This window comes from Cibotium barometz, chromosome 43, assembly GCF_041138505.1.
Source record: "Cibotium barometz isolate CiBa-2024 chromosome 43, ASM4113850v1, whole genome shotgun sequence".
Classification (NCBI taxonomy): Eukaryota; Viridiplantae; Streptophyta; class Polypodiopsida; order Cyatheales; family Cibotiaceae; genus Cibotium; species Cibotium barometz.
In genome coordinates this window covers 48,437,550-48,581,728 of record NC_141088.1, presented here as the reverse complement: position 1 = coordinate 48,581,728, position 144,179 = coordinate 48,437,550, and the positions used below count along the sequence as shown (strand labels likewise).

The 144,179-nt window shown below is 43.2% G+C and overlaps 2 protein-coding genes across 4 annotated transcripts; both read left to right on the top strand.

Annotated features, from left to right (window-relative positions):
- The first annotated feature begins 20,941 nt into the window (after nt 1-20,941).
- LOC147614001 (putative pentatricopeptide repeat-containing protein At3g01580) lies at nt 20,942-24,432 on the top strand. The gene has a single exon (XM_086781993.1). It carries the CDS (start codon nt 21,149-21,151, stop codon nt 24,104-24,106), a length of 2,958 nt encoding a protein of 985 aa, XP_086638119.1. The 5' UTR covers nt 20,942-21,148; the 3' UTR covers nt 24,107-24,432.
- Nucleotides 24,433-49,531: 25,099 nt separating this feature from the next.
- On the top strand, nt 49,532-108,737 carry LOC147614000 (E3 SUMO-protein ligase SIZ1-like). Of its 3 annotated transcripts, none has more exons than XM_086781990.1 (18): nt 49,542-49,952; nt 50,976-51,056; nt 51,190-51,253; nt 51,683-51,758; nt 55,083-55,248; nt 55,430-55,557; nt 57,930-57,998; nt 58,313-58,400; nt 58,538-58,613; nt 58,715-58,788; nt 58,881-58,988; nt 105,701-105,874; nt 106,005-106,109; nt 106,363-106,443; nt 106,531-107,758; nt 107,867-108,077; nt 108,216-108,339; nt 108,442-108,737. In XM_086781990.1, exons 1-16 carry the CDS (start codon nt 49,614-49,616, stop codon nt 108,013-108,015), a joined length of 3,006 nt encoding a protein of 1,001 aa, XP_086638116.1. In that variant the 5' UTR covers nt 49,542-49,613; the 3' UTR covers nt 108,016-108,077; nt 108,216-108,339; nt 108,442-108,737. The 3 variants fall into 3 exon arrangements, with proteins under 3 accessions (XP_086638117.1, XP_086638116.1, XP_086638118.1); XM_086781992.1 differs by adding an exon at nt 50,529-50,659 and having other exon boundaries at nt 49,586-49,952; nt 108,216-108,737; XM_086781991.1 differs by having other exon boundaries at nt 49,532-49,952; nt 108,216-108,737.
- The last annotated feature ends 35,442 nt before the right edge of the window (nt 108,738-144,179 follow it).

Here is a 144,179-nt window from a genome sequence, read left to right as displayed (position 1 = left end):
TCTTCTGTAAATTATGTTTTATACCCTATATCGGTTTAGAATAAATGATGAAAGAGACTTCACGGTGCACACCTGCTGAGTCTCTCGTGCCTTGGTTGTATGAGAATCGAGTTATTAGTTTATATAATACATAAGAATATATTAAGCCTTTATAAAACAATCAATGTATTCTACCCCATTTGATAAGTCTTGCTAGATTTAAAAAATTTGGGCTTGGTTTAATGGGGCTAAACTGTTAAAAAGAAAAATCAGGGAGCTTTATATAGAATTAAGAAAGGGCGAAATTAATGTGGAATACTGCAACAAAATTTGGAAGGTGAGTTGGCGCCCTGATTGTTAGAAGAGGAGATGGAAGATCTGTGGGAGAGACATATCCCTTTCAAGATTTAGGTTTTTCTATGGAGAGTTTGTATGTGGACCTTGCCCATTGGGATAAAGCTAATGCAAAAAAAAATTACTACTGGATGTTGCCCTATATGTAGAACTATCTTGGAGGATGGAAAACATGCATTTTGGGATTGTCCATCTATCAAAGGAGCATGGGGCAAAATTGGCAAGTGGGTTGAACATTGCATAGGGATTCAAGGCCATTGGGGTGACTGGATTTTGGGAAAATAAACACCTAATGATGGGACTGCAGTTACATTGTTTAGTATTATTAGAGCCTGTTTCTTGTAGGAAATTTGGACTACTAGGAATTGCATTGTGTTTCAGAATGGATCCTCTCTTGGTTTGGATGTGACAAAATTGATACATAAGAGTGTGTATGTGTACTGATCTGTAGTTTGTGTCAATAAGCTGGATAAAGATGGGATAAGCTAATTCAGAGGCTACAAAATGGCATCACGTGATTTCTCTATCTTTTTGGGAATTGTCATGCATATTAGGGAAACCTAACACATGATTGATATGATGCAGGTTTGTATTGGTCTGGATTTGAAGCCCAAACAGGTTAAACTTTGTCCTAAAACTAGAAAATAAAACTCTTGGACTCACGTTGTGAATCATGGGAAAAATTAAACGATGTTCAATTGAAGATGTTTCATGATGGGCTTGAAGATTAACAGCTTACACATTTTGATCATTGTATCCAATCCAGAAACATTCTATCAATGTTGTAAAGAAGCAATACATTCAGATGACAACATGCTAGAAGATGATCATGCTACGAGATGTTCCTCATCTAAACCAAGTGAAGCAATGGCAAAAGGAAGATCGATCTCGGAATTGACATTCCTAGAATTTTATGCAGCCTTGTTCAAAACCTAACAGCCAACATCTGTGTAAGAGAGGATAAAAACCTTCAAAACCAAACATCCTTAATGCTTATAAAAGTGACGAGCGAAATGCCTTGTGTTGAATGCAATCACTACGACCATCCCAATCCTCATTGTTCATACAAGGCACCTATCCTTCTATACTGCATATATTGTAAAACCTTTGACCATGATACTAAAAAGTGTCCCGCTCCTCCACAATGGACTCAAAACCTCCATCTCCCGTGCACCAAATAGAAACAGTCCAAAGGGTAGAAATTGTTGAGGAAGCAATTAATCGAACACTTCAATGTTTCTATTATCATGGACCTCACAAGGTGGCAGACTGCACAGTTGCACGACCAATGTGTGAACGATGTGGCATTGATCACATGTTCCAAGATTGTCCAAGAGGAGTTGCTTCAATATAGCTTGTCTCACAAAATACAACTCTTAACATCTTAAATGTACAAAACAGAAAATTGTCCACGGTGCCCTTGAATGTGCTTACATGCCTACAAGCCAAAGCACAAGAAATAGTCAAAAAGAATGTAAAAGATAATTCCTCAACATGGGTAAAAGAACATGCTTCAAAACAGAATCCAAAAGAAGGAGCAAAACCTTTAAAACCAAGAAAAACAAAGGACAAGCTATCAAAACCAAGGTTGAATTAAAAAACATTGAGGACATAAACCCAAAAAGGGACATAGTTTTTCCCTTATGATTGGAAATCATCGTTAATTTATCAGATAAATAGAAGAAAAATCCTCAGGGATCAAAGCTAGGATTAAAATCCAAGTAATTTATGGTTAGACCACGACCACGTGAGAATGGTGGGCCAGTAAGATGCTTGCCCATCTCTCAAACCAGAAATTAAGTAAAACCTTGGGACCATTAAGAAGAATGGACTACCGAGGCTGATTTAGAAAAGTTATCCTTAGATCCGAATCATTTTGTCAGAATTATATTGAAACTGATGGGTGGATTACCCTGTTAAGAGATTCATGATTTTTACTAAGAAAGTCTGGACTTGAGAAAAAGGGTCAAATTCAACGGAAAATTCTCACTTCTTGCATAGAAACTCTGTTTTTTGGAAAGGACTGTCTTACGCCAGAATGCTGGAGGAAGCACTTGGCCTATGGTTTAAACTAAGGAGAGGTTCGTTTTGCAACAGCTAGCAGGGAGTCATCAAAGGATGTCGCTCGCGCGACAAAGCCTGCGAAGGTCTTGAACCTCGGTATGGTTAAAATGGTGTGCTTCCAGTACGATGGGCGAGGGCCGACGAAGCGGTCCCTGAGTGAAGTGCTAGAACACCTAAGGAGGATCCTAGAGGGTTCTGACCAGGCGATGCACGGGCTCGCGGTTGCTAGGACACCCATGTGTATGTCGAGGAAGATATGGATGGACTGACAAGGAATTATCTATGTGAATTAGAACTTGAATTTAGATCTCGTTGGTTGACTAGGTGGTCTTCAATGGAGAGTCTGGATGATATTTTGATTGTAAAACAATGGACTGGATATTTTGGAGGATTATGATTCGAAATACTATAGTTTCATTTCAAGTTTACTTTAAAGACAGCTGAATCTATAAAAGGCAAATTGGGTGCGTAAGTGTTGTGTCTAAATTATATTTTGCATGAGCGCCGACTAGGGGGACCTGGGAACTGTTTTCCCTGGTACCTGAGATAAAACTCAACCAAATTTTTATATTAAGAGATCCCACCAATACAGTGGTTGAGCGGTTGGCTAACCCATGGGCCGGTTGGGGTTAGGCTAATTCGGTGGATTTCTGCAATACAGTTAGATACGTTCAAGTTGCATTGGGAAAGAATCAGCGGGGGCTGTGCCTCGCTTAAGGGGGAAAAAAGGCGATGATTTGTATGATCCAAGTGCAAGTCTCTTCCTTGATCTGGCCAGGACCTACGGGTTTGGTCAGATTAGAAAGGATAGTTAAGGCCTTGACCCGTTAGATAAATCTTCCTTTAGATGATTTTCCTGGTAGAATCGCCCGTGCCTTCCGGGCGAGGGAAGTCTTTCCGGTCTCGGTTTTGGAGAAACCGCCGAATTAGTCTCTTGTCCGGACATTCGTGGACAAGGCCCCGAGTGGGAATCCTTGCCCTGCGGTGCGAGAGGCTGCTGCTTCCGCTACCAACACCCCAGAGGAGGCCGCGCGGAGGGGGTAGGGGTCTCATAGCATGTCCCTGCACAGCTGATGATTTCACTAGAGAACACACCCATATAGTACTTCAACAAGTACATGAAGATAAAGCTAAATCCCAAACACAATATACCAATCAAGCAAGTAAGCAACATATTCCAATCACTTTTCAAGGAGATGATTATGTTTGGCTTCATATAGAAAAAAGGAGACTCAAAAATGTAGACAGACACCCTGTAGTTAAATTAGTCCCTAAATTTTATGGTCCATTTAAGATTCTAAATTAATGGCAATGCTTATCGTCTAGATATGCCATCACATTGGCATATTCATAACATTCCATCACATTGTCATATTCATTCAAGATTTTATGGCCCATTCAAGATTCTAACAAAAATTAATGACAATGCTTATCGTCTACATATTCCATCACATTGGCATATTCATAACTCTTTTCACATTAGTCTACTTAAACCATTTAGAGGTCCTCTTCCACCTTATCTAGTCTATGATGAGCCTCCATTATTAGAGAAAGATTATGAGATCATAGAACCAAATATTATTTTAGACCATGATCAAACAACAACAAGAAAAGGTAATATTTGTCATCGATATTTAGTCAAGTAAAAAGGCCAACCAACCCCATCAAATATTCTCAATGGGTACCTAATCATGCTATCACTGCCTATCCATCCTTGATTGCATCTTATATTCATACTAGCCCATGATAATTATTTGATGATTTAGTGACAAACTAAGGATAGGTGCACATCACCCTCGGGGCATATTATGAGGAGTTGATTCATGGAATATATATTCCCATGTTTTTCATTATTTATACATTAGAGTTAATTCATGGAATATATATTCCCAGGTTTTTCATTTTTATGAATTTTCCTAGACGAGTTTAGATTGGGACGCCTTTTTAAATCCAAGCGAATCGTAGGTTACTTTATGCATACATGGATGAATCCATACATGCATGGGAGTATTGGTTGCATCGTCTTGATGTTATGAGTTTTGTATAGATATTTGTATTCTTAATCAATTGATTGGCATAGTTGAAGTAAGTGCAAATCATTGGATTGGATAATAGAGGCAAGCTGGCGGTGGTCAAGAATGTTTTGAGATAATCAATTTTGAGTATCAACAAATATTATGTGATTTTATGATAACAAGCGCCACTATCCATATTTATTCAGGATGTATATATTATTTGGGACATGTGAAAGCTCCCTTGTGCATATTTGATTTTTCAAGACGTACATATTTATATGGTTTTGGGTTCACAAAACTATTTTTGAAGTAGTTTAGCTTGCACGTCCAATAAAGAGAGCTATTTTTTAAGAAGTCAAAATATTTGTAAAAGGATACTATTTTGAGCCCCACAAGTCATCTCAAGAAATATATTTGAAGTACACTACGAGGAAGCGTGGGCTAACTAAAGACTATATTAGGGAGTTTGGGAAAATCCTCGTACTTTGAGAATTTTAAATGGTGGTACTTTTGAATCTACTTAATAGATTATCTTGAGCACATCAACTTCAAATTTGTCAGAGAATATATATTTAGATCCTACACATCAAGAGCTTTCTAAGGATATGTCACATGAGGGGATTTTGACAAATTATTGATATGGTTCACTGTGCTCCGCATTTGTGAATCTTTGCAAAGTGGGAATTGGGAATTTCCCAAACTACCTAATAGCCTCTTACTCTTAATATTGATGATAAATTGATCGTCAATGAGCAATAAGTCATTTGGTCTTTGCAAGCTACATCTCATGTGGAGATACTTAGTTTTAGTAATGTAATCCCACATGGTTTCTCCCTCTTCTTACTTGAGCTTATAGATATATGCAATTCGGCTCCATCAGGCTCTCCACTATGAACGTATGTCTCAAAAGCTTGTAGCTAGCCTTTTCAAGTTTTTTGGCGTGCTTATGATGATGATTGAGTCTTTCCAGTTCTAGTTTATGAGTTGTTGTTACAGTGTGGCACACATGGGTGTTGTTGTGGGGCCATGGTGATCTCATTGACCCCACCGGGCCGGCTTTGTTGGCGTGCTTATGATGATTGAGTCTTTCCAGTTCTAGTTTGTGAGTTGGTGTTACAATGTGGCACACACGTGTGTTGTTTTGGGGGCATGGTGATCTCATTGAGCCTAGGGGTTGCCCAATGGTGACACAAAAGTGTGTACAAGGTTCTCTTTGGGGTTCGGCACCATGGGTGGCTCTTCATATAGAGGAATAGACATGGGTAAGGCTAATGTTTATGGGCAATGTGTAGTGGCGGTTAAGGCCATGAAAAGTCCATAAACTCTTCCAACTTGTCTGATAATAGTGTCATGGTGTTTCCACATGAGTCAAGGTGGAAGCCACTACTCTCCACCTTGGCTTCAGCTTTAGGGTTGGTGTTGGAGGTATGGCTTTGGGTCTCTATACCCACTTGGATTTGACATTTTGAGGGTATGTTTGTGGTCTAAGGAATGTGTTTCTTTGACCTTGGCACCCATATGTGGGGGTTCCCTTTATAAAATCCTTGTGCTTCTAGCAATTTTATGTCAGGATCCAATAAAGCATTGACTTTGAGGTGGTACTGGGTATTAAGGCCATTGTATGAATTTTTTTTGTTTCTAGGGTTGTGAAAACAATGAGGATTTTGGGGCCCAAATGGACTGGATACAGAAGCCATGAGCTTCTAGCAACTTGATGGGGATCCAATAGGGCTTAGGGTTTAGGTAGAACACTATTGCATGGGGCTCTCTCGCTTGGTAGATCTTTGCTCACAGTTGGACATTGGGCCAAATGGTGGTAGATCATTGCATGGGCATCATACTTTACATGGCCAGGATACTCTTGGATACCCATTGTTCTCGCGATAGCAATAATGAAGAACCAGTAGCCCAGGAGGTGAGGTTGGGATTGGAAGGGGGTGTTGTAGGACTTGATAACGATGAGATCAATTTAGCAATTGATGATGAGAACTTTGAGGGGGAAGAGCAGTGCTCTCTAGATCTAGGGAATAATTCACATCCACTAGATCCCCATCCCCACCACTCTTTCCACCTCCAATAGTTTTTCATTGTTGGTACAATATGCTTTTACATCTAGCCATGATGGTGAAGTACCAAGTTATCTAGGAAATCCTTAGATGATGTGGATACTCACATTTTACTATTTGATAGTGCCTAGAGAGTCAATGTTCTAGGGCCTATTTGTTGAAATATATGATGTACAAGTGATAAAAGATGAGATAAAGAGGTCATGTAGGTGTGAACACACCCCAAATAAAGTGGGCATGTTGGTGGAAAAGGGGTCTAGGTTGGCCCAATCGTAGCCCTTTTGGTGAACCCTATATAAAGGGCAGGAGGCCTCGCTTTTTGTAACACAACACAACACAACCAACACATGAAGGTGCCAACTTTGGAGTGGCTAAAATAGAAGGTAATATAGAAGCTTTCTATACATCTTGTGTTCTTTCTCTCTCTCATATATGTTACTCTATCTTGCCATCAACTATTGCTTCCGCTGTGCATACTTCCGATAATTTTGACATGGTATCAGAGCCTTGCAAAGGCCAAGCTCCCCTTCAATTCCCTTCTCTCTCTCTCTCTCTCTCTCTCTCTCTCTCTCTCTCTCTCTCTCATTATCATAAGCCATTCACATCCTCATCAAGAAGGACGGTGATAGAAGAAGGTGAGGAAGCAAAAAGGTGTCAAGAAGGAAGGCAACAAAAGAGCTTCATCAAGAGGAGCAAGAAGCATATTGAGAAGCACATGCATAAGCTATTAAAACATGGGTGGCAGCCTTGTGTTAGTCTATGTGGTAGTAACAGCTGGACTAAGGAAGCTAGCGTGATTGGAAGGAGATGTGTACGTATGAAGCGTGTTTACCATGAGAAAGGATTGGAGAAGCACAAAGATGCAACCAGTGAAGCCAATGTAATGAATAATGGTACATCCAAATGCCACTTGAAGATTGTCTTTTGCAAGAAGACAATTTCATCAAAGCGAAGGAGCAACAAGGGTGGTGCACGAAGCCACTATGGAGGACATGGTACCAAATATGTTACTAAGGTTAAAGGGAATTTTTTAAGTTCCTTACACATGATAAGCAACTCTTCTAGTTGAAGAGTGAAGCATGTTTACTAGAATTGGGAGTGAACTACATTTCTCTATAACTCATCACTTTTGTAAAAGCCTAATTTATAAAGGCTATCTACCTTGTCATCTGTCCTATGGTTGAGAGGGGGTCATTTTGTTCTTGTATGTCCAATGCTCACCTTTCTCCATGTTTGGCATTGTCCCATGGTGGCAAGTGATAAAGCGTGAGAGAAAGAAGTCATGTAGGTGTGAACACACCCCAAATAAAGACATTTCACGACTGATTGTGGCTTGAATACGCTCTGGTGTGCTATTTATAGGATTACAACATACAACACAGATGCTTGCAAATACAATGGAAGAAGAGCACCACTACTAGCCATAATACACCTGCTCTTGTTATCATAGTAGTCCAACCAGCTACACTAGTTTCTCCTACAGAGCCATTTAGATGTCCATTTTGACTTAGATCAAACTTTGCTCCCAAGGATGCTCTGGGTGGACAAGGTGCAGCACCAAACTTTACATGCTTTAATTGTAATGCACCAAGGAATCGAAAGTCAGATTGTGAAATGTGGAAAAAGCATGGAGCCGAAGTAGAAGGCAATGCTAGGAAAGAGGTGTAACTTCGACTTCTGTGCACAATTGATGGTTAATGCCATGGATATTATAACTGTGGAAGAGCAAGAGTTGAGTGAGCTGATTATGCAAAAGGCATAATCTTTAATCATGGCCTATGGGAAATCAATGCAACCCAAGTCTCTAGAGATGGTAGGAAAATCGACCTCGGATAAGAAGGGTTAGCAAAAGGAAGTCACATGGTAGGATTAACACAAGGTTCGAACTCAGGTATCAAAATGGGTGCAGAAGCAACAAGCTCAGGAGATCCTACAAAAGAAGGAGCTTCACATTGGTCACTTAGTTCAACCAATAGATAGCTGAGGGTGCCCTTTCCATTGCAAACGTTATCCTAAGTATGTTTTCTACATATTCACATGGCAATGGAACATAAGGGTGTGGTTGCATAGAATCCTTTGCTTTAGGGTTTGGGATTTTTTCTGCATGGGGTTGGGTTGTATAGTTTCCAATATGTCGACCTACCAGCTTTGAGGTCCCAGAGGACATATTATGTGAATGCCCTTGTGGATCCTTTAGGTTTAGGGTAGTCCCAAAAATTTTCTCTTTACCTTTTCCCATGTTCCATGTTCCTCATATGAATGGAGAAGAATTGAAACTTTGTTCTATGGTGAAGAAGCTTCTATAAAATGGGCTCCTAGGGAAAGTGGGTCTCCTTCTTATATTGTTTGTGCTTATTATTGGGTATTCCTTATTCCCCGTCCAAATAGAGAAGAATTGTAATTTTTTTCTGTAGTGAAGAAGATTCTATAATGGGATTCTAGTGCTTGCATTGTGTCTATGCTTGTTGTTGGGTGTTTTATGGAATATTTAACCTTAATGATACAACAAAAGAGACATGTCTCGATTGCCCGTAACTATGGTTGTTGGGAAGGTTGGCCTTGGCCATTGACCTTGGCCAACTTGGGATAAACCCAGCTCAAGATTGACACCAAGTGTTTGAAACATCATGGCATCATTCACATGCTTTGACCACTTCCTAAGAGAGTGAACCTTGAGGTTTCTTGGTCCTACTCCCGTTCCTTCACTGGAGCTTCACCAAACAAGATGGTTTAATGCCTTTTTCATGAAGTTTATAGCATTGTTGTTTATTGATCAAGTTGGTTAAATGTGGGGCTCAAAGCACCTTGGATGATCCTATTTCCAAGTATTACGTTGTTCCTTTGCCCATTTATACATTTAGTTGGCTCATTTCTTCTCAAAGACCCTCACTTGGGGTGGATCTAAAGGAGTTTTGTTTCTTACACAGGAGCACTCTATTGAGTGATGGTTATTTTTTGCTGGGACCAAAGGCTTAGTGGCACTCTATTTGAGTGCTGGTCATTTTGCTAGGACCATAGGCTTAGTGGGTTTCAGGAAGTATGGTTTGATGTTGCGCTATAGTCGACTTTATTATTGTTTCCAACAATTAGTCCAAATTGGGTCGCATCAATGTTTTCACTCTATGGTGAAAGGGTCACTAGTGCTTCTTGAAGTAGGTTTGAAATATATTTGGGACACATCTATTCTGCTCAAGATACAAAAAATTAAGTTTTTTACCTTTTAGTTTTTTTTATTTTTTTGAACCTTTTTTTGCTAGGCTCACATCTCTATGTTTATGCCTCTAGACTAGGCTCATGTATGATGTTGATTCACACCTCTTATTCATGAGCTTAGTAGTGGAAGTGAGAGATTCCACACCACCCTTAGGATGATCATATCCTTCTAGATCATACAATCTCACCACATTTGCTCCTTTTAGTATGATGGGTTGACATTACCAAAAAGATATGAAGGGAATATTTCAATTTGTATGGCCATCATGAATAATTATTTGGCAAACCTCTCCTAGATCCACAAATGTATTATCCCTTTTACAATATTCTAAAGGGTCATTACACAAGCTATTATCTTCTCTTTAGGAGCTGCTAGATGTGTTGGAATAATCATTGGAAATTTACACAACCTCTCTCTCTCTCTCTCTCTCTCTCTCTCTCTCTCTCTCTCTCTCTCTCTCTCTCTCTCTCTCTCTTTGTGTGCACGCACATCTATCTATCCTTCTAAGGTTTTATAAGAAGCCTAGAAATAATATGCCCACACATCTATCTCTCCTTATCTTCCTCTCTAGTGGTATAGAGCTAACTTTTATAAGAAGCTCAAAAAAAATATGCCCAAGATCCCACTAAAGTAGTTTTAGAAAATCAATTATAGACTAGGAGAACCATCATTTTTTCTACTAGGTACTACTCTAAAAGACATAATAAAAGAAGAGAGTTAGTGAAAACCCCTCCTTCTTCTCTTCCTCTTCTAGAGAAGGCTTGTACCACCCATTGGAGTAGAGAACGAAGGGCATTGGTGTAAGAATGAGTGGAGAAGTAGCATAATGATCATGTAAAGCCCTTGATCTTAACTCATGGTAAATCCCATGACCTTGTGTGATAACAAGTAAAAAATGAAATTAAGCCAACCTTAGGGCTTGTTGTCACATTCTTTCTAGCTTGTTTGATTCTAAGGCTTGAAGATTTCTCAATGTCTTTTTATTTGTGTCTTGTGCTCTCAAGATATCACCCACCATGATATTTATCATGACATGAGAGCTTAGATTAGTTCTTAGGCTTAGGAGGAGGAGGGAGTAATCCAATAATGGTGATGCCTTCCCACTCTCACTTAATCTACACTACCACACTAGCTCATGAGAGAGTTGCAAGAGAGTAGAGACACTCCATGTATGCCCCTTCTATAGAGTTATGTATTCCTTAAGCATGTTATTCTCCTTTTAGAGCGAATCATATTATTGTCTCCCATTGTATCATAGATTGAGTGAATTTTTGCTTTAGGATTGAGTAAATCTTTGTAGGCTAGAATTAGGATTGAGTGAATTTTTGCTTTAGGATTGAGTAAATCTTTGTAGGCTAGAATAATACAATATCAACATTTCATGGGAGATAGTGTAAGAAAACACAATCGTGGAAGTAGAATCTTCACAATATAAAACATTGAATTGAAAAAACAAGTGGAGAGTAAACAGTATTAGTGATTGTAAACTTTGATTTACAAAGCTAATGGCTATCCACCCACTTGTGTGCTTCAAATAAGGAGCTTTGATGGTGATCTAGATAGATTCTAGATAGAGGATGTCTTGCTTACAAGAGAGCTTGAACATAATAAACTCAATGATGAACAAAGGATGCCAAACTGGTCTATATATATTTCCCAGGGTTGGCATGGACATAGGTTAGCCATGTCGGCACAACTTGGTCTAAAATGACCAACCGACCATATCATTCGATTGGGACCAAATTAGACTATAATCGATTCCCATCTAGACTTTGTGTAGCTCGAGATCATCTAGACTCTCAAATGAGCCTCCCAAACTGCGTGTACTAAGTTTACTACCTAATGCTCACAAATGCAGTCATATGGCCTCCAAAACTACTTGGCAGAGTGTTAAGTCTACATGAGCCATCTCCTAAACATCTAGCCACATTTAGCCACCATCTAGTGTCTGAATGGGGAGCTACTAGGTGCCCGGGTGCTCACCACAATGTCTTATGTAGGCTTGGGAGAGTGCCAAGCCTATATAAGCCGTCTCTAACCATATGGCCGACATTTGTCCACCATCAAGTGTCGTCAAGTACCCAGGTGCTCACCATAACAGCTACTCCTCATATAGAGGCCCTTACAAAATAGAGCACATTTGTCACACTCGGTGACAACACACTAGGGTAGACTACGTCCCCAATCTTCTTAAGGATTTTAAAAGGACCACAATATCTCGGAGAAAGTTTATCACACTTTCCCGTTTTCATGGTTTCTGACTGCGCAGGAACCTTGAGGAATACAAAGTCACCTTCTGCAAAGGTCACCTTTCTTCGTCCTTTATCCGCATAAGTTTTAGCGCGATCCTGAGCGCTACGAATGCTCTCACGTGCAGCTCTGAGCATATCATTCATATCTTCAAGGAAATCCTTGACAGATTGAATCTTCTCCTTTTCTAGGCCTATAGCCATTGGAGATCTCGGCTGGAATCCTTACATTAACATGAATGGTGTAAATCCAGTCGCTGAGTGTTTGGAGCTGTTATAGGCAAACTCCAATAAGGGCAAGTACTCTTCCCAATTAGATTGCTTCTTACTAACATAAGAACGCAACATATCCTCTAGAATTTGGTTAACTCTTTCAGTTTGACCATCAGACTCCGGATGATCTGCCGTACTCATACTCAGAGTAGTATCCAGCTTTTTGAAGACTTCCCTCCAAAAATGACTGTTGAACTTTCTATCTCTATCCGACACTATATCTGCGGGCAGGCCATATAGCTTGTAGAGATGTTCAATAAAGAGTTTTGCCAACTCTGGCGTTTTACAGTTTTCTTCGTGGCAATAAACTTTGCCATTTTAGTTAACCTGTCCACTACCACCTACACCGAGTCATTCCCTCGACTCGTCTTGGGTAAACCAGTAATGAAATCCATGGAAATGCTTTTCCATTTCCCTTGAGGAATCTCCAGCGGCGGCGGCGGATGGAGTAGTCCTCCAACCTTAAGACGTTCATGTTTATTGACCTGGCACTTACTGCATTTCAGCACATAAGCCTGGACGTCCTTAAACAAACTAGGCCAATAAAACTATCTTTTTACTAGTGCATAGGTCTTCTGAATCCCAGGATGACCCGCACTTGGACTATCATGACTTTCTTTAAGAATTTGGGCCCGAAAGTCACCAATAGTTGGTACACATATTCTACCCTTGTAGAGTAAGTACCCGTCGTCAATGGAGTAATTAGCATATTTCTCCCCCCGATGAAGTTTATCACTCCCCTTTGAAGCCGTGGCAGTCAAAGGTGATGAAGGGCCTACGTCAGAACTCTCCGGTTCCAAACTATACCCAGAAGACACGGCTAGTCTCTCCGGGCTAACTCTCGCTTCCCTTCTCGTTGCACCTTCGGCCAGTCTCTCCGGACTAGCAATACGTGCCAACGAGGGAGGTGGTCGCGTCTGTGAAGAAGTGCGTACGCGTACAGCGCGCCAGACCTCTGTAAAAGATGGATCGTGCTCACATAAACCACGTAGGGATAAGAAATCATTCTTGAAGACTGTGAAACTAAGTTCATTAATCTGTGGCATGCGACTAAGTGCATCTACCACCACGTTATACTTACCTTTCTGGTAATGTATCTGAAGGTCAAACTCCTGTAGAATCTCCGCCCACCGAGCTTTTCTACCCTTCAGTTCATTTTGACTTGAAAGCCATTTCAGACTTTCATGGTCCGTCCGGACCTCAAAAGTAGCACCATATAAATAGTGTCTCCACTTTTTCAGTGCATGAACTATCGCTAGTAACTCTCGCTCGTAAGTCGAGTAGTTACGCTGTGCACGATCTAACTTTTTACTTTCAAATGCAATTGGGCATCCCCTTCGCATTAGTACGGCCCCAATGGCCTCATTACTAGCGTCTGTTTCCAAAACAAACGGCTCATTTGGATCCACAATAGTCAAAACAGGTGCAGCTGCGACGGTCACCTTGAGCTTATCAAAGCTTTTCTGTTGGGCTTCCCCCCAACTAATGTTTTTTCTTTTTGACCGTAAGTCAACGGGACTGCGATCTTCGCGTAGTCCTTCACATACTGTCGGTAGAACCCCGACATGCCAAGAAAAATCTGCAGTTCCTCGAGATTCTTCGGCGCTGGCCATTTAAGAATAGCCTCTACTTTTTCTGGCTCCATCCGCGTACCATCGACGGATATAATATGGCCAAGATAGTGAATTTCTGTTTCAAAAAATTCACATTTTCTCTTCTTCGCAAATAATTTGTGCTCTCACAACAACTCGAACACTAGACGCAAATGCTCTATGTGTTCTTTCTGTGTCTTACTGTACACAAGAATATCATCTAGGAAAACTACTACGAATTTTTCCAGATATGGACGTAAAATGTTATCCATTAGCGTCATAAACGTCGCTGGAGCATTGGTTAGCCCAAATGGCATAACCAAAAACTCAAAATGCCCGAAACGGGTCCTAAATGCTGTCTTCGCAACATCTTCTTGTTTAATTCTAACCTGATGATACCTAGATCTCAGGTCTATTTTTGTAAAGTATCTCGATCCATAGAGTTGATCAAAGAACTCATCCATGCGTGGCATTGGATACTTGTTCTTAATCGTTATCTGATTAAGAGTCCTATAGTCTATGCACATCCGCATAGATCCGTCTTTCTTCTTTACCAGAAGAATAGGTGATGCCCACGGACTTGAACTAGGCCGAATAAAGCCTTTGTTCAAATATTCCGTTAATTGTTTTTCCACCTCCTGTGCCTCGGAGTGGCTTAATCTATAAGCAGGTTTGCTTATAGGTTTTGATCCTGGCATAACTTCGATGCCATGGTCTACTTCTCTAGATAGTGGTAAACCATCTAGCAGATCATCAGGAAAAACATCCTGAAATTCCTCTAATAAATTCATTAAAGTATCTACGTACTTTTTCTTTAATGTCTCATTCACCTTGGATTTTTTCTTGTTTGAATCACATGCATGCCAAACAGGGTTTTCAAACAGTGGGTCTCGTCCAAGGTTATTTTGTTTTTCTTGTTTGTCTACGCAAACATCATTTATCGTTTCATCTACGGAAACAGAATTCAAAAGAGGGTAACAAGCATATACCTCTGCTATCTGGTCTCTGCGGACCGCTGTACACAGCTCCATGGAGGAAATAAGTGGTGTGGCAGGGACAGTACGGTCGCCTTGCAAGGTGATGACTCTACCTCCGTGCTCAAAACATAGCGTATTATGTAAGTAATTCCGAGCTAGACTAGGGCCCAAGCCATACAGCCACTCCTTGCCTAGATACACGTCTGCTCTGGCTAAGTGCATGACCTGAAAGTCAAGCAGAGCCTCGTAGTCCTGCATAGATAATGGGACCCCCAATACTACGGTATTCCATACCGTTTTGTCATATCCATTGGCTAGGCCAACAGTATATTCATGATCACTCCGGGTCTCAGTCAATCCCAACTTCTTGACTAACGAGTAGTTCAAGAAGTTGTGGCTAGCTCCATCATCAATAAAAACTGTGACTCTACGGCCACCTATGGTGCCATACATGCACACCATGTCATGCGGACCTACAGTAGACTGCCACATTGCTGGTGTCACTGAACAAGCGTGATGCTCATCACAATGACACACTGTCACCTCTCTGAACTCTGCGGAACTGAGAGGGAGTCTCTGCACTGTATGCAACTGCCTAGAAGATTTACCATCTTTTTTCGGCTCGTTGCCACTCGTGCTAACTTTAGGCTTTGGACACTCAGCCTTCGTGTGTCCTACTTCATTGCAATTAAAGCAGCGATTTTCCTTTCGCACTTTAATATACTGCTTTTTCTTTTGGATTTCGGTGTCTCTTTTTTTTCTGGATGGTCGCGGTTTTTTAGACCAATGACCACCCTGTCCTTCCTGGTCCGTCCTATCCCCTTGTTTTTCACTGCGGAACCCTTTTCTTTTGAGGCCTGACCTCCTCTTTTCACTACCCTCAGCCCTGCTAGAACCACCACGCGCACTACGGCACTTGATGTCATCGAATATCTGTGCATATTGAATTGCCTCTGCTAAGTCTTTAGGCTGTAGGGGTTCTACATACTCAAGGTAATCATCTTTGAGGCCTCTCTTAAAGCCTCGCAATGTTTGGAATGCATCGATTCCCTTTAGCTTGAGTACTATCTCCCTGTAGTTTGTACTGGGTTAGGGATTTGTTCTCCATGGAGCACTTGTCCCATAACTCCCAGCTTCTCTCTGCCTCATTAACAGGCAAAAATTCTTTTCGAAACATTGTTTCAAATTCCGTCCAAGTGGCAGGGCGAGTTGTCAAATTCATCCACCACTTGTACACTTTGCCGGTTAATGAGAGGCTAGCCTCCACGGGCTGTATATGGCTAGGCTGCTGTCGCAGCGCGTGCAAATCTGACCACTTCGCTAGAAACATATTGACTGAGTCCTTGTTTCTCTTCTTTTCCTCGCCACCAAAACTAGGCGGCTTTAAGTCTTTTAACAACGACGAAGCTATCGCTATCTACGGACGGCCCCGCAGGTGCATCGGCGGCCTGTACTCCTGCAACCACTGGCGAGGCTACGCTCACCCGTGCTGTAGGAGCTCGGCTACCACGAGGAGTCGGAGTACTAGCCGAGGCGGCTGTCAGTGCATCTAATCGTGTGGAGATGCTCTGTAGCATCGTGACTAAATCAGCCTGGACTTTACCCATAGTGTTCAATTTGGCATTAAGATATTTAAACAGTCCACTAGAGAGCTCCGTCTCTGTCAGGACATCAGCAGGGTCCAATAGGTCATAGTCGTCGTCGTCATAATCCAAGAGGTCCTCCTCGGTCCCCTCAGCGACGTCAGTGTTCATGTCCTCTGGCTCATTGGCCAGAAACGGGTCATCAGCCAATGCGGCCGCTGCAGGCTCGCTGGGTCCTAAGACGGGGTCAATAGACGAGGAGGGTGCTGGCGGATCACGCGTGATCGACGACGAGCGCACTCCGGACCGAACAACGATCGGGCGTGTACAGCCTGACAATTCGGTCGGGGTCAAACCTGCGAGACCGAGGACAAGAGACTGGAAAAACCTAGAGAAGTAGAAGGCGGTGGGGACACACTGCGCCTAGCAGACATTTTTAATTCTTGCAAAAAAATAATGCGAGAACTCGAAAATTACTTAAAAAAACGCTAATAAAAATGAGCAGTGGTGGAGAGAGAATAATAGTCACCCCCCTTTACGGTCGCCTGTCAATTTGTGTCCATCCGCCGCAGCTATGGCATAAAGGAGGGGGGCCAAAGGACATCCTTGTCTGATTGATCTAGTCAGATGAAAAGCTTGAGTGAGGTCCCCATTGACGCATACCCGAGCAGTTGCATTACCAAGCAGTGTCTTTACCATACTGCAGAACCTTGAGCCACAGCCCATGTGTTTCAATGCATCTATCATATATCCCCAGCTCAGTCTGTCATAAGCTTTGTCAAAGTTAATTTTGAAGAAGATGTAATCTTGTTTTGATTCTTCAGCGAATTCCATAGCTTCCCAGAGCGTAATGATAGTGTCTAGGATATATCTACCCTTGATAAATCCTTTCTGTTCCTTACAAATCCAATCATTCATGTGATCTTTCAGCCTTAGAGCCAACACTTTGGCAAAAATTTTATATGCACAGTTTAGGAGCGTAATTGGTCTCCAATTGGTGATAACATCCTTATCATCCTTCTTATGTATCAGCTTAATGATGCCTGCATTGATGGTTCGGGGGAGGGCTTCAAAGAGAAGGGCTTCTTTCCAAATTTCTGACAGAGGCTCTATCAAAGTGTTTTTGAAGGTTTTGAAAAATTCCGCTAGAAGACCATCATTTCCAGGGGATTTTTTGTCTTTAAGCATGTCAATAGCCCTGGATATCTCTTCTTTTGCGATTGGTTGGTCAAGCCACTGAGCTTGTTGTTCTGGCACTGTTTTAATTCTACACTGCTCTATGAGCTTAGTTGAGGCTGTTTGCTCCGCTTGATTTGTCGTAGATTCCGAAAAGAGACTTTGGAAGTGTTGGGCTATCCAAGCTTTATTCTCCTCATTGGAGCGCAATTGGATGCCTGAACTGTCTTTCAAAAGGGGAATGGTCTCTGCTGCATGTTTCACTTTTAGCATTTGAAACATTTCTTTGGATGGTCTGTCAGCTTTACCAGCCCACCACTCTCTGAAAAACAAGGCACTGTCCTCTAGTTCTTTGTCTTCTATTTTATGGAGGTGGGCTCTAGTGTCCCTCAGGGCAGTCTGAGCAGAGACATCACCAAGGTTGACCCTGTTCTCAAGTTTTTCAATCTCTTCCAGATACTCTTTTTTCTTCTTCTCTCTTATCTTTTTGACTCCTTTCCTGGCACAAATGAGCAAGGATTGTGTGGACTTCACTGCCAAAGACCATGCCTTAGCGGGGGTCAAACCTAAGCTAAAGAAATGATCCCATATTCTCTTCACTTCTGCTTGTACCATGGGGAGTTTAAAGAGGGAAGGGTCCGTATGGAACCACTTGCAGCACTTTTTCTCATCAACTTTCTCCAGAGACGCTAGAATGGGATAGTGATCTGACAGGCAAGTGTCAAAAATGGCTTTGCATTCCACAGTAACAAACATTTTGCACACTTCTTGACTGACATAGCATCTATCAATTCTAGCCTTCCTTAATAGATCACCTGTTCCATAGTTTTGCCAAGTAAATTGTCCTGGTAGTCCTATGTCAACTAGGTTGAGCTATTCCTTGCATTTGCTCCAAGCAAGTTTTTCCGCACACCTGAGATAAGCTTCCCCAGTTTATTGAATCTATCTTGCTCTAGTTCTACCATATTCAGATCTCCTATCAGAATGACAGGTTCATCATACTCCTGCATGACTGAATTCCAGATACGAGCTCTTTGAGTCTGCGGCGGCGGGCAGTTTGCATACATGCCTATCAGAACAAAATCCTAAAGTTCAAACGCCACCCACTGGTCAAGAGGGTCGACTTGGATATCCCTGATCTGATTCTCCCATCTAGGGTGCAACCCACAAGCTACCCCTCCAGAGCCTTGAGGGTGAGCGGTATAAATCCATATGAGATTTTTATCTATTGCATTCAGTCTTTGGATGAGATTATCTCCACTGACTTTAATCTCCGTCAGCACTACAGCATCGACATCACCATGTTGTTTCAACCATGCCTTAACTTTTTTCCCTTTATTAGGGTCTGTAAGACCTTTGACATTCAAAGACAATATCTTCATGGAGGGGGGCTTGGTTTTGTTTCCTCTGTCTTCTATTCTTATTTGCATCTTTGGGGGAACCCTCCATTTGTACATGGTTTCTTTTGAGATCTATGGATATGTCCATGGCATTGTCTGAGGTAGAGGTTTGTCTTTGTTGCTGCTCCTTCGTTTTCTCTTGCATGGAGTCATCCTCTTCTTGACTTTGGGTATCTTCCAATTTAGCCATCTCAGAGGCCAAACAGTCCAGATTGAGCTGATTAACTGGAGTTGAATCAATAAATTCCTCATCTGAGTCTGAAAGATCAGGTTTGTCCAGAAGGGAATAGAAGTTAGCTTTGGGATTTGATGAGTTGTTCTTCTTCTGTTTGAAGGTCTTTCGTTTAGGGGGTGGAATAAATCCATCGTTCTTACCCTTCCCTATCTGGGAGTCGCTACCGGAAGGGTTTTCAAAGGTGGACAGGTTACCAGTTGAAGTAGAGGCTACGTTAGCTTGCACATCCTCCATAGCTGAGTCCTTTTGTAAGGCAAATCCGAGGTTGGACTGTTTTCCCTTCTGAACTACATTTCTTTGTGGAGCATTGCCCTTAGATGGAGCTTTTGAGGGACATTCTTTGATGACATGCCCTTTCATTCCACAATGGAAGCATGCATTCGGGAGATGCTTATAAAGAACTTTTTGCTCTATACTGAATTCTCCACAGTTGATAGAGATGGACTCCTTTAAGGGCTTGTCCAGGTCTATCTCAACCAGCACTTGAGGGTGCCAGGATGGGTTGATAAATGACTTCAGTCTGTGACCAAGAACTCTTCCAAGGGAGGGTACATGTGGTAAGGCAGATCCGGGAGCTCAATCCAGACCGGGCAAGTGGAGAGCTTAGGCCCACTTGCTGAGAACTCTTTTGTCCACCTGAAAAAGCAAAAGGGTGCGTTCCTGTACATCCATTGGCCTGCTCCCAGAATTTTGAGAGCCATTGATCTATTTTTAAATAGGAAAAGGTAGTACCCTTTAGGTAGGATTCGGACAGCTTCAATTTCTATGTCCAACGGCCTCCACGTATCTTCCATCCATTTTTTAAGGTGGTCCACCGGAGGTCTAGGGCCGAATAGTAGGCCAATAAGACATCTTCCTGAGTAGTCCGCTTCCACATCCCGAAGTAGATCTAGAGGGAGATCAACTTTTACAGTAGTGGAGCCTACGTTGGTGAGGTGATTGGTATCTTGCTCCATGATGTCCTCAGGGAGTATTTGAGTTTCCTTGTGAACATTTGCTTCTCCTATCTGGCTGTTGAGGACTTGTATTTGGCGATGGGCTTTCTCTAGCTAGAGTCTCAGATCAATTTCAGTGACATTCGTCCATGGCCCTTTATCTTTGGAGCTGAGCGGGGGCCACGACCCTATTGGTTTCCTTAAATATTCTTCAGATGAGAAGGCTTGGACCAGCCCTGCTACTGAGCCTTCCATGTCTCTGAGAGTCAGAGTGGGTCTCGACCCCATCTGATCCTTGATCAACGACATATGGGACTCCTTATCCACTTCCAGCCCGAGCTAGACCTAAATGAAAGAAACATGCAATAAAAGCAGACACAGCAAAGGAAAGGGAAAACCGCAGTTTGCAAAAACCTCGTTCTCTGCCGCACACGTCTTGATTGCTGCACAGCGGTCGTACAAAAGGAGAAATGTCCAGCAAGAGCTTAACCGCTTCCTTCACAGCGTGCCACTCCTTTGAGAAGCCTTTGAGCTCAGCGTTCGATACAGTCTTCCTAAGCCTGCTTGACGGCCATTCACCAGCCTTTGACCTCAGCGTTCGATCCAGTCTTCCTAAGCCTGCTTGACGGCTTGGATAAAACGTAGGCTGCTGTACGTCGAGCAGCAGCAGGACCGGTCACTCCTGGACGTTTAGGCAGAGGGCGTCAAGTAGCAGGATCGGTTACTCCTGAGCATTGGACAGAGGGCGTCAAGTAGCAGGACCGGTCACTCCTGAACCGATTTTGACATTTTCTTCTTCTTCTTTCACTTGCGCCTGGAAAATTAATTAATAAGTTTGGGTGAATATGCACCAAAAGGAGAGGAGGAGTAAGACTAGAGGAGTAAGCTCACTTGCGGGGCGATTTTTCGGACGATTTCGAAGTGCCAGGCACTGCCACAAATAGCACCGCCATCCCAACATCAACAAAGAAGAAGTACAAGCAGCAGCATCACTCGCCGCCACCAACAACAACAGCAGAGGCACAACAAGCCTTGGATGCGGGATGATATTTCCAGCATCCATCACCATCATCAGCATCAGAAACATGACCATGATGGTTCTTCCACCATGCATCATGCTCAACATGACCATGATGATACTTCAGCTCCACAACAGCAAGGCCAAGTCTTTTCCTGCAGGAAGGGTAGGGGCTCAAGTGATGGCAATGATGGCGGGGGTTCAAACGATGATGATGAGAAGCTTGCTCTTCTTCAACCGCTTTGCGAGAAAGGACATCTGGACAGGGCTCTGGATGTGCTCTCTCGCGTGGGCACAGCCCCCTCCGCCCACGTTTACCTGTCTCTCCTCAAGGCATGCAACAAGAGCAAGGCCCTCATTCAAGCCAAGCGAGTCCATGCGCATCTTGCCCGACATAGCACCCAGCACACTGGCTTATTGGCTGACTACTTGGTGTTCACCCTTGCAAAGTGTGGTGCCATCAAAGCTGCACGCCAAATATCTGAAACATTGCCTCGCCTTACTGTCTTCTCCTGGACTGCCATGATCTCTGCTCATGTGGAGTCTGGCCATGGGCAAGAAGCCTTAAGAATGCATCAGCAAATGCAAGAGGACGGTGTGGAGCCAAGCAATCATACCTTTGTCAGCCTCTTCAAAGCATGTGGCATCATTCAGGACCTTGGACAAGGCAAGAAATTACATGGTGCTGCTTGCATGAAAGGCTTCACATCCGATGTCTTTGTTGGAAGCACCCTTGTGAGTATGTATGGAAAGTGTGGGGCCATTGTGGAAGCAGAGAATGTGTTTTGTGCATTGTCCACACACGATGTGGTGTCATGGAATGCAATGCTCTCAGCATACCTTGAACAGGGCCAAGGAGACAAGGCTTTGCAATTGTACAGACAGATGCAAGATGAAAGCATGAGTGCAAACCAGCTGACTTTTGTGAAGGCCCTTCAGGCCTGTGGCGACCTAGCAGAGAAGGAAGAACCTTGTCTTGTCAAGGGAAGATCAACTAAGATGATGTCACTGGAAATCGGACAGGCATTACATGCCGATGCTCGTAGGAAAGGTTTTGCATTGGATGTCTTTGTCAACAACACCCTTGTGAGTATGTATGGCAAGACGGGGGCAGTTATGGAAGCAGAAGTTGTGTTTGGTGCTCTGTCCCATCGAGATCTTGTCTCATGGAATGCAATGCACTCAACATATGTCGAAAACAGCCAAGGACAGAAGACTTTATGGTTATACAGAATGATGCAACAAGAAGCCGTGAGCATCGACGTCCTTACGCTGGTATTTACCCTTCAGGCATGTGGCAGACTTGCAGAGGAGGCGCAAGGTGTTATCATGGAGGGACGATCAACTAAGATGTCTCTGGAAATCGGACAAGCATTACATGCAGACGCTTGCGCCATGGACTTCACATCAGATCTCTTTCTTGGTACTGCCCTTTTGAGGATGTATGGCATGTGTGGGGCCATTGTGGAAGCAGAGGATGTGTTCCTTGCTTTGCCTCAACATGACGGAGTATCATGGAGTGCAATGCTCTCAGCATATATCAAGCAGGGCCAGGGAGAAAAGGCTTTACAGGTGTACAGACAGATGCAAGAGGAAGGTGTGAGTGCAAGCCCACACGTACTCTTGTTTGCCCTTCAGGCATGTGGCAATCTTGCAGAGAAAGAAGCTCTGGTTGTGAAAGGACAATCAACCAAGGCAGTCGCTCTGGAAATCGGACAGGCATTACATGTGGATGCCCATAGAAAAGGTTTTGTAAACCATTTTGTTAGCAACACCCTTGTGCGTATGTATGGCAAGTGTGGTGCCATTGTGGATGCAGAAGATGTGTTTGCTGCATTATTCCAGCCTGAGGTTGTGTCATGGAATGCGATGCTCTCAGCATATGTTGAGCAAGGCCAAGGGGAGAAGGCTTTACAGCTATACCGACAGATGCATGAGGAAGGGATCGCTCCAAACCAACTGACATTTGTGATGGCCCTTCAGGCGTGTGGCACCCTTGCAGGGAAGGAAAATGCTCTTTTTGTGGAGGGGCGATCAAAAAAAGTGATTTCTTTGGAAATTGGAGGAGCATTGCATGCAGACACTCGTGGGAAGGGCTTTGCATTGGATGTGCTTGTTGGCAGCACCCTTGTGAGTATGTATGGCAAGTGTGGGGCTGTATGGGAAAGAGACAATGTGTTTGGTGCATTGTCCCATCATGGCATCGTATCGTGGAATGCCATGCTCTCTGCATGTGTTGAAGAGGGCCAAGCAGAACAGGCTTTACGTTTGTACAGACAGATACAGGAGGAATGCATGACTTTGGATGATGCCACTCTTATCTGCATTTTGCAAGCCTGTAGTACGATGGGAAGCTTGGAGATATGTAAACAACTTCTCTTTGACATTGTCTCTGCTGGGTATGAGCAAATTCCCTCTGTGGCAGCCACTCTAATTCATACATATGGGAGTTGCGCAAGCATGGCAGATATGCAGGCATTCTTTGATGAGCTTCCGAATGCTGATATTGTGTCATGGAATGCATGCATTGCTGGTCATGTAGGAGAAGGAAATTTTGCAGCAAGTGTGCACATGTTTGAGAAATTGAAACAGGCAGCTATGAAGCCTGATGAAGTAACATTCACTTCAGTTCTCTCTGCTTGCAGTCATCATGGCCTTGTTTGTGAGGGTCCTGACTACTTCGAATGTATGAGCAGAAATCACAGCATTACTCCAAACTCTAAGCATTATGGAGTTATGGTAGACCTCTTTGGGCGAGCAGGGGACTTCAAGAGGGTAGAAGACATGCTGGGGAGGATGCCAATGAAAGCTGATTTGTCCATTTGGTTGTGTTTGCTGGGTGCATGTCGTACTCATGGTAATTTGGAGCTGGCTGAATGGGCATTTGAGCATGCAGTGAGTTTGCAGCCCGAGCAGGCTACTGCATATATTTTGATGTCAAACATCTATGCCAATGTCAGGCCACAGGAGAGTTGAGCCGAGGTGGAAAAACTCTAGGAAGAAAGAAGTTGGCTGGGAAGAGCTTGATTGAGCATAGATTGGTTAAGCCGAGGTGGAAAAACTCTAGAAAGAAAGAAGTTGGCCGGGAAGGGTTTGATTGGGCATGGATCGGAACAAAACCTTTGTATCAGCTGCTACATTATGATGAGCCAAAATGATACATATGAAAGAAGTGAAGAGATTAAGAGTCAAAATTTGTTTAGATGACTCTCATATCACCAGGACTTCTTTGTCAACTGGTAGAGAAAAAGTGTAATTTTTAAGGCCTTCAAAGCATGATATACAATTATAACAATCTAACTGAAGGAGGGTTGTATGCAATGGGCACCGTTTCATTCTCCAACACAAAAAATGTTGAAAGCACGATGGACGCTTGTCAGAGATTCATGTGCTTGTTATCATCCATCCATGAGGTAGCCATGTTGTATGATCAATAATTGTAAAATTCATAAAGTACTTTGTGCATGATTTTAAAAAAAGAAGAAGGATAGATGCATACTAAACAAACATTTTGAAGGCTTTTAAGTTGATTTGCCTTTTCATTTATTTAAAATTCATAAATCAACTTCAAGCTACATTTGTGGCTCAATTACAAGAATAATGTTAAATTCCTTGACATGGAGTTTACCCTCACCATTTTGCCTTAATTAAGCCTCTCATATAGGCTCAATTACAAGACTAGAGTGGAGTTTCTCCTTTATTAAGCCTCGCGATACACATGTGGGGAGTTGTGCAAAGAATGAGAGATAGGCAGCCTTTCTTTGATGAGTTTTCGAATGCTGATATTGTATTATGGAATGTATGCATTGTTGGTCATGTACGAGAAGGAAATCTCGCAGCAAGCATGCACATGTTTGACAAATTGAAGCCTCATGAAGTAACATTCACTTCAATTCTCTCTCTGCTTTTGCAGTCATCATGGTCTTGTTGTCGAAGGTCCTGGGTCATCATGGTCTTGTTGCCGAAGGTCTTGAATGTATGAGCAGAAATCATCAGCGCAAAGCATTATGGAAGACCGAGGTGGAAAAACTAAAGAAAGAAAGAAGTTGGGCAGGAAGGGTTTCTTGATTGAGCATTTATCAGAATAAAACCTAGTTGTAGATGGCCCTCATATTATCCCTGCATGGCAATTTATTGGTCCTAGCAAACTACGAGAGAGAGGGTGAAGGGTGAGTATTATAATATTTAATCATATATAATACACATATAGATATATGTGTGCGCGCGCGCGTGTGTTTTTCCATTTGTTTTAGTTTGAAGAGTGCCTTAACAGCATGATTTACAATTATAACAATCCAAGTGAAGTATAGAGTTCCATGCAAATGAGGTCACCATAATATTCTTCAACTCAAATTGGTGTAATTTTAGAGGCACTGAAAGCATGATCTACAATTATAACAATCCAATTGAAGGAGAGTTGTATGCAATGGGTCATTCTCCAACTCAAAAATTGGTGTAAGCATCATAGAAGCTTGTCGTAGAGTTATGAGCTTGTTATCATCCATCCATATGGTATACATGTTGCATGGTCAATACCTTAGATATAACAATCTAATTGAAGGACGGTTGTACGGTCAATACCTTAGATATAACAGTCTAATTGATGGAGGGTTATATGCTCATTACCTTAAATATAACAGTCTAATTGAAGGAGGGTTGTATACAAGGTCATCATCTTGTGGTAAAGTCATTAGAGGGCCTAGAAGGTCACCAAAAAGGACCTCCTAAGGGAATTCAAGCATTTATTCTTGTGTGCTTCGATGGAATTTCTAGCTTAAGAATATAGGCTCACATTATGTCGTAAAACTAGAAAACATAGATAGAGTTATTGAATATATTCGCTTTAATGGCACCTAATGAACAATTTAAATATTCTAGTGTATTAAATACTACCATTGAACTATGAAATTTGGCATATATATGGTATACTTTTGCACATGGGGAAAGGGATGCAAGGGTCTTAACCAGTTCGCACTCTTAGCCGTCTTGGAGAGACAACCTAAAAGGCCATGATCCTTACCCCAATGGAGTCTTTACAAATGGGTAGTGGAAGATACCACTCTAGAGGCAGGGGAGCCAGAGAAGCCGAGGTGGTTGACACAGAAATCAAAATACAAATAGCATGGAGTGCTATTACTGTGACAAACTAGCACACATTACAAAAAGGACTGCTATAAAAAGCAAAATGATATCAAAAGTGAAAAGTTATAGCAAGGCAACTTTACATCATTAAGTAAATAGGTCGATTGACAGAAGTGAAGCAACTGTTTGTGATACATCACATGCTCAGTTTCAAAAAAGGATATATGTCAGGATTGGGAGATATTTGGTATGTGGATTCTAGCGTCTCTAACCACATGACCATGCATAGTTAGTGGTTTAAAGATATGAAAATGAAAAAATAAGAATTTGTGGAAACAGGTGAGTCCTTGTTGGCAGATGTACATCATGTTCCTAATATTACGAAAAACCTAGTTTCTATTGAATAGATGGTTGGGTAGGGTCTGCAAGTGAGGTTCAATCCTTAAGGGTTCTTTGTGGAAGACTTCAAAATTAGTGCCGCGTGGCTATAAAGGGTAACAAAAATGGAACAATGTTTACTTTTGATGTTAACATGCCTAAGGTGAAGACATCCATGTTTACACATGGGACATGTGTCATTGCAGATATTGACATATGGCACAAGTGCATTGGTCATGTGAATATGTAGTGGACTAAAGTCTATGTAGGCCCAAAATATACATAAAATAGATGAAACATCCCAACTCTCCAAACATGCTTTCCCACATGAAAAGCATGTCAGTGCAAGGCCGTTGGATGTTATACATTCTCATATATGAGGACCCCAAGACTGCAACAATTGCAAGTTACACATACTATGTTTCATTGATGATCACACTAGGAAAGTATGGGTTTACTTCATGAAAGAAAAAAGTGAGGTATTTTCTCACTTTCAGAGATTTAAAGCACTAGTTGAGAAGGAAAAATGTATTAAGATTAAATGCCTAAGATCAGATGGTGGGTGGAGAAAATTTCTCCAATGAGTTGTGATTTCTTAAGAAAGCAAGGAATCAAGAGATAATTCACATGTAGGTATACTTTGTAATAGAATGTTGTTGCAAAAAGGAAAAACAGACACATTGTTGAAGTTTCTCATACTTTGATGTCTGAAAGAATATGCCATATTATTTTTGGGCTAAAGCAGTAGGATCCCCACTATAGCCTATTTATGGCATGATGCCTTAACATAAGTTTATAGGTATAAAACGAGATGTGTCTCACTTGAAAGTGTTTAGATGTGTTGCATGTGCATGTTCCTGATGAAGTGAGAACCAAGTTGGATCTAAAGGCAGAGAAATGCATCTTCATTAGTTATGCTTTAGAGAAGAAAGGTTATAGATGTTATAACCCTACCTCTCATAAGATATGACTAAGCAGAGATGCTATCTTTGAAAAGATGATGAGTAGTTGGTACGAGTGAAGGCAACCAAAGATGTATAAGAAGTAATGATGTTGTCTTGCATGTAGAGGAGTGATCACAGGTGTTTAGTGGACCTCGAGAATCCTTTAGGAGTGGATCCAATGTTAGTTCATGGTCATGCAAGTTGAGGATAGATGCAAGGAATGTAGATGCATCATCTTGTGATACTACAAGTGTTGGTACATACATCATGCAACGAGAAGAAAAGGTAGATCAACCTTTTATGCATGATATTTTAGTAGGTCACTCTTATGTGGATGATGACTCTATGTGAAAAAATAATCTTGTTATTACCAGATATCCAATGTAAACTTTTCAATCTTATTATTACAAGATCCAATGTAGAATTTTTTTTTCACTTATTTGTGAAAAAAATAGATAGAGAGATCATGCTGTTAGTCATTTATGTGGATGACTTGATTATCACTGATAATAGTGATGCTTGTATGCATGATATCAAGATGCTTTTGAGGTAGAATTTTGAGATAAAAGATTTGGGTAAGCTATGATATTTTCTTAGTATAGTGGTGGTGAGATCACCTGATGGCATTTTGCTATTATAGCAGCAGTATGTATTAGACATGTTTTCCAAGTATGGTATGACAAGCTATAAGTATATTTGAGTGTCATTGGAGCATAACACTAAGCTTTCCATAGATACGTGTGACTTAATGTTTTGTTTTTGGAGTGTTGTTGTGAGTTAGAGTAGCAACCAATAGTCGATAGTTGCCTTGTCAGTATAGAGACAGAGTACATACCAAAGCACAAGGTGCTGCTATGGCGACTCGTGAGGTTGGTGATATGGGTGAACTCGTGAGGAATAGGACCGTTATCATTGATTGTGAAAACATGAGTGGCATATAGCTAGCTAGTAATCAAGCCCATTATGCTAGTTCTTGCAATAGTTCTTGCTTGACCCACCTAGTAAATGATTATGGCTTTGGGTTCTTTTGGATGGGTATCTTCTTTTTCTTGGCCTTGGGGATAAGTATAGCTTTGGGGAGATGCTTAGGAATCCAAATGTTGTGATTACTCTTTATTAACCACTTTGCAAGTTAACCACTTTGCATGTTAACCACTTCGCAGGTTAACATGGTTTCATTTGCCTGACCTATCGTACGTGGGACTTTTTGCCATTTTTTCCATTAATAGAAACCCATCCTTTTAAAGTAGCCTTACCATAAGCATAATGCCAAATGGAGAAGTGACAAAATCAATGTCTACATTTGCTTAATACTAGAACTAGTGTCAATGGACGATTTTTAGTTATTGTCCAGCTTAGCGTGAAAGCTAGTCATTTTAAGAATCAAGCAATACACATTCATTCCCTTGTAATAAAATGCTTGGTTGTTAATACTAGAACTAGTGTCAATGGACCCAACTTTGAGTGAAAGCTAGTCATTTGTATATAAGTCAAGTTTGACAACTAAGTAATACACGTTTATTCCCTTGCAATAAAATACTTGTGAATTCTCCTTCTCCTCTACCCTCTTGCTTAATTATATTGTGTTGGTTCGATCTTTACATAGCTTGATGGTTTTCTTGCTTAGATAGGATTGAGTGTAGGCTACTCCCTCTCTTGAGCTACTTATCTATCACCTCTTACGAGAGCAAACCACCCAAAGGCTATCTCCTCTTTGCTTCCATCTAGGCAAAGGAAGCTTTATCTTCACTCCCTTAGCTAAGGAAGAATTTTGGTGTGACAATGGAGTGAGGACACAATGACGCCAAATGGAAAAGTGACACAATGGAGTGAGGACACAATGACGCCAAATGGAAAAGTGACAAAATTCATGTACATATTTGCTTACGACTAGAACCCGACTAGAACTAGTGTCAATGGACTATTTCTAAGTTTTGTCTAGCTTAGTGTAAAAGCTAGTCATTTATATAAGTCAATTTTGATATTTAAGCAATAAACATTCGTTCCCTTGCAATACAATACTTGTGAGCTCTCCTTCTCTTCCACCCTCTTGATGTGCTGGATCTTTACATAGCTTGATGATTTGCAATAGAATACTTGTGAGCTCTCCTTCTCCTCCACCATCTCCCTTGCTTATATTGTGTTGGATATTTACATAGCTTGATGGTTTTATTGCGCTTAGATAGCATTGAGTGTAGGCTTCTCCCCATCTTGAGCTTCTTCTCTATCACCTCTTATGAGAGTGAACCACCCAAAGGATATCTCCTCATTACTTCCATCTAGGCAAAGGAAGGTTTATCTTCACCCCCTTAGAAATGGAAGCCCTCTCTAGTGTGTGACAATAGAGTGAGGACACAATGATGGGGACAATCTATTACACCCACATCGAGGAGTTTCATTTATGGCTCTAAGACAAGACCAAACACACTTGATTCAGCAAAGTCCAAGATAAGCTATTGACTTGAACATATTTGGCACCTCCGATGGGGACTAGGGATTCACCCAATATTATCAATGTTAAGCGGAGTTCGAGCATCAAAGCATGATCGGCATGAGCTAGTGGGGTTCAAAGCCCCAGTTGAAGTACTAGCTAGCCATAGAGCTAGGTGATTGAGTAAACGATTCAATGGGCTAATGTGGATAGCGGACCACATATTTGTGAGAGGTGTGTGTAACCACACCATTTTTTATCCTCTATGGTTGGGTGGTGAACATGAGTTGACTACCTTCTCTCTCGCTCACATTGGTATCAAAGCATGGTTAGATCGACCGCTTGCTTTTTCATGCATGATAATCTCAATGTTTACTTTAATTTTTTAATGGTTATTTATCTTTCTCATTTTTCTTATTGCATTACACTATGAAGATGCAAAGAATCATGAAAGAAGAGGTTTATCATATGTGCGATTGTGTCATAGAAGTTGGATGTGTGTGTGTAGCACAAGGAGCAAATTGTAATTTTAATCATATGTGTTGAGCAAGATCACTGCCATTGTAATTAGCACCTAGCACCATCTAAACCAGAACAAAAGCTGTGTGTATGATGTGGACTAGAATATGTTCCATTTTTTTGATAAATTGGGAGTGTATACGACATGTTATGTTATCTTGGAAAATATTAGTTCTGAATTTCCTCATTTTCCTATTGCAACTCCATAAAATTTACCATTTAAGTGGTTGGGGTTACACTTAGCCCAAGATTTATCATATTAGTTCTATAGGTATACTCCAAAGTGAGTATTGTGAAATTTTGAGATTAGATTTTGAATCTTTGAACACATGGTTAAATCTCTACAGGCATACTTTCGGAGTGAGTATTGTAGAATTTTAAGATTAGATTTTGAATCTCCTAAAATGGTGAACTCATGGTTAAAATAAATTGTGCCTTATACAAGTGGTGGTATTTTGCATCACTCTTCAGTTTTGGGGATGTGGAATCATCCAACCAAAAGAAATAAGGCTCACTTTTGTGTCACAATAGTTTTCATAATCATTTGATGGTATGGGACATCAAATACGCAGGCTCTTATGACCTTGGTGATATGGGACACCAAGGAAAGCATGCACTTTCTTGGCTTTTGTTTTCACCGAGCATAATCACTATGTAGATTATGTCTACATGACCTATGTTCTTGATAGACTTTGCTAACTGTTGGTGGTTGTTGCCGTGGTTTACTATGTCTAGAGGGGGTGCTAATCTAGAGTGATCTGAGGGGTCTCTTGACATGGATATTGACTTTAGAGCTAAACAAGGTGGTTTAGAAATAAACTGAAGCTAGGAGCTAATCCGGAGGATCAAAGGCAAACCACATGAAATTTGGTGTTAGTCTGGAATGATTACACTCAAATCTCGACTCAAATCTCGACTCAAATCTCGATCTTGAATGAAATTTGGTGTTAGTCTGGAATGATTACACTCAAATCTCGATCTTGATGCTAGTACGAGGTAGTGCACTTGATTGTTCTATTGTTCAACATGGCTTGTTGTATGCGTGCACTTTCCAGCCATCATGGCTTGCTATACACGCACGTACTTTCGAGCAATCATCACCTTTCTTATCAGAAAGGAGTGCTAATCCGGATCCAAAGTGATCAAAGGCAAACCACATGAAATTTGATGTGTCTAGAATGGTTACACTCAAATCTTGATCTTGATGATGCTGGTACAAAGTGCACTTGATCGTTCTATTATCAGGTATGGCTTGATGTATGTGCGCGCACTTTCCAGCAATCATCACCTTTGTCATTAGAAAGGAGCAGTTTTTGTGAGAAGAGGAGTGAGTGTTGATCCGGAGCGATTAGACAAGTCTCTTGGGTTATATACTGAGACGGAGTACTCAAGGGTGGTGGACCCTTCATGTCCAATTGACCTTGTGTCAAATGGGAGTGATAAATTTATCGAAGCAAAAAATGGTAGTTTATTCTAACCGATATTGTGTGTTGGCTTCTCTCACGAGCTTAAATTTTATGGAATGTCACAAACCTTAACTACTTGGTATTCTAGATAAATCCTTGAACTTGTCAATTTGGTGTGTCCAAATCGTCAAGAGTGTTCAGTGTGTAGTTGAGTAGGTGTGGAAGTGTTTTCACACTATGCTCAAGCATGGCAGGCAGCCATGAGGGGTATCCACAAAATATTCAAGCAAGTTCTTGAAAAGGACTTTACTATTTATATTCACACTAAAGGTTAAGTCCAAGACTAAGATCATGGCCTAATAGGACTCATAGCTAGATGCTAAATCAAAGTGTTCAGAGATTGACATTATTATTGATTTGATGTCATTGGATCAATGAGGATTTGGTGCTAAAATGCCCCAATCTTTGTACCGTAGTAGTGCCAAAGGTCTCAGGTCCAATCTAGATGAGCACTTAATCTCGAGAATCTTGTAAAAGATGGCTCCTTTAAATATTCCAACTCGAAAAGAGTATATCCAAGAGTACAGAGTTAGTCACAAACAGGTGCAGAGTTATTAATGGTGGCAAGTATGGAGCCACTCATGCAAATCAAGGAAAGATTTGGTATTTGTTAGATAGACAAGATAAAGTGGATGTATTTCAACTTTATCAAACAAATACATCACCATAAAGATTTGGTATTTGTTAGATAGACAAGATAAAGATTTGGTATTTGTTAGATAGACAAGATAAAGTGGATGTATTTCAACTTTATCAGACAAATACATCACCATAAAAAATCCAACTGGTACTAATTTGTGTTTATGATACTTCTATGAAGTCTATGCAAGAGGCCTTGTATTCCTTGTTTGCCATCGATTGCAATTGGGTAGTATATTTTCACCTACAAGGGGTAGGTAGTGCATTGCCACTGTAATGAGGAGGCAACATACGTTTGACTTCATATTGGTACTAACTACAAATTGGAGGAGTGATGTTCATGTCAAAGCAATATCGACATATAGAGTTTTTGTTTGTCTATCATTGTAAGGTGTGTTGGAGGCATGCCTAGACCACATATCATAGCATATGTATGATCGAACCGGCTAAATGAGAAAGGATTTATTATTTATTACTTTGTAGTGAACCATTGTTTGTGGGTTGAGAGTGGTTTACAATTTGTTTGTGTATTTTTCAACCTGATAGAGGTGTCCAGTGAGCCCACACTTCTAGAAGTGTGTCTAGATAGTACTATTAGCATTTAGATGTGAGCACAGATAGCCCATATACATGTTTGTAGAGACATGGGTGGTTGTGGAGCCATACGGCTATAGTGTTAGACACCCAGAGTGGTTTCCAATGTAGACATGTAGATAGGTATGTATCTACTTGTGGTCTCGGGGGGTTGTATGAGTCTCATTGCTTGCACATTACTCTTGAATTCTAGTAGCGTGTAGACACTATAGATCACATATATGATGTCTATGTAGACATCATCTTCATTTTGTAAGATGTGTGAATTGTTCTAGGAAGAATAGAGGACTCAAAACTGTTCTTGGGGAAACACATGAAGTTTTTTGAGAGGGGAAAGTGTAGCTTTCCTTAGGCTATGTGCTTTGTCGATTGAACATTTTACCACACAATATAGTATAAATTGCTAAAAACTTATAACATTTGCGCAAATTTGTTGTGCTCTTGTGGTTTTCTAACCACAAGAGAGATTTTTGATGTCATAGAATATGCAAAGAAATCTCTTGGATGTCAAAGAACATTCAGTGAAGTTTTTGAGAATTTGAGAACTTCTAAGGCACAAAAGGCATGACTTTATTTGATGCCTTAGTAGTGGTTTGTATTCCATTGCAAGTGGTGCTTATGGTTTAGTGCTTCCAAATGGAACACTAGAGCTATATGTTTCCTTTGTCATAGTACTTAAGGAAAATACACGTTGTGCTTCATGTTTCTGTTGGAATTAGGGTTGCAGGAATGCACACACAACTTCAAGAAGATGAGGAAGCTTGAGCACAACACAGTAGTGTATTATGAGTGCCAAAAATGAAAGATAACAAGCCCTAGAAGATAATGGGCGTATATACAATGCACGGGGGAAAAAACCTCCTAGTGAGGGAAAAAGTGCCCCGGCGGTCCTAAGTGTGTTCACACACATCACTACTATAATATGGTAACAAATCCCCCCTGGAGTGATGCGGTGAACAAGAGCTAGCACTCATGTATAGGGAAGTGTCTAGCTATGTGGACGAATCCACAAAAGGGAGTAAGCCCAAAGCTTTGCGAAAAGCTTCGAACTTCTCACGAGGCAGAGCCTTTGTGAAAAGGTCTGCAAGGTTATCCTGTGTTGGCACATAAGCCAAACTGATCTCTCCTGCAGAGAGTCTCTCCCTGACATAATGGTAGTGCACCTCAATGTGCTTCGTACGAGCATGGAACACTGGGTTCCGCGCAACTGCCAATGCGCTCTGACTGTCAGTGAAGATGGTGGTGGCAGATGGCTGCCCAACACCCAAATCAGCCATAAGGCGTCTGAGCCACACACACTCAACCGTAGCTGTGAAAGCTGCCCTGTACTCAGCTTCACAACTAGAAGTGGCCACAGTAGGCTGCTTCTTGCTCAACCATGATATGCATGAGCTTCCAAGCATGAAGCAAAAACCACTCGTGGACACGCGTGTGTCATAACAACCAGCCCAGTCAGAATCTGAAAAAACATGTAAATCTGGCGGCAATGATCTCCCCTTGGGATAAAACAACCCAAGATGCCGAGTACCACTCAAATAGCGAAAGATACGCTTCACTGCCTGCCAATGCTTAATGCCTGGGCTATGCATAAATCTGCTCACCTGTGAGACTGCAAACTGAATGTCTGGCCTCGTAATGCATACATAAATGAGGCAACCAACAGCTGTCTGATAGAGTGTGACATCAAAGTGATCTCCAGCATCATGAAGACTCAACTTCAAACCTGTCTCCATTGGAGTAGCAATAGGCTTGCAGTCTTCAAGGCCAAATCTCCGCAACAATGTTTCAATATACTTTGTCTGACACAAAGCAATACCTCCATCACACTGCTTAAATTGTATCCCCAAATAATGATGCAAATGCCCCAAATCTGACATCTCAAAAGAGGCATTCAAATCAGCCTTAAAATCAGCAATATGACTCTCATTTGGTCCTGTGAGCAGCATGTCATCGACATAGAGAGCAATGATTAGATGTACACCATCCACACGTTTAACATACAAAGTGCTTTCTGTTGGACTATTCTGAAACCCATGTGCAGTCAAATATGCATGTATTTTTTCATACCAAGCTCGTGGAGCTTGCTTTAAACCATATAAAGCCTTTTTTAACCTGCACACTTTGTTTTCCTGCCCTCTTTGAACAAAACCACGAGGCTGCGATACATACACCTCCTCATGCAAATCTCCATTTAAGAACGCAGTCTTTATGTCCAGCTGATGTACATTCCAACCATTATGAGCTGCTAATGCACAGATGCTACGAACAGTGGTCATACGACATGTGGGAGCAAAAGTCTCATCAAAATCAATGCCCTTCTCTTGAGCATAACCTTTTGCAACAAGCCTAGCCTTATGGCGATCCACTGTGCCATCAGGCTTACGCTTCAATTTGTATACCCACTTAGTGCCAATGGCCTTCTTGCCAGGGGGCAAGTCACATAAAGACCATGTACTATTCTTCATAATAGCATCGTATTCTGCTTGCATAGCAGCCATCCAATTTTCTGAACTTTGTGCCTCATCAAATGAAACAGGCTCACTTTCATCGCACATACTAGAAACAGCCAATGCATAACAATCTGACGCATAAGAGGCACCATGAGAGCCAGAACGAGTGCGACTAGACAAAGGGGCATCCAACTTGCTGTCACGCAAAGTCTGCACCAGCCATCTAGGCATGTTCCTAGAGCCCTCAATCTCTTGTCTCTCATCCTCAAGTGCATCATGCACATCTGCATCAGATATAGGCTGATCTGTGCCATCATTTAAAACCTGCATAGGCTGAAAAACTGCCTCATGAGGTATTGCACTTGACTGTGCACCACTGAAAAGAGGCAACAATGTATCATAGACATCACGTGAGCTGATATCTGTCTCCTTAGTACATGAAACCAAGGGCTGAACTGCATCTTCCACAAATACAACATCACGGCTAACCAAAATGCGCTTTGTCTGTGGATGATACAAACGATAGCCTTTGCTCTCAGCACTATATCCAACAAAAATACATTTGACAGCTTTGTCATCCAATTTTCTGCGATGTTGCACAGGCACTAATGCATATGCCAGGCAACCAAAAACACGTAAATGGCCAACAGATGGCTTGCGGCTATGCCAAGCCTCATATGGAGTGACAACCTGTAATGCTTTGGTGGGACACCTGTTTAGTACATAAGTGGCACACATGACAGCCTCAAGCCAAAAACCATGTGGTAGACTTTGACTCTTAACCATACATCTTGCCATTTCCATGAGAGACCTGTTTTTTCTCTCAGCCACACCATTTTGCTGTGGTGTATACGGCACTGTACATTGGTGTTTTATCCCACGCTCAGCCAGAAATGCATTAAATTCTGAAGACATATACTCCCCCCCTCGATCTGAACGGAGGGTGCCCATCTTACTTTCTGACACATTTTCAGCCATAACCAAAAACTGTTTGAAGCACAAAAACACTTCGGACTTTGCCTTCAAAGGATATACCCATGCATGCCTGGTAAAATCATCAATGAAAGTCACGAAGTAAAGGTAGTTTCCAAATGATGGAGTTTGCATGGGACCACAAACATCACTGTTGTGAACAAGCTGCAATCTGCGTTCAGCTCTCACTGATCCATCTTTGGGAAAGGAAGCACGCTGCATTTTACCCAATATGCAGCCCTCACAAACATGCTTGACAGGTGCCTCAAGCTTAGGCAAAGAAGACACCATTTCAGATTTCTGCAGGCGCAGCAAACTTGCAAAATTCAGATGACCAAAACGTGCATGCCACAGTTTTGCATTTGAAATAGCCTGCGTATCCATAATAGCACATGCTGAATCCTCTACACATTTGCCATCCATATTGAGCTTATACAGCCCTCGACATAGTGAACCAGATGCTACAATGATGTCACCACAAGAGAGATCATGAACAGTACATCTGTCATCCACAAATTTTACAACCAAACCTGTTTTGGCAAATGCGGAGACTGACAGCAGATTCTTTTTGATCCCTGGCACATACAATGCATCAAAAAGTGTAAAGGTGTTGCAATTTGCAACATTCAGCACAATCTGTCCAACTCCTTTAACGGGATAAGAGGAGTTATTGGCACAAGTGACAGTATTCCCTGTGGGAGCAGACTCAAGGAAAGTGAATAAACTGCGCTGCGAGGTGATATGCTTAGTGGCACCACTGTCAAAGTACCATACATCTGAATCTACTGCAGACATACATGTGTCATGCAAAGATGGGTCATAACTGCACTGCGCATTGAATGCCCATTCTGTATCTTGAACAACATTAGCAGATTCATTGTTAGAAGGAGAGGCATCTGCAGCCATACCAGCCTCTTTCTTCTTAGCCTCTTTCGCAGCCAGCTTAGGACACGCTTTGATGACATGATCATTTCCCTTACAGTACTTGCAAAATGTCTTCTGTTTGTCACCCTTCTTCTCATCTTTGTCTTCCTTCTTTGGTTGCACAGCATTTGCAGATTTCTGCTTACTAGAAGAAAAGCCAGCTTTACCTTTCCCGCTTCTCTGACTAGCAACGAAAGCTTGATCTGCGACACGCATAATATTCCTGTTTTGCCTTGACCGGTCTTCTTGCAGCAAAACAGAAACTAACTCCTCAAATGATAAGGCATTGGGATTGCCTTTCATCATCAAGCGAAGAGTGGAAGCAAAACCCTGATAAGAATCTGGTAGACCATTCAAAACAGTCTGCACAAGTGAACTGTCTGACAGGATTTCATCTGCAGAAATGAGCTGCTCTTTGAAATCCTTGATCTTTGTCAAAAAGCTATCCATAGAATCACCTTCGTTCATATGCTCACTCTCCAACTGTTTTCGGAGGTAAGCAACACGAGCCTCATTTCTTGCCTGATACAATGTGGCAAGTACATCCCAAGCATCCTTAGAAGTCCTGCAGGAGCGAATATGTGGGATAATGGTACGTTTGACAGACAGCGCAATCAAGGCATGAGCCTGCGCATCTCTACCATCCCAACGAATCTGCTCTGCTGAAAGTGGTGGTTCTCGAACAGCTGCTACAGCACTTGTGCCTGCACCATCATCAACAGTACCTGTTTCTGATGTGTTTGCAGCATTCCCAGCCACAATAGGACGTGCATCAATACCCTGCACAATGTTCCATAACCCCTTTGCTACCAATACATGTCGCATCATATATGCCCACAATGGATAGTTGGTGCCATCCAACTTATCCTCAGCAGCCAACATGCGGAATACATCATTGTTGTCAGCCATGGCCAATGACTGTACTACTAGATGTAAATGCTGTCTGTAAGAGGTAAACCTGTATAAAATCGACCTGTGCTATGTAGCACAGCCCAAAACAGACGAATGGGCACCTGTCCTGCAGATTTTAATCTTGACAGAAAATCTGCACAGTAGGACGATTTTGCCTGCGCAGTACTTGGAATGCAAAAACGGAGGGCGAAATGACTTCAGATCAAAATTCTGAAACGAACGAGCCCTACGAGCTCGCCCATGGCATATACTAACCTGCAGACGCTCGTGAAACCTCGTCGCAATCGGAGGAGATGAAGCGGCAGGTGCCGGTGATGCTGCCCGGGAGGAGGAAGCCTGCTCTGATACCAATTGTTGGAATTAGGGTTGCAGGAATGCACACACAACTTCAAGAAGATGAGGAAGCTTGAGCACAACACAGTAGTGTATTATGAGTGCCAAAAATGAAAGATAACAAGCCCTAGAAGATAATGGGCGTATATACAATGCACGGGGGAAAAAACCTCCTAGTGAGGGAAAAAGTGCCCCGGCGGTCCTAAGTGTGTTCACACACATCACTACTATAATATGGTAACAGTTTCCCTTATCGTTGTTCTTAGGGAAGTCATAAGCATGACCGTATGGTCTACACACACACATTTTTATAGCTTTCTTGACTATTTTTTGCGAACGAAAACTCTTCTTGAAGGGACGCATGAATAAGTTGACTAAGGTGGCTAAGTTTATTCCAACAATTGAAAAGGTTGTGCTTCCTATTTCCCTTATCATAGTTCTTAGGGAAGTCGCAAGCATAGATGACCGTACGATCTGCACATAAACACTTTTTTATAGCTTTCTTAGCTATTTTTGCAAACAAAAACTCTTCTTGAAGGGAAGAATGATTATATTGACTAAGATAGCCAAGTTTATTTCAACTTAAAAGGATGTGAACATCTCTACAAACTATATGGCCTACTCACCATAGTGTCTGATAGAGATAGAAAGTTTGATAGTCCTTTTAAAGGGAAATATTCAAAATGTTAGAAATTACTTTAAGTATGAGTACAACGAAGCATTTTTAGCTTGATGGTGGTGAGGCAGAGAGAGTCAACCACGTGCTAGAGGATATGTTTCATGTATATGTTAGCAAACAGGCAACCCAATTGGAAGGAAGTCCTGCCATATTTGGAATTTGCTTAGAATAATTTGAAACATTCAGCGTGGATTTACACCATATTTGGAATTTGCTAAAAATAATTTGAAACATTTGATTGACTGGATTTGCTCCATTTATTTTGATGTATGGATTCCAATCTAGATATCCTATAGCCATAGAGCTATAGATGGTAGGGTAGCCTACAAACTTGAGTTTCCAGAGATCTCTCTAGTGCATCCATTTTTTTATGACAATGCAAAAAATAGTGGTCCATCAAGACAATGTAGTTTTTCCTAAGTTTTGCTTGAGTTCTTGAAGCCACACTCACTTCCACATAAACCAGAGACAATTCTTGGGCTTAGAGATCAGAACACGAGGTAAGCACTTGTTAAGTCGAAGGATAGGCCAGAGGAAGCCTCAACATGGAACCAACTAAGAATGTTTACCAAATCTTTTCCTCAGTTTGTTTTTTTTTACAAAAACTATTCTTAAGGAGGGGGTAATATCATGTAGCTTCTTGTAGCAATGTATGTGGGCTCGACCACCACTAGCGGAGTCTAGGCATCAGAGCATGACTAACATGAGCTAGTGGGGTTCAGGGGTGAGGATACCCTAGTTAGAGAATTGGCTAGTGGTATACTAGGTGGCCGGGTGATCGAACAGTCGAGCTAATGTGGAAAACAGGCCACATATTAGTGGGAGGTATGTGCAACCACACCATTCTTATCCTCTATGGTGGTTGGGCGATGAATATGAGCTGACTACCTCCTCTCTCCCTCACACGAATATGGTGGCAGCGGAGCTTGCTCACACTCCATATCCACTAAGTGCCTATGATTGCTACTCTTTACATATGGGACAACATCATTACTTCTCATATCTACATCTTTAGCTACCTTTCATTGGTGTATACCAGCTACTCATCTCATTAAAGATAACATCTCTGCTCAATCCCATCTCATTGAGTGGTAGAGTTATAACATCTATAACCTTTCTTCTCCAAAGCATAACCAATGAAGATACATTTCTCTACTTTTGGATCCAACTTGGTTCTCACTTCATTAAAAACATACACATATGCAGTAAGTGAGACGCATCTTGTTTTATGCATGTAAACTTCTATTCAAACATCATACCATGAACAGGCTACAAAACGGTGGTCCTTACTACTTTAGCCCAAAAAAAAATCGCTATATTCTTTTCAGACATCAAGGCACAAGCAATTTTTGTAATGTGCCTATTTTTCCTTTCTACTACAACACCATTCAATTGCAGAGTGTACCTACATATGAATTGCCTCTTAATTCCTTACTTTCTCAAGAAATCACTAAACTCATAGGAGAGATATTCTTCCCCACCATCCAATCTTAGGCATTTTTTCTGCATACCTAAGGCTTTAAATATCTAAAAGTGAGCAAACACCTCACTTTTCTCCTTCATGAAGTAAACACACACTTTCTAGTGTAATCATCGATGAATGTAACATAGTTCTATGAATTGTTACAATCTTGGTCAATCCCCATCCATCATAATATATAACATTTAATGGCCTTGCACTAACGTGCTTTTCATACAGGAAAGCATGTTTAGCATGATTTTTACCAAGCTAGCATGCTTTGCATACTTTGTGCATACCATCAACCTTAAACTTTGACAAACATGTAAATATTTTGGGCATACATAGACTTTATCCCATTGTATATTCACATGACCAATACACATGCTATATGTCAATATGTATAATGACACCTTTCCCACGCGCAAATGCACATACTTTTTACATACCATCAACCTTAAACTTTGACAAAACTTATAAATATTTTGGGCTTACATAAACTTTAGCCCATTGTATATTCACATAACCAATGCACTTATGCCACATGTCAACATCTATCATGACATCTTTCCCATACATAAATATGGATACCTTCGCCTCTGGCATGTTAACATCCAAAGTAAACATCATGCCATATTTGTTACCCTTTGTAACCAAGCAGCATTGATTTTTGAAGTCTTCCACAAATCACCCTTGATGATTGAACCTCACTCTCGCAAACGCTCCTCAACCATTAGTCTAAAAACCTCACCCTTAAGGATTAAACCTCACTTGTAAACGCTCCCAAACCAACCTCACCACTTACCAAACTTGTTTATTTTTTGTTAGAGGAACCATATTTTTTATTTTTTGCATATCTCTAAACCACTCACCAAACTTGTTTATATGGTTAGAGGAACCATAATCCACATACCAAGTGATATCCCATGATCCGATATATCTCTTATCGTGGAGTTGAGCATGCATTACATCACAAATAGTTACTCACTTATGGCATCACCATGTTTACTTGATGATGCATAGTTGGTCTCACACCTATTTCACTTAGGCTAAGCAATCCCTTAACATAATAAATGTAATGAAATCCAAGCCTTTTGGGCCTTAAAATCGTACAAATAGCCAAGGAAACTAGAGTTTTCCCTCTAAAACTTGCAAATTGAATGTCCTAAAATCTAATGTACATAAGATTGAAAACAACACAACAAACACACATCTAAGGCTCTAATACCATATGCCTTTAGAGTGTGACCTCCTAATCGATACCGAATCCTAATAACTTGGAATAGATCAAATTTGGAGCTAAGCCCTTAGATTAATCCCTGGGGGTAGTGTCATATATGTTCAAGTTAAAAGCTTACCTGGGGGTAGTGTCATATATGTTCAAGTTAAAAGCTTACCTGGCCTTGTCGAAACATGCCCATTGGGAGCTTGCCTTAGAGCTACAAAATGCAACTTCTTGGCTGTGGAGATCTTGAGATACTGTGACACAAAGTTGGGGTTTTGACTTCGGTTACTTCTTAGAATCAAAACACACTTGTATGAAACCTCACAGCCTCCTCACCTCCCTTTCTCTCCCTAGGTTAAGATAAAGATAAACACATCAAAGGTGAGATCATAATTCATGGAAGGAAAGATGAAAGGCTCAGGAGAAGCAAGAATTTATGCTAGTCTTGCAGCTCCAAACAAGAGGGCAATTCTTTGTTGGAAGAAAATCTTCCGACACTCAGGATTATGTGAACGGAAACATACGGGGAATGTTGGTAATGCTCATCCGTTCGAATTGGCCGATTTGGACAGAACATCTTAAAGTAAAAGAATATAACAATAAAAGAATATAACAATCACTTACAAGAGGATAAGATACATGGGATTTGCTTTTTGATAAGAGATTAAGAGGAATTAATCATTATTAAGAAGAAATAATGGCTAAAAGTCTATAAAAATAGAGATACACAGAGAATTGAAGTTTTAAATCCATATAGACTATATAAAAAAGGATTACATAGGTACGTAGAGCTTGAAGAGAGCTTCGCGCCTATATAAAAACTTCTGAAAACGGCCAATCGAGCAAAAAGTTATAAGCATTTTACTATAAGACTATAAAACTGCCAAAATTCGCCTAAAAGTTAGCAGCTTTGGGAGAAATTCTGATCATCAATGAAGTAAAGGATTAAGAAATTAGTTACATGAGTGGAAAGAGCAATATATAAAGAGATTCCTAGCCATATGATCAATTTTAGAAACCAATACCCGAGTAATGAGTAATTACCGATTGAAATTTGGGTATTAGACCACAAAAACTACACTTCCCTCAACCTCAATTTTCTCATAGCCTCTTGCCTTTCATCTCCTTCATGATTCAAGCTAGAGGGTAAGGGTTAACATTGCTCAGCGGGGAAAATCGTAAAGATTTACCTATGGTCCCCAAAGTCTTTCCACATGCTCATTACTGCTAAAAAAACCATTGGTACCTCCAAAGGAGGGCGGCAATAAGGCAAGGGCTACCTTGAGAAGTCACAGGCCCACCAAGGTAATAACTTGAATCATCAAAGAGGTCTAAAATTGGGTTAAGCATGAGGAGCTAATGCTAAATGAGACATTCACATGTAAAGAGAGTGTTTGAATAAGGGTTTGAAGATAAGAGAATGGCAATGACACAAAATGCTCAATTGTGGAGGCTTCATTCATTGATTTGAAAGGGAGAGGAGGGCTCCTTTTATAGGTGGAGAATCACCCTCCATACCAAAGTATTTATCAAGTATACTTGTGGCATTTACAATGTGTGCATCCTAAAACAAGTAAAACCATTATATTTGAAGATAGAATGCTGTTATCAGGGTAGCCGCCAAACCGTCGCATCACCACGCTGTTATTCCATTGTGGTGGGCGCTGTAATCTTCTTGGACGACAAGCTTCCACCTTATCAATTTTTCATGTCACAATACCTTTAGAGGCAAGAAGCAAATTTCTAGATTGTGGATCAATCTTACAAGAGATGGAAAGAGAGGCTTATCAACACAGAGAGAGAACCTACAACTATTCCTACCAAGGCATGTAACCATCTAGCTATGCAAGGATTGAAAACAAAGAAGAGAGTGGGGAGAGAAGAGGGAAGAGAGAAGAGAGCTCATAAGTATTCTATTATTACAAGGGGCATTCATTGATTAATGTCAAAATTACCTTATATATAAGTGGCTAGTGTTCACACTTATTTAGCCATGACTTGAAATAGTCCATGTCCACTATGTCTAGCCTTAAACATGTATATACACAAATTCATAACTTTTCCACTTCGCATCAGCACAGAGTAAGTCCACGAGTGTTGTCCACTTTGCATTAGCACAGAGTAAGTCCACAAGTGTGCAATCTTATAAAATATATGTTAAGCATAGAGTAAGGCCATGAGTGTTGTCTTATAAAAGATACGTTTTTTAAACAAAAAAGTAAGATAATGAAGCACCTTTACAAAAGTAGGACATGTATGTGAGACCATGTTAAAACCAAGATTAGTATAGGGTAACATCCAAGGTTGTGAATAATTAAAATCCTCAAGCTTCAACCTCAAAGTAGCTAGCTAAGAAGGTCTAGGTGCAAAACCAGAGGTCTTGAAGAAGAAACCATCAAAGAGCACGTAGAAATGCAACATGCAATCAGTTGTCAAGGATGATGACATCGTATCCTATCAAAGGCCATGATTGGACTCATGACTATCTTGAACTGGCTAGAGAAAGAGCCAATTCCTGAGTGCTTAAATCTAGAACCAATTCAGCCACGCTGCACTAGATACAATAGTTAAGGACAATGAGAGGAAGGTTGTAGGGCTTCAGTTTGTGTTGCCTACAATGGATCAGCATATTCTCCAAGGTGACTTCATATCATTACCTATGCACCACCTCCTAGGGAATACTCCATGCATATGTGAATATCACCCATGGTATATAACAAGCCTTACTGCCTTCTTATCCTTTGAAGTTTTAGTTCTCTTAGGAAATTCTTAGCTTTGGAGAGACTTATCAAACTCATCTAAGTGCCCCTATAGAGGAGATAAGGTGAACACTCTCGTTCTAAGCCCCAATGGAGCATTCTCTTTTTAATCCCAAGACCAAGCAAGGATTACCTAGAGTTGCCATGAACAAAAGAACAAAAGCTAAGACACTATTTTGAAAGTGATAAAATGAATATCATGCTACTTGTTGATTTTTTTATCACAATAAGAATATTTATGTTGACCTCATTTCCAAGATGCCAAATTGAGAACCCCCTGGAAGAAGGATGATTTCTTTATACTCATTTATTCCATAATCATGCATCAAAATGGAGCAAGGACATTGCATACCACCTCTCCCAAAACATCATGAATAGAACTGAACATCCTCTACCAAATAGAAAGAACATCCTTTGTCAAATAGAAAAAGACATCCTATCAAAAACCATCCTTAATAGAACTGAACATCAACATGCTTTGCCGACCACCTTTCCAAGTTCCCAAATGGAGAACCCCCTCCTTTGGGAGTGGAGGATGATCTACTTGATTCTCCCTTATTCCATATTGATAATGTACCGGAGGGTTGTTGTTGCAAGATCAGGGTGTCCAGTTTTATCCAGTTTATGCTGGACTGGGACAATGCTTGGAGAGCAAGTTTTGGGGGGCAAGGTACTTAAAGTGAGATCAAGCAAATACTAGAAAACACGCTTGCCCTTAAATTAACCCAATATAACTTAAATTAATATAAATTAGTCTAATTAATCAAAGTTAATCAAAAATATGATGAAACGATTAAAAAAAGGATCCTTCCATACTTAGAGTGATCCAATTTATTTTTCCATAGATGCACCATTACAAGCACACTAGTCCCTATAGGATTTATATGATTCACATCAAAAATGTAATTTTACTAATTAGATTATTAATATTTGCAGGCCTTCTGATAATCTGGAAGAATTTTGAAAAAGAGATAATTAAAAATCCAACCATTGAATTTGTAATTTTTACTAACCACCACATTCTACTAATGTCTCAGTATCTACCCACTCTTTTGATCGACAAGATTGAGGATTTTAAGTGGTAGCTATTGTGGGTACAAAAAGTGGCATATATTATAACACTTCAAAGACCTTGAAATATTTAAAGAAAATAGACAAATATCTTAAAATTTTTCCAAAAAATCAAGTTAAGCTCCATATTATGTGAAGATCTAAGGTACAAAGTGGGAATCTCATATGAGTTTATATGTAAAAGATATTAGCATTTTATGGAATCAGTTCAAATTTGGGACACGGTGTATACATTGACTTTGTACCTAAGAAAATGAGGACTTTTGACTATCTAATGCTTAATCAAATTATGCAACTATATTTCCAACTTTGAATATGATGTTCCAACAAAAGAACTTAAAACGAAATTCCTTCATTTACTAGGAGAGATTAGCTACTAAAGGTAAACAAATGCCTATTTTTTTACTATTTACAGGGTGCTTGAGTGGACAAAACTGGGCACCCTGATCTTGCAACCACCCCGCCGGAATGGAGAAAAGACATTGCCCACTACATCTCTCAAGAAATAGAATAGAAAATAACATCTTATCAAAAGGGACAAGAGTAAGTGCCTCATTAAGAATGCTACAAACTACTAGGCAATAATGTTTTATTATTTAGAAGGGTTAAATGAGAATATTCATTTATGAGGAGGAATTCCTCACCGTTCTTGAAAAATCCCCTTTTGACATCAGTAAGGACACTTCACAGAAGCAACACACGATCACCCACAAGGTTCTCTAGGTAAGACTATGGTGGACTAAACTCTTGGAGATATAGTGAAATTTATCAAACAGTAAGGGTTCTCTATGTAGGACTATGAATAAGCCCATTTTAGCATCACGAAAGGACACTTCACGATAGACACAATCGCTTGTAAGGTCCTCTAGGTAAGACTATGGTGGCCTACACTCTTAGAGACATAGTGGAATTTGTCAAATAGTTCCAAAGTCTAGGTAAGACTATGGTATACATTTTGGAGACATAGTGGAATTTGTTAAATGGCAACAATGAATACCAAAAATTCACCATGGTCTAAGAGAAGGATGACATGCCTATGATAGAACAAACCTTTCAAAAGTGGGGCATAGAATTTATGGGTCCTACTAGCCCAGCCACTAAAGCCAACCACTAAAGGAACCCCGATTTTATGGGTCCTATTAGCCCAGGACCACTAAACCAAACCACTAAAGGAGCCCATGTGCTACATCATAGTCGCTTCATTACTTCACAAAGTAGGCTAAGGCAAAAGCCATGAAAAAAGCTAACGTGAGATTGACAACAAACGAGTACATTTCATACATGAGGTGGTGGTGGAGTTCTTGCTTAAATAATTCCTCATGGTGCACCGAAAGTAAACCCCTTACTATCCAAAAGCGAATGACTAAGCTAAAAGCACAAACAAGACATTGTCCACAATTCTCACTAAGATGGTAGAAGCATTGAGAAGTGATTAGGAGCAGAAGCTACACTCTGCTCTATGAGCCTACCACACTGTTGTCACACACCTTTCTAGCTTCTATTCGGTCGATGTAGTGTGCCAATGAAACTCAAAGAAACTGAATGAGGAAATATTACACTCTGCCTACAGAGAATGGTTTGACCACCAACTTTGACAACCAACTAAAGGACAAATGCATGAAAGAAGATGTCATGATACTCATGTATAGTGTCAAGAAAAATAAATGAAAACTCAAGTACAAAGACCTAGGTCCCTTCCCTGTTATTACAAAAATCATCCCTCAAGGATAGAAATATAAGGATATTTCAAGATTGGGACCCTCGATGGGAATGAGATAGAAGTATATTTTAACACTAGCAAGCTTAAATGACGTTACTATGGATCTCTCACCCAAAATATTTTCTATCAAATCTACAAGGAAAAAGAGAAGAAACAAAGTCTAGAAAACAAAAACACAAGGCATGCCTTGAGGTGCTTGCCTTGACAAAAAAAAAAACCAAATAGGCCATAGGGCCGAGATGTTGAGAAATCAAGTATTATTGAGCTCATGGTGGATCAAAACATATGAGAAACATGATTAAGCATATTGATTAAGATAATACAAAATGTGATTAAGCTAATAGCAAATAATGACGAATAATTAAGCACAAACCTCATAATCTCATTGCATTAGAGTTGATCGAAGTACATCCTTTTATAGGTCTCATGGATCTCCCAACTCACAAGATATATGCACCCTTGTGCCATCCATGTGTCCATAAATGCTCACACTACATGTGCCTCCTTGCACTTTCCATGTGCTAACTTTTTGACTGACTTCACCTTTTACAAATGACCATACTAATCAACCTTTGCCAATGTACCTATTCCTTTTCTAATGTGCATGCTCCTCCCCTTGCTCTACACATGTTGTACCCTCAAACATTGCATTTGTCAACACCTCCCCTCAATGTGATGAGGGTCTAACACTTGACATGTATTGACCTGACCTACACTCCATACTCATATGGTTGGAGCGGTCCGTCTAGGTTTCTCTATGAGCTACAATGTTGGCTTTATCATGACCCTTTAAACACCGGGAGAGTGAGCTTACAAACAGGGGTTAGGAGCCATGCTCCTCATATCATCTAGAAGAGATGCTTGGTGTTGCCTCCATCCTGGGAGGCCTCATCACTGTCTTCCTTCTTTGTCTCATTACATTGGCTTCGTTGGCTCTCTTTTTATGCCAACAATCCTTTGCTATGTGACCAATTTCGCCATGGCAAGTTATCTTTGAATCCTCCTTCTAGTAGATCTTCACGAGCATATATTCTCCAATCCCCCAGCTAGTTTGTTTATAAAGAACCTTCTTGCTACTTGGTATACTAGGCACAAAAGGGAACTTATGGGTCCAAGATTGTTGAAGTAGCTTGTGGTGGCTACCTAGGAATAACCATTCCAGAGGTAGTTATATTGTCGACTCACCAAGTTTTGTTTTGGAGGGATGTCAAACTTGTTTTGGAGGGATGTCAAACTTGTTTAGGTGGCGCTCTTGCTTAGTTAATACTAATTGGTAGTGGGTTTGTATACCTAGACATTAACTGGAGATTGATCATATAAACATATAGGAAGGAGAAAGTACACAATTACACTATAACCATGGATTCAAGAAACATGTATTGCTTGAGCATTACAAAATATATATGTGTACATTCACTCCCAAGATTCCCAAAGCTCAAAACCTACTAAATCTCTATTTTTGCGAAGTCATATGTTAAAAAGTCCTAAACTAATTACACCCTTAGCATTTTATAGATTTGCGAGTTGTCATTCTCAAAATTCTTGGTCATATCATTGTCCTACATTAATAGATGAGTTTAATTACGTGACTTGTGGTCAAGTGTCTAATTTCTCTAGGCCTTACCTCTTGCCTTTGCTACTCTCCAACAATGCTCATGTGTCTCTAGGCACCCAAAGGGTGTTGGCTCATTATGCATCACTTGGGTTGGAATTGCTTCTTAGCTTTAGGTTGTAGGTTCTCATATCAGTAAAGTTGGATCTATTAATTTTCATGCGAATTTTTTTAAAATCACTATAATATCCAACTATGATATGTTGTGATAAATGGACGTGTAATAAAGTCCTACCTATGGCATGTTTGGTTATGCATATGATGAATGCCATGTAGGATGCTTGTTGTAGTGGGGGTCTGAGTCGTCTTATTGAATGGTAATGACCCACTTCATAGGTGCTTTCCAGTCATCAACATCATATAGTCATTGTGTTTGCCCCTCTTCTGGTTTGGCTTTGCCAAGCAATACCGATCGTTTTGCCATTGATCTCCCTTCTGTTGCAGAGAGGGGGGCTGGCTCGTGCTTCGTTGGCCCCTTTCGCCCCCTTCCTTCTGTGCATGGCTTTGGTGGTGCAGAAGAAGCAGCAGGCACAAGTCGAAGCTGTGCAGGCGATCCCGGCATCACTAGACGGCTCAAAGGACCTCCTCATCGAAGCCAGCGGCACCACCCATTAATCCGCACAATCATGGATGAATTGGCCGCTCTCTGCCAGGTACGGCATGCACTCTTAGCTTCTTCAAACCTTACGAAGAATTCAGCTGCAGCTGCTAGACGGCATGAGGAACTTAGCTGCTCCTTGAGCACAGGAACATTTCCTTGCCTCACCCTAGACCTACCCTTTCATTTGACCATTAGTGTTGGTTGCACGTACATTCAAGGCTCACTTGGAACAGTTATGTACATACAAGGGTCACCTGGATAACTGGCTGCAAATACACAAAAAGGCTCACTTGGAACAGTATTGTTGGCTGCATATATGTACATACAAGGGTCTCTTTGTAGTTTGAACACTGGTCGCACATACACAAAAGGATCACTTGAAACAGTATTGTTGGCTGCACATACACACACAAAGTCAAAATTTTTATTTGAGAGATATACTACGTTTTTAGTTACAGGCGACCAGCAGGTGTAGGCTGGTGGGGTTTGAACCTGCCATGTATGGTAGCACAAAGGTCACTTGGAACAGTGGCTGCACACACATAAAAGGCTCACTTGGAACAGTATTGTTGGCAGCACATACACACAATTTACATTTTTTGATTTGGGATGTATGTGGTATGTTAAGTTATATGCGTCCAGCGGCTGTCGGTTGGTGGGATTCAAACCAACCCGGCGAGTTCAATTCTTCTACCACCAGGCTGCACGCCCCTGGACACATAAAACACATTTGGACAGTATCGTTGGTTGTTGATACAGGCAAGGCTCACTTGGAACACTATTTTCAGCAGCACAAATGGACAAGTTTCACTTTGAACAGTATTTTCGGCTGCACATACATACAATACCTAATATTATTGGCTGCATATATGTACATATACAAGGCTCCCTTTTTTGGCAACTCCTATGTGTTGGCTCAAGAGTTTAGAGGCATATCCTTTGTTAGCTAATTAGATTGCAGGAGAGAACTCCAGCCATGCAAGCCCTAAAGTCACAAAGCTGTGAGGTGCACGACTTTATCAGAAGCTTTATGCCCAAAAAACTGGTTGACTTTACGTGTCCCTGAATTCCGCAGGAAAAGCTTGAAACATTTCGTATCAAAGAGTTGAAGGATGTGCTCACCCGCATTGGTGCAGCAAAACAGGGAAAGAGACAGGTGGCCTTTTGCGTATTAAATTCATTAGTGCCATTCATGTTGCTTTGGCAAGCACTCTTCCACTTTTCAATGCTTGATTTTAAATGGTGCGTCGGCTTTGGTTCACATGTTTTATTTCAACCTTTGGTAGCAGGTACTGATAGACAAAATAATGGCAGTTATTCTGTCTCCCGAAAGGCAACAGTTTGGTTCAAGAGGTATGCCTTTCCTCTCGCGCTGTGGCCAGTTTCTGGTTTCATAAACTGTACATGATATTAACTGTTTCACTATACACTCGGCATAACATGGACTCTCTATGTGACTCATGTGTCTGTCCTTGTGCTGTTGCATGCTTGCTCAAGGCACAGCTATATAAGATGGTGGTGCTGCCAATGAGGTGATAGCTCAAGTGGTGAAGGTGTTTGCCTAGGGCCAAGAGTTCCTGGGTTAAAAACTGCCCTTGGTGCTTCCTCGGCAGCATCGCCTATAGGCGGATAATTAAGCGCCTATGGTCGGGCGATAATCAGTAACCACGGGAGGATCTTGGGCCTAAGGCTAGTCGAAAAAAAAAGATGGTGGTGCTTTGCCTTGAGTTGATTGTTTATGTTATCAGTTGTTAAACTGACCATGAGCTGTGACTTGATCAGGGTCGAGGTCTGAAAGCTCAACCAGATATGCTTTAAGCCGCGAGGAAGTAGCTAAAGTGATTGATGACATCTACAGGTCCACATTTCTTTTGTAGCAGCTTGTTTTTCTCTTTTTGTGCAACTCACTTCATACAGGATGAGCATATGTTGGCAAGTTGAATCTTTGTTTTTGTAATGTGAAATACTTTTATCTCGAAAGTAAGGGAGAATTTAGGTCCTCAGGAGTGATTGCTGAAGCCTGAGGTTCTGAGTAAGATCAAATAGTATTAAAAGGTGGATTTTAATGTTAGCCTTCATCAATCACTGAATGTGCCCTTTGCAGGTTCACATATGAAGATAATGTTTTGTTAATAAGTTACGAGTAGCTATTAATGAATTGAGTCCAAAGTGAACCCTCTATGGACACCAAAAAATTGAGAGACGTAGACTTACAAATATAAGTGGATATACAGATAAGTGAAGTATTACAATTGTATACATTTATATGAACATGAGTGCAAGTCAATATAAGCGAATTTGAACATAAGTGAATATAGTTATAACTGAGTATAATTATAAATGAATATAAATTTAAACATCAATTCAAATATATAACTTTGAATTCAATGAAAAATATATTTGAGTGAATATTTTCTATGGCTTATTGGTGAGAATATATTATGCAAGCAAGGCTTTTGCATTTTTATTCATAAATTTTTAACGAATATGTTTAAAATCACCGCAATGCCATATGGAATGACGTGGACTTCAGTAAAAACCTGCTTGAATCATTCACCATGATTGTTTTATGCACATGCACCTACTAGCCTTAGACAAAGCACCCAAATAATAAAGGCCCTAGACTCTAGGGAAGAGTTGGGACCCAAGTTCTAGGTTTATTTGAAGGTTTATAACCAGCCTAGAGGGGTAAAAAATATATGTGTGCTTACCCTCAGACCCTCACAATAAGAAAAACAATTATCGAGTTACATTAGCATTACTGGCAGCCATATCACATAGGAACATGGATGTAACACATAAGGGAACACTACTCCGAGGGGTCTGCCCTTTGGTGGCTCTTGGACTTTGAACCTTATCATTCCAACAATTTCACACGCAGCCATAAAGGCCACATGTTAATGAACTTCATTGGGGTAGGTACCATTTCGAAACGAGTTTCGAAATTGGAAACCCATGTCGAAATGTGTCATTTACCTTCTGGCTAAACTCAACACATAACTCATGGACGAACATACTTTTACTCCTAAACTCAACACATAACTCATGGACGAACATACTTTTACTCCATAAAACGTGCCTAAGTGAATAGTGAATCTCACATCATGAATCCTTCTATGATTAATGATTTGGATAACCTTTTGTCCACATAATTGCCATTACCATGATCAAAATTTTTGTTAGTTAATTAGAAAAATAAGATGACTTAACTATCCTTCATAAAGAGACGAGCTTTTAAAGTATCCCCAAAAGTTAAGTTTTTCACTTCCCCCCTTAGCATCCTTCCCTCACCGAGAGTTTCTATGGTAAGAAACGCTATATCTAGTGTCAAGCTTTCACTCTCTTGAACGAAAAATGTTTCTAAAAGGAATATTAAACAACTTTTTCTAACCAATTACAAGATAGGTTTTCTATGTACCATGGGAACGTGTGCACCAGCCCATGATTCACACAAACCTAACTTATAAGGCAACTAATATCTTCAAGTAATACTATTCTCTGCAATTAGATCAGCTCTTCTACCAGAGAGCATGATAAGAGGATATGTGTGGGGGTCCAAGGCTAGATCTTGTGCGCATGGAGAGAACTATAAAGGTCCATGTTAATTTGTGAGTGACTCTACATAAACTTTTACTTTGATGACTCCAAGAGTGTCCCCACAACTACTTACTCAAGCATGTGTGCATAGGCAAAGTCTAAAGCTTTTGCATGGATATTCAAGGAGATGAATCCCAACTTAATAATCTCAAGTAGATTTCAAGCTTGTTTAAGGTCATCATTCTGGACAAAATAATAGCCGCTAAATGCGCCAAGGGGAGAAATAGTTCCGCCAAATTATAGAAAGATTCCTTATTGTCTGGCAATACATGCATGTGCTTTGATTGCCTTGCAGACATAGAACAAATACTCACATATTTGGATCATAGTCATAGGAAATGGCCGTTTCAGTCCCTAGAAACGCGTTTCTCCGTTTCTGGACCCCATCCGTTTCCATAGCCGTTTCTCGTTTCCCAAGTGCTATTGTCATAGGAAACAGTCGCATTTCCCCGTTTCCATTCCTTGAAAGTTTCCGTTCCCGTTTCTCGTTTCTGGTGACTATGATTTAGATGCGAGTACTTTCGTTTTAAGAAATTGTTACAGTAAATTTGAACAATTGAGAAACTACTACGTGAATTCGAAGTCTTTTTTAAAGTTTAGCTTAATGTTTGGTTTTGGCTCTTAAGTGCTTTAGGTCTAGAGTTTACAGTTCTCTGTTTTGCTATTTTATGTTGTTGTTTAGTATCTCAGCTCAAAAGGTTTAAGTTCTTATTAAAAAGAAGTGTATGTATGCTTTTGTGTGTGTGTGTGTGTGTGTGTGTGTGTGAAAAAATAAATAAATAAATAAGTTTCTTTCATTCATGTAGTTGTTTTGTTTTGTTTTCTTGTTTTTTGTTTTTTTTGTTTTTGGTTTTTGGTTTTTTTTTTTGGTTTGTTTGTTTGTTTTTGTTTTTTGTTTTTTTGTTAATGTCTTAATTAAAAGTCTTCGTTTGATATTATCTTTTGATTTCCTCTCCTTAGTAGCTAGGTTTGTTAGTTTATTTATTTTTGATCTTTCAAATGCTTTGTTTTTGGATGGACAAGATGAGGAAGAAAAATTTGACTCCACATGCAATCCAGATTATACACATGTACACAAGGAAAGCTGTAGGCAGACTCACCTCCCATTCATAGGCTCACTACTTTGAACCACCCCCGACCTTGAGAGAGTTGAATGCGTGCACCACCTTAGCATGAGGCAGATCATGAGACCAGCTTGCAGTCAGACCACCACCATGCATGTCTCGTACCACACATGGTACCAGCCTACAAAGCTCGGCAGCCCTAGACCAACCTTAGGGGCTAGTCTAGATCTAGACCCTCCGCCCAACATATCGAGTAATGAGCCATGGCTTGCGTATGTGACTTTGGTGCTATTTATATCCATACACATGTGGAATAATTGTCTAGCTCTCTTAATAGCCATTTGCTTGTATGTGTGACTCCCTCACCCATAGAGCATTAACCCATGCCCTTGCTAGGAATGTACACTCAGCATGACCAAGACTTTGTTTTGGTCTTGTTTGGGGAAGCAGTGTTGTGGTTTTATACCACATATGATAAATGTATTTTCTGTAACTGAGGTTTTCATGTATTGCATCCACAGGAAAATGCGGGGCTCTAGTGCCCTTGACTTGGCAACAACAGGTGATATCGTGGCTGGCTCAAGGACCTCAGCTCATTCAAGTAAACTCGAGGGGTCTTTCAAACGTGGAGATGCCAGAACTCGATGCCCCTGTGGCAGTAAAGTGAACTCAGATACCATGATACAGGTTTTCTCTCTTTCTTCTTGCTTTTTGTCGTTGATGCTGCACTGTCCCTGTGGGTCACTTTTGTTTGGACTAGTTCCCTTCTTGACTATTTGCTTATGGAGCTTGCTGCTGGCATGGACGTGATAAAGAAGTCTAGTTTTAAAGTGTAAATGAATGGCTGATACGTGGAACTTGATTGCAGTGTGATGATCTTAAATGCATGGTATGGCAACATGTCAACTGTGTTATTATCCCTGAGAAGGAGGGATTGAAATCGGAACCCCCTTCACAGTTTTATTGTGAGCTGTGCCGCATACAGCTTGGAGATCCGTAAGTCTTTTTAAGACTCATCTTTGATTCTTGTTTTAAAAAACAAGAGATGTCAAATATTTCCTTAAATTTAACTTCTCAATAGCTGAAGAGGTAACAAGTTCTCCTGTCTCAAAATTTGGATATGTCAACAGACTTCGATAGTCACACCTGGAGATCACATTGATACTTGTACAACCTATTGAGGAACACACGCTTCTTGTTTACCCAGCCTATGCACACACATTAGACAATGGTTTCCACAAGCTCTAGAGAGGTTTCTCTGTTAGACATGCTTGATAGTGAAGGACGTGTGATGGATATGACCACCACCATGCGCATCCCATACCACGTGTGATACCGGCCTGCAAACTTTGCAGCCCTAGACCCACCTCAAGGGTTAGTCTAGATCCAGACCCACATAAGGTTGGCTCAACACATTATGAGCCCATTCCTTGCTCATGTACGGCTTATGTGCTTTTCTTTTTTTCTTCTGACTGGCCTTAGGCCCAAGATCCTCCCATAGTTACTGTTTTTTCACCACCCGTAGGTGCTTTTTTTTGCCCTTAGGCAATGCCGGCGAGGGAGCACCTAGTGGGGGTTTGAACCCAGGACCTCCCGGTCCCAAGACAAACACTTCACCACTTGAGCTACCACTTCGTTGGCACTTTGGTGCTATTTTTGTCTGGACATGGAAGTGATAATTATCTAACTCTCTCAATTGCCAACTTCTAACCCATGTTACACTCCCTAGACCCATGCCCATGCTAGGGATGTAACAACCCATCCAGCCATCCACCCACCCATGCATGCAGGTACACGGCCAGCAGGCAGGCACGCATTGCACATGAGTTGTACTCCAAGCCATGTGTGCTATACTTTTAATATGCTTTTCTCTAGGAAATGGTACTATAATCATCAAGGTCATCAATCTGCCAGATATTCTTGATAGCCAACATGTGACGGCTATGAGTCTTGCTTTACTCACATGGTCGATCATGAGCACTGCCTACCCAACCACGGCTTACATACTTGTGGGCATTGCATGTCTGTTACAACCCCACGGACCTCTTAAACAGAGAACACAAGTAATTAGTACAAATCCCCTAAGAGGGGTGCAAGCTAGCTCACCTCCCAACCGTAGGCTCTATGCCTCGAACCACTCCCGAGCCAATGGCTAAGGTTTGACTCCCACAGATCCATGATAGTCTGCTCCATACATGCCTTTGGCATGCCGATCTATGCTTTGCCACATGTGTGGCCGGAGTCTTGGTTAACTGTTACCAAGGTTATGACAATAATAATCTATGTTGCACTTATATAGTGCCCACTGTTGCTATAAATAACCATCTTGTTATAAATAGCCATTACACATGGATTTATTAATAATAACAATAGCCGTCCATATTAGCTTGCTTCCTCCTAATCCCAGGGCTCCCCTAACCCTATCAGATTAGCCACTAATCCTAAGGATTAGCACTAGGTACGTAACAATGCCATGCGTATTATACCTCTATGTGCTTTTGTATTTTCTGAATATGTCCCATAGATTACACTTTGGTCTCTAGAGGACAATATAATTATATGATCTAAGCTCAACTCTATGGCAACAAGTGCATGATGATTCATGGTGGTCAACCCTTAGGCCATCCTTTCTTCAATTATGGCCTTTTTACCCCTTGCTATCTAACTCTAGCCTAGTATGTCCATAGGACCCCATGCATGTGTGGGAGGTGATGATGCATGTGACATGCCCTCTTGCTTATGTTTGAAACGTGGTTGGTGGAGTTAAAAACCACCTCTCCACCATCTAACTTTGGAACTGGATCTATTGTCAATTTGTGATTGAAACAACTTGAGTGGGGTTGAAATCTGCTCATCTGCAATGTCACATAATTTTTTTCAAGTGTTGGTTCTGCATTTGGTATGGAGTTTCAAATCCATCACTGCTTCTAGTTTTTGAAGTGGTACTAGAGTTTCTTGATTCTGTCGTTGGAAAGCTTAGTGTTGTTATTTACTGGAAGCAGCAGCTTCTCATGCTCACAAATGCATTGTTGAGCAAAGACAAAGATGGGCCTGGTCCAAACTGCACAATGGTTTGTCTGGAGTAAACAAATCTGAGAAGTTTTGGAAGGAGCAGCTAGAGGAAGAATTGGAAGCTGGTGTTGCCTGAGTGTATGCTGAGTTATATGCACAAAGTTTTGGGATTACCTGTACAAACGTTCCCAGCCAAATTGCTGCATGAACTGAATGCCCAAAATGGTATTTGTTGCCATCAATGAAATTATTGTATGAGGCACTTGTCTGACCATTATTGAATCTGCCAACTAATTCATTTGGTGAAAGGAGTGCGATTGCTATTTTCACTAAGATTTTCTCTAATACTGGTTCAGGTATTGTGTTGCTGTTTCCCACCAATTGCTGCCAACTAAAATGGTCACTTCCATTCCTGGTTCTGAGGGGTGAGGCCTACTATCTTTGTAAAGCTAGTATCTTGTATGTATAGTCTGTATAGCTTTCAACATAGTCACATTGGCCAGCAAGTATGGGCTGATTTTTGGTCTATGAGGTAACTCTTTTGAGAGTAAATGTCATGTGATTCAATTTTTTTTTTTTTTGCTTTATAAGTCCACAAAGGTGTATTTTTTTGCTTAGTTTGAATTGGCCTGCTATCTGAGCTGGTCAATTGACATCTGCTTATGTAATTGTGAAATGTTTGAACTTATATCGCTTGTCAGGGTTTAAGCCTTTTGGGCCTGCTTTGTGGTTCATGCAGGTCAAATCCATTACAGAATGTGGAAAAATCATTTATGCTAAGCCGTAGCGAACAAGACATGTTGCAGAAACCTCTTTATGATCTTCAGGTCCAGGGTTGCTTTTGTGTAGTTATCGCCATTGACTTCTTGTATGCTTGTCATGTGTGGTTTCAAGCTCATCTGCAAGTTCCAGAGGTAGCCTCAAAGCCTCTCAAAACGTATTGCATTGCTGGACTTCTTTGCAGATCTGGAGTGTGCTGCTCAATGATAAAGTGGCATTCCGAATGCATTGGCCGTTACATACAGAATTGCGCGTGAATGGTGTGTACCATATGCTCAGGCCCATTCCTTTAGATCAAACACAATCTAAAAACAAAAACAAAGTTCGTTTTTCTTCTGATTCTGTATTTCATGGTGACCAGGAGTTCCTGTACGTGTAACTAATAGACCAGGCCATCAGTCTCTAGGAATAAATGGTCGTGATGATGGGACTGGAGTGAGTTTGTGACATTTACGAACACGGGTCTATTCAAGTATTTGATAGGGTTAATGTTGGGACTTATGGATGAGATGGTTTGTTTCTTGCAGATTGCAGATTATGTGAGGGAAGGAAGCAACATTATCTCGATGTCTGCATCTGATGGACGCCCTTTTTGTGTAGGAATCCGGATGATACAACGCCTGACCGTAGACCAGGTTTGATTTCTTTGTTTGTTCTTTCAAGCTCCCATGTGTAAGAATTAGTTGCCACCAAAAGGAATTGCATGCACTCTCTCACAAATCATCTCATGGATTGTAAAAGTTTGCAAGATATACAAGTCCCAGGGATGATACATATTTTTTAGAATTTTTTATAGACAGAGCAAGGTTGATTCCATTTTCAAGCATATGGGTGTTGGGGATGCATGGACAGCATGTATGGCATGACCATGTATCATCAGGGCAGTGGCAGCATCTTTTATTGAGGGGGATGGGGGGAAAGGTCAAGGTGGATCAAAACAACATTGGAATGAGATAATGTAGAATGCTATTAAAAAAATTTGAATTCTGCTGTACCTTATGAAAAACACGTCATTGGATGCATTTGTCATGCTAGGCTACCAATTGGTGTTAGGGTTAGGGTTAGGTCACTAGTTAGGGTTCAGGTTTAGCAAAAGAATCAGTCCATGCTGTGTGCCCTAATCTGGAAGGGGACAAGAGGCTAAATGCAGATAAACGCAAGTCGACGCGACTAAAGTACAACTAACTGACTAAGTCCTACTTTTGTTGTTCGAAACAATGCTCCATCCTCGTCATTGTTAGTGTGTGGGTAATGGGTTGCTCTATTTTATAAGGCTCTCTATATGAGGAGGAGCCATTTTGGGGTTGGCCATAGGTGGCTAGATGGTTAGGAGATGGCTTAGGTAGACTTGACACCATGCCAAGTAGGATGCACGAGAGTGAGTGCGGGCTGAAAGACCACACTCATGGGTGGAAGGAGATCTTTCCCAGGATACACTGTCCTCAGGTGTCGGGGCCGAAACGGGCGCTTGGATGATTTTGGATGGGCCTGGAAGCTGCACCATGATCTATAGTCTCTTGTTTAAGTCTATTATTACCAAATCCGGTGGTTGGTTTGGTCCATCTGGACTAGTTCGGCGACCTAGGATATGACAAACATGTGGTATTGTGCTGTTTGTGGGAACGCACGAGTCGTAATTTCTTACATGGTATTAAAGCACCTGCTCTAGACGGGGGCGTAACTGTGAATGGCGGGGTTAATGATGCCTAGGCTCCCTTTGTGTCGCGACTGAATGATTGCTCTCCAGGCCACCTTGGCGCGGGCAGGCCTCCCATCATTGCCGGCCCACAAAAAGTTCCAGATCAACCATTGTACCTAACCAATGCATGCTCGAGAGAAGGCCTGAAAGAGTGCATAGAGTGGAACCAAGATGAGCACTAGAATGTGCTGGTCTTAGATGTGCAAGAGAGAGATATGAAGCTAATAAGCTGAATACACTGCGAGGAAAGCAATCCCAAACAAGAGAGAATATAGTCTCATAAGTGAAGGATACAAAAGGTGAGAATGTGTCAACACATGAACCACACTTCAAACAAAACACTGAATGAAAAGGGGGGAGGCCAACCCACCTATATGTAGGTCATATGGGGCTGGCCGACTAGAGCAACAGACCTGGCCGACTAGACAAATAATCTGGTGGACTGGAAAAATACTAGAAAAATTGGAAAAAAACAGGAGGAAATTAAGGGTGGCCAACCCACAACCAAGGGCCATAAAAGGGATCAAATATGGGCACAATACATGGGCAGAATATGGGGATGAATATGCTAACACTCCCTCTCAACACCAGATGCTGAACAAACTCCGAGAAGCCGAAGATGAGGAGCCAAGGAAGCTTGAGAAATCGGCTTGGTGAACAAATCTGTTGCATTCTCTGCTTGAGGACAATACTCCAAACGCAAATCTCCAGCAAGAACCCGTTCACGAACATAGTGATATTGAATCTCAATGTGTTTCGTGTACGAGCATGAAACACATGGTTCTTGGCGATGGCGATGCAACTCTGATTGTCACACCAAAGAAGAGTAGATCCGGTAGGAGGAAAGCCAAGTTCTTCCAATAATCTCCGCAACCAAATTACAAATTGCGCGATACTCCGCCTCTATAGAGGAAAGTGCCGCAATAGGCTGCTTTTTATTGCTCCATGAAATGGCTCCCGACCCAAGTGAAAAAACACAACCAGTGGTCAAACGTTGAGTATCCGGATCTCGAGTCCAATTTGAATCAGACCATTCAAGAAGAGTGCACCCTTGGCCATAGAAGATGCCAAAGTCCAAAGTACCACGCAAGTACCGAAGAACCTTGAGAGCACACTGCACACTGCCAATGTTGCTGACGGGGGTTGGATGTGAAAGAACTCAATAAGTCGACTGCGAAACAAATGTCCAATCGGGAGTAGGTCAACTATACCAAACAATCGACGAGAATCCGATACTGTCCCTGATCAATCCCTTGAGAAGCATCAAGAAGAGAAAGCTTCTCACTAGTATCCATAGGAGAAGATATACTGATTTGCATCCAGTCATCTGAAACCTGTCAAGTATCTCCCGTGTGTACTTCTGCTGAGAAGAAAATACCCTTAGGGGTCTACCAAATCTTAAAGCCAAGAAAATAATGTAAAAGGCCAAGATCCATCATCTCAAACTTTGTCTCCAAAGCATCCATGACTGAACGGATCCTCACAGAATAAGAATCTGTAAAGATTGTTAGCATATTCATCCCCAGATTCTGCTCTTTTATGGTGCCCATTTGGTACCTTTTGCATGGCCCTTGCTTGTGGGTTGGCCACCCCTTTTTCTACTATTTTTCTGGGATTTTTCCCAGCCTTTTTGGCATTTACCAGTGTTATGTCCACGAGCTCCAGTCGGCCTGTTTTGCAGCTCCAGTCGGCCAGCTTTCCCTTACTATAAATAGTGGGTGCTGGCCTCTCTTTTCTCATTCAGTCTTGTACATATTTTGCTCCCTCACTTATGAGACTATCTGTGTCTCTTGCTTGGGACTATTTTGCTTCAGTATATTCAGCATAGTTCTCTCCATATCTCTCTCTCTCTCTCTTGCACTCTCTGTTCAGCACATTCTAGTGCCACTTTGCTTCCGCTATGTGCACTCTTTGATGGTCCTCTTTGCTGCCCCAGATTCAGCCCTGTTTTCAGCACCTTCTCCTCTGCGTTTTTCTTCCAGATCCACAGCCCTTGCTGCTGCGTTTTCTGGACAGCAACTTCTGGTCTTTTCCCCTCTAGTTTTGGCTTCTCCAACAGCAGCCATCTGGCGTTTTTTGATCAGCTTTTTTCCCACTTGGAGATTGGACAATAGGCGGCCTGTTTTCTACAGGACAGCAGCAGCCTTTCTGTTCTGCGTTTTCCTCTCCAGTGGCCCTTTCCCTTTTGCACAAGGGGCTTGTGGTGTTGCAGGCTTTGGTGGCACTCTTGGTACCTGTGGAGGACACTTTTTCTCCAGAGTTTGTGCATTTTTTTGAGATTGAGCCCAAGCTTTTGTGATGGCTGCACCGACTTCTCTTCATATGTTTGCTGAGTCTGCCAAGTTGGATGGTTCCAACTACACCCTATGGAAGGTGAAGGTGAAATCGGCCTTGCGTGGTGTGGATCTTTTGAATGAGTAGAATTAGGGTTAGGTTTTCATGTGGGAGACATACACAGAGAGAAGAAGGAGAGAGAGAGAGAGTTGTGGGGATAAGTCAACTCATAAGGTTGAGTGTGTGACTCCCCTATCACACATGTATATTTTGCACTAGTACACATAGTGCACTTAGTACATTAAAAGTACTAAGTGTACTATGTACTATAAACTTATGGGCTAGTACACACTATAAGGGTGGGCATAATGCCTTTACCCCAACAACCTCCCACTTAAAGGCAAAGTGCCCTTAAGTAAAGGAAAAGAAAAATCAGCATGTACATGATAATATACAAGGCCATATCAAGGCTGAAACTGGCCCCATCCAATGCCCATCAAGTGTCTGCAATGAGCAAACCGCTCCGGAGGCAAACTCTTTGTCAACAGATCAGCCGGGTTGTCATCCGTATGAATCTTAACAAGCTGAATTTGCTTGTTCTCTATCACCTCTCTGATGAAGTGATACTTCACATCCACATGCTTCGTCTTTGCATGAAAGACAGGGTTCTTTGCCAACTGGATGGCACTCTGACTGTCACAATGCAACAATGGAATATCCCCTGTATAACCCAAATCAACCACTAACCGAGATAGCCATAATGCCTCCTTGCAAGCCTCTGTGGCTGCAATATACTCGGCCTCTGTAGTAGATAAGGCAGTGCACTTCTGCATCCTGGATATCCATGACACAACACCTCCTGTGAATGTAAATACATAACCGGTAGTAGACTTCCGGTTATCTGGATGACCGGCATAATCCGAATCCGTGTAACCATGCACTAATGCATCCTGTTTGCCAAAACAAATGCACATATCTTGTGTGCCCTTCAGGTATCTCATGACACCTTTCACTGCTTCCCAATGCTTCTTGCCAGGTTTGGCCATGTATCTAGAAACCACTCTCACTGCAAATGTAATGTCCGGCCTAGTAGCAACCATGGCATACATGAGACTGCCACAAGCTGAAGCATACGGAATCTTGGCCATATCAGCCCTGTCACTATCCGACTGTGGGCTGTCCATAGCACTGAGTTTCACATATGGAGGCAAAGGAGTACTAGTCTTCTCCCCCCCGTCCATATTGAACCTCTGCAAAACTTTGCCAATGTATTCCTTCTGAGACAAATACAACACATGCTGATTTCTGTCCCGAAGTATCCGCATACCCAAAATGTGATTTGCATCACCCAAATCCTTCATATCAAAGGTTTGATGCAGCCTCTTCTTCAAGGCATCCATCTCTTTACGAGATTTCCCGGCAATCAACATATCATCAACATACAAGATGAGGATCAATAGACTGCCATCCAAAGCTTTCTTGGTGTATAAGCAGTGATCTATGTCACTTCTCCTGAAATCCTGGGATTTCATGAATGTATCAAATTTATGATACCATTCCCTTGGTGCCTGTTTGAGCCCATAAAGACTCTTTTTCAGCTTGCATACAAGCTTCTCCTTTCCATTCACTGCATAACCCTCTGGCTGTTGCATATATATCTCCTCATGGAGATCACCGTGAAAAAAAGCAGTCTTCACATCCATCTGAATCAAATCCAGATCATCATGAACAACCAAAGCTAACACAGCTCTAAGTGTGGTCATTTTGACCACTGGAGAGAAGATCTCATCAAAGTCCACACCGTATTCTTGCTTGAAGCCCTTAGCTACTAACCTGGCTTTGTATCTTGGCTTTGCATCAGGTGCAACTTTGAGCCTGTAAACCCACTTGCATGGCAAAACCTTCTTGCCTGTAGGCAAATGCACCAACTTCCATGTTCCTTTTTTGTGCAGAGAATCCATCTTTGACTTCATAGCATGCTCCCATAGAGCCTTGTCTGCCCTCTGTAAAGCCTCCTTATAACATGAGGGCTCCCCACAGTCAGTGAGCATCAAGTAGTCAACCCCTGGAACAAACCTGTCAGGGGCTCTGGAGGGTCTTGTGGACCTCCGTACCCAATGACCATCATTTGCAGGTTGCTGTCCAGCCTGCATATCACCAATTGGTGGCTCCTGTTCCATGCCATAAGGCTGAAAGATCATGCCCGGTATCTCCTCTAACTGTGGCATATCCATAGGGATATCTTCTGCCATCTCTGGCTGTCCATTTGGACCATTTTCAGCACCATTTAAGGGCTGGTTTTGTTGCTGTAATGGCTGATTTACAGCCCTTGGTTGTTGTCCATGATGTCCATCATCATCAAAGATGACTCTGCCAAGCTCCTGTTGCCTTGCAGGCTCCTTATACATGCATGTTTCATCAAAAATGACATCATTGCTGCGTATAATCTTTCTATTCACTGGATCCCAAAGTCTATACCCCATTTCACCTCTATCACCATATCCTAGGAATATGCATTTGTGAGACTTAGGATCAAGTTTGGTGCGCATTTCCCTGCGTATGTGCACGTACGCAACGCAACCAAACACTCTTAAGTGCTTGTATGATGGAGGCTTCCCTGTCCATACTTCCTCTGGCACTTTCCCACCAAGCCTCGTGTTAGGTGACTTGTTTATAAGATGAACGGCTGTCATAACAGCTTCAGCCCAAAAACCATGAGGTAACGCAGCATGTGACAACATAGAACGGACCTTCTGTTGAATGGTCCTGTTCATCCTCTCTGCTGTCCCGTTTTGTGGAGGATCCTAAGGAGTAGAGAGCTCCCTCTTGATGCCTTTAGCATCACAAAAGTTCTGAAACTGTTTGGACATATACTCTCCACCATTGTCGGAACGCAAAGCCTTTAGTGTTTTGCGAGTTTGATTCTCAACATGAGCAACAAACTTCTGAAACACTAAGAATGTATCACTCTTCAAACGAAGAGGATAAACCCACACCTTGCGTGTGGCATCATCAATAAAAGACAAAATATTTTGCCCCTCCCAAAGAAAGCTGAGGCATCTCTTCCCCCCCCCCCCCCGGAAAAACGATCCTTCTATTAGTTAATGAGAAAACGCCATAAGGCTACAAAGCTCACCTCGCAAGGAGGGATAAAAACACAGTGAACACCTGAGCTCCACCCCCGTGGCTAGCCGCTCTCTGGGGGGGGGGGGGCTACCTAGTAGTACATGTGGGAGGTGAGAAAAGCCAACCTGGAGGCCTATAGTGCCAAGTGACATCCTCGCCCCTCGCGGTGAGGAAGGGGCCAGGCTGCCAAGTGCGGAGGAAAGCCTTGCGGCGCCCTCTCATGCGATCCGAGTCGCCCTGGAGTTTCCCCCAGTGTCCTCTCAAGGTGTGAATGATGTCCACCCAGAGGGCCTGTATGACCTCCGCCGGTGGAGTCGCCTGGCGGTCAATGGCCTCCCTGCATCGGGCTCTCCATATGTGCCAAGCCGTCATGCTACTGATCATCTCCCATCTGTGCCCGACCCCCTCCTGAGGGGCTGCCGAAGAGAAGTCTGGCGTCGGAACCACCGCCATCGCCCTGTCAGAGACCTGGATGGTCGCACTGCCAGGGACATCCTCATATCCAAGGGCCGGGCCGCTGTCCGTGGCCCAAGCCACCGCACCCCACGTCACCAACATCTCACCTGGTGAGCCTGCAAAAATCATCCTGAGAGCGCGCTGCCAGACCTGCTGTGCCTGTGGGCAATCCCATAAGCAATGCCGCTGCGACTCCTGTGCATGGCCGCACCGAGGGCAGGACGCTGGGTGTCTGCCAAAAGCTAGCCAAGCCCCCACAGCCAGTCCTCTATGCGCTGTGAGCCAGAGAAAAAGCGTCACCTTCCGGGGCCGGAAGCTGGCCCAAAGGCGCTGCCAGAAGTCCCTAAGAAAGGCAGGGGAGAGCCCCTGTCTCGCCGCCAATGCTCGGCCGCCGCCGGGGTGCTCGCTATCCTGTGCCTCTGAATCCGCCGCCCCAGCCTCGCTGTGTACTGAAAAAAGGGGATGCCTGGGCTGGTAGGGGCCGAGTAGGGATCTCGCCAAAACCACCCACCTGGATCCCACTGAAGGCGAATAAGAGGCCTGCTGTCCCAAGCCCATAATCTCCAAGAACAGTCCTCCCCTATCGAGGCGGGTGAGGGGTCTACATGCCACTGTCTCTGATGAAAGCCGACCACCCGCACCCTCTGAAGAATACAACCCTGGAGCCCATCCAAATCTAGTCGTGTCCTCTGAAGCTGGCCACCCTCTCCCACCTCGAAAGTGAGTGGGGCGACTCTCTCCGCTGTGCCGCAGACCGCTAGAAGGATCTCATGCCGAGTAAAGACACCCATCCACTGTGGAGGTGGAGGGTCCTGTACTGGGGTCCGCCACTCCCGGGGGATGGCCGCCTCAATGTCCTGTCTCATCAACTCTCTGCCCCTCATCCCACTGAGTCTCCTCTCCTGAGCCTCTAGAGGCAGCTGCTGAAAACATATCCAGTCGTCTAGGGACTGGGCTGGGCCGGAGCTCAACGGGCCCCACGACACGTGAGATCGCGATCCAACCATATGGCCACTGGGAAGTCGAATCAAGGGGTTCCAGATCAATGGCTGCCTCAGGCGCTCCTCATCGGTGCCCGGGGGAGTCTGGAAGAGTGACGGCCTCAGATGCGCCCAGGCCCTCAGAAGGCTAGCTGCAAAACGCTCCTCGAAGCCAAGGCCCACTCCTCTGGATCGCTGCTCTGTAAAGATCCACTTGATGCTGGGGGTCCAGGGGCCGCTAAGAGAAGGAGTGCGGCTGAGCATCCTGGAAACAAGAAACTCCTTCCACGGCTCAGCGCCTGGCAGGAGGCCACGAACTACCAACTTGCCAAGCAAAGCTCGGCTTTGGCAAATAGGATCAACAATGCCCAGGCCGCCTCTCTCCCTCGGCTGAGTGATCACAGCCCATGCCACCTTGGCCCTGGCGGGCCGCCCGTCGCCACCGGACCAAAGAAAGTTCCTGATGAGCCTCTGCACTTGGCCAATGCACGCCCGAGAGAAGGCCCAGCAAGAAGTGATGTACCACATGGTAGCAAGCAGAACCTGGTTGGCCACAACTACTCGGCCAGCCAGAGATAGACGAGCGGTACTCCAATACAGAAGCTTCTTCCGAATGCTCAGAAGAAGGGGGGCTATCTGCTGCTCCGGAGATATGTCAATGCCCACATAGCATCCCAGATAACGCACTGTAGTGCTGGGGGGCAGCCACTGAAAACCATCAACTGGCCTCCAAGTCGGGGGGGGCATAGAACTGACCCACAACCCACACGACTTGTGCCAGTTGATCAAAGCGCCCGAAGCTCTGCAAAACCTGTCCATGGCTGAGGCGAAGCGGCGGAGGTTCACCTCACCTCCCTGAAGATAGACAGCAGTGTCATCCGCAAACTCCAAGTCTAGGAGCTCCTCCGAGGTGCGGATGGGAAGCTGGAGGCTCCGCAAACCTGTATCCTGTGCCGTCAAAAAAGTGCTCATGGCCTCCGCCACAAAAAGAAAAAGGAAGGGCGCCAAGGGGCACCCCTGCTGCACCGAGCGCGAGAGCTGGAACCTCTCTCCGCGCACGCCTTGTATCAGCACCTGGCTATGAGCCGATGTGTAGAGTGCAGAGACCCAACGGATCCACTGAGGGGGGAAGCCCATCCTCTCCATAGTGCCTTCCAAGAAGGCCCAGTCCACCCGATCATATGCCTTCTCGAAGTCGAGAAGGAGCACTGCCAGATCTTCCTGCCGAAATCTAGCCAAAGCCGTAGCCTCCCAGAAAGAGAAAATGTTATCCAGAATGCTCCTATCCTGGATGAAGCCTGTCTGCGTGGAGTGGATGATGTCCGGAAGGTGAGGCTGAAGCCGCCTGCTGATCGCCTTAGCTAGGACCTTGTAGGCCGTGCCTAGCAAGGTGATCGGTCTCCACTGTCTAATCTCCAGTCTGTCTCCTCCCTCTTTGGGGATCAAGTGAATCAACCCCTCTGCCATGCTGTCCGGCATGACTCCCGACTCCATAATCTCCTGGAATGCCAATCTGAAGCCCCTATGTAAGAGGCCCCAGTACCTCTGGAAGAAAGCCACTGAGAGACCGTCCTCTCCTGGGCATTTGCCCCGAGGTAATGCCTGAAGAGCCTCCTCCAGTTCCGTATCCGAGAAGGGGGAGAGAAGGGAGTGCTGCAAATGAAGGCCATATCAAGCTAGCTGAGGCATCTCACATACATCTGTATGTACAAGCTCTAACTGAGCATCTTTCTGTCCAAGAGCTTTCTTGTGGGGGCACTGGAGTTGCCTGCCATATATACAATGCTCACAAAACTGAAAACTTGAGAACTTTAGAGAAGGCAAGTAACCAAAACGAGACAATTGCTCCATTCCTTTGACACTCATGTGTCCCAACCGGCTATGCCACATAGAGATTTCTGGCAGCTCAGTTGCATTTACATTAGCATGGTGACAAACACCAGCATGCATGAAGTAAAGAGTGTCCACCTTAGAGCCTTTGGCAACAACCAGTGAGCCCTTACTAATCTTCCACTTTCCACGACCAAATGTGGTAACATAATTAGCATCATCAAGCTGTCCAGTAGAAAGCAGGTTCTTCTTGATCTTAGGCACATGCCTGACATCATGGAGCATAAGCTGTGAGCCATCTGAAAACACAAGCCTCACATCACCTCTGCCAAGAATCTGGCATGCATGGTTGTCACCCAAACTACTCCTTCATTGCCAGCAGTATACTTGACAAACAAGTCTCTGCAACCTCTGACATGAAAGGAGGCACCTGAATCAATGATCCATGAGTGCATACCATGACCATCTCCTGCAAGGAGTGAATGGGCATCAAGTGAAGACGTGAATAGGACCTCATCCTCACTGTCACCTGCATGTGACACATTGACTTCTTCAATCTTGACTCCACTTTTTCCCTTTGGCTATGCATCTTTGGCTTCATCTTCATCTTTGTCTTTTCCTTTGCCCTTTTCCTTTTGATCATTCTTCCATTTGTAGCATTGCTTTTTGAAGTGTCCCTTCTTGCCACAATAACGGCATTCCAAGTCCTTTTTGGAGCGGGACTTGCTCCTTCCCCGTTCTTGGCTTTTACCCCTTTGCTGGGATCTCCCACGTGCATTCATTGCATTGGACTTTCCAACAGAGTTGTTCTTCCTGTTCATCTCCTCTTGAAGGAGAGCACCCTCCACATCTACATATGACAGCATAGCATTTGAATTGCTAGTGGCTGTCCTGAATGTGTCCCAACTCTCTGGCAAAGTGCATAAGAGAAAGGTGGCTTTGAACTCATCGTCCATTGCCAACTTTTGATTGATGACTTGGCTGACAACACCATTAAACTCATTTAGATGGGCTGTCATAGACGCCCCTTCCTTCATTTGAAGACCTATGAGTTTCTTCAACCAATACACTTTGCTTGAGGCACTTTGCTGGGCATACAAGTCCTGTAATCTTTGCCACATTCCCCAAGCTGTCTTCTCTTCACGTATGCTGTGAAGTAAAGTGTCTGACACAGACAACATGATGGTGGATCTTGCTAGCTCATCCATATCTTCCCACTCTTCAGCAGTAAGAGAAGCGGGCATTACACCCCTTTCTTTGATAGGCTTGTGCTGCTTCTTCTGGAGCAACACATTATAGCACTGGGTTTGCCAAATGTCATAATTATGTGAGCCTTCAAGCTTCTTGATGTGAAGCAATGAAGAGCTCTCACCTGTGGTTGCCATACCAATATGCAACCTGTGATACAGTCAATGCCTGACTCCCTGCAAGATGTGCAAACACTACACCAAAGCACACAAAGTGCTCACAGTTGTTCTCCCAAAGATTATCTCCCACTGCGGAAGCACAAATGCAACTTTACTCCCATTGTATGTGATGAAATCACCAAAATCTGGTTGCTGCAGATTTAGGACAGCACCTTAAATGTGCTCTGTTCCCCTTCCAAAGTACTGTACAACAGTACCAAGTGCTCACCAATGATGTACCAAACCTGTACCGGCAAGTACAGCAGCTGAAAATGAACCTTTTTCTCACTCAAATCAATGTACAGCCATGCCAAAACTTGCACAAAGTTGTACCAAATCTGTACCAACAAGTACAGCAGCAATAAATGCTCTCTTGGCTGTCCAAATGAGTGAAAATCAGACTTTTACAGTTCCGACCACTACATACAACAGTCCCGAACAGAAATTGGGCAAAAGCCCCTTGATTGCAAGTGGATTTTTGAGGATTCAAGGCATAAAAGTCTTGCCTGCTGCTTTGCCAAGCTCAACAAGCATAAAATCTTGAAAAGCCCCTTGATTCAGGATCAGTTTCTGATCATACATGGTACATTAACGCACATGAAGTCATCCAGAGTCTTCACAATGCTTCCCCCTGGCCACATATACATCCAGTACATAAAAGCCCCTTGATTTACAGGCACATTGAGTGCTTGACAGGCATCAACACATTGCCCAAAGCATCAAATGCGAGTGCCTGTATGCAAATCAACCCAATCGGCACAAAAGCCCTTTGATTTGCACTGCAATTTCCTGCAATTTTGGCCCGAATGTGAGATTGCTCACATCATACAGCATGTATGAATGCCCAATTGCACAATTACATCAAAAGCCCCAATTTTGACATCCAATTTCCTGCAAATTGACTCTGAATATGACCAATGTCACCCAATTTTACCAATATTGCTCAAAATTTGAGCAATTTGGCACCTGTACCTGCTCAATTGCAAATCCCAAAAAACAAATTGAAGCAAATATCTCGTACAAATTTCTGAAATCAGCTGATTTCTGTTGCAGAAAAAGGGGGGGCGTCAAATTTGCTGCTTCGTGCTGATGATGCTGCTGCTGCATTAGTGCAGAAGACGTCGGGTTATGGGCTCTCTTGCACCAGGTCACGAACAACTTCGACTCCTAGTCTTTGGATTGCTGCTTCGATAAGAAAAGCTTTCGGTTCTTTTAGGCAGCGACAAATCTGAGAGATAAAACTCATTCCAGCGTCTTTGTCTTTGGCTTTCCGAGGGCGACCCTTTCTCCCCTTCTTTCTTCTGCCGGGAGTCTTCTTGGAGTTCCGTATGGCAACGTCGAGGTCGTTTGCAACGAAGCTGAGGCCACCGTCTAGAGGCAGACAGCCCGATGCATGGCCGATTTCGCCATCCTCCAGAAGACAAAGAGACTTGTCGGCATTATCGCTGTCGTTGACGTTGTTGTCGTCGTTCCTGTCGGGTTGATGGCCAGCAGCACGAAGGACCGCACATATGGCGTTGGTGATGGCGATGGCGGTATCCTCATCATTGTAGTCAGACAGCTCGTCGTCGCTTTGCAAAATGGCCTCCGACCGGTAGCCAGCGCTACACGCAACGAGGCATATTTGTTGACGCCGCCTCTGCCCGGTGGTTTTACGCCGTCTAACGCCCAACGCGTTTGCTGCAAACGCACGAGCGGTGACTTCCTACCTCGCTTCTTTGTTACTCCTTGTGGCCACCAGCGCCTTGCTTTGCTCACACTGCCTACGATTGGTTCAACAGCTCTGCGCACAGGCAACCAGCGACCAGTTATGCACACGCAGCACACAGGTCCGTACAGCACATGTAGGCTCGTTTTGCAGATCTTCTACGATGATTTCCAGCTCTGCACCCTTGAGAACAAAACCCTAAAACCAGGGCTCTGATACCAGTTTTTTTTTTTTTTTTCCGAGAAAAGATCCTTTCATTAGTTATGTAAAAAACCGCCCGTAGGGCTACAAAAGAGAACTCTCCTGCTCCTAACAGAGAGAAGAGCAGTGAATACATCATGGCAGCCCGGGAGACTCTCCCTAGGTGCTGCAAAATACAAGCATCAGTCTAAAGAACTGAGCGGCTAAATCATACAATAGGGGGGGGGGGAAGAGCCAAACAGGTGGCCTGTAGTGCCAACGGGGGGATCCCGTGTGTAGGGTGTAGAACGGGCCGCAGCGCCAAGTGGTATGAAAGGCCTGGCGCCGTAAGATCGCCTCATCCGAGTCTCCCCGGATGCGGTCGTACTGTCCTCGCAGGGTGTGGATCAACTCCTGCCAAATCCCCCGAACAGTCTCTGCTGGTGGCTCTAATCTCCCCTCAAAGGCCGTAAAGCACCGGGCCCTCCAGGTGAACCAGATGGTGAGGCTGCTGAGGAGCTCCCATCGTAAATCCCTCTCCTGTGTCCAGCTGGCAGACGAGAAATCCGGTGCCGGAACCAAGCGAGGCTGGCCCCTAATAAATCTGATGGCCTGACTGCCCTGCTCCATCTCATAGCCCATAGCAGGCCCTGATGAAGTCGACCAAGCAGCGGCACCCCACGTAAACATACCCTCTGGAGAGAGGGGGGCCAGAATACGCAGCATCCGCAGCCAAATCTGCTGTGCCTGAGGGCAGTCCCAAAGGCAATGTCTCTGTGTCTCCATAGGGTGGCCGCATCGGACGCAGGCCGCCGGAAGACCGCTGTAAACAAGCCAAGTGCCAACCGCTGAGCCCCTATGGGCGACCAGCCACTGAAAAGCCGAGATCCTGCGGGCCTGTCGACTAGCCCAGAGCCGAGCCCAGAAATCCTCCAGGAACTCCTGTGATAGTCCCTGCAATCGCCAATGCCCCGCTGCCGCTGGAGAAACCGTCCTCCTCGCCGTCAAAATATGCCGTCCCAGCCGAACAGTATACTGGAAAAAGGTGATCTCTGTGGCCTCAAGGGATGCATAAGGATCATGCCACTCGTACTCCCCGGGGTCCCACTGTAGCCGGGCCAAGGGGCGCGCTGCATATGCCCATATGCGCCAATCCGGGAGCACGTCAGCAGGGTCGGGGTCAATATGCCACTTCCGAGAAGCGGAAGCCACTACCCGAATCCTCTGAAAAGTGCACTCTGCAACCAAAGGCGACTCCACCTCCACTCTCTGGAGTCTGCCCTCATCCTGTATCTCATAATAGAGGCATCTGCCATCCTCAGTGCTAGCTCTGACAGCAATCAGGATCTCCAACTGTGTAAAGGCACCCATCCACCGTGGGGCCACTGGCTCGAGAGGTGTGAACCACTCCTCTGTAAGTGCCTCCTGAATATCATCCCTCATAATCAACCCCCCTCTGAAGTGACTCAGCCTCTCCACCTGGGTCTCCTCTGGTAGACTGCAGAAAGCCTGCCAGTCTCCAAAACTACGAGCTGGGCCTGCCGCTAAAGGTCCCCAGGCTAGACGAGGCCGAGAACCCAGCATATGACCCTGCTCTGTACGAACCGCTGGGCTCCAGATGAGCGGCTGGAGATGAGCGGCTGCCTGGCCCGCTCCTCAACACAAGAAGGAGGCCGCTGAGAAAGCCCCGGTCTCAGCAGCTCCCAAGCTCTCAGGATACTCAAAGCAAATCTGTCCTCCCATCCTCTACTGAGGCCTGTCCTCCTCATCTCTATGAAGATCCAGCGAATCTCTGGTGCCCAAGTACCCCCTGCAGGAGGCGCCCGGGCCTGAAGTCGCTGCAAGAGGAGCTCTTTCCAAGGCTCAGCGCCTGGAAGCAACCCCCGAACAATAAGCTTCCCCAATAAGGCTCTACTCTGATCGACTGGATCTATAATGCCCAAACCGCCCTGAGCCAGCGGAAGTGTAATAACTGCCCATGCAACCTTTGCCCGAGCTGGCTGACCGTCCCGCCCAGACCACAGAAAGTTCCTGATCAGCCTCTGTACCTGGCTGATGCAAGAGCTCGAGAAAATCCAGCAAGACGTAATGTACCACATAGTCGCTAACAGCACCTGATTTGCCACCACCACCCTCCCAGCCAAGGATAGTCTAGCTGTACTCCAATACAATAGCTTCTTCCGAATGCTCAGAAGAAGCGGGGCAATCTGCTGCTCAGGTGACAAATCAAGGCCAATCTGGCATCCCAAATACCGCACTGCTGTGCCTGGAGGAATCCATCTAAAACCGGGGTCCGGGCTCCATGCCGGAGTGGGAGCACTACTGATCCAAAAGGCCACTGTCTTGCGCCAATTGATCAATGCTCCCGAAGCTGTACTAAAAACCTGGAGCGACTGCTCTGCCCGAATAAGATTGGCCTCTTGGCCATGCAAAAATAAGCCCGTGTCGTCTGCAAACTCAGCATCAAGCAAATCCTCCCCCCGGACTGGGAGCTGAAGTCCTCTCAAACCAACCTCCTCTGCCGTCAAATACATACTCATAGCCTCCGCAAAGAAGAGAAAAAGGAAAGGGGCGAGAGGACACCCCTGACGGACTGATCTGGTCAGCTCAAAACTCGGCCCCCGACCTCCTGCAATCAGCACCTGGCTGCGAGCTGTGGAATACAAAGCTGCCACCCCTCTGATCCATCCTGGCTCAAAGCCCAGGCGTAGCATAGTGCCCTCTAAGAATCCCCAATCAACTCTATCGTATGCCTTCTCAAAATCGAGAAGCATCACGACCAAGTCCTCGCCAAGAAACCTAGCTCGGGCCGTCGCCTCCCAGAAAGTAAAGATGTTGTCAAGGATACTGCGCTCCTTGACAAATCCTGTCTGAGTAGCATGAATCAACTCCCCCAGGAAGGGTTGGATCCTCAAACTCAAGGCCTTTGCTAAGACCTTGTAGACAGTATTGAGGATCGTAATAGGCCTCCAATGCCGAATGTCATCCGATACTCCCTCCCCCTTGGGGATAAGATAGATCAAGCCCTCTGAAAAGCTCTGCGGCATCACCCCAGTGTACAAAACATGCTGAAAGCCCCTGCGGAGGCCTGGCCCCAAAAGGTCCCAATAGCGCATAAAAAAGGCCGGCGTCAGTCCGTCCTCCCCTGGGCAACTATGTCGCGGCAGGACCCTCAAGGCCTCGGCAAGCTCAATCTCTGACAGAGGCGCACCTAGAACTGTGCACATATGGTCTGTGACCCTCCTCTGCACATGGGCCCACACAGTCTGTCTGCACACATCTCGATCCTCAGTGGCTGGCTCCGCTGAAAGCAAGTCACTATAAAAAGCAGTGGCAATGGCTCTGATCTCCCCGAGCTCAGTAGCTATCGATCCATCCGGTCTACCAAGCTGGCGAACTCCTGCTCGCGCATGACGGGGTCCAGTGATCTCAAAAAACTCCCCAGTCACTCTATCACCAAGCTGCGTCCACTGAGAGGCCTGACGACGATAGTAAAACTCATGTCTCTGCTCCTCTACCTCTCTAACCTCCTGGTGTGCCTGGCTCAGCTGGGACGCCACCCACTCACATGCAGGCTGCTGCTCCTGAAGGCGCTGTAGCGAAGCAAGGCTGCGTCTCAGCCGTTGCTCCCGCTCGCGAATCTCTCCCAGTCGTGTCAAAGCTGCAGCGTGTAGAAAAGAGCTAAGATCAATGAGTCCCTGGGCACACTGGCCCGCTGCATCCTGGTCAGAGCACTGACTATCATGCCAGATCCTCTCAATGTCCTCAGCGAGACTGGGATCTGTAAGTACCCTCTCTGGGATCCTCAACTGCAAGCTGGGCTCCCGTGTCCCCTCCTCCAATGTCAATATAACTGGCGCATGATCTGAAAATGAGGTGCCAGCAAGAATGCCGACGGAGCCCCCTCGCTCCCCTAACCAATCGCCCACATAAAAGCGATCAATCCGAGATAGATTAGTCCCTCCCTGTCGGCGATCCGACCGAGAGAAACTAAGACTGTCCTGAGACCGGGAGAAAGCCCCATGCTGCCATGCATCAGTGATCCTCAGTGACATACAAAACCGGTCCCAAGCTGCAAGCTCCGTGCCGTGCACTGTAACATGACTGCCTCCCACCCTATCTGTCGGGTCCTCAAGCATGTTGAAGTCTCCCCCAACACACCAATGTGCGGCCTCTGGCAATGCATCAGTAACCTGAGTCCAAAACTCTGCTCTGGCACTAGCATGATTGGGCGCATAGATGTTGAGCACACCCAATAGCTCATCACGCATCCTCAGAATGACATACTGTGCTCTACCAGGCACAATGATCCCTCGATCCACAATGGCCTGCCGCCATACATCTGCAATAACCATGCATACTCCTCCCTGTCCACCCAAAGGACCAAACCCTGCAGACCAAAAAGTGTCCCATCTACCAGGCATCACCGAACCATATCTCCGGATCCTGCTCTCACCCAAGTGGTGCTCCTGCATCATCAAAATGTCAATGCTGCCACCAACCAGGCATCTCTGAAGCTCCTGCCTCAAGCAACCTCGATAGCGTATAAAGTGTGCTCCGCCAAGGCCCTGTACATTCCATGAGATGATCCTCATGGATGCCCTGCTGAGGTGGATGCTGTCTAAGCCGTACGGCGGGCCTTCGCAAGCGGCTTGGATGGAGAGTAGTCCCCATCCGAACGGCTGCGAATCTGCCCACCCGGTGTGCTGCAAGAGTCCCGGATGAGGCGCCAGTGGCTGTGGCCCATGGCGACTGCCTCCTGCTCTGACAGAGAAACCTCGTGTATACTCACATATCCAGGGTCCCGCGCCAAGTCTGCCACTATGCGCACGACCAAATGCCGAATCCCTGAGGTATCCACACTCCCGGGATCCAAGAAAAAATGAGCCAACTCCCAAAGTCGGCCTATCACATCAGTCACCTCCAGATCGCTCATGTGGTGAGAAAACTCAACTGCTTGAGTCTTCAAAGTGCTGAGAGCGAGCTCTAGAGTCCACTCCCGATCACAAGGTCCACATAGAGGGAACGAGAAGGCCACCGCTGAGTCTAGTGCCTTCTCCCCGCGGGCCGGAGGTATCACTACGTGAACTCGAATGGGTGCTGGCTCATGGGGCCCTCTGCTCCAAAAAGCCGAGTAAAGGTATAATCAAAGGCCTCCGAGCGCTGTCTAATGCCTAGGCGACTCAGCCGACTGCGGATAGATGAAATCCGTGAGGCCCTAATCGGCATAGGTCTCCTCTGTGATGCTCGAGCGAGGTCAGTGCTCAGCGCTCTCCGGACTGCAGGTGAGCGCCAGGGAACTGCCAGGGTCTCCCGGGAAGGTGAGGCGGGCGGAGGGGGAGGAGGGGGAGGCGAGGGAGGTGGAGAGGGAGCCGCTGCCGAAACCGGAGCGAAGGCGGGAGGAGGCGAAGGTGGAGACGAGGCGGTGGGAGGGGACGGGGGTGGGGGGGGTGAAGGAGGAGGAGCTGGCATCTCCTGGTCCTCAGTCGCTGCAGGGGTCTCCTCCTGAAGGGGAGCAAAGCTGTTCCTCACGGGAACCCAGTGAGGCTGAGACTGTGGCTGCTGCTGCAGCGGTCTCTGTGCGTGCTGCTGTGGCTGTCTCCCTCGGCGGCGCCCCTGTCCAGGCTGCCACTCCGAGGTCTCTGAGGCCTGAGCAGGTGTCCCTGAGGCAGCCTGCCGAGCCGAATCTGTGGGCGGGCCATCAGTAGCCTGCTGCTGTGGTGAGGGTCGAGGTCTCCTGAGAGGGCAGGCCTTGGCCAGATGACCGACCTGCCTGCAAATGAAGCACTGGTTCGGGAGCCCCGAGAACTCCACTCTCTGATCTATCCACCCCCCCCCTATCCTAGGTAGCTGAATGACCTTAGGAAGGGAGGAGATGTCAGACACCAACACTCTGACCGAAGGTAGCCCCGCTGCTCTGGCCACCACTGAAGCTGCTGAGGGGCCCGTCTCAAGAACCGAGCCCACCAATGCTCCGAGCCTGGGGAGGAGCGGAAGATACTCCCGGCGGAGACCAGGGAAACAAACTGTAATATGGAAGAGGCGCTCTCCCTGCTCCGCCGCTGCTGGGTCAAAACCATGCTGCCAAGGTCTGAAGAAAGCCCGAGCACCCCTGATGTCCAGAGGACTCATGGCAAGGACCTTGGCAACGCTCTGGGCGGCCTCGAACTCGATCTGATAATGGCCCCGGCCCAGGAGCTGTACATCCAGGATCTTGCCCACATTTGCAAGAAGGCGGGCCTGAAGAAGATCCCTGATCTCCCCTCTGCTGGGGCGAGTGCCGACTATACGGCAGATGGTGGAATGAGCCTGGAGGCGTTCCACCTCTGCGGCGGTGAGGCTCACTTCCTCTTCCGGCGAAAGAGAAAGCCTGATGGGGATGACCTCGGGGGCGGGCGAGGGGGCTGCGGATGAGTCCCTCTGAGACGAGGCGGGAGGAGTCTCCATCAGAGTCTGAAGCTCAGGCGAAGGCGAGGCGAAAGCGGAAAACCTGCAAGAAACGGGCTGCTGCACACAAAGAGGCGGAAGACCGGAGGAAAAGGGAAAAAACACAAAACCCCCTGGGGGTGGAAAACAGCGCGAAGGAGGGGGGGGGGAGTGGGCGAAAAGACGAAGGAAAAAACCAGGGGGGGGGCGGGGCGCTGCTGAAGAAAGGCGAAGAGGCGAGGCGGGCGGGGGCCAGCAGGCGGAGAGGCTAGGCGGGGGGGGGGCGAGCAGGCGAGTAGGGGCGCAACGCGAAAAGAAAAAAAGGGGGGCGGGCAGCAACGCGCAAGGAAGGGGGGGGGGCGGGGCGGGGCGCTGCTGAAGATAGGTGAAGAGGCTAGGCGGGGGGGATGCGAGCAGGCGGAGAGGCTAGACGGGGGGGGCGGGGGGCGAGCAGGCGAGGAGGGGGGGGGGGGGCGCAGCAGCGAAGAGGGGGGGGGGCGCAGAAGCGAAGGCAGGCAGGCGGGGGAAGGAGGAGGGGCGCAATGGAGGGCAGGCGAGCAGCGAACAGCGTGCGCAGGGTGATGGCGGGAGCTTCAGCGAGCAGCGATGTATCTAGTCCTGATACCAGTTGAATGAGTAGAATTAGGGTTAGGTTTTCATGTGGGAGACATACACAGAGAGAAGAAGGAGAGAGAGAGAAAGAAAGAAAGAAAGAAAGATTTTATTAACGTCTTCCAAAAGACCGAACTCGGCCTATGAGACAAATCGGAGTACCTGTATGGGGTATCCTCTGTCATCCCAACAAAATGAAAAAGTACTGAATAAAAAAACTGAATCTGGGTGTGCAGGGGATGGAGCTCTATTACTAGGAGAATGCAAAGCTATATGCATGGAGTATACAATCATGATATGCAACCTAGCTAGCTCCATCCTGTACCATACTGGGGGTATAAAATGGTATACATCAGTGAAGGGGGTGTCCACAGCTCCCTGAAGAACATGCCTGGGTGTGCTCTGAAGCGAGCCAGTCGCTCCGCACCCTCTCTGTGAAACTGAGCTCTGATCTCTGTCATCTCTCTCTGGTATAGGCGTGGTGTCCGAAAGCCAGGTGTCCTCTGTCTCCTGCGGGCTCTAAGTGTCTCTGCTCTCTGGAGAGTAATTCCCTGCCGTGTAGGGGCTGGGAGGGGTATGGATCTCTGAAAAAATGTAGTAATCTGTGTCTGTTGTGAGGATAAGTCAACTCATAAGGTTGAGTGTGTGACTCCCCTATCACACATGTATATTTTGCACTAGTACACATAGTGCACTTAGTACATTAAAAGTACTAAGTGTACTATGTACTATAAACTTATGGGCTAGTACACACTATAAGGGTGGGCATAATGCCTTTACCCCAACATCTTTGGGATTGGCTTGTTACACCAGCCAATCCCACCCCTCCCACCCTTGCTTCCGGTGGTGCGACTCAGGCATAGATTGATATTTGTCAGTTGAATGATCGACGCGTTTCTCCTTTTTGGTGTTGAACTGTCACGATGCTGTTCTCTCTCATGTGCGTACAGCAGATGCTGCACATGAAGTTTGGAAGGCTTTTGCAGATCTCTATGAGATTAAGTCTCCGGGTCGGATTTTGGCGTTGGAAAAGCAACTTATGAACTTATCAGTTTCTGCCTTTCCATCTTTATCTGCTTTCATCTCGAAGATGAAAGATCTCCGGGACGAGCTTGCTGTTTGTGGCAAGGACATCTCCACAGAGGACATGGCTATTCGGCTGCTCTCCAAACTTCCAGAGAGGTTTGATGCATACTTTCAGTCTCTGGTTTCTTCTCCTCGTCCTGTTCCAGTTACTTGGGAGGAAGTTCTCCCCTCCGTTATGCAGATTGAGTCTGGCTTTGAGGAGCGGACTGGCACCTCCGGTGGCCCTGATGGAGCTTTGGCAGCACGAGATAAAGGGAAGGCTCAACAAAAGAAAGGAAAAGGGGGTTCTGACAAGAACTCCAAGGATTCCAACAAGGATAAAGACAACAAATCTTCAAAGAATAAAGACATTGAATGTCATTATTGTGGCAAGAAGGGTCACAAGTCACCCCAATGTCACAAGAAGAAGCGTGATGAAGCAGCAAAGAACTCTTCCTCAACGGCGGTGTCTCAACCCAAGAAGGATGATGGCATTCTTCTCTTAGCAGGTACTCGGCGTATACTTGCTCTTGTGACTTCTCAGTCACGGTCTTGGATTGTTGATAGCGGTGCTACTGCTCATATGACACCCCATCGAGATTGGTTCGAGGACTTCACTGCCAGATCAGGCGAGATCACTTTGGGTGATTCTTCTTCTGTGCCAGTGCATGGTCATGGTCCTATCCCCATCTTCCGTTCTGACGAGGACGAGGTACTTCTCTGATGTTCTGTATATTTCAGATTTGGCTTTTAACCTTTTGTCAGTGAGTGCTCTTACAGCTCAGGGTGCGGAGGTGATCTTATCTCGTTGTCAAAACCCCCTCGTAGAACGCTCCTGGTTCAAGACTCGATTCTTGCAAACAAACGAACAAACGTGAAGGGGGTGCAGGCCTGACTCACCTCCCAACCTCGATAGCCGTGGGCAAGCCCACAAGACTTGGCTGTCCCCATCGAGTCACGAGCTGAGCTAACTAGATGGACGTACCGACCAATCTATACCTCGTGACGTCCCATACCGCCAAGAAGCTACCCTCGCGGGCCTCGAGACTGCTGCCGGCCTCGGCTGCATGAAGAAGGTGCACGTCTGCACTAAATCCAGGCTGACCATAGAGCTCTCGTAAAATCATGCGAGACGTTATGACTAATGACTAACCTTGGCCACCCTTTTATAGGCTCTTGGCCGGTCATTGGGCGTCCACACTTGAGCGCCTGCCCGTCCATACTTGGGTACCCGCTCGTTAGTCTATCCCTAACTCAGCTCGCCAATCAGCCTGCCTAGCTTCAAGCTTTCCCAAACCTCAAAGCTAGTCTTGTGTGCGTGTAGCACACGGTAGATACACACTGTGCACATGACATATGCCCCTTCCTCTAAGAGCTCACTCCTGAGCTCACTAAAAAGCCAGGGTAATCTCTCTGAAGAGTAGTCAATGTCTACCATGTAGCGTCCTCCTCAACACGATCCTTCCACTTAATCTTGGCTGTCTCCACTGAGCCACGAGCTAAGCTAACTAGATGGACGTACCGACCTATCTCTACCTCGTGATGTCCCATACCGCCACGAAGCTACCCTGCGGGCCTCGAGTGTCACCAGCCTGGACATTTCCCAGTCTGAAAGGGGTCTGGTGGACTCCAGGATGTTTAAATATTTGGAAAGTACAAGCTTTGGGAATGGGGGATTATCCTAGAATACAAAGGACCACACTCCTAAAATTTAGGAGAGTTGCTATTTTTGGCCCGACTCCGATGGAAATTCTGTTCGCGTCATTACATCTGGAATTGAGCAGATACCAAGAGTTGGCAAAGTGCCTATGACAGAATGTCTACCAGTTGGGATATTTTTAGAGATAAAGTTTATGGAAGGACCCATCTCTTAGATTGGGACATGTGGCAAGGAGGTGGATCAAAGTGAGACAAGTGGCCTGACACTTGTTAGAAAATGGATCAAAATGAGACAAGTGGCCTCACACTTGTCACTTCAGCTATTGTGTGGCTCTCCACTTGTCATTGTAGCCTTCTCTTGCCATTTTAGCTCATGGGAGGCCCAAATCTATAAATTGGAGCCCTCTCTCTTCATTAATAGAGGCTCTCTTGCTGCACACTAGCCTCTACCACCATTGAAGGCTTCTCTAATGATGGCTACTCTCTTTCTCTCTCTCTTGAAGGCTGCCCATGAAGAATACCGGCTGTTGGGGACTGTTTTGGAGGCTTCCATCGCGAAGAAATACTAAAGGCAAGGGTATTCAATCATTTATTATGATTTCTAGCCATTGTATGTGTTGTACCAGCATTTGTACTTGCTGTACCTGCTGTACCAGCCACCGTACTTGCTGTACCTGCTGCACCAGCCACCGTACCGACTGTACCAGCCACTATACTTGCTGTTCCAGCCACTGTACCTGCTGTACCAGCATTTGTACTTGTTGTACCTGCTGTACTAGCCACTGCACCGGTTGTACCAGCCACTGTACTTGCTGTACCAGCATTTGTACTTGTTGTACCTGTTGTACTAGCCACTGTACCGGCTGTACCAGCCATTGTACTTGCTGTACCGGCTGAATGGAGAGTTGTACTTGTTGTACCCTTTCTATTGCATGAAGACCCGTGGTTTTTGGGGAAGAATCAGTACCCACACGGAGGTATATGGATTATATTGTTGGCTCGGCATTTCTACAGCCTATGTTCCGGCTTGGTTGCCTCGTGTTGGGCTGTGTTATGGCATTTGTATATGGATAATCCGGCATCTCCCGTGGGGAGAGTAAGGCCCTCAAAGCTTGTACATGATATTATTCTCCTTGGGTAATAAAATATTCCAAGGGGGGGGTCGGCCCATTCCGGCCTCTATGCGGTGTCACATGTGCAAGCTCCATTTTCAGCATTTGTGGATGTTTTGTCCTGCTTTATGTTTTATGCAAAGTGATGATGGATATGTGTTAAGGCTGTGGCCATGTTTAAATGTTTTAATATGCATTGATGGTATCAACAAGTGTGTCAAAGGCCCTAGTCCCCCGGGCACCCCCGCCGCGAGTTACATTGGTATCAGAGCATAGGCTTTCTTGGAAGCGGAGGCTTCCTTCTATCAATAAGGAAGAGAAAAGATCTGGAGTGGGGACCACACTTACCATCATTGCTATTCAGCCACTTCAGAGCCTATGAAGCAAGAGCATGAGCAATAGACAGCTTGGTCTAAGGATTTATGAATTCACAAAATTTATCTTGGAAGTATGGAGTTGACTTTATGTGCACACGTTTAGCACTCTTTCCATATGGATATTGTGGATTATATTATCAAGCTTACAGGCAAGCTATATGGAGAAATATCTCGGCCCTCGGGATATCTTAAGGATATGGTGAGGAGATATTTCTTTTGGCTTCATGACCAACCTGGCAAAGAACAGCTAAGTATACTTTGAGTTTGCAAAGTTGGTGCTTTGGCTATTTACTATGAAGTGTTTTTGATGTTCACTAACCCTTGTATAGCTATGCAAGGAGAAAGGTGTTGTTGTTTGCCTTGAGATGGTTTCAGGGAAACACTGTTTATGGCTCCCTTTAATGGGATGAATTCTTTTCATGGCTCCCTTTATTGGGATGGAATATATCTATGGAGATTTCTTTCTTGTCGAGATTTATATAGATATTGGGCTTAACAGGCAATTTCTATGGACGAATCTGTTCGAGTTTATAGAGAAGAAATCTTTGGTTATCTCATGGATATGATGCTTTTATGGATTAAGTTCACCTCTACTCCAAGGTGTGTGGTTAGCACGGAGTATGTGGTAAGAGTTATGGTATACAAGGATTATGGTATACAGGTGTATGGATTCCTGGACTTCTTTTCTAGGAATTTGGATCCATCCTCAGGTTTATGGATTATGTTTATGGCTCCCTTTTACTGGGATGGATTATTCTTTTTGGCTCCCTTTATTTGGGATGCATTGGACTTATGGAACTCATGGTTCACTTACCTTGTGTAGTGTTCTCTTGTCCTACGTGCTCTCTTGAAGATTGTTTTTACCATGTGAGGGTGGAACAATAGAAAGCAGATGGAAGGGAACCATGGGCACTTCAAAGGGTAGTGACAAGCACAACATACCCTGTGTAGTGTTCTCTTGTCCTACGTGCTCTCTTGAAGATTGTTTCTACCATGTGTGGGTGGAACAATAGAGAGCAGATGGAAGGGAACATGGGCACTTGAGAGGGTAGTGTGAGTTGGTGGCCGAAATGCCTATAAACTATGTGTAGCAGAAATGCGTATGGAACACCAGATTATCTATGCCTGCGAGTGATTGTTTTCAGGACTCCTTGTTTAGCCACCCTGTGTAGTATTTCTCTTGACCTAAGTGCTCTTCAACATGTTGCTACCTTGCTTGGTAGAACATAGAGCCAATGGTAGAGAATATGGGCACTGAAGTCGGACCGGGCGTCAAGGCAGCTCCTTGGTGATCTACATCGACATACCATTGTTTTCTAAATGCTGAATTTCATATGCATTGGCATGGAGGATTTGGCAATGGATGCCCGTGAAGCTATGTATTGAATTTCTCCAATAGTAATACAATTTACTCAAGGGAGGGGTCGGCCGTTCCGGCTCATTGTGTGTCTCTTGTAAGCCCATCTCTCATCCAAGGTGTGTGGTCAGAGTACCAACACGGAGTGCAAGTGGTAAAGTGGACATGACGGGACTTATGTCTATGCCAAGGGTCATGTGGACCGATGTCTTGTTGGCAGGAGACTTATTTTGTCTCGCCCATTTACTTGGGACATGGATGCTTCAGTTATATTGGATTTTTGAGACTGTCTCGTCTCGCCCAATCGATGGGACATGATTATATCTTGAATATATGGCTTGAAGCTTAAAGTTGCGGACAACTTTTAAGAAGTTGGGGAGGATGTCACCAGCCTAGACATTTCCCAGTCTGAAAGGGGTCTGGTGGACTCCAGGATGTTTAAATATTTGGAAAGTACAAGCTTTGGGAATGGGGGATTATCCTAGAATACAAAGGACCACACTCCTAAAATTTAGGAGAGTTGCTATTTTTGGCCCGACTCCGATGGAAATTCTGTTCGCGTCATTACATCTGGAATTGAGCAGATACCAAGAGTTGGCAAAGTGCCTATGACAGAATGTCTACCAGTTGGGATATTTTTAGAGATAAAGTTTATGGAAGGACCCATCTCTTAGATTGGGACATGTGGCAAGGAGGTGAATCAAAGTGAGACAAGTGGCCTGACACTTGTTAGAAAATGGATCAAAATGAGACAAGTGGCCTCACACTTGTCACTTCAGCTATTGTGTGGCTCTCCACTTGTCATTGTAGCCTTCTCTTGCCATTTTAGCTCATGGGAGGCCCAAATCTATAAATTGGAGCCCTCTCTCTTCATTAATAGAGGCTCTCTTGCTGCACACTAGCCTCTACCACCGTTGAAGGCTTCTCTAATGATGGCTACTCTCTTTCTCTCTCTCTTGAAGGCTGCCCATGAAGAATACCGGCTGTTGGGGACTGTTTTGGAGGCTTCCATCGCGAAGAAATACTAAAGGCAAGGGTATTCAATCATTTATTATGATTTCTAGCCATTGTATGTGTTGTACCAGCATTTGTACTTGCTGTACTTGCTGTACCAGCCATCGTACTTGCTGTACCAGCCACTGTACTTGCTGTACCTGCTGCACCAGCCACCGTACCGACTGTACCAGCCACTATACTTGCTGTTCCAGCCACTGTACCTGCTGTACCAGCATTTGTACTTGTTGTACCTGCTGTACTAGCCACTGTACCGGTTGTAACAGCCACTGTACCTGCTGTACCAGCATTTGTACTTGTTGTACTTATTGTACTAGCCATTGTACCGGCTGTACCAGCCATTGTACCTGTTGTACCGGCTGAATGGAGAGTTGTACTTGATGTACCCTTTCTATTGCATGAAGACCCGTGGTTTTTGGGGAAGAATCAGTACCCACACGGAGGTATATGGATTATATTGTTGGCTCGGCATTTCTACAGCCTATGTTCCGGCTTGGTTGCCTCGTGTTGGGCTGTGTTATGGCATTTGTATATGGATAATCCGGCATCTCCCGTGGGGAGAGTAAGGCCCTCAAAGCTTGTACATGATATTATTCTCCTTGGGTAATAAAATACTCCAAGGGGGGGGGTCGGCCCATTCCGGCCTCTATGCGGTGTCACATGTGCAAGCTCCATTTTCAGCATTTGTGGATGTTTTGTCCTGCTTTATGTTTTATGCAAAGTGATGATGGATATGTGTTAAGGCTGTGGCCATGTTTAAATGTTTTAATATGCATTGATGGTATCAACAAGTGTGTCAAAGGCCCTAGTTCCCCGGGCACCGCCGCTGCGAGTTACATCGAGACTGCTGCCGGCCTCGGCTGCATGAAGCAGGTGCATGTCTGCACTAGATCGAGGCTCCTGACCATAGAGCTCTCATAAAATCACGCGAGACTCTATATGACTGATGACTAACCTTGGCCACCCTTTTATAGGCTCTTGGCTGGTCATCCGGCGTCCACACTTGGGCGCCCGCCCGTCCATACTTGGGTTCCCCCACGTTAGTCTATCCCTAACTCAGCTCGCCAATCAGCCTGCCTAGCTGCAAGCTTTCCCAAACCTCGAAGCTAGTCTTGTGTGCGTGTAGCACACGGTAGATACACACTGTGCACATGACACTCTTTATGAGATTACCATTCGTGATAAGGTGACTGGTAGCATCTTGGCTCAGGGAGTCCAAGATAGTGGTCTCTACAAGTTGACCGCTCTGCTTTCTTCTGGTGCTTCTTGTGCTCTTTGGCATGCTCGGTTTGGCCATTTGAGCTATTAGCTTCTACAGCGAGCTTCGAAGGATGGGTTGGTTGAGGGATTACCAACCATCAAGGCTCCGTCTTCTGCTTGTTCCTCTTGTTTACAAGGGAAGCATTACCGAGCCGCCTTTCCGAAGGAGGCGACACAGATCTTCGACATCACTTGCTCTCATTCATGCAGACTTATGTGGTCCTATGAGTCTGTGTCTTTGAGTAAGGCGTTGTACATGCTCGTGATGGTGGATGATTTTACCAGATATACTTGGGGTTTTCTTTCTAAAGACCAAGGATGAGACTTTTCATCACTTCTGTGATTGGAAAGCTGAGGTGCAAAAGAGACCGGTCACTCGGTCAAGGCTCTCAGGACCGACGGAGGGGGTGAGTTCACATCCCAGGAGTTTCAGCAATATTGCAAGACACATGGCATTCGGAGACAGCTTACTACATCATATACTCCATCACAGAATGGAGTTGCCGAAAGGAAGAATAGGACCATTATGGAGATGGCCCGTGCTATGCTTGAGCATTCTTCATTACCTCGACGTTTCTGGGCTGAGGCAACTTCCACTGCTGTCTACATTCAGAATAGGTCTCCTACTGCTGCTCTTCCAGACAAAACTGCATTTGAGGCTTTCCATGGTGAGAAGCCCTCCGTTGTTCATTTCCGGATATTTGGGTGTACGGCGTATGTTCATGTGCCTAAGGAGCACCGCTCCAAGTTGAACTCGAAGTTTCAGCGCATGACTTTTCTCGTGTGTCCAAGGCATATCGTCTTTATGATCCTCAGGCCGGTAAAGTTGTTGTGAGCCGTGATGTGGTGTTCGACGAGACTCCTACATCTTCAGAGGGGGGTGGTGAGCTTCTGCTTCCTTCACCTCTGTCTCCACCTCCACCTCCTCCTCCTCCTGCTCCCGCTGTTTCTGTTACACCTCTAGCTGAGGATACTCAGTCAGATGATGATGACCCTGCTCCTCCTCTGGCAAGTTCGAGCAGATTTGTACCTGGTTGGTATTATCAGACAGTTCGTGATTCTGGGTTACGTGAGCTTCCTTCTGCTCCTCCGCCTGGTTCTCTTCGGCGTTCTTCCAGAATTACAGGGAAACAAATTCATGAGGGCAACATGTTTGTTAATTATGCTCTTATCTATCGAACGAAACAGCACTTGGATTTTGGTGCCTCGGCCTCTGCAGCGTAAGGTGATTGGTGTGCGTTGGATTTTCAAATCAAAGTTCCGAGCTGATGGTAGCTTGGACAAGCACAAGGCGAGGTTGGTTGCCAAGGGTTATGCTCAGCGCCCTGGTGTCGACTTTGATGAGACCTTTGCTTTGACGGCTCGGATGACTACCATTCGCACCGTTCTTGCACTTGCAGGACATCATAGATGGCCCGTTTTCCAGATGGACATCAAGTCGGCTTTCCTGACTGGAGAGCTTACACAGGAGGTTTATATTGATCAGCCGCCAGGATTTGTTGTTCCAGGGAAAGAGGATCATATGTATCGGCTGAAGAAGGCTTGGCAACCCCGTCAGTAGCATTGGTGGTGTGCTCTTAGAGTTCTTCAGTACTTGCGTGGCACTCTGGATTTTGGCATCTTTTATGGCCAAGGACGCACTCTTGTTGGATGGTATGACTCAGACTGGGCTGGAGATCCAGATACACAGCGTTCGACCACTGGTGTTGTTTTTTCACTTGGGTCTGGAGCCATTTCTTGGAGCAGTAAAAAGCAACCTACTGTGACGCTTTCCTCTACCGAGGCGGAGTACCGTGCAGTTTGTTATGTTGCATGTGAGGCGATATGGTTGCGGTGATTATTGGAGGAGCTCGGCTTGGTACCAGCGGATTGATGAGTTCTTTCAGAAGCTCGGCCTCAGTTTGCATAATGGAGGGGAGAACTTCCTCCCAAGTGACTGGAATAGGACGAGAAGAAGAAACAAGAGACTAAAAGAAAGTATCAAACCTCTCTGGAAGCTTGGAGAGAAGCTGAATAGCCATATCCTGTGTAGAGATATCCTTGCCACGTACAGCAAGCTCGTCTTGGAGATCTTTCATCTTTGTGATGAAAGTAGATAAAGATGGAAAGGCAGAAACTGAAAGATTCATAAGCTACTTTTCCAAAGCCAAAATCTGACCCGGAGACTTAATCTCATAAAGATATGCGAATGCCTTCCAAACTTCATGTGGAACGCACATGAGAGAGAACAAAATCTTGACAATTCAACATCAGAAAGGAGAAAACACGGTGATCATTCGCCTGCCAAACATCAATCTGTGCCTGAGTCACACCAATGGTAGAAAAGGTGGGAGGGATGGCATTGGCAACTGTAACAAGCCAGTCCCAGAGATCCACTCCACGCAAGGTAGATATCACCTTCATCTTCCATAAAGTATAGTTGGAGCCATCCTACTTCGCAGACTCAGAGAACATATGAAGAGTGGTCGGGGCAGCCATCACTAAAAGTTGGGCTCAATCTCAAAAGAAAAAACGCACACCTCAGAAGAGAGAAGTGTACACCACAGGTACCAAGGCTGCCACCAAAGCCAGAGTCACCACAAGACTGTCAGAATATGCAGCGGAAATGATAACCAAACTTGGGTTGACAAGAGCAAGTAGAATGCAGAAAATAGACAGCACAAGAAACACAGAAAGATAGGTGTGTAAACTCTTCTCTATACACAAGATCCCGCAAAAGACTGAATGAGAAAGTGGTGGGGGCATGGGGCCTATTCATATGCCCCATGCATGCAGTCGGCCTGCTGTGAAAGCACTCCACAACTGCATTAGCAGTCGGCCAGCAGTACAGAAGTCCACGACTGCATACAGCAAGTCGGCCAGCAGTAAAATACTCCACGAATGCTGTTTGGGCAGTCGGCCAGCCACACGACTGCTGAATGGGCAGTCAGCCAGCCACCAGAGTCTTCTGCCAACATCTGGCATCCCTCCACACCATTGAAAAATGGGGAAAAAATAGGGAAAAATACGGGGAGTGAGGAAAAATGATAAAACACCTTATACAGGGCGGGCACACCCACAACAGAGGCCCTGGTGTATAAATATAGACAAGAGATGACTTCTAACACCCCCTCTCAGCTCCTGGCTGGGAAATCAACCCAAGGGAGCTGGAGTGCCGCCTGAGCATAGCCTGAGGTAAAGACTTCGTGAAGAGGTCCGCCGCATTGTCCTCCGTCAAACAATAAAGTAGCAAGATGTCACCAGCCAAGATCTTCTCACGTACAAAGTGATACTATATCTCTATATGCTTGGTCCGGGCATGGAAGACCGGGTTCCGAGCAATAGCTATACAACTCTGGTTATTGCACTGGATGACTGTGGACTCCTTCTGTGGAAACCCAATCTCGCCTAGCAGCCTCCGCAGCCCCACAACCTCACAAGCAACACCACAAGCAGCCCGGTACTCTGCCTCTGTCAAAGAAATGGCAATAGTTGGCTACCTCTTGCTGCTCCAAGAAACTGCTCCTGAGCCGAGGGTGAAACTGTATCCTGAAGTAGATCTCCTCGTGTTTGGATCTCCTCCCCAATCTGAGTCACTCCAACCTTGGAGCATGACTCCATCCCCTCCGGTGTAAAAGAGTCCCAGATCCTTCGTACTCTACAGATACCGCAAGATCCGCAATCTTGCGTCCCAATGAGACTTCAATGGCGTCTGCATAAAAGAGCTCAACAGCCCCACGGAGAAGCTCAAGTCCAATCTGGTGTTCAGCCAACCAGATCAATGAACCAACCAACTTCCGATACTGCGAGGCATCACATGGCTCACAAGGATCAATAATGGTTAACTTTGTGTTCGGGTCCATCGGCGAAGTAATAGGTTTGCAGTACTCCATCCCAAAGGCCTCAAGCAACTCATGAACATACCGCTGCTGAGAGACGAAAAACCCCCTCTGGGTCTGCCAGATCTCCAATCCCAAAAAGAAGTGGAGTAAGCCTAAGTCGGTCATCTCAAACTCCTTTGACAAGGCAGCCTTCGTCACTCTAATGTGCTCCACATGACCGCCAGTAAAATGAGATCATCCACATAAAGAATGATAAGCATGACCATGCCGCGTTCCCGAAAGAGATACAGGTTTGGATCTGCAACCGATCTATGAAGTCCAGTCCGAATAAAGAAGGAATCAATCTTCTGATTCCAAGCCCTGGGAGCCTGCTTAAGACCATACAAGGCCTTACGTAACCTGTAAACCATCCCTTCAGATCCTGGAACAATAAAGCCTGGAGGCTGCTCAACATACACCCCTCCTGCAGGTCACCATTAAGGAACACAGATTTTACATCCATTTGATACACGGGGCACCTCGGAGAAGAAGCAAGGGCAAGAACGGTCCGAATCGTGGACATCCGTGCTGTCAGTGCAAAGGTATCCTCGTAGTCGATGCCTGGCCGCTGAGCATAACCTTTAGCCACAAGTCTGGCTTTGTGTTTGTCCACCGACCCATCAGACGCATATTTGGTCTTAAAGACCCATTTGACACCAATGACTGACCGCTTCGATGGCCTCGGTGCCAACTCCCAAGTGCGGTTCTTCTCGATGGCATCAAGTTCCACCTGCATGGCTTTCCTCCAAGTATCCTGTGAAAGGGCTTCCTTTATGGAAGTGGGCTCTTTGTCCCGCATAATACGAGACATCAAAGCATAGTTCACCTGAAGAAGCTCCGCTGTATTGCTTTTATCTCGGACTCTGTGTGATCTTTGAGGGCCGTCCTCTGTGGTCCACTCGGAGGGTAGCTCCGTGATACCTGACTCCCGAAGGGTGTCTAACAACCACCTAGGTACTCGAACAGATCGTGGAGCCTCCTATGGTCGCGGGGGCTCTACTCCAGCTGCGGGCTCAACCTGCTGTATTGACTGAGGTTGATCAACTGGAATGACGGTCTGGGAATCATCATCAGACTCCTCTGGATCTCCAAGAAGTGGCGGCTCCTTGACAGTGGATACTGGAACATGCTCGTCAAAGACCACATCCCGGCTGACAACAATCTCGTTCCTGTCTGGATCATACAACCTGTATCCCTTGGAAAGAGAGTTATACCCCACAAATACAAGCTTGCGGGACTTGGAGTCAAGCTTCCCCCTCTGCTTCTTCGGAATATGTACATACGCGTCACTCCCAAAGACACGGAAGTGCGAGACATCAGGTTTCCTGCCAAAGTATGCCTCAAATGGAGTCATATGGGGTACTGAAGTCGTCGGAGATCGGTTGAGGGTATGGACAGCCGTTGCCATAGCCTCTCCCCAAAGTGGACGAGGAAGATCACGATGCTCCAGCATGGTCCTCGCCATCTCCACCACAGTCCTGTTCTTGCATTCAACAACTCCATTCTCCGAAGGCGATCCTGTATTGGCCAGTTCCCTTTTGATGCCATGATCTGCACAAAATCTGAGAAATACAGTCGAGGAGAATTCACCTCCTTTATCAGCCCTGAGAGTCTTGACCTGAAATCCAGACTCTTTCTCCACCATCACGTGCCAATCCTTGAACCGAGCAAAAGCTTGGTCCTTCTGGGAAAGAAAGTAGACTCACGTGAATCTGGTACAATCATCAACAAGCAGCATAAAGTAGAGAGATCCTCCCAAAGATGGTGTCTGCTGAGGTCCACACAAGTCAGTGTGAATCAACTCCAATGGTTTCGAAGCCCGCCTGGAAGCCTGCTTCGGAAAGGATTCCCTGTGCTGCTTACCACGTATGCAAGAACTGCAACGCCCTTGCCTACTACCAACATCTGGCAAGCCAACCACCATCTGGTCTCGGAAAGCTCGCCTCAATGCATCCACATTTAAGTGGCCAAAACGAAAGTGCCACAAATCTCCGACCTGAGAACTTGTCAATGAGGAGAGTGCAAAGAGCTTGTAGATACCTTTCTCCACACCGCATTCCCAAACAACCTGGCCAGTCTCACGGTCCCTTAGAGCAACTGAATGCTCCTCAAATTCCACTCGAAAGCCAGTCTTGCATACTTCATGCATTGACAGAAGATGAAAGCCCTGATCAGGGACACAAAGAACACGGGAAGCATGCTTGCCCCCCTTGCCGTCGGGAATAATCTCCATCCGGCCCTCACTATGTATCGGATAGTGGAATTGTCGCCAATAAAGATGCAACCTGACTGCCGTTTCAATCACGGGATGGAGTCATGTGCGTGGAAGCACCACTGTCAAGAATCCATTCCCGGGTATCCTTCGCGGTGAAGCCAACTGCCTCCTCGCTCGAAGATGATGAAGCGTCGGAGTCCACCATCTCTAAGTGCACAAATGCCGGAGTCTTTGCAGCTGAGGCTAAGGAATCAGCACTCTTCCCTGTCCGCTTAGGGCACTTCCTCCAGTAGTGGCCTTTCTCGCCACAATCATTGCAGAATCTTTCGGCCTTCAGCTTCTCTCGTTCCGAGTCAGGCTTCTTCTCAGAAGACTTCTCCGATGAAGCCTTCCCTTTGCCCTTGTTGTTATTCCGGCCTTTCGACCGTTGGCCAGTTAAGGCCTCCGAACCACCGCTGTGAGGAGGGTTCGTGAAACGTTCCTCCTGGTCCAAGACCATTGGCACAAGCTCCTCCCAGGTAATGGTGCTGAGCCTGCCACTCGTAATCAACGAGGAATAGAAAGCAGAATACTGAGAAAGCAAGTGGGACAGCAAAGTGATGGCCATGTCTTCAGATGATATCTCTTTCCCAGCTTGTAGGACTTCCTGCTGAAGGGCCTGCAGCTTGTTAATGTGTTCCCGCATCGTCGAGGACTTTGCAGGGTTCATAACCCGCATCTGCACTTCCAAGGAGATCCGTTTCATGGGTGATACCCTGTTGTAAAGAGAAGCCAAGTGCTCCCATATGCCTCTCGTCAGCGTCATGTGCTTTACATGATTGATCACTTGTGGTGTGCAGTTGAGGAAAATAAATGACCGGATCCTGGCGTTGACACGATCCCTACCTGTGCCTCTCGGTCCTTCCGCGTCGACAGTAACTCCCCTTCCTCTGCTTCCGGCCGTGGAACCCCGATGATGATGAAATCAGCAAGGTCATATGACTCCAGCACAGACTCCATCATGACCTTCCAGATGCCGTAATTGGACCTGTCCAGCTGACGGTCCACTGGGAACGTGGGGAGAGTCGGAATCTTCATGTGCTTCTCAGCCATCTCTAGTAAATCTGCCATCGCGGGGAGTAAACTGAAAGGGTGGGTGGGTGGGAAAAAAAAATGTACAACCTGCAAGTGGCTGTCCAGCACCTTAGCCCGCCTTCCTCTTGCAACTTCTCTTCCCGTACAGTCCAAAACAGTCCACTAATCAGCAACCTAACGCTCCCCCTCTTGCTCAGAAAAACTCCCAAGATCTATCACGAGCCTAGGGCTCTGATACCATGTCAGAATATGCAGCGGAAATGATAACCAAACTTGGGTTGACAAGAGCAAGTAGAATGCAGAAAATAGACAGCACAAGAAACACAGAGAGATAGGTGTGTAAACTCTTCTCTATACACAAGATCCTGCAAAAGACTGAATGAGAAAGTGGTGGGGGCATGGGGCCTATTTATATGCCCCATGCATGCAGTCGGCCTGCTGTAAAAGCACTCCACAACTGCATCAGCAGTCGGCCAGCAGTACAGAAGTCCGCAACTGCATACAGCAAGTCGGCCAGCAGTAAAATACTCCACGAATGCTGTTTGGGCAGTCGGCCAGCCACACGACTGCTGAATGGGCAGTCGGCCAGCCACCAAAGTCTTCTGCCAACATCTGGCATCCCTCCACACCACTGAAAAATGGGGAAAAAATAGGGAAAAATACGGGGAGTGAGGAAAAATGATAAAACACCTTATACAGGGCGGGCACACCCACAACAGAGGCCCTGGTGTATAAATATAGACAGGAGATGACTTCTAACAAGACACCCCTCCCCCCCTCCTGCAAATTTGCCCTGTTTCCACCCTCCGAACTGCCAAACCCTTCCTCTCACAAAGGGCCAGAGAAACGACTCCGAAACAGTCACGAGCCAGTGAAAAGAGAGACTCAGTGTGACACCTCCTGCAGTCCCACCTGCTCACAGAGAGAGAGAGAAACTTACACTCCTTGTGTCGCTTTTCACAAGAGAGAGGAGGCGTGAGAAAAAGCCCTGTTCTGTCCTGCCCTCTTGTCTTACTGCCGCCTGCAGTCCAGCACCTGATTCAACGTGAGAGAGAGAGAGAGAGAGAGAGAGAGAGAGAGAGCACTTGTGGGTGAACCTGCTGTCCAGCCCTGCACTCCCTCCTACAGTCCACGCCTGTGTCCAGCTTTGCCTGTAATGTACAGCAGTGCAGCCCAACAACCAACCTCTTGCCAAAAGCAAAGGAGCAGGGGAGATTCAGCTGGCGCCTGCATAACTCTGCTGAGTGGACCAAATCCCTCCCTGAAGAGACATTGGTATCTCCCCCGAATCTCATAGTATACTGGGCAATGGCAAACATAATGCTCCTCTGTCTCCACCTCTATGTGGCACAATCTGCAGATACGTCTCCCTCGGGTCTCCTGTAGCTCTCCTTGCCTCTATCTCTAGTGTGTGTGATGATACCCAAAGCTGCCCAATAGTAGTGCGCATGGCATGAGACATATATACATCCATGTACCCCGGTCTCTGCACAAACCTATCCTCTGTGAGCTGTAAGAAATGATCGTGGTAGTGCTGCCTCTTCACAGGAAGGGGCTGTGGAAGATCAATCCATGTATGACATGTGTATAGCTGTATCAAGTCCTGACGTATCAATCGGTTCCTCTCCACACGGGAGAGTCTCATGGTCAGATGGTCCTTATCATACTGAAACGGAGGGAGCCTCTCCATACTCATCCCATGTAGTGAAAACCATTGTAAAACCTCTGCATACCATGACTGTCGCCCTGATGTTGCTACTTGCTGTGATGACTCTAGGGCCTATCTCGGTAATCTATCTGGGGGCATGTGCCTAACCCGATGAATAAATGTCACTGTCTGAAAGAGTGCCTCCACTAGCATGAGCGAAGATGCAAACTTTGTCAAAACTATCTCATGTGGCGTCGAGGTTTTACTATGAATCATCCGTGAGAACATAAGTATTTGTGGGCGCTCTAAACCTCGCCATCCGCTCGCTGATAGTCCTGGAGCCCAGATGGGGGATGCATACATCAAGGCTGGTGTGACCATGATATCAAAAAGCCAATTCTTTGTACGGGGTTCCTGAAAATGTGCCTGGTGACATTGCCTCTCAAGTAAAGCTAAAGTTGCATACCCTCTGGCTACCCTGTCCTGAACTGCCTGTTTCATGGAGAACCTCCCCACTAGGCTAGTAAAGGTGACACCCAAATATACATATGAAGTCACTACATCCACACGTCTGTCCTGGTATATGATGTGGGTGGTCTCGCGCCCCTGCTTCGTGCTTCGTGCTTCGTGGTATTGAAAATCATAACCTTGGTTTTACCAAGATTGACCGTTAGGCCCCTCTGATTACAAAACTCTCCCAAGGCATCCATGCGCTGTTGTAACTCCTGCTGTGTATCCGAGACAAGTACTACATCATCTGCATTCAAAGCTACATATAGATCTGCCAAAGATGATACACTGCCCCCCCCTTTGCCCACAAAATTTGCTAGCTCATCAATGTATAATCCAAACAGGGTGGGAGAGGTGACACCCAAATATACATATGAAGTCACTACATCCACACGTCTGTCTTGGTATATTATGTGGGTGGTCTCTCGCCCCTGCTTCGTGCTTCGTGGTATTGAAAATCATAACCTTGGTTTTACCAAGATTGACCGTCAGGCCCCTCTGATTACAAAACTCTCCCAAGGCATCCATGTGCCGCTGTAACCCCTGCTGTGTATCCGAGACAAGTACTACATCGTTTGCGTAAAGCATCAAAGCTACATATAGATCTGCCAAAGATGATCCACTGCCCCCCCCTTTGCCCACAAAATTTGCTAGCTCATCAATGTATAATCCAAACAGGGTGGGAGATAATGGACATCCTTGCTTAACACCAATAGTACTAGCAAGCTCCTCTGATATTCCGCTCGGGCATCGCACACGACCCACAACTCTCTCATACAAAGCAATAATCCCCCATATCATCTCTGATGGTACCCCAAGTGTCTGCAATCTCTGCTTAAGTCTGTCGCGAGGCACAGTGTCAAATGCCTTGCAGAAATCCACAAATCAGCAATATAATCTACGTCTCTGTGCCTTCGCCTCCTCTATGAGGCTCCTGACTGTGAAGATATGATCAAGAGTGGAGTGGTTTCGGCAGAGACCAGCCTGCCCAGTAGCTCTGAATCCAGAGATCTTTGCCAATTTACTGAGCTCATGCTCAATGACCAACCCATAAAGTTGCTCAATGTGTGGCCTACCATCGCAGTCATGTAGTTACCCGGATCCATAGGGTCGCCAGCCTCATGGATCAGGGCAATAGTGTGTAAAGTCCATGCGGGCGGGAACCCCTCTACAATAGCCCTGTTAAAGAGATGTGCTATAAATGGCGCCACCGTGTCGGCTGCATATGAAAAATGTTGACCTCTAAAGCTTGTGTGGTACTCCGCGCGTCTGTGCTTGAGTCAGCGTATAGCACTCTCCACCATATCTGCTGTAAAGAAAGTAGAGTGAGTGGGCCGAGGCTTTGAAGGATAGGGTATAGGCGGTTGATCTGGCACATCATATAGTGACTGAGCATATGTATGCCAGATCTCGGGGTTAGAGCTAGGGATGTGTGAATGGTGTTCTCGTAGCCTCCGCCAAGCCTCAGCTGAATCGTTGCTTAAAAATAAGTGGTACATGTCCCAGTGTTTGGTTTCCTCGAACATGCGTTTCTTACAGCGAGTTAAAGATTGGTTAAGTCTCTATGCCTTGCGGCCCGAGATTTCACCTCTCTCTACCTCCCGTTTGAGACGTCAATGAGTAGCCCGACACTCATGATCGTGCTACCAACTATTTTGGGGCATCTTTCCAGTGTTACTCTTGGCGGTACTCCTAAAGGAATGTGGGAAGCTCAATAGGGCGGATGTATGTAATAAATCTGTAAACTGTGTATTAAGAGTGTCAGGAGGTGAGTGTGGGTCTAGATGAAGAAGGCCTTGGTAGATAGAAGTACTCTATAGATGATCACAATCATGTGTGAAATATATAGTGAAACTCGGGGCGGGGAGTGCCCGGGGGACTAGGGCCTTTGACACACTTGTTGATACCATCAATGCATATTAAAACATTTAAACATTTAAACATGGCCACAGCCTTAACATATATCCATCATCACTTTGCATGAAACATAAAAGCTGGACAAAACATCCACAAATGTTGAAAATGGAGCTTGCACGTGTGACACCGCATAGAGGCCGGAATGGGCCGACACCCCCCCCCCCCCCCCCTTGGAGTATTTTACTACCCAAGGAGAATAATATCATGTACAAGCTTTGAGGGCCTTACTCTCCCCATGGGAGATGCCGGATTATCCATATACCTACGTGTGGGTACTGATTCTTCTCCAAAAACCACAGGTCTTCATGCAATAGAGCTGGTACGCAAGTACAACTCTCTATTCAGCCGGTACAACAGGTACAATGGTTGGTACAGCCGGTACAATGGTTGGTACATCCGGTACGATGGTTGGTGCAGCAAGTACATCAAGTACAAATGCTGGTACAACATGTGTAGTGACTCGTACAACAGGTACAGTGGTTGGTACAGCAAGTACAGAAGCTGGTACAGTCGGTACAATGGGTGGTACAGCAAGTAAAACAAGTACTAGGTTTGGTACAGCAAGTACAGAAGTCGGTACAGTCGGTACAGTGGCTGGTGCATCCGGTACGATGGTTGGTGCAGCAAGTACATCAAGTACAAATGCTGGTACAACATGTACAGTGACTAGTACAACGGGTACAATGGTTGGTACAGCAAGTACAGAAGCTGGTACAGTCGGTACAATGGGTGGTAAAGCAAGTACAACAAGTACAAGGATTGGTACAGCCAGTACAATGGTTGGTATAGCAGGTACAAAGGTTGGTACAAGACAATGGCTAGAAATCATAATAAATGATTAAATACCCTTGCCTTCAGTATTTCTTCGCGATGGAAGCCTCCAAAACAGTCCCCAACAGCCGGTATTCTTCATGGGCAGCCTTCAAGTGAGAGAGAAAGAGTGTCGCCATCATTAGGGCAGCCTATAACGGTGGTAGAGGCTAGTGTGCAGCAAGAGAGCCTCCATTAATGAAGAGAGAGGGCTCCAATTTATAGATTTGGGCCTCCCATGAGCTAAAATGGCAAGAGAAGGCTACAATGACAAGTGGAGAGCCACACAATAGCTGAAGTGACAAGTGTGAGGCCACTTGTCTTACTTTGGTCCACTTTCTTGCCACATGTCCCAATCTAAGAGATGGGTCCTTCCATAAACTTTATCTCTAAAAATATCCCAACTGGTAGACATTCTGTCATAGGCACTTTGCCAACTCTTGGTATCTGCTAAATTCCAGATGTAATGACGCGAACAGAATTTCCATCGGAGTCGGGCTAAAAATAGCAACTCTCCTAAATTTTAGGAGTGTGGTCCTTTGTATTCTAGGATAATCCCCCATTCCCAAAGCTTGTACTTTCCAAATATTTTGGAGTCCACCAGATCCCTTTCATACTGGGAAATGTCTAGGCTGGTGACATCAAACTCGCGGCGGTGAGTGCCCGGGGGACTAGGGCCTTTGACACACTTGTTGATACCATCAATGCATATTAAAACATTAAAACATTTAAACATGGCCACAGCCTTAACATATATCCATCATCACTTTGCATGAAACATAAAAGCTAGACAAAACATCCACAAATGCTGAAAATGGAGCTTGCAGGTGTGACACCGCATAGAGGCTGGAATGGGCCGACCCCCCTCCCCCCCTTGGAGTATTTTATTACCCAAGGAGAATAATATCATGTACAAGCTTTGAGGGCCTTACTCTCCCCATGGGAGATGCCGGATTATCCATATACCTCCGTGTGGGTACTGATTCTTTTCCAAAAACCACGGGTCTTCATGCAATAGAGCTGGTACAGCAAGCACAACTCTCCATTCAGCCGGTACAGCCGATACAGTGGCTGGTATAGCCACGATGGCTGGTACAACAGGTACAGCAAGTACAAATGCTAGTACATCATGTACAGTGACTAGTACAGTAGGTACAGTGGTTGGTACAGCACGTACAGAAGTTGGTACAGCCGGTACAATGGGTGGTACAAGTACAACAAGTACAAGGATTGGTACAGCGAGTACAATGGTTGGTACAGCAAGTACAAAGGCTGGTACAATAAGTACAATGGCTAGAAATCATAATAAATGATTAAATACCCATTGCCTTCAGTATTTCTTCGCGATGGAGCCTCCAAAACAGTCCCCAACAGCCGGTATTCTTCATGGGCAGCCTTAAGTGAGAGAGAAAGAGAGTAGCCATCATTAGGGCAACCTATAACGGTGGTAGAGGCTAGTGTGCAGCAAGAGAGCCTCCATTAATGAAGAGAGAGGGCTCCAATTCATAGATTTGGGCCTCCCATGAGCTAAAATGGCAAGAGAAGGCTACAATGACAAGTGGAGAGCCACACAATAGCTGAAGTGACAAGTGTGAGGCCACTTGTCTCACTTTGATCCACTTTCTAACAAGTGTCAGGCCACTCAGTTTGGTCCTCTTTCTTGCCACATGTCCCAATCTAAGAGATGGGTCCTTCCATAAACTTTATGTCTAAAAATATGCCAACTGGTAGACATTGTGTCAACTGGTAGACATTGTGTCATAGGCACTTTGCTAACTCTTGGTATCTGCTCAATTCCAGATGTAATGACGCGAACAGAATCAGCTCTTGGTATCTGCTCAATTCCAGATGTAATTCCAAAAATATGCCAACTGGTAGACATTGTGTCATAGGCACTTTGCTAACTCTTGGTATCTGCTCAATTCCAGATGTAATGACGCGAACAGAATCTCCATCGGAGTCGGGCTAAAAATAGCAACTCTCCTAAATTTTAGAAGTGTGGTCCTTTGTATTCTAGGATAATCCCCCATTCCCAAAGCTTGTACTTTCCAAATATTTTGGAGTCCACCAGATCCCTTTCATACTGGGAAATGTCTAGGCTGGTGACATCAAACTCGCGGCGGTGAGGGCCCGGGGGACTAGGGCCTTTGACACACTTGTTGATACCATCAATGCATATTAAAACATTTAAACATTTAAACATGGCCACAACCTTAACATATATCCATCATCACTTTGCATGAAACATAAAAGTTGGACAAAACATCCACAAATGCTGAAAATGGAGCTTGCACGTGTGACATTGCATAGAGGCCGGAATGGGCCGACCCCCCCCCCCCAATGGAGTATTTTATTACCCAAGGAGAATAATATCATGTACAAGCTTTGAGGGCCTTACTCTCCCCATGGGAGATGCCGGATTATCCATATACCTCCATGTGGGTACTGATTCTTCCCCAAAAACCACGGGTCTTCATGCAATAGAGCTGGTACAGCAAGTACAACTCTCCATTCAGTCGGTACAGTCGGTACGATGGCTGGTACAATAGGTACAAGTACAAATGCTAGTACATCATGTACAGTGACTAGTACAGCAAGTACAGTGGTTGGTACAGCAAGTACAGTGCTGGTATAGCAAGTACAGAAGCTAGTATAGCCGGTACAATGGGTGGTACAAGTACAAGGATTGGTACAGTCAAGACAATGGCTGGTACAGCAGGTACAAAGGCTGGTACAACAAGTACAATGGCTAGAAATCATAATAAATGATTAAATACCCATTGCCTTCAGTATTTCTTCGCGATGGAAGCCTCCAAGACAGTCCCCAACAGCCGGGATTCTTCATGGGCAGCCTTTAAGTGAGAGAGAAAGAGAGTAGCCATCATTAGGGCAGCCTATAACGGTGGTAGAGGCTAGTGTGCAGCAAGAGAGCCTTCATTAATGAAGAGAGAGGACTCCAATTTATAGATTTGGGCCTCCCATGAGCTAAAACGGCAAGAGAAGGCTACAATAACAAGTGGAGAGCCACACAATAGCTGAAGTGACAAGTGTGAGGTCACTTGTCTCACTTTGATCCACTTTCTAACAAGTGTCAGGCCACTTGTCTCACTTTGGTCCACTTTCTTGCCACATGTCCCAATCTAAGAGATGGGTCCTTCCATAAACTTTATCTCTAAGAATATCCCAATTGGTAGACATTCTGTCATAGGCACTTTGCCAACTCTTGGTATTTGCTCAATTCCAGATGTAATGACGCGAACAGAATTTCCATCGGAGTCGGGCTAAAAATAGCAACTCTCCTAAATTTTAGGAGTGTGGTCCTTTGTATTCTAGGATAATCCCCCATTCCCAAAGCTTGTACTTTCCAAATATTTAGACATCCTGGAGTCCACCAGATCCCTTTCATACTGGGAAATGTCTAGGCTGGTGACATCAAACTCGTGGCGGTGAGTGCGCGGGGGACTAGGGCCTTTGACACACTTGTTGATACAATCAATGCATATTAAAACATTTAAAACATTTAAACACGGCCACAGCCTTAACATATATCCATTATCACTTTGCATGAAACATAAAAGCTGGACAAAACATCCAGAAATGCTGAAAATGGAGCTTGCACGTGTGACACTGCATAGAGGCCGGAATGGGCCGACCCGCCCCCCCCCCCCCCCCCCCCCCCCCCCCCCCCCCCCCGGGCGAGTATTTTATTACCGAGTGAGAACAATATCATGTACAAGCTTTGAGGGCCTTACTCTCCCCATGGGAGATGCCGGATTATCCATATACCTCCGTGTGGGTACTGATTCTTTTCCAAAAACCACGGGTCTTCATGCAATAGAGCTGGTACAGCAAGTACAACTCTCCATTCAGCCGGTACAGCTGGTACAGTGGCTGGTTACAGCCGGTACAGTGGCTGGTACAATAGGTACAGCAAGTACAAATGTTGGTATAGCTTACTCACGGGCACTTTTTCCCTGTGGTTGGACACAGGTTTTTTCCCCATGTGAACACACTTATGTGTGTTGGGCACTTTGCCCTAGGCTATATGATGTACTCATAGTACTTTTGTACTATCATTATCATAAGAGTACTCTCCAGTAACTAGCTCTCTCACGTGTGTTGTTCTAGCTAAGTGTGTGTGTGTGTGGTGGTGTACAAGCAAGCTCTCCCCAACCCCAACATTGGTATCAGAGCTATTTAGGGTTAGGGTTTCGCCCATCTGCTCTGTCAGGTTTAAGGTCATGACAGATTGTAAACCTATTTCTACTCCTATGGAACCAGGTCTAAAACTGTCACTTGAGCATGCTGGTGAGCCTTTTGATGTTGCCACCTATCAGCAGGTTGTGGGATGCCTTATCTATTTATGCTCTACTCGTTTGGACATACAATGTGTTGTTTCTCAGTTGAGCAGATTCATGCATTGTCCAAGCACTATGCATTGGCAAGCGTGTAAGTGTCTTTCGCTATCTTAAAGGCACCGCAAACTTTGCCTTGTTTTATGGCAGCTCTTCTACACTATGCTTGCTTGCATTTACAGACAGTGATTGGGCAGGTTGCTATGACACGCGAGTGTCAACCAGTGGTAACTGATCTCTTCTTGGTGACTCATGCATCTCATGGCTCAGTAAGAAGCAGCTTACAACGCCCACTTCTAGCTGTGAAGCTGAATACAGGGCAGCCTTTACAGCTACTGTGGAATGTGTTTGGCTACGACGCCTTTTAGCCAATCTTGGTGTTGGACAGCAGTCCCCTACCACCATTTACACTAACAGTCAGAGTGCTTTGGCAGTTGCATGAAACCCAGTATTTCATGCCCGCACAAAGCATATTGAGGTTCACTATCATTATGTCAGAGAAAGGCTCCATGCAGGAGAGATTGACTTGGCGTATGTGTCTACACATGCCAATATAGCAGATGTAGCATATTGAGGTTCACTATCATTATGTCAGAGAAAGGCTCCATGCAGGAGAGATTGACTTGGCTTATGTGTCTACACATGCGAATATAGTAGATGGGTTTACAAAGCCTCTTTCAAGGGAAAGTTCGAAGCTTTCTGCAAAGCTTTGAGCTTATAGCCTCTACCAGGGTAGTTTGCTACACCCTGTCTTCGTTCACACCATTCACTTGAGGGGGGTTTGTTGGTCATGACCACTCCTGGCTAGTTCAGGTGTGAACACAATTTACTCACGAGCACTTTTTCTCTGTGGCTAGACACAAGTTTTTTCCTCGTGTGAACACACTTATGTGTGTTGGGCACTTTGCCCTAGGCTATATTTTGTACTCATAGTACTTTTGTACTATCATTATCGTAAGAGTACTTTCCAGCAACTAGCTCTCTCACATGTGTTGTTCTAGCTAAATGTGTGTGTGTGTGGTTGTGTATAGGCAAGCTCTCCCCAACCCCAACACATGCAGTGTGCACAAATAACCTGTTTTGACCTGTTTTCCACACAACAGGCGTTCATATCAAAACCATGACCTGTCGGGCACACACCCTACATAATCCGATGCCCGTGTCCTTTTCTCAGGCGCCCACCAAGATGTTTAGGGTGCTCGAAACCTGGTTCTAGATAACCTCCCATTCGCATAGCCTGTCCAAAAGTCCATAGATCCAGTAAATGTGAGAAAATAATGATAAATGCATGTATATCCTGCAATGGCAAACATGGTTTAAAGAAGGCTCGGCTTCATCCTCAATAGTTGTAATAATTGTGCTACATTTTGGCTATGTTCACCTTGATGCCAAGGGCCCACACGGCGGTATTAAGAGAATAGGGCTTCATATAAATATTTTCTCGCAGGAGTGGACATGGAATATGGAAGGTATGAGTACACTGTACATCACAAGACCAGATAAATTGTAGTTTCTTTTTTGTTTGATAGCTAGAGTTGAATGGTGATTCCAAAGAGCTGAGATGGTCTACCTTTTTCTTTGTGTGTCTAGAGAGTCGGGTTGGTGACTGGTCTACTGCTAAGGATGCAGAATGGTGCCAATATCTTTGTGAAGGCACTAAGTAATACGTATTGATATTGCAATAAAACTTTCAGTACAACTCCAATTCAAATGTATTAGTATGTTGTTTTTCAAAATGGATACAAATCAGCATGTCATGTATCATCTACATGGAGTGATTGCAGAATAATTGTAAGGTTAGCTGTCATGATTGGGGAGTTGCTAGGTGAATTTTTTGTAATGTCCATGTAATGTGGGCCAATGTTTCCCATGCCTTGCCACATGTGTTGAAGTTTTATTATGGAAACACTGTGTTGGTGCAACCAAAAAATGACACGTAGATCAGTTGGAGCAGCAGTTTCATGTAGTGGACGCTGAGGGGAGTGGTGCTAGAAATCAACAGTCCACCCTCTGAGTGGCTAGAAGAATTCAGGCACAGGGCCCCTTACAATTAGGAATAGCCTACTACGAGCAGCTGAACCCAGATCAGGCTGAGGAGTGATGGCCAATTGCTAGTGGCATCTCCTTGTTGGCTGCCCATTGAAGGCCATGATCTGCAAGGTGGGCCGACCTGCAACTAGTCCATTAGGTGTGTACTTGTCTTGTGAAAGTGCTTCCCCACTCTCCTCTCTCTCCAACCTCTCCCTTACATTGGAAGAATGCAACACCATTTTTTTCTCATGCCTCTTTTTGTTGAAAATACATTTTCGTAACTTCTATTCTGGGAGGACTGCCTTTGATATTAAACAATTGTGTGGTGTTTGAGGTGCTTGTCATTTACAAATATGCAGCTGGAATGACACACCATCTTCTGACAGGTTTTAAGCCGTATACCAAGTGAAGCTGAAGGTGAACCTTTTGATACAGCACTTGCTCGTGTCCGTCGTTGCATTGGTGGTTGCAGTGGCGAAGTAGATAATCGTAATGCTAATGACAGTGACAGCGATCTTGAAGTAATTTCCGAATGTGTATTTGTGAACCTTCGCTGCCCGGTAAGTGGAGATATTTACATTCTTTTATTGTAGCCAAATTGCAAATAAAGCTTCCTGTGGATCTTTTTGGACAAATGTGGTAACTTTGCAGGCTGTAATATAACATTTGTTCATGTCTATCTGCATGTAGATGAGTGGGTCTAGAATGAAGGTCGCTGGAAGGTTCCGACGATGTGTACATATGGGCTGTTTTGATCTACATACATTTGTAGAGCTTAATCAAAGGACACGCAAGGTAGTTCCCTTTAAACTATCTATTAAAAGAGTTGTTGTACACCTTCAAAAGCTGTTTCTTTATTAGCCGCACCAAGTTCTGGATAATTTAAAACTCATTCCATGGAACCTTGCAGCACATGATAAAGCTAGTGCTTTGTGGGTTAAGACTTTTAAGAAAGTTTGATTTACATTTGCTTCTTGTTTGAAGGGAGGGACTTAGAATGTGGTAGTTCAAAAAGTATTTTCATGCTGACTTTTCTGCTTTCCTTCAGTGGCAATGCCCGATTTGTTTGACGAACTATTCGTTGGGTGATCTGATAATTGATCCTTTCTTAACTCGAATAGTCAAAGCAGTAAGTAAAACTATTTGGCCATGACTAGTATGTTAGTTTTGCATGCATGTGCTTAGTTTTTTGCACGAACTGTGATGTTACAATCAGATGAACAATTATGGGGAAGATGTAACTGAAGTCGAAATGAAACCTGACGGTCTTTGGAGGCCTAAATTAGAAGGTGATGCTAAACTTCAAGAGCCATGGCGCTCACCAGAAGGTTCATTTGGTTTACGACTTGGTGAAAACCAATCTACAAGTAATCAAGGGGCATTGAAGACTGTTAAGGTAGAAGAAGGCTTCCCAGCTGAACAGGTACCTCTGAAAATAGGCATAAAGAGGACACGGGATGGTACTTGGCAAGTGAAACAAACAAAAGGGCTACCAAGCTTGCTTAGCAATGGCATACATGAACGGAATTCAATGCTCGCACGTGGGGATTATTCTCGGAGTAGCAGCATGACTGCTAACACGACTGAAGTTCCTAGTTCAAGGCAGGAGCCAGAAGAGGTGCTCCTCCTGTCTAAAATGGCTGATGTTGAAGTTAATTCAATCCCTACGGACGTATCAATAAGTCCGCTTCAACCCATCTCTTCTTTGGTGGCAGATTCAGAACCTCTAAGGAATGCAGAGGTTATAATCCTTAGTGATACAGAGGAAGAAAACACTGATGAGTGTGATGAAAGTGCTGCTAGGTTAACCATGCTACAGACTGCAGTTCCAATGCAAAATGAGGCACGGGATAGTGAACGAGATCTGGAAACAGACATTTCATTTTTGGAAATGGAACCTTTGCAGGAAAGTACTGTGGATTTTTTTGAGACTGATAGAGGGGAATCGACCCCAACTTTAGACCCCTGGTCACCACAGGCACATAATCCGCCCTTTGAAGTTTTGGGTTCTGCTACAAATATTCCTAGGAAAGCTCCAAGTCACAAATGTACAGCTCGTTCTACCTCTACACAAACAGGCCAAAGGCCAACTCATGGATTTTCAAATGAGCAATACAGGCGAAATGGCTTGTCAGAGACCAGACTGTTTGCCTATGATGACAGGTCAACTGAGTACCAAGTTGAAGTGTTGGAGAATGCAAGGGGATTGGCCTCCACAGACCCATCGCTACGTCTTTTCTTATCACATCAGCCAGCAAGAGCTTTGGCTCGGCGTAGTATCCATGCGCCTGCTGCAACTCCTAGGGAGGACATTCAGGATGGATGGTTTTCTTTAAGTTTAGGTAGTGGTGAAAGGATGACAGAAAGCCGTTCTAATACAAGAGCTCCCTCCTATAGTACTGAACAGGCTTCTCAGGAAAGATTCGACCCTGTTACTGATCCAGGTATGGTGTTAAGATTTGACTCTATTTCTAGGTTTTACTATTAAATCATAGTCCACAGTGCATTTGTAAGCGACTGTAGAGATTGAATGTGTTTCGATCGTATGGCAGCATCAGTTCTCCTTAATCTCAGCAGTCAAGGAACTCCAGCAGCAACTGGTGGCACAACTGCACAAAGAAGAACTGCTAGTAGTGCTGTACATCGTTCTGTTCATCGCTCCAGGAGTTACTTTCGAGTGGATTCTGACTCTGATGACTGATGAGGGTGCTGGTCTAACATGCTTGGTCTGTGGCTGGCAGCCTTTGCTAATAGAAGCCCTCGGTATGTATCATTACTGGTCCACTTATTTATGGGTACAACAAAGTGTAGTCACAATATTTAAACAATTTGTCTGCGCTAGGTAGAGCAGATTAACAAAGACGTGCTTCTCAGCACCTTATAGCAAGTCTTTTACTGCAGGTGCTTAGTTGGAGAAGATGTGTATGGTGTACTGTGAACAAGAGGCTACTTTTTTAACATGTAACAATCTCATGCCACGGCTTATTTTTTGAGTGGGCTGGTACAGTCTCTTTGATCAGAGCAGGTACTTCACCATATCAAATGTCCCATGCTACGTTACCTAAAAAAACACGATACTTGGGACGTTTTCCCTTTGATCTTACACATGCTTGCCTTGCCTGTATAGATTTTGAAAGATAAGGAGGTTTTTTTTGCTGGAGCCCATGCTGTGTCTCATGGGGTAGAGGGGCTTTGTAGAAAGAAGTAACAAAATGTAAAGAGCCTCCTTCAGCTTGTGTCTCCCAATCATGAAGGAAAAGGTTAATGTCAATTGACATTACCACCGAACAAATAATTGTGTAATCATATCCATGCACTGTACTCTAAGGAGGGGGTTAGTTATCTAAGCGGACAAAATACATGTACTTTTACAAGTGTCACATTTTCTGATTTTCAAGGGTAGATTAATTTTTTATTGATAAACGTTGTGGTCTTTGTAAAAGGACAAGCCCTTATCCAGATTTGAAACACTGCCCCCAAAGCAAAATAATAGGCAAAAACTCTGTTTCTTTGGAGGCACTGTTTATGTTTCATGTTTCCTAATCTCACCTAAGTTCTTCTCCCACACTTTCCCCCTGCCAAGTTTTGATTTTCCTTGTTCTCTTCCAAATTATGATCTATCCCAAGTCTCCTCTATTTCTCTCAACTTTTCTCATCATTTATATTTATATCTACTATATAATGTTAAAGACGTGCTGTTTCCTTTATAGTTACTCGACACATCCTTGTAGTTGGTTTTGCATTCCATTCCCTGTGCTATTCTCTCCAACTCACAAGCTCTACCGATTTCCCATTCCAAGCTCTCACTTTACTCAGGCTTCAAGCAAGAGGGAACGCACTGTTACCCAAGAGAAGCTCTATGTAAGTATTTCCCACATGAATTTCAAGAGCTTAATAAGGAGTTTGTTAACACTGAAACTTCAATGTGTTTGTGTTGCCTACTAAGCAGCTTTTAGCTTGAGGATGCGAGCTCTTGTTGTCTTTAGATCAAAATCTTTGTTTTGGTTTCTGCTCCAACCACATCTGCACAAAACATCCTCAACAGCCATTGGACAACCTCAATGGTATTTTTGTAACGCTTTAAACTCTCATTCCATAACAAGCTGTAGCAAATATGTAGCTAGCTGCACAGGTGTGCACACACGTCAGTGATACATGTCTATACAGCTGTGGGCACTAGGCTGAATCACGTAAACCTTAGGCAGTAGTAGATCTTGTAAAAATATATGTGTGCTTCATTTTCTGGAGTTTTTTGAGCTCCACATAGCAGCAATAGGTCTTACGCAAATTAAGGTTTCCTTGCCAATTTTTAAGGTCTTTATTTTGATTAATCAGATTTAGCAAGAAAAGAGACGCGAGCAGTTTGTATAACAAGATGCACCCTAAGAGTGAAAAGCAACGAGTATAGTAAAAGAGGACTGAACTTGTGTGTGAGAACAAGATTGAACTTTGTACATGTAGCAAGTTATGATCCTCGTTAAAGCAAGGGGAGTCGATCATGGTTTCTTTTCAGATCGATCGTTGTTTGGACAAGACTAGTGAGGTTATGTTATATGGACGTGTCCCTATATAGATGTTATAATCCCTAGTATTATAATCGTTTATACCTTAATCATTTATACGTTAATCATGTATACCTTAATTTAGGGGTAGCTTAGGAATAAGACTCGAATAGTCACGTTGGATCAAAGATGATGCTTTGTTCCTCGATTTAGACCTGTATACCTTAATCATTAATACCTTAATTTAGGGCTAGCTTAGGAATTAGACTTGAATAGTCATGTCAGATTAAAGGTGATCCTTTGTTCCTTGATTCAGGCCGTTATGTAATGCGCTAAGTGTTGATACGTACCAAAGAAGGAAGAAAGGAACATACAGATACACGAAGTTGGATGTGTGATTTACCTTTGCAATTCTATGCAGCTTTTGTATTCATGTTAAGTAATTTGTATATTGCATAATCTTAATTTAGGGCTAGCTTAGGATTAAGACTCAAAATAGTCATGTCGTATTAAAGGTGATGCTTTGTTCCTTGATTCAGGCCGTTGAGTGTTGATACATACCGAAGAAGGAAGAAAGGAACATATAGATACAATTCTATGTAGCTGTGTTCATGTTCAATAATTTGTATATTGCATAATCTTGAATGTTTGAATGATGTTTTATAGCACAATTATGTTTGATGTTTAATCTGTAATCTCTTTTGTTGGTTTATCCATTGACACTTTTGGTGATCTTGTTGTGATCGATTACTCGAACATGCTTTGGTTGATGTTCTAAGAATCATGTAGTTGTATGTATAGATCTGGCTTGGGTCGATCACCTTTCCTTGCTAGTTAAGTTGCAAATTGTTCACTCTCTCCTAGGTCATCGTTCATCTCGTCTTAATCACCAATTAGACCTTGATGACGTTCGTCGTTCTGTCTTACACGTCGATGTGTCTTGCTTGTGTGACATGGTTTTGCCTATTCTACACCTATGTCATGTTAGCCTTTTTGTGGCGTTTGGTTGATTGAGTCGAAGTGGTCACATTTTGTGGGTGTCCCTTTTTGGGTCTTTTGGGATGACTTTCATCTTTCGGGTTCAAGCCCTTTTTCTAACTTCTATGCGGCTATATGGTGCCTTTGCCATCTATTGCATCGCTTCAATAATACAATAGTCTTCTCTATCTTTGTTATTATGCGATTTGAGTTTTAAAGTTTTGTGTTGTGAAAGATCCTTCTTGTGATTATTATCTTGTATACACTGCACTCTTACAATATCGATGCTTATTCCGTTCCAGTCAATCCTCAATCTAATGTGGAGGACTTGCTTCTTCAAGAGGCGGAGCGTGGCAATGACTCCTATTAGGTTGTTGCCTTATTCATCTATGACAAACTGGGAACGGTGTTATGATGCTCACCAGGAGCGTTGATGCCGTGCCACATTGGTTGATGTTAGGAGCTGGGTTCGGAGAGTCTCCGGGAGGATCATGGAAGAGGAATATGTAGTTGCCGAAGAAGACTATGAGCTAGTAGAAGAGGAGGATGAGCCCACAAGATGATGTCATGGAAGATACAAAGCATATGGAGGACGACTGTCCGCAGACCCTTAATGGACTTAAGTGCGACTAGGAGTCTCTTGATTTTTGGACTTCAGCTTACCAATAATTATGATGCAAACCCACTCATTCCCGACAACGCGAGAGATGCCAGTAAGAAGATAAAACATGGTAAATAGTGTAGGGATTGGAAGTTCAATCCCTCCCAGTTGGTCCGAATTAGATGTGGATCTTCCTTTGAGATGTCATTTGGCAGCCTTAGGCTTAGTTGGTCTTCCGCGACAGCTTTAGGTTCATTTGGTTTTGAAAGAGTATCACCACCTCAACTGGTACTGATCATGGCTCAACGTGTATCCTTGAAATATCCAAAGGTTCATGATAAGGAGGAGGATCCGAGTACACATGGTAAATTTTGAGAATATATGGCTGGCTATGAAATGTAGCCTATAGTTCCAACAATTCAGAAACGCAATGCATTCAATGGTACTTTGATGAGCAAACAACCAATTGGTGTGCGTAGTATGGTCCCAGCCACTTCCCAGCCACTTCCCAACTTATGCGCTCTTCTTGATGAATTGTTGCAAGATTTCGAAAGGATAAAACATCCTTTTGTAGATGTCGGAGAAATTACGCCGCATGGAGTAGAAAAACTTGCCGATAGAGGATTATGCAGCCATATTCTGCACTTTGCGAAGTCGTGTGGATTCTGCAGATTGGCCAATTGAGGCGCTCATGGGAGAATGGTTTGTTCGTGGTTTATAGAAGAAATTGAAGCCTATAATAGCATGTGTTGATCTTAGGATCAATGGTCTTGATGGGCTGGTGGAAGCTGCTCGAAGATCGGAGCACAGCTTAGGGGAAATCTCAACTTCCAACAAAAGGAAGAAAAAGCAAGACGAAGATTCCTCAGAGGCTGAGCAAGAGGAAGATACTTCAAATGATAACTTGGATACGGAGTCAAATTCAGAATCCAAGCATAAGAATCAAAAAATAAAAGCCAGAAGCAAGAGATGATCGAAGAATGAATGGTAGTAGTATAGGCTAGGCTTCAAGGTGGAAATGTAGGAGGAGCCAAACTGCGATTTGAAAAGATGCAAGGGGAGAAGAGAGCTTGAGCTCTTGCAAGCACACACACTCACACAAACCCTAGAAGAGAGCACACAAGGTGAGAGGTTGAAAATTCTTCTTCTTTTTCACACAACAAAAGAGGTCTACAAAGAAGATAAAGTGACTAACACACATAATAGAGTATATACAAGGGGTCCATAATGTGAACACGTTACGAGGAGTGGGTAGATGTGGACTAGTCAGTGTAGTCTAGCTGTAGAAGCTCTGGCAAAAGATATGTCGATGCTAGCTACCAAACCCGCCAGTGATATAAATGTCAAACGGTCATGCGAGTGTCAGCTCATGTTGAGCTTGATATCTCAACACTCCCCCTCAAGCTCATGAACTCCAAGCTCATGTTGAGCTTGACCTCCAAGCATATCTCAAAATCTGCGGAGCTTTTCAGTTCCTTAGGCCTTTTGTGAAGATGTCAGCAACCTGATCCTGTGTGCTGACGTAGGCTAAGTCGATGTCGCCTACCAAGACTGTCTCCCTGATGAAGTGATAATGCACCTCAATGTGTTTCGTCTGCGCATGGAAAACTGGGTTCCTGGCCAACTGTATACTGCTAAGATTGTCACAATATATGACAATCTATATCCACAGACAACCCCAAATCAGCAAGTAGCTTGTGTAACCAAGGTACCTCACATGCTACCATGACAACTCCTCTGTACTCTACCTCTGTACTCGACAAGGCAACTGTGGGCCGCTTCTTGCTGCTCCATGTCACAACAACACTCCCCAACGAAAACATAAATCCACTAGTAGATCTCCTGTCTGAGAGATGCTACATGCCAATCTGTATCTGTGTACCCATATAGTTCCAATGATACACCTGCTGCATAAAAAAATGCATAACCAATAGTTGCCCTCAAATACCGAAGTGTGCGTCGCACACTGTCAAGATGTGGTTTACGCGAAAACTGCATAAACTGGCTCTCTAAGCTAACAATATAGCTCAAATCTGGCCTGCTCTGCTGATCGTGACATAGATCAAACTCCCACAATCTTCTTGTACATAGTGGGATCCTAAGCTTGCAATTTTGATCTAATGGCACCGAGATTGGCTTACGATGGCTTACGATTAGCCATCCCATACTTGGACAACATGTCCAATGCATACTGTCTCTGTGACAACCAAATACCCTCAGGTGTGCGAATGACCTCAATTCCCAAAAGGTAGCGCACATGCTCAATCTCTTCCAAGTTGTCACTCCCAACAATAAGACCATCTACATAAATGGGGATGATCACAATACCCTTATCACTCTTGCGCACATATAAAGAGTGATCTGCATGTGCCATATGAAAACCAATAGTGACAAGATACTCAGCAATCTTGTCATGCTATGCTCGTGGAGCTAGCTTTAGCCCATACAAGGCCTTACGAAGCTTACACACATACTCTGGAGGATGACCTGTATCCTCAAAACCTGGTGGTGGCTGATCCATATACACCTCTTCTTGCAAGTCACCATGCAAGAACGCATTTTTGACATCCATCTGATGTAAAAACCAGCCTTTAGTTACAGCCACCGCAATCACAACTCTCACAGTTACCATATTCAAATGTCTCCTCATAATCAATCCCATGTGTCTGCGCATATCCTTTGGCTACCAATCTAGCCTTGTACCTGCTTATGCTACCATCACTGTTATGTTTCACCTTATACACCCACTTACAGCCAATAGCTTTCTTGCCTTCGGGCAATGGCACCAAATCCCAAGTCTCATTTCGATACAATGCATCCATCTCCTCATCCATAGCTTTCTCCCAACACACATTTCCAATAGCCTCATCAAAACATGTGGGACAACCTGCACAACTTTTGCCATATATGCATAGTGATGTGCCACATAACCATCATAAGTCAACCTTTGCATAGGATTTTTGACTCTTCCAAATCTTTGTAACTTTGCATTCACGTCTTCTTTAGCCTTCTTCACACCGGTGTCCTCATTGTTGGAATCCCAAGCTTCTCATCAAGGCTCATCTTTGAGCCACTAGAATCTCCATCAACAACAAGAGAATGCCCTGCAGAAATGTCAGGCATACCAAGGGGCTCAACCACTTTCTCTTTGCCTTTATGTGATGTACCAACTACATTTTCAGGATTGGTATTATGATGCAGCCTGCCACTCCATGGTCTATCAACAACAGAATCACTGGATGAAGACTCTCTTGGTCCACTCAATGACTGTGATTGCTGACCTGCATACTGTGCAACCACATTTCCACTTACATCAGCCCCAACAACATCCTTTTCAGCAACATACCAGCTACTTATCTCATTAAATACAACATCCCTACTTACCCTCAATTCACGTGTAGCAGGATTATAACATCTATATTCCTTTTGCTCAAGGGAATACCCAATAAACACACATTTGTCTGCTTTTGGATCCAGCTTGGTACATAACTCATCTGGCAAATGCACGTATGCAATACATCCAAAAACTTGCAAGGATTCAAAGAACACATTAGAGAAGTATTCTCCCCCTCCATCTGACCTTAGGCACTTCACATGCGTTCCTGTCTGTTTTTCAGCCATAACTCTGAAATTGTGAAAATGAGTGAACACTTCACTCTTCTCCTTCATGTACACCCACACTTTCCTTGTGTGGTCATCAATGAATGTTACGTAGTAGTACCTGTAGACAGCAGCCACTCATAGACATAGTCTTCGCAGTACCCCATACATCTGAATGCACAACATCTAGTACAATCCTGCTCACATTTCTGTCATGTGGAAAAATATTTTTGCTTTTCAAATTGACATGCTTCATAAACTTTCTACATACCTTCAACGTTAAATTTGGGCAGCCCTATCACAATTTCTTTAGTCTGCATAGACTTCATTCTGTGCACATTAACATGCCCAATTCTCTTATGCCAAATGTCTGTATCTACAACAACTCCTGAACTGTTTGCAAACATTGCAGTTCTCATTTCAGGCATATTCACATTCAATGTAAACATTATGCCCACTCTGTTGCCTTTTGCAACAAACTTGCACTTATCTTTGAAGTCTTCTACATAATAACCATCATGGTTAAACCGAACCTGCAAACCCTGCTCAATCATTTGGTCAACAGAAACCAGATTCTTTGTAATGTTTGAAACATGAAGTACATCTGCAAGGTACTTCAATTTACCATCCTACATAGACAATGGCACATCTCCAACATCATGGACAATCGGATGAGCAGTGTCATCCCCTGTTTCAAGTCTTTCAAGACTTGAAAGACTTGAAGAGTCTTTCAAGACTCTTCATTTCCTTGAACCACTCACCAAGACTTGTCATGTGGTTCGAAGCAGCTGAATCAACATACCATACATCATCCTTACATGCTGCTACATCATTTTCAGACACAACATTAACCACATGTTGCATAATAAACAACCTCTCATTATCCTCATTATTTCTGCTAGAGGATGCATAGTTGTTTTGCTGCACTTTTCCATTTTGCATGTCACTCTGCTTCTTATAGCAATCTGCCTACACATGCCTAGGCTTACCACGATAAAAAACACCCTCGTGTATCATTATGCTGCCTTTGCCAATTACCATGACCTCTTTGACTCCCCCTGTCTCTAAACTGGCCTGTTCTATTCTTTTTTCGATCCGAAATTGCGTTTCAGGCACGTCTGGACCTTCGTTTTTCAGTTCGCAAAGCGTTCACAAGCACTGTGCGGGTAAGTTTCGATTCTCTGCGGAACTCTATTTTTGGAACTGCAAGAAGGGCGATTGGTTGTGCAGACATTGTGTGTGCTGCAAAGAGGTCTCAAAGTTGCCATAAAATTTTCTATTCAAATACTTTTTCCAAGTACAGCTTTGTCTCTCTAGACCATTTTCTCTCTAGATTTTTATTTAGGCAAAACAAAATGATTTTCTCATTTTGATTCTTCCAAAATTTCTTAGTATATACACACATTATCTTTGATATTTTACATGACCTTAAAATATCTCCTACTAGTCATTTACGGAAGTTGGCTTCTATAAGGCAAACCAAAATGATTTTCTCATTTTGATTCTTTTAAAACATTTAGTATATACATACATTATATTTGATATTTTATGCAACCTTAAAATATCTCCTACTAGTCATTTACGAAAGTTGGCTTCTATAAGGTAGTTTTTGACAAATCTTTGAATTTGAACTCTCTCTCTCTAGTATAATTTTTTTCTCTCAGGATGGATCTTACATTCTCTCTTGCTTGAAAATTTGAGATGTCCTTATCTTGAAAACTGGGGGTACTCCCTTAGTAATTCTTCATCTTAAAAACTAAGGATACTTGTTGAGATATTGAGCTCAACTAGTGCTGTAGATATTGATGACCCTCTTGGGTGATAGCTTCTGCACGTATGCCACTGGCATGGTTGGTGTGATTATGGTTAATATGCTGCTAGTGGATGATAGGCTATGTGACAGCCACTTTGGAGTACTAGAGTTATGGCATAGTTATAGCGCCAGCTCATATAGTCGAGTTCACACTTGGACTAACCATTTTATGTTATTGTAGGGGAGTGATTTTTCCTTATAGCACTCTTATCTTTTTATTTATACGGTTGTAGAGAAGAGTAGAAGTTAGAAAAAAATTCAACCATCCATCTCTCTCTCTCTTGTGTCTTGCTCTCTCTTATGTATAACAGTTCATGGTATGACACTCTTCATCAACAGAAATTTACAAGCATAAAACTTGAAAGTGTTTAGGCATATTCATATGTTCATATTCTCGATGAAGTGAGAACAAAGTAGGTTCCAAAGGCAGAGAAATGCATCTTCATTGGTTATTATTGGAGCAGAAAGGTTATAGATATTATAAACCCACCACTCGTGAGATGCGAGAAAGTAGAGATGTTGTCTTTAATGAGATGAGTAAAGGAAAAATAAGATGTAGATGTAAGAAGTACTGATGTTGCACCACATGTAGATCAGCAATTGCAAAGGTGCTTAGTGGACCTAGAGAGTCATCTAGTAGTGGATCCCGTGTTAGTCCATGGTCAAGCAGATTGAGGACATATGTAGGTACACATGTATCACACAAAGGGAAGGAAAACGTAGATCAACCTTTCATACCTAATCTGTTAGTAGGTTACTCATATACCAATGGTGAATCTAGTGGATTTGAGCAGAGCCTTGATGAGGAGCTTTGCATTCTATCTGTGGTTACTTCTAGTGTAAGGAGAACGAAGGCTGTTTTGAGGACACCTAGTAGTGATCCGTGTGTATGCAGGTCTACGAGAGTTAGGTACCCAATTGAGCTTGACAACATAAATTGCATGTCTTTTTCTAAGCTCTTTCAGTAACTTGGAAGCTTTTACCAACAACTGAAGTGGTGGAGATCATGAGACTCTAACCTTGTTCTCATAAAGATCCATAAAAGAAATAGTCCCTTTACGATAATGAATATCAGCTTGATTTTTGGTAAGCTAATCTATTCCACGAATGCCATTATAAATTCCTAAGGGAAACACAGGTGGAAGAGGCCAGTCTAGAGGAGGTAGGGGAGCCAAAGAGGCCAGTCTAGAGGAGGTAGGGGAGCCAAAGAGGCTGAGGTGGTTGGCAAAGAAATAAGAGTGAAAATAGCATAGAGTGCCATTATTATTCCAAATCAGGGCACATGGCAAAGGACGTTAAAAAGTGGAAAGTTACAGCAAGGCAACTATGCATCATCTAATAAACAATGTAGTGACGAGATAGAAGTGAGAAACTATTTTTGATGCAGCACATGCTCAATTCCACAACAGGAGATGTGTCAAGATCTAAAGATATATGGTATGTGGGATTCTAGCACCTCTAACCACATGACTAGTCATGGTGAGTGGTTTAAAGACATTCAAAAATAAAAAAAACCAATCACATGACCAGTCATGGTGAGTGGTTTAGAGACATTTTAAAAAAAAAAATAAGGTTATGTAGAAACAAGTGATGATACTACGCATTCCATTGCGCATGTTGGTGAAGTGTTAGTCTATGCAAGATGGCAAAATGAAGTACTCTTGGTAGATGTACTTTATGTTTCAAATATTACAAAGAACTTGGTTTCTATTGGATAGATGGTTGAATAGGGTCTGGAAGTGAGATTTAATCCTCAAGGATGTTTTGGGAAAGACTTCAAAAATCAGTGTCGGTTGGTTGCAAAGCATAACAAAAATGGGAGGATGTTTACTTTAGATGTGAACATGCCTGAGGCAAAGGCAACCATGTTTGCACATGGAAGAGGTGTCATTTACAGTTATTGATATGTGCAACCTCTTCCATGTGCAACCATGTTTGCACATGGAAGAGGTGTTATTGTAGATATTGATATATACACAAGCACATTGGTCATGTGCAACCATGTTTGCACATGGAAGAGGTGTCATTTACAGTTATTGATATGTGCAACCTCTTCCATGTGCAACCATGTTTGCACATGGAAGAGGTGTTATTGTAGATATTGATATATGCACAAGCACATTGGTCATGTGAATATACAATGGGCTGAAGTCTATGTAGGCCCAAAATATTATCGTTTGCAAGTTTGCCAAAGTTTAACATTTATAATATGCATAAAGTATGTGAAGCATGCCAACATGGTAAGAAGGCCAAACATGCTTTCCCACATGAACAACATGTCAGTGCAAGGCTATCAGATTTATGGAGGGACCAACCAAGATTGCAACAATTTTAGGTTATAGATATTATGTTACATTCATTGATGATGATCAGACTAGGAAAGTGTGGGTTTATTTCATGAAGAAAAGTGAGGTGTTTGCTCACTTTCTTTCATAGATTTAAAGTCTTGGTTGCCGAGAAAAAAAAAGGCATACAAATAAAATGCATGAGATTAGATGGTGAGGGAGAGTATTTCTCAAATGAGTTCAGTGATTTCTTGAAAAAGCAGAGAATCAAGAGATAATTTACATACATGTATACTCCATAACAAAATGGTGTTGCAAAAAGAAAAAATAGGCACATTGTAAAAGTGGTACATGCCTTGATGTTTGAAAAGAATATGGTACATTATTTTTTGGTAGAAGTAGTTGCAACTACTACTGTGTACATTATGAATAGGACCCCCACTACAGTTGTTCATGTGATGCCTAAGCAGAAGTTTATAGGCATAAACTGAATGTGTCTCACCTGAAAGTGTTTGGGTGTATTACATATGTGCATGTTCTTAATGAAGTGAGAATAAAGTTGGATCCAAATACAGAGAAATGCATCTTCATATGTGCATGTTCCCAATGAAGCTAGAATAAAGTTGGATCCAAAGACAGAGAAATGCATCTTCATTGGTTATGCTTTGGAGCAAAAAGATTATAGATATTACAACCCTACCACTTGTGAGATGCGAGTAAGTAGAGATGTTGTCTTTGATGAGATGAGTAGCTAGTATACACCAGCATTAAATGTAACAGAAGATTCAAATGTAAGAAGTGCTGATGTTGCATCACATGTAGAGAAGCAAACACAAGTGCTTAGTGGACCTAGAGATTCCTCTAGCAGTGGATCCAATGTTAGTCCATGGTCAGGGAGGTTGAGGATAGATGCAAGTGCACATGTAAGAAGTGTTGATGCTACATCACATGCAGAGAAGAAAACACAAGTTCTTAGTGGTCAGGCAAGTTGAGGACAGATGCAGGTACACATGTAGACACAAAGGGAAGGAAAAGGTAGATCAACCTTTAGTGCATAACTCATATGTGGATGGTGACTTTAGTGGCTCTGACCAGAGCCTTGATGAGGAGCTTTGCATTTCATCTTTGGTTACTATTCGTGTAAGGAAAACCATGGCTATTTTGAGGACACCTAGCAGTGATCTAGGTGTACGTAGGTCTACGAGGGTTAAATACCCTATTAGTTGGCATTAATGCGGGTGCCCGTTTTCTAGGCATGCGGACATAGTTGCCATAGAAACCTGTTAACCAAATGTGGTTAACATACTCTCCTTTCTGAAGTCGATCGCCTCCTCGTGATTGTGAAGAAGTTATCGAGGCATGCTAGGAAGTATCAGACTTAGTTGTTCCTCTTGTCCCTGTGGAATTGAGAGAAAGTTGGGGGTTTAGTAAGATAGAAAGAAGTTAGTGGAGTAGTGGCAATTAAGTATCCATCTAGTCTTAAGGGCTCTTATGAATTTTGCTTTCTTGTAAGTAGTACTATTTATTTTGTTTTTGTTTTTTTTCTTTGCTGTTGCATTTGCGGCTTTATCCTCATGAGAGAAGTCATAGTACTTAAATGAATAAACTAGAAGGGAATACTTAATGACCAGTATCCAAGTGGGAGGTGGTGGTGTTGATGAGGGGTTATTAAAGCAATGGTGTTAGTAGGCAAGTGGCGAGGTGGGGGTTCTAGAGGGACAAGGAGGTAACGCGCATGGAAACCACTCGCACTTTGAGATGATGTATGCTGATTGTGATGTATATGTAGCTGTAGCATCTTCATCAAGACACCTTAATGGGCATCTTGGCTTCATTGGGTGTTGATCTTTTCATGGTCAGTGTTCTATCTTTCTATTTCAGTGGTTTGTCTTCTTCTATCATTGTAGCTCATGGGACTGGGATCCTGTTTTGATGAAAGTGGTAGTTGACGGCAAGGATCCATAGGGGTAGCAGCTTTTAAGTATGGAAGCAAAAGCTACTTTGGATTATTTGGCTATCTACCAAAGCTAAGGTAGCATAAGAAGAAGTTGTGGGTAGGATTGATGAGGCATGAAGCACAGTTATTGGGTGAATCAGGGGTGATTAAGAAGATCCAGGCGATGGGTCATACCATTGACTAGGCTTGCACCCTCCATGGTCCCCCATACATGACTTCAAAAGGAGCTTTCCTTGTAGTTGAGTGTGGTGTATTATTGTAAGAAAACTGTAACAAATGAAGACGTTGGTCCCAATAAGTTGGTGTAGAGCTAATGCAGGATCTTAATAAATCTAGAATGGTACTATTAGTTGCTTCGGTTTGGTCATTACTTTCAAGATGAAAAGTAGATTTGAAATCAATTTTAGATCCAAGATTTGATAATAAAGTAATCTAAAAATGATTACAAAATTTAGTCACGGTCAAATATAAAAACTGTAGGTACACCATGATGTGTGAAGACATGTCTTGCAGCTTGTGAATCAGACAATGTATTTTTGCATGCGATAAATTCAGGTAGAGGGCAGAGGTAGAGGTCGTGGTCAAGGCCAAGGTGGTGGTTGACATGGAAACCAAAATTATGGACAACAACAGTCAAATGATTCGCACAACAACAACAATCTTACACAGGTGGAAGAGGCCAGTCTAGAGGAGGTAGGGGAGCCAAAGAGGCCAGTCTAGAGGAGGTAGGGGAGCCAAAGAGGCTGAGGTGGTTGGCAAAGAAATAAGAGTGAAAATAGCATAGAGTGCCATTATTATTCCAAATCAGGGCACATGGCAAAGGACGTTAAAAAGTGGAAAGTTACAGCAAGGCAACTATGCATCATCCAATAAACAATGTAGTGACGAGATAGAAGTGAGAAACTATTTATGATGCAGCACATGCTCAATTCCACAACAGGAGATGTGTCAAGATCTAAAGATATATGGTATGTGGATTCTAGCACCTCTAACCACATGACTAGTCATGGTGAGTGGTTTAAAGACATTCAAAAATAAAAAAAACCAATCACATGACCAGTCATGGTGAGTGGTTTAGAGACATTTAAAAAATAAAAAAATAAGGTTAAAACAAGTGATGATACTACGCATTCCATTGCGCATGTTGGTGAAGTGTTAGTCTATGCAAGATGGCAAAATGAAGTACTCTTGGTAGATGTACTTTATGTTTCAAATATTACAAAGAACTTGGTTTCTATTGGATAGATGGTTGAATAGGGTCTGGAAGTGAGATTTAATCCTCAAGGATGTTTTGGGAAAGACTTCAAAAATCAGTGTCGGTTGGTTGCAAAGCGTAACAAAAATGGGAGGATGTTTACTTTAGATGTGAACATGCCTGAGGCAAAGGCAACCATGTTTGCACATGGAAGAGGTGTCATTTACAGTTATTGATATGTGCAACCTCTTCCATGTGCAACCATGTTTGCACATGGAAGAGGTGTTATTGTAGATATTGATATATGCACAAGCACATTGGTCATGTGCAACCATGTTTGCACATGGAAGAGGTGTCATTTACAGTTATTAATATGTGCAACCTCTTCCATGTGCAACCATGTTTGCACATGGAAGAGGTGTTATTGTAGATATTGATATATGCACAAGCACATTGGTCATGTGAATATACAATGGGCTGAAGTCTATGTAGGCCCAAAATATTATCGTTTGCAAGTTTGCCAAAGTTTAACATTTATAATATGCATAAAGTATGTGAAGCATGCCAACATGGTAAGAAGGCCAAACATGCTTTCCCACATGAACAACATGTCAGTGCAAGGCTATCAGATTTATGGGGGGACCAACCAAGATTGCAACAATTTTAGGTTATAGATATTATGTTACATTCATTGATGATGATCAGACTAGGAAAGTGTGGGTTTATTTCATGAAGAAAAGTGAGGTGTTTGCTCACTTTCTTTCATAGATTTAAAGTCTTGGTTGCCGAGAAAAAAAAAGGCATACAAATAAAATGCATGAGATTAGATGGTGAGGGAGAGTATTTCTCAAATGAGTTCAGTGATTTCTTGAAAAAGCAGAGAATCAAGAGATAATTTACATACATGTATACTCCATAACAAAATGGTGTTGCAAAAAGAAAAAATAGGCACATTGTAAAAGTGGCACATGCCTTGATGTTTGAAAAGAATATGGTACATTATTTTTTGGTAGAAGTAGTTGCAACTACTACTGTGTACATTATGAATAGGACCCCCACTACAGTTGTTCATGTGATGCCTAAGCAGAAGTTTATAGGCATAAACTGAATGTGTCTCACCTGAAAGTGTTTGGGTGTATTACATATGTGCATGTTCTTGATGAAGTGAGAATAAAGTTGGATCCAAATACAGAGAAATGCATCTTCATATGTGCATGTTCCCAATGAAGCTAGAATAAAGTTGGATCCAAAGACAGAGAAATGCATCTTCATTGGTTATGCTTTGGAGCAAAAAGGTTATAGATATTACAACCCTACCACTTGTGAGATGCGAGTAAGTAGAGATGTTGTCTTTGATGAGATGAGTAGCTAGTATACACCAGCATTAAATGTAACAAAAGATTCAAATGTAAGAACTGCTGATGTTGCATCACATGTAGAGAAGCAAACACAAGTGCTTAGTGGACCTAGAGATTCCTCTAGCAGTGGATCCAATGTTAGTCCATGGTCAGGGAGGTTGAGGATAGATGCAAGTGCACATGTAAGAAGTGTTGATGCTACATCACATGCAAAGAAGAAAACACAAGTTCTTAGTGGTCAGGCAAGTTGAGGACAGATGCAGGTACACATGTAGACACAAAGGGAAGGAAAAGGTAGATCAACCTTTAGTGCATAACTCATATGTGGATGGTGACTTTAGTGGCTTTGACCAGAGCCTTGATGAGGAGCTTTGCATTTCATCTTTGGTTACTATTCGTGTAAGGAAAACCATGGCTATTTTGAGGACACCTAGCAGTGATCTAGGTGTACGTAGGTCTACGAGGGTTAAATACCCTATTAGTTGGCATTAATGCGGGTGCCCGTTTTCTAGGCATGCGGACATAGTTGCCATAGAAACCTGTTAACCAAATGTGGTTAACATACTCTCCTTTCTGAAGTCGATCGCCTCCTCGTGATTGTGAAGAAGTTATCGAGGCATGCTAGGAAGTATCAGACTTAGTTGTTCCTCTTGTCCCTCTGGAATTGAGAGAAAGTTGGGGGTTTAGTAAGATAGAAAGAAGTTAGTGGAGTAGTGGCAATTAAGTATCCATCTAGTCTTAAGGGCTCTTATGAATTTTGCTTTCTTGTAAGTAGTACTATTTATTTTGTTTTTGTCTTTTTTCTTTGCTGTTGCATTTGCGGCTTTAACATCCTCATGAGAGAAGTCATAGTACTTAAATGAATAAACTAGAAGGGAATACTTAATGACCAGTATCCAAGTGGGAGGTGGTGGTGTTGATGAGGGGTTATTAAAACAATGGTGTTAGTAGGCAAGTGGCGAGGTGGGGGTTCTAGAGGGACAAGGAGGTAACGCGCATGGAAACCACTCGCACTTTGAGATGATGTATGCTGATTGTGATGTATATGTAGCTGTAGCATCTTCATCAAGACACCTTAATGGGCATCTTGGCTTCATTGGGTGTTGATCTTTTCATGGTCAGTGTTCTATCTTTCTATTTCAGTGGTTTGTCTTCTTCTCTCATTGTAGCTCATGGGACTGGGATCCTGTTTTGATGAAAGTGGTAGTTGACAGCAAGGATCCATAGGGGTAGCAGCTTTTAAGTATGGAAGCAAAAGCTACTTTGGATTATTTGGCTATCTACCAAAGCTAAGGTAGCATAAGAAGAAGTTGTGGGTAGGATTGATGAGGCATGAAGCACAGTTATTGGGTGAATCAGGGGTGATTAAGAAGATCCAGGCGATGGGTCATACCATTGACTAGGCTTGCACCCTCCATGGTCCCCCATACATGACTTCAAAAGGAGCTTTCCTTGTAGTTGAGTGTGGTGTATTATTGTAAGAAAACTGTAACAAATGAAGACGTTGGTCCCAATAAGTTGGTGTAGAGCTAATGCAGGATCTTAATAAATCTAGAATGGTACTATTAGTTGCTTCGGTTTGGTCATTACTTTCAAGATGAAAAGTAGATTTGAAATCAATTTTAGATCCAAGATTTGATAATAAAGTAATCTAAAAATGATTACAAAATTTAGTCACGGTCAAATATAAAAACTGTAGGTACACCATGATGTGTGAAGACATGTCTTGCAGCTTGTGAATCAGACAATGTCTTTTTGCATGCGATAAATTCAGGTAGAGGGCAGAGGTAGAGGTCGTGGTCAAGGCCAAGGTGGTGGTTGACATGGAAACCAAAATTATGGACAACAACAGTCAAATGATTCGCACAACAACAACAATCTTACACAGGTGGAAGAGGCCAGTCTAGAGGAGGTAGGGGAGCCAAAGAGGCCAGTCTAGAGGAGGTAGGGGAGCCAAAGAGGCTGAGGTGGTTGGCAAAGAAATAAGAGTGAAAATAGCATAGAGTGCCATTATTATTCCAAATCAGGGCACATGGCAAAGGACGTTAAAAAGTGGAAAGTTACAGCAAGGCAACTATGCATCATCTAATAAACAATGTAGTGATGAGATAGAAGTGAGAAACTATTTATGATGCAGCACATGCTCAATTCCACAACAGGAGATGTGTCAAGATCTAAAGATATATGGTATGTGGATTCTAGCACCTCTAACCACATGACTAGTCATGGTGAGTGGTTTAAAGACATTCAAAAATTAAAAAAACCAATCACATGACCAGTCATGGTGAGTGGTTTAGAGACATTTAAAAAATAAAAAAATAAGGTTATGTAGAAACAAGTGATGATACTACGCATTCCATTGCGCATGTTGGTGAAGTGTTAGTCTATGCAAGATGGCAAAATGAAGTACCCTTGGTAGATGTACTTTATGTTTCAAATATTACAAAGAACTTGGTTTCTATTGGATAGATGGTTGAATAGGGTCTGGAAGTGAGATTTAATCCTCAAGGATGTTTTGGGAAAGACTTCAAAAATCAGTGTCGGTTGGTTGCAAAGGGTAACAAAAACGGGAGGATGTTTACTTTAGATGTGAACATGCCTGAGGCAAAGGCAACCATGTTTGCACATGGAAGAGGTGTCATTTACAGTTATTGATATGTGCAACCTCTTCCATGTGCAACCATGTTTGCACATGGAAGAGGTGTTATTGTAGATATTGATATATGCACAAGCACATTGGTCATGTGCAACCATGTTTGCACATGGAAGAGGTGTCATTTACAGTTATTGATATGTGCAACCTCTTCCATGTGCAACCATGTTTGCACATGGAAGAGGTGTTATTGTAGATATTGATATATGCACAAGCACATTGGTCATGTGAATATACAATGGGCTGAAGTCTATGTAGGCCCAAAATATTATCGTTTGCAAGTTTGCCAAAGTTTAACATTTATAATATGCATAAAGTATGTGAAGCATGCCAACATGGTAAGAAGGCCAAACATGCTTTCCCACATGAACAACATGTCAGTGCAAGGCTATCAGATTTATGGGGGGACCAACCAAGATTGCAACAATTTTAGGTTATAGATATTATGTTACATTCATTGATGATGATCAGACTAGGAAAGTGTGGGTTTATTTCATGAAGAAAAGTGAGGTGTTTGCTCACTTTCTTTCATAGATTTAAAGTCTTGGTTGCCGAGAAAAAAAAAGGCATACAAATAAAATGCATGAGATTAGATGGTGAGGGAGAGTATTTCTCAAATGAGTTCAGTGATTTCTTGAAAAAGCAGAGAATCAAGAGATAATTTACATACATGTATACTCCATAACAAAATGGTGTTGCAAAAAGAAAAAATAGGCACATTGTAAAAGTGGCACATGCCTTGATGTTTGAAAAGAATATGGTACATTATGTTTTGGTAGAAGTAGTTGCAACTACTACTGTGTACATTATGAATAGGACCCCCACTACAGTTGTTCATGTGATGCCTAAGCAGAAGTTTATAGGCATAAACTGAATGTGTCTCACCTGAAAGTGTTTGGGTGTATTACATATGTGCATGTTCTTGATGAAGTGAGAATAAAGTTGGATCCAAATACAGAGAAATGCATCTTCATATGTGCATGTTCCCAATGAAGCTAGAATAAAGTTGGATCCAAAGACAGAGAAATGCATCTTCATTGGTTATGCTTTGGAGCAAAAAGGTTATAGATATTACAACCCTACCACTTGTGAGATGCGAGTAAGTAGAGATGTTGTCTTTGATGAGATGAGTAGCTAGTATACACCAGCATTAAATGTAACAGAAGATTCAAATGTAAGAAGTGCTGATGTTGCATCACATGTAGAGAAGCAAACACAAGTGCTTAGTGGACCTAGAGATTCCTCTAGCAGTGGATCCAATGTTAGTCCATGGTCAGGGAGGTTGAGGATAGATGCAAGTGCACATGTAAGAAGTGTTGATGCTACATCACATGCAAAGAAGAAAACACAAGTTCTTAGTGGTCAGGCAAGTTGAGGACAGATGCAGGTACACATGTAGACACAAAGGGAAGGAAAAGGTAGATCAACCTTTAGTGCATAACTCATATGTGGATGGTGACTTTAGTGGCTCTGACCAGAGCCTTGATGAGGAGCTTTGCATTTCATCTTTGGTTACTATTCGTGTAAGGAAAACCATGGCTATTTTGAGGACACCTAGCAGTGATCTAGGTGTACGTAGGTCTACGAGGGTTAAATACCCTATTAGTTGGCATTAATGCGGGTGCCCGTTTTCTAGGCATGCGGACATAGTTGCCATAGAAACCTGTTAACCAAATGTGGTTAACATACTCTCCTTTCTGAAGTCGATCACCTCCTCGTGATTGTGAAGAAGTTATCGAGGCATGCTAGGAAGTATCAGACTTAGTTGTTCCTCTTGTCCCTCTGGAATTGAGAGAAAGTTGGGGGTTTAGTAAGATAGAAAGAAGTTAGTGGAGTAGTGGCAATTAAGTATCCATCTAGTCTTAAGGGCTCTTATGAATTTTGCTTTCTTGTAAGTAGTACTATTTATTTTGTTTTTGTCTTTTTTCTTTGCTGTTGTATTTGCGGCTTTAACATCCTCATGAGAGAAGTCATAGTACTTAAATGAATAAACTAGAAGGGAATACTTAATGACCAGTATCCAAGTGGGAGGTGGTGGTGTTGATGAGGGGTTATTAAAACAATGGTGTTAGTAGGCAAGTGGCGAGGTGGGGGTTCTAGAGGGACAAGGAGGTAACGCGCATGGAAACCACTCGCACTTTGAGATGATGTATGCTGATTGTGATGTATATGTAGCTGTAGCATCTTCATCAAGACACCTTAATGGGCATCTTGGCTTCATTGGGTGTTGATCTTTTCATGGTCAGTGTTCTATCTTTCTATTTCAGTGGTTTGTCTTCTTCTCTCATTGTAGCTCATGGGACTGGGATCCTGTTTTGATGAAAGTGGTAGTTGACGGCAAGGATCCATAGGGGTAGCAGCTTTTAAGTATGGAAGCAAAAGCTACTTTGGATTATTTGGCTATCTACCAAAGCTAAGGTAGCATAAGAAGAAGTTGTGGGTAGGATTGATGAGGCATGAAGCACAGTTATTGGGTGAATCAGGGGTGATTAAGAAGATCCAGGCGATGGGTCATACCATTGACTAGGCTTGCACCCTCCATGGTCCCCCATACATGACTTCAAAAGGAGCTTTCCTTGTAGTTGAGTGTGGTGTATTATTGTAAGAAAACTGTAACAAATGAAGACGTTGGTCCCAATAAGTTGGTGTAGAGCTAATGCAGGATCTTAATAAATCTAGAATGGTACTATTAGTTGCTTCGGTTTGGTCATTACTTTCAAGATGAAAAGTAGATTTGAAATCAATTTTAGATCCAAGATTTGATAATAAAGTAATCTAAAAATGATTACAAAATTTAGTCACGGTCAAATATAAAAACTGTAGGTACACCATGATGTGTGAAGACATGTCTTGCAGCTTGTGAATCAGACAATGTCTTTTTGCATGCGATAAATTCAGGTAGAGGGCAGAGGTAGAGGTCGTGGTCAAGGCCAAGGTGGTGGTTGACATGGAAACCAAAATTATGGACAACAACAGTCAAATGATTCGCACAACAACAACAATCTTACACAGGTGGAAGAGGCCAGTCTAGAGGAGGTAGGGGAGCCAAAGAGGCTGAGGTGGTTGGCAAAGAAATAAGAGTGAAAATAGCATAGAGTGCCATTATTATTCCAAATCAGGGCACATGGCAAAGGATGTTAAAAAGTGGAAAGTTACAGCAAGGCAACTATGCATCATCTAATAAACAATGTAGTGACGAGATAGAAGTGAGAAACTATTTATGATGCAGCACATGCTCAATTCCACAACAGGAGATGTGTCAAGATCTAAAGATATATGGTATGTGGATTCTAGCACCTCTAACCACATGACTAGTCATGGTGAGTGGTTTAAAGACATTCAAAAATTAAAAAAACCAATCACATGACCAGTCATGGTGAGTGGTTTAGAGACATTTAAAAAATAAAAAAATAAGGTTATGTAGAAACAAGTGATGATACTACGCATTCCATTGCGCATGTTGGTGAAGTGTTAGTCTATGCAAGATGGCAAAATGAAGTACCCTTGGTAGATGTACTTTATGTTTCAAATATTACAAAGAACTTGGTTTCTATTGGATAGATGGTTGAATAGGGTCTGGAAGTGAGATTTAATCCTCAAGGATGTTTTGGGAAAGACTTCAAAAATCAGTGTCGGTTGGTTGCAAAGGGTAACAAAAACGGGAGGATGTTTACTTTAGATGTGAACATGCCTGAGGCAAAGGCAACCATGTTTGCACATGGAAGAGGTGTCATTTACAGTTATTGATATGTGCAACCTCTTCCATGTGCAACCATGTTTGCACATGGAAGAGGTGTTATTGTAGATATTGATATATGCACAAGCACATTGGTCATGTGCAACCATGTTTGCACATGGAAGAGGTGTCATTTACAGTTATTGATATGTGCAACCTCTTCCATGTGCAACCATGTTTGCACATGGAAGAGGTGTTATTGTAGATATTGATATATGCACAAGCACATTGGTCATGTGAATATACAATGGGCTGAAGTCTATGTAGGCCCAAAATATTATCGTTTGCAAGTTTGCCAAAGTTTAACATTTATAATATGCATAAAGTATGTGAAGCATGCCAACATGGTAAGAAGGCCAAACATGCTTTCCCACATGAACAACATGTCAGTGCAAGGCTATCAGATTTATGGGGGGACCAACCAAGATTGCAACAATTTTAGGTTATAGATATTATGTTACATTCATTGATGATGATCAGACTAGGAAAGTGTGGGTTTATTTCATGAAGAAAAGTGAGGTGTTTGCTCACTTTCTTTCATAGATTTAAAGTCTTGGTTGCCGAGAAAGAAAAAGGCATACAAATAAAATGCATGAGATTAGATGGTGAGGGAGAGTATTTCTCAAATGAGTTCAGTGATTTCTTGAAAAAGCAGAGAATCAAGAGATAATTTACATACATGTATACTCCATAACAAAATGGTGTTGCAAAAAGAAAAAATAGGCACATTGTAAAAGTGGCACATGCCTTGATGTTTGAAAAGAATATGGTACATTATTTTTTGGTAGAAGTAGTTGCAACTACTACTGTGTACATTATGAATAGGACCCCCACTACAGTTGTTCATGTGATGCCTAAGCAGAAGTTTATAGGCATAAACTGAATGTGTCTCACCTGAAAGTGTTTGGGTGTATTACATATGTGCATGTTCTTGATGAAGTGAGAATAAAGTTGGATCCAAATATAGAGAAATGCATCTTCATATGTGCATGTTCCCAATGAAGTTAGAATAAAGTTGGATCCAAAGACAGAGAAATGCATCTTCATTGGTTATGCTTTGGAGCAAAAAGGTTATAGATATTACAACCCTACCACTTGTGAGATGCGAGTAAGTAGAGATGTTGTCTTTGATGAGATGAGTAGCTAGTATACACCCGCATTAAATGTAACAGAAGATTCAAATGTAAGAACTGCTGATGTTGCATCACATGTAGAGAAGCAAACACAAGTGCTTAGTGGACCTAGAGATTCCTCTAGCAGTGGATCCAATGTTAGTCCATGGTCAGGGAGGTTGAGGATAGATGCAAGTGCACATGTAAGAAGTGTTGATGCTACATCACATGCAGAGAAGAAAAGACAAGTTCTTAGTGGTCAGGCAAGTTGAGGACAGATGCAGGTACACATGTAGACACAAAGGGAAGGAAAAGGTAGATCAACCTTTAGTGCATAACTCATATGTGGATGGTGACTTTAGTGGCTCTGACCAGAGCCTTGATGAGGAGCTTTGCATTTCATCTTTGGTTACTATTCGTGTAAGGAAAACCATGGCTATTTTGAGGACACCTAGCAGTGATCTAGGTGTACGTAGGTCTACGAGGGTTAAATACCCTATTAGTTGGCATTAATGCGGGTGCCCGTTTTCTAGGCATGCGGACATAGTTGCCATAGAAACCTGTTAACCAAATGTGGTTAACATACTCTCCTTTCTGAAGTCGATCACCTCCTCGTGATTGTGAAGAAGTTATCGAGGCATGCTAGGAAGTATCAGACTTAGTTGTTCCTCTTGTCCCTCTGGAATTGAGAGAAAGTTGGGGGTTTAGTAAGATAGAAAGAAGTTAGTGGAGTAGTGGCAATTAAGTATCCATCTAGTCTTAAGGGCTCTTATGAATTTTGCTTTCTTGTAAGTAGTACTATTTATTTTGTTTTTGTCTTTTTTCTTTGCTGTTGTATTTGCGGCTTTAACATCCTCATGAGAGAAGTCATAGTACTTAAATGAATAAACTAGAAGGGAATACTTAATGACCAGTATCCAAGTGGGAGGTGGTGGTGTTGATGAGGGGTTATTAAAACAATGGTGTTAGTAGGCAAGTGGCGAGGTGGGGGTTCTAGAGGGACAAGGAGGTAACGCGCATGGAAACCACTCGCACTTTGAGATGATGTATGCTGATTGTGATGTATATGTAGCTGTAGCATCTTCATCAAGACACCTTAATGGGCATCTTGGCTTCATTGCGTGTTGATCTTTTCATGGTCAGTGTTCTATGTTTCTATTTCAGTGGTTTGTCTTCTTCTATCATTGTAGCTCATGGGACTGGGATCCTGTTTTGATGAAAATGGTAGTTGACGGCAAGGATCCATAGGGGTAGCAGCTTTTAAGTATGGAAGCAAAAGCTACTTTGGATTATTTGGCTATCTACCAAAGCTAAGGTAGCATAAGAAGAAGTTGTGGGTAGGATTGATGAGGCATGAAGCACAGTTATTGGGTGAATCAGGGGTGATTAAGAAGATCCAGGCGATGGGTCATACCATTGACTAGGCTTGCACCCTCCATGGTCCCCCATACATGACTTCAAAAGGAGCTTTCCTTGTAGTAGAGTGTGGTGTATTATTGTAAGAAAACTGTAACAAATGAAGACGTTGGTCCCAATAAGTTGGTGTAGAGATAATGCAGGATCTTAATAAATCTAGAATGGTACTATTAGTTGCTTCGGTTTGGTCATTACTTTCAAGATGAAAAGTAGATTTGAAATCAATTTTAGATCCAATATTTGATAATAAAGTAATCTAAAAATGATTACAAAATTTAGTCACGGTCAAATATAAAAACTGTAGGTACACCATGATGTGTGAAGACATGTCTTGCAGCTTGTGAATCAGACAATGTCTTTTTGCATGCGATAAATTCAGGTAGAGGGCAGAGGTAGAGGTCGTGGTCAAGGCCAAGGTGGTGGTTGACATGGAAACCAAAATTATGGACAACAACAGTCAAATGATTCGCACAACAACAACAATCTTACACAGGTGGAAGAGGCCAGTCTAGAGGAGGTAGGGGAGCCAAAGAGGCTGAGGTGGTTGGCAAAGAAATAAGAGTGAAAATAGCATAGAGTGCCATTATTATTCCAAATCAGGGCACATGGCAAAGGACGTTAAAAAGTGGAAAGTTACAGCAAGGCAACTATGCATCATCTAATAAACAATGTAGTGATGAGATAGAAGTGAGAAACTATTTATGATGCAGCACATGCTCAATTCCACAACAGGAGATGTGTCAAGATCTAAAGATATATGGTATGTGGATTCTAGCACCTCTAACCACATGACTAGTCATGGTGAGTGGTTTAAAGACATTCAAAAATAAAAAAAACCAATCACATGACCAGTCATGGTGAGTGGTTTAGAGACATTTAAAAAATAAAAAAATAAGGTTATGTAGAAACAAGTGATGATACTACGCATTCCATTGCGCATGTTGGTGAAGTGTTAGTCTATGCAAGATGGCAAAATGAAGTACTCTTGGTAGATGTACTTTATGTTTCAAATATTACAAAGAACTTAGTTTCTATTGGATAGATGGTTGAATAGGGTTCGGAAGTGAGATTTAATCCTCAAGGATGTTTTGGGAAAGACTTCAAAAATCAGTGTCGGTTGGTTGCAAAGCGTAACAAAAATGGGAGGATGTTTACTTTAGATGTGAACATGCTTGAGGCAAAGGCAACCATGTTTGCACATGGAAGAGGTGTCATTTACAGTTATTGATATGTGCAACCTCTTCCATGTGCAACCATGTTTGCACATGGAAGAGGTGTTATTGTAGATATTGATATATGCACAAGCACATTGGTCATGTGCAACCATGTTTGCACATGGAAGAGGTGTCATTTACAGTTATTGATATGTGCAACCTCTTCCATGTGCAACCATGTTTGCACATGGAAGAGGTGTTATTGTAGATATTGATATATGCACAATCACATTGGTCATGTGAATATACAATGGGCTGAAGTCTATGTAGGCCCAAAATATTATCGTTTGCAAGTTTGCCAAAGTTTAACATTTATAATATGCATAAAGTATGTGAAGCATGCCAACATGGTAAGAAGGCCAAACATGCTTTCCCACATGAACAACATGTCAGTGCAAGGCTATCAGATTTATGGGGGGACCAACCAAGATTGCAACAATTTTAGGTTATAGATATTATGTTACATTCATTGATGATGATCAGACTAGGAAAGTGTGGGTTTATTTCATGAAGAAAAGTGAGGTGTTTGCTCACTTTCTTTCATAGATTTAAAGTCTTTGTTGTCGAGAAAAAAAAAGGCATACAAATAAAATGCATGAGATTAGATGGTGAGGGAGAGTATTTCTCAAATGAGTTCAGTGATTTCTTGAAAAAGCAGAGAATCAAGAGATAATTTACATACATGTATACTCCATAACAAAATGGTGTTGCAAAAAGAAAAAATAGGCACATTGTAAAAGTGGCACATGCCTTGATGTTTGAAAAGAATATGGTACGTTATTTTTTGGTAGAAGTAGTTGCAACTACTACTGTGTACATTATGAATAGGACCCCCACTACAGTTGTTCATGTGATGCCTAAGCAGAAGTTTATAGGCATAAACTGAATGTGTCTCACCTGAAAGTGTTTGGGTGTATTACATATGTGCATGTTCTTGATGAAGTGAGAATAAAGTTGGATCCAAATACAGAGAAATGCATCTTCATATGTGCATGTTCCCAATGAAGCTAGAATAAAGTTGGATCCAAAGACAGAGAAATGCATCTTCATTGGTTATGCTTTGGAGCAAAAAGGTTATAGATATTACAACCCTACCACTTGTGAGATGCGAGTAAGTAGAGATGTTGTCTTTGATGAGATGAGTAGCTAGTATACACCAGCATTAAATGTAACAGAAGATTCAAATGTAAGAAGTGCTGATGTTGCATCACATGTAGAGAAGCAAACACAAGTGCTAAGTGGACCTAGAGATTCCTCTAGCAGTGGATCCAATGTTAGTCCATGGTCAGGGAGGTTGAGGATAGATGCAAGTGCACATGTAAGAAGTGTTGATGCTACATCACATGCAGAGAAGAAAACACAAGTTCTTAGTGGTCAGGCAAGTTGAGGACAGATGCAAGTACACATGTAGACACAAAGGGAAGGAAAAGGTAGATCAACCTTTAGTGCATAACTCATATGTGGATGGTGACTTTAGTGGCTCTGACCAGAGCCTTGATGAGGAGCTTTGCATTTCATCTTTGGTTACTATTCGTGTAAGGAAAACCATGGCTATTTTGAGGACACCTAGCAGTGATCTAGGTGTACGTAGGTCTACGAGGGTTAAATACCCTATTAGTTGGCATTAATGCGGGTGCCCGTTTTCTAGGCATGCGAACATAGTTGCCATAGAAACCTGTTAACCAAATGTGGTTAACATACTCTCATTTCTGAAGTCGATCGCCTCGTCATGATTGTGAAGAAGTTATCGAGGCATGCTAGGAAGTATCAGACTTACTTGTTCCTCTTGTCCCTCTAGAATTGAGAGAAAGTTGGGGGTTTAGTAAGATAGAAAGAAGTTAGTGGAGTAGTGGCAATTAAGTATCCATCTAGTCTTAAGGGCTCTTATTAATTTTGCTTTCTTGTAAGTAGTACTATTTATTTTGTTTTTGTTTTTTTTCTTTGCTGTTGCATTTGCGGCTTTAACATCCTCATGAGAGAAGTCATAGTACTTAAATGAATAAACTAGAAGGGAATACTTAATGACCAGTATCCAAGTGGGAGGTGGTGGTGTTGATGAGGGGTTATTAAAACAATGGTGTTAGTAGGCAAGTGGCGAGGTGGGGGTTCTAGAGGGACAAGGAGGTAACGCGTATGGAAACCACTCGCACTTTGAGATGATGTATGCTGATTGTGATGTATATGTAGCTGTAGCATCTTCATCAAGACACCTTAATGGGCATCTTGGCTTCATTGGGTGTTGATCTTTTCATGGTCAGTGTTCTATCTTTCTATTTCAGTGGTTTGTCTTCTTCTATCATTGTAGCTCATGGGACTGGGATCCTGTTTTGATGAAAGTGGTAGTTGACGGCAAGGATCCATAGGGGTAGCAGCTTTTAAGTATGGAAGCAAAAGCTACTTTGGATTATTTGGCTATCTACCAAAGCTAAGGTAGCATAAGAAGAAGTTGTGGGTAGGATTGATGAGGCATGAAGCACAGTTATTGGGTGAAGCAGGGGTGATTAAGAAGATCCAGGCGATGGGTCATACCATTGACTAGGCTTGCACCCTCCGTGGTCCCCCATACATGACTTCAAAAGGAGCTTTCCTTGTAGTAGAGTGTGGTGTATTATTGTAAGAAAACTGTAACAAATGAAGACGTTGGTCCCAATAAGTTGGTGTAGAGCTAATGCAGTATCTTAATAAATCTAGAATGGTACTATTAGTTGCTTCGGTTTGGTCATTACTTTCAAGATGAAAAGTAGATTTGAAATCAATTTTAGATCCAATATTTGATAATAAAGTAATCTAAAAATGATTACAAAATTTAGTCACGGTCAAATATAAAAACTGTAGGTACACCATGATGTGTGAAGACATGTCTTGCAGCTTGTGAATCAGACAATGTCTTTTTGCATGCGATAAATTCAGGTAGAGGGCAGAGGTAGAGGTCGTGGTCATGGCCAAGGTGGTGGTTGACATGGAAACCAAAATTATGGACAACAATAGTCAAATGATTCGCACAACAACAACAATCTTACACAGGTTGAAGAGGCCAGTCTAGAGGAGGTAGGGGAGCCAAAGAGGCCAGTCTAGAGGAGGTAGGGGAGCCAAAGAGGCTGAGATGGTTGGCAAAGAAATAAGAGTGAAAATAGTATAGAGTGCCATTATTATTCCAAATCAGGGCACATGGCAAAGGACGTTAAAAAGTGGAAAGTTACAGCAAGGCAACTATGCATCATCTAATAAACAATGTAGTGACGAGATAGAAGTGAGAAACTATTTATGATGCAGCACATGCTCAATTCCACAACAGGAGATGTGTCAAGATCTAAAGATATATGGTATGTGGATTCTAGCACCTCTAACCACATGACTAGTCATGGTGAGTGGTTTAAAGACATTCAAAAATAAAAAAAACCAATCACATGACCAGTCATGGTGAGTGGTTTAGAGACATTTAAAAAATAAAAAAATAAGGTTATGTAGAAACAAGTGATGATACTAGGCATTCCATTGCGCATGTTGGTGAAGTGTTAGTCTATGCAAGATGGCAAAATGAAGTACCCTTGGTAGATGTCCTTTATGTTTCAAATATTACAAAGAACTTGGTTTCTATTGGATAGATGGTTGAATAGGGTCTGGAAGTGAGATTCAATCCTCAAGGATGTTTTGGGAAAGACTTCAAAAATCAGTGTCGGTTGGTTGCAAAGGGTAACAAAAATGGGAGGATGTTTACTTTAGATGTGAACATGCCTGAGGCAAAGGCAACCATGTTTGCACATGGAAGAGGTGTTATTGTAGATATTGATATATGCACAAGCACATTGGTCATGTGCAACCATGTTTGCACATGGAAGAGGTGTCATTTACAGTTATTGATATGTGCAACCTCATCCATGTGCAACCATGTTTGCACATGGAAGAGGTGTTATTGTAGATATTGATATATGCACAAGCACATTGGTCATGTGAATATACAATGGGCTAAAGTCTATGTAGGCCCAAAATATTATCGTTTGCAAGTTTGCCAAAGTTTAACATTTATAATATGCATAAAGTATGTGAAGCATGCCAACATGGTAAGAAGGCCAAACATGCTTTCCCACATGAACAACATGTCAGTGCAAGGCTATTAGATTTATGGGGGGACCAACCAAGATTGCAACAATTTTAGGTTATAGATATTATGTTACATTCATTGATGATGATCAGACTAGGAAAGTGTGGGTTTATTTCATGAAGAAAAGTGAGGTGTTTGCTCACTTTCTTTCATAGATTTAAAGTCTTGGTTGCCGAGAAAGAAAAAGGCATACAAATAAAATGCATGAGATTAGATGGTGAGGGAGAGTATTTCTCAAATGAGTTCAGTGATTTCTTGAAAAAGCAGAGAATCAAGAGATAATTTACATACATGTATACTCCATAACAAAATGGTGTTGCAAAAAGAAAAAATAGGCACATTGTAAAAGTGGCACATGCCTTGATGTTTGAAAAGAATATGGTACATTATTTTTTGGTAGAAGTAGTTGCAACTACTACTATGTACATTATGAATAGGACCCCCACTACAGTTGTTCATGTGATGCCTAAGCAGAAGTTTATAGGCATAAACTGAATGTGTCTCACCTGAAAGTGTTTGGGTGTATTACATATGTGCATGTTCTTGATGAAGTGAGAATAAAGTTGGATCCAAATACAGAGAAATGCATCTTCATATGTGCATGTTCCCAATGAAGTTAGAATAAAGTTGGATCCAAAGACAGAGAAATGCATCTTCATTGGTTATGCTTTGGAGCAAAAAGGTTATAGATATTACAACCCTACCACTTGTGAGATGCGAGTAAGTAGAGATGTTGTCTTTGATGAGATGAGTAGCTAGTATACACCAGCATTAAATGTAACAGAAGATTCAAATGTAAGAACTGCTGATGTTGCATCACATGTAGAGAAGAAAACACAAGTGCTTAGTGGACCTAGAGATTCCTCTAGCAGTGGATCCAATGTTAGTCCATGGTCAGGGAGGTTGAGGATAGATGCAAGTGCACATGTAAGAAGTGTTGATGCTACATCACATGCAGAGAAGAAAACACAAGTTCTTAGTGATCAGGCAAGTTGAGGACAGATGCAGGTACACATGTAGACACAAAGGGAAGGAAAAGGTAGATCAACCTTTAGTGCATAACTCATATGTGGATGGTGACTTTAGTGGCTCTGACCAGAGCCTTGATGAGGAGCTTTGCATTTCATCTTTGGTTACTATTCGTGTAAGGAAAACCATGGCTATTTTGAGGACACCTAGCTGTGATCTAGTTCTACGTAGGTCTATGAGGGTTAAATACCCTATTAGTTGGCATTAATGCGGGTGCCCGTTTTCTAGGCATGCGGACATAGTTGCCATAGAAACCTGTTAACCAAATGTGGTTAACATACTCTCCTTTCTGAAGTCGATCGCCTCCTCGTGATTGTGAAGAAGTTATCGAGGCATGCTAGGAAGTATCAGACTTACTTGTTCCTCTTGTCCCTCTGGAATTGAGAGAAAGTTGGGGGTTTAGTAAGATAGAAAGAAGTTAGTGGAGTAGTGGCAATTAAGTATCCATCTAGTCTTAAGGGCTCTTATGAATTTTGCTTTCTTGTAAGTAGTACTATTTATTTTGTTTTTGTTTTTTTTCTTTGCTGTTGCATTTGCGGCTTTATCCTCATGAGAGAAGTCATAGTACTTAAATGAATAAACTAGAAGGGAATACTTAATGACCAGTATCCAAGTGGGAGGTGGTGGTGTTGATGAGGGGTTATTAAAGCAATGGTGTTAGTAGGCAAGTGGCGAGGTGGGGGTTCTAGAGGGACAAGGATGTAACGCGCATGGAAACCACTCGCACTTTGAGATGATGTATGCTGATTGTGATGTATATGTAGCTGTAGCATCTTCATCAAGACACCTTAATGGGCATCTTGGCTTCATTGGGTGTTGATCTTTTCATGGTCAGTGTTCTATCTTTCTATTTCAGTGGTTTGTCTTCTTCTATCATTGTAGCTCATGGGACTGGGATCCTGTTTTGATGAAAGTGGTAGTTGACGGCAAGGATCCATAGGGGTAGCAGCTTTTAAGTATGGAAGCAAAAGCTACTTTGGATTATTTGGCTATCTACCAAAGCTAAGGTAGCATAAGAAGAAGTTGTGGGTAGGATTGATGAGGCATGAAGCACAGTTATTGGGTGAAGCAGGGGTGATTAAGAAGATCCAGGCGATGGGTCATACCATTGACTAGGCTTGCACCCTCCATGGTCCCCCATACATGACTTCAAAAGGAGCTTTCCTTGTAGTAGAGTGTGGTGTATTATTGTAAGAAAACTGTAACAAATGAAGACGTTGGTCCCAATAAGTTGGTGTAGAGCTAATGCAGGATCTTAATAAATCTAGAATGGTACTATTAGTTGCTTCGGTTTGGTCATTACTTTCAAGATGAAAAGTAGATTTGAAATCAATTTTAGATCCAAGATTTGATAATAAAGTAATCTAAAAATGATTACAAAATTTAGTCACGGTCAAATATAAAAACTGTAGGTACACCATGATGTGTGAAGACATGTCTTGCAGCTTGTGAATCAGACAATGTCTTTTTGCATGCGATAAATATGCTTTCTTAATAAATCTGTCAACAATAGTCCAAAGCAGATCTTTTTGTGTAGAAGTAATAAGTAAACAAGTAATGAAAATCAAAGATATTTCTTCCCAAGGACCATCAAGAATAGGTAATGACGTGAGTAAGCCATACTTTTTTCCATGATGTTGCTTGACTCATTGACAAACAAGACATTAAGAAACAAAGTCGGAAACATTATTCTTTACATTAGGCTAATAAAAATCATCTACTAATTTTAAAGTAGTAATTATGCCTCTATGACCAATGTAAGGAGGATTATGTAATTCTTCTTAGAAGCAGTTGTCGAGATGGAAGAGTTATGCATTAACACTTTTCAAAGAAAAGAAATCCATCATGCTATGGATAATTATCAGTAAGGCAAATAGATGCAACCATCCATCATGTTAGTGAAAATCATTCACTTATGTATCACGCATAGCCTCAAAAGAATGCATGTCAAGAATAAAAATATTTACTATTGTGAAGAATGTCTACTTAATGCATCCCTTCAACCTTTTTTTTTCCTATTGATATTGAATGAGAGGATGAAAACTTTGAATAAATGATGCCCATTTAATGTGATGATCATATATCAAAGGTTGGGTAAGTAGATGTCGTATACATTGTTGCTCTGTTTTAATGAGAAACTCAGAATTAATTCATGGAATATTTCTCACGAATTAACTCCTCATAACAGCTGGTAGGAGAGTCCCCTTTAGAAAGCCATTTAACTCTTAGTGCATCCTCTTTCACTTAAGCTTGAGCATGCAGGTATGTGCGCTAACCAACATACTGATGATGATGGGGTCTGGCCCTTCTTGCTGTATTATCTACACCAATGTTTCTCTCAGGCTCTTTGCAGTTATGCAATACATCTTCCTCTATTGGGATTTTTCTCAGCCAAATTTCTTGCAAAAATTGGAGGCATAATGTATGCATCTGTCCGAGCATTCATTGGGGGACCCACCATGGGCCTTTGCGACACCCCATGCATCAATGATCCCTGCAGCATCATAGTTCTTCTTCCCAAGGTCAGAGAGGTTCAACTTAAATTGGGGAGGGTAGAGCTTCAAGGTGTAGGATCAGGTAAGGTGAAAGAAAGAAGAATGGGTGAATGATCAAAGCAGCCTTGGTCTGGGAGGGTCCAGATGGCGCAAGGTGGTGCCTCCCACCATCTGCCTTTGGAACCATACCCTCAATCAAGCCTATATGCCCTCAAGTCTCTACCAGTTTGCTTTTTGGACCACGTGTCGGTGCATGCAGTGCTCAACTCACACATCTGTTTAGCATCTACCAAGAAACACTTATGGGCAAACTTCTGCTAAGCATCCTTTTCTGTTCGGCTCATGTTTGAACTGGGATGGGAGCAGTCCTCTGGCAACTCTGTCATGTTGAATTCCCCAACTAGTAGAGCCTCCTCCCCCTCTAAGATCATACTCAGGTGGTCCTAGAGGGTCGCTCTTTTAGAGCAGAATCATTTAGGGCATTGACTGAGCATATATTCAGGGTGATGGATGAATTGTTGAACTTGAGGATAAGGGCATAACCATTTTCTTCATTGTACTGCCCCATGCATCTCCATCTAGCTTTGAGTAAGATGGTTGTTTCTCCAGAACTGTTCCGGGGAGAGAATTAATGAAGAAAGAAGTTCCACCCTTCTCGAGATTGAGAGGGTGGCCTCCTCCGGGCTTCAGGTGTTTCGTGTGTGTAAAAACCACCCTAGTGAGTTGGAGAGATAGACCTTAAGCACCTCTAAAGATTTGAATATTTTATTTTATTTTTCCTAAGAAGGTTTGTCTGTACGCTTACTTAGGTACGATCGTACTCTTATGTAGGTACGTGCTTAGGTAGGTATGGGCATACACTTCTGAGTGTACATTTTTTTAAAGATTTTTTTTCAAAAAGGGGTTAGGTACACCATACACTTACTTAGGTATGGCCGTACGCTTGTGTAGGTATGTCCGAGATGCTTATGTGGTGTGAACAGCCATGGCTTTTGGGAGCGAACGAATGCTTATGTGTGAACAGTCCTGGCTTAGTTAAGGAATAGTCGTGGCTTCTAGGAGCAAACAGATGTGGCTCTACTGGGAGCAACGACCGTGGCTTCATGAGTGAATGGCTATGGTTTCGTGCGAATGAACAGCCATGTCTTTATGTGTGAACGTTTTTTTCAAAAAAAAATTTGAAAGGCACATCCGTACACTTACATAGGTATGTTCGTACGCTTAGGTCAGGTATGGCCATATACTTATGAGTGAACGATCGTCACTTAGTTTTTTTTTTGAGATTTTTTTAACCCAGGAAGGTACATCCATGTGCTTACTTAGGTATGATTGTACACTTGTCTAGGTATGTCCATATGCTTAGATAGGTACGGTCGTACACTTATGAGTACATTTTTTTGGGAAAAAAATTTCAGGAAGGTCTGTCCATACGCTTACTTAGGTACCGTCATACACTGATTAGCAATGTCAAGGCTACTCTAATGATGTGATCATCCCCAATTAACCCTTGAATTACTTTTACAATTAACCCAATCAAAAGAGGGAAAATTAGACAAATGAGACCCAATTAGAGTTAATTCTCACTAATTGTGACCTAATGGGAGTGATCTAAGCATGGATTTAGGACAAGGCAAGTGCTTAGAATACTAATTCGACTCCAATTAGTCCAATTTCAAGCAATTAGACTCAATTTTTTAGTTTCTTGCTCTCTTTAAACTCATTAATCACACTACCATTAGATTAGTAATAATTCGTAAAAATTAAGAGACTATTTGTGATTTTTTTATGTTTTGTGGTTGATTAAGGTTCTATCTTACATTCCTAACAAATCCAACAAAAATCATGATTGAAAGATAAAAATTAGCATAAAACACTGTAGGTTTAAGAAAAAATCATCTCTTTTGAGCTCTCTAATCACTCAAATCTCTAGTTTTTTTAGCTTAAACACTTGCTAATCCTACTCCCAACTATAACCTATGCACAAAATCAAAACAAACACAACTAAAACAACCAAAATAATCAACAAAACAAATTAAACAACCCAAAACCAAATGCCATAGTTGCTTAACACGGGGCACAACGGAGACTTCGTCGGATTCGAACAAGGAAGGCTTTAACAAGAACCAAATTGGCGTTCCCTGGCAGCGATGCCAAAGATATTAAGCTAACCCTAATGTGTCATGGGAAGTTATCGATCCGTCAAGCTCGAGCTATGCTCAAGATCTCGACCATCGCATGTGGATAGCCGCTCGTCCGCCGCGATCCTCCCATGCTCGTTGTCACACCAAGGTGGTTCCTAATCCTACGGGTGGTGCAACCGCTCTCGCAGGTCGTGTGGGATCTCCACGGCAGCCAATCTCGCAGGCAGTGATAGCCTAATCACTCAAACAAGCGGGAGAGAAGAAGCAAGAGGGAAGCATGAGAGAATGAGCGATTAGCACTAATCACCCAAACCATAACCCTAAGCATACCACACATGCTAGATTAGAGTTGCAAGAGAGAGGGAGAGAGAACACTCCACTTCTATTGCATAAATGGGAGAACATGAGTCACAAATAAGAGAAATTAGCTTTTATAGTTCCAAGCCTTTTCCCACTAGGGCGCTCGAGAATAAGTGACCCGAGGCACTCGAAACATAGTTACAAGGCTTTTCCCTAAGCATACCACACATGCTAGATTAGAGTTGTAAGAGAGAGGGAGAGAGAACACTCCACTTCTATTGCATAAATGGGAGAACATGAGTCACAAATAAGAGAAATTAGCTTTTATAGTTCCAAGCCTTTTCCCACTAGGGCGCTCGAGAATAAGTGACCCGAGGC

Bases quoted from the DNA above. Each gene is read 5' to 3' on its own strand.
- LOC147614001 (XM_086781993.1), top strand. From the start codon at position 21,149: ATGCGGGATGATATTTCCAGCATCCATCACCATCATCAGCATCAGAAA.
- LOC147614000 (XM_086781991.1), top strand. From the start codon at position 49,614: ATGGTAATGACCCACTTCATAGGTGCTTTCCAGTCATCAACATCATAT. The intron at 49,953-50,975 runs GTACGGCATGCA...TGAATTCCGCAG, and splicing joins AATTGGCCGCTCTCTGCCAG to GAAAAGCTTGAAACATTTCG. The intron at 58,789-58,880 runs GTGAGTTTGTGA...TGTTTCTTGCAG, and splicing joins GTCGTGATGATGGGACTGGA to ATTGCAGATTATGTGAGGGA.